Source organism: Rosa chinensis, chromosome 1 (genome assembly GCF_002994745.2).
Source record: "Rosa chinensis cultivar Old Blush chromosome 1, RchiOBHm-V2, whole genome shotgun sequence".
NCBI classification, from domain to species: domain Eukaryota; kingdom Viridiplantae; phylum Streptophyta; class Magnoliopsida; order Rosales; family Rosaceae; genus Rosa; species Rosa chinensis.
In genome coordinates this window covers 66864926-66974351 of record NC_037088.1, presented here as the reverse complement: position 1 = coordinate 66974351, position 109426 = coordinate 66864926, and the positions used below count along the sequence as shown (strand labels likewise).

General features: G+C 38.7%; 16 protein-coding genes, 1 long non-coding RNA gene and 1 other non-coding gene across 23 annotated transcripts in view; 11 read left to right on the top strand and 7 right to left on the bottom strand.

Annotated features, from left to right (window-relative positions):
• The first annotated feature begins 7258 nt into the window (after nt 1–7258).
• Nucleotides 7259–10166, top strand: LOC112182755 (histone-lysine N-methyltransferase ATXR6). The gene is made up of 6 exons (XM_024321294.2): nt 7259–7578; nt 7778–7858; nt 8026–8255; nt 9079–9179; nt 9266–9478; nt 9912–10166. The coding sequence occupies exons 1-6, from the start codon at nt 7329–7331 to the stop codon at nt 10069–10071; spliced, it is 1035 nt and encodes a 344-aa protein (XP_024177062.1). The 5' UTR covers nt 7259–7328; the 3' UTR covers nt 10072–10166.
• Nucleotides 10167–10648: 482 nt separating this feature from the next.
• On the top strand, nt 10649–10720 carry TRNAW-CCA. Its single transcript has one exon. It is a non-coding gene; the product is annotated as a tRNA-Trp (tRNA).
• Nucleotides 10721–19203: 8483 nt separating this feature from the next.
• On the top strand, nt 19204–23780 carry LOC112183946 (WD repeat-containing protein 44). Its single transcript, XM_024322269.2, has 8 exons — nt 19204–19360; nt 19797–21044; nt 21147–21237; nt 21391–21548; nt 21642–21693; nt 21801–21880; nt 22002–22095; nt 22249–23780. Exons 2-8 carry the CDS (start codon nt 19932–19934, stop codon nt 22785–22787), a joined length of 2127 nt encoding a protein of 708 aa, XP_024178037.1. The 5' UTR covers nt 19204–19360; nt 19797–19931; the 3' UTR covers nt 22788–23780.
• A 3740-nt stretch (nt 23781–27520) lies between these two features.
• On the top strand, nt 27521–29308 carry LOC112183938 (thylakoid lumenal 17.4 kDa protein, chloroplastic). Its single transcript, XM_024322259.2, has 4 exons — nt 27521–27659; nt 27834–27958; nt 28523–28769; nt 28879–29308. Exons 1-4 carry the CDS (start codon nt 27554–27556, stop codon nt 29100–29102), a joined length of 702 nt encoding a protein of 233 aa, XP_024178027.1. The 5' UTR covers nt 27521–27553; the 3' UTR covers nt 29103–29308.
• A 2934-nt stretch (nt 29309–32242) lies between these two features.
• LOC112183908 (glucan endo-1,3-beta-glucosidase) lies at nt 32243–34559 on the top strand. Its single transcript, XM_040512528.1, has 5 exons — nt 32243–32540; nt 32632–32732; nt 32874–33850; nt 33947–34259; nt 34342–34559. The coding sequence occupies exons 2-5, from the start codon at nt 32648–32650 to the stop codon at nt 34362–34364; spliced, it is 1398 nt and encodes a 465-aa protein (XP_040368462.1). The 5' UTR covers nt 32243–32540; nt 32632–32647; the 3' UTR covers nt 34365–34559.
• Nucleotides 34560–36061: 1502 nt separating this feature from the next.
• LOC112183916 (acyl-CoA-binding domain-containing protein 1) lies at nt 36062–39411 on the top strand. 2 transcript variants are annotated; one of them, XM_024322239.2, is made up of 6 exons: nt 36062–36736; nt 36900–37005; nt 37119–37219; nt 37765–37856; nt 38611–38708; nt 38831–39411. In XM_024322239.2, the coding sequence occupies exons 1-6, from the start codon at nt 36261–36263 to the stop codon at nt 38999–39001; spliced, it is 1044 nt and encodes a 347-aa protein (XP_024178007.1). In that variant the 5' UTR covers nt 36062–36260; the 3' UTR covers nt 39002–39411. The 2 variants fall into 2 exon arrangements, with proteins under 2 accessions (XP_024178007.1, XP_024178001.1); XM_024322233.2 differs by having other exon boundaries at nt 36063–36736; nt 37116–37219; nt 38831–39409.
• A 521-nt stretch (nt 39412–39932) lies between these two features.
• On the top strand, nt 39933–42027 carry LOC112183932 (calumenin). The gene is made up of 6 exons (XM_024322247.2): nt 39933–40539; nt 40830–40932; nt 41019–41084; nt 41194–41343; nt 41434–41530; nt 41638–42027. Exons 1-6 carry the CDS (start codon nt 40041–40043, stop codon nt 41758–41760), a joined length of 1038 nt encoding a protein of 345 aa, XP_024178015.1. The 5' UTR covers nt 39933–40040; the 3' UTR covers nt 41761–42027.
• A 1027-nt stretch (nt 42028–43054) lies between these two features.
• On the top strand, nt 43055–47715 carry LOC112183895 (importin subunit beta-1). Of its 2 annotated transcripts, none has more exons than XM_024322219.2 (3): nt 43055–43201; nt 44011–46434; nt 46531–47715. In XM_024322219.2, the coding sequence occupies exons 2-3, from the start codon at nt 44018–44020 to the stop codon at nt 46727–46729; spliced, it is 2616 nt and encodes an 871-aa protein (XP_024177987.1). In that variant the 5' UTR covers nt 43055–43201; nt 44011–44017; the 3' UTR covers nt 46730–47715. The 2 variants fall into 2 exon arrangements, with proteins under 2 accessions (XP_024177987.1, XP_024177983.1); XM_024322215.2 differs by having other exon boundaries at nt 43056–43201; nt 43990–46434.
• Nucleotides 47716–49309: 1594 nt separating this feature from the next.
• On the top strand, nt 49310–50380 carry LOC112183887. The gene is made up of 3 exons (XM_024322206.2): nt 49310–49634; nt 49721–49785; nt 49876–50380. Exons 1-3 carry the CDS (start codon nt 49559–49561, stop codon nt 49999–50001), a joined length of 267 nt encoding a protein of 88 aa, XP_024177974.1. The 5' UTR covers nt 49310–49558; the 3' UTR covers nt 50002–50380.
• Nucleotides 50381–50921: 541 nt separating this feature from the next.
• LOC112183873 (protein phosphatase 2C 57) lies at nt 50922–54098 on the bottom strand. 4 transcript variants are annotated; one of them, XM_024322191.2, is made up of 11 exons: nt 53627–54098; nt 53139–53267; nt 52888–52990; nt 52673–52783; nt 52388–52467; nt 52199–52252; nt 51851–51967; nt 51669–51723; nt 51547–51579; nt 51398–51444; nt 50922–51281 (listed from the first exon to the last, which is right to left on the bottom strand). In XM_024322191.2, exons 1-11 carry the CDS (start codon nt 53968–53970, stop codon nt 51155–51157), a joined length of 1200 nt encoding a protein of 399 aa, XP_024177959.1. In that variant the 5' UTR covers nt 53971–54098; the 3' UTR covers nt 50922–51154. The 4 variants fall into 4 exon arrangements, 3 of the variants coding, with proteins under 3 accessions (XP_024177959.1, XP_040368881.1, XP_040368882.1); XM_040512947.1 differs by having other exon boundaries at nt 51137–51281; nt 51398–51461; XR_005805000.1 differs by having other exon boundaries at nt 51213–51281; nt 51669–51718.
• A 3856-nt stretch (nt 54099–57954) lies between these two features.
• LOC112198133 (protein PLASTID TRANSCRIPTIONALLY ACTIVE 7) lies at nt 57955–59818 on the bottom strand. Its single transcript, XM_024339199.2, has 4 exons — nt 59724–59818; nt 59575–59637; nt 59408–59467; nt 57955–58441 (listed from the first exon to the last, which is right to left on the bottom strand). The coding sequence occupies exons 1-4, from the start codon at nt 59757–59759 to the stop codon at nt 58106–58108; spliced, it is 495 nt and encodes a 164-aa protein (XP_024194967.1). The 5' UTR covers nt 59760–59818; the 3' UTR covers nt 57955–58105.
• Nucleotides 59819–61967: 2149 nt separating this feature from the next.
• LOC112183820 (RNA-binding KH domain-containing protein RCF3) lies at nt 61968–66427 on the top strand. Its single transcript, XM_024322154.2, has 8 exons — nt 61968–63021; nt 63571–64050; nt 64274–64522; nt 65049–65273; nt 65448–65527; nt 65663–65771; nt 65869–65995; nt 66111–66427. Exons 1-8 carry the CDS (start codon nt 62314–62316, stop codon nt 66128–66130), a joined length of 1998 nt encoding a protein of 665 aa, XP_024177922.1. The 5' UTR covers nt 61968–62313; the 3' UTR covers nt 66131–66427.
• A 1554-nt stretch (nt 66428–67981) lies between these two features.
• LOC121049970 lies at nt 67982–69226 on the bottom strand. The gene is made up of 2 exons (XM_040508472.1): nt 68979–69226; nt 67982–68247 (listed from the first exon to the last, which is right to left on the bottom strand). The coding sequence occupies exons 1-2, from the start codon at nt 69175–69177 to the stop codon at nt 67982–67984; spliced, it is 465 nt and encodes a 154-aa protein (XP_040364406.1). The 5' UTR covers nt 69178–69226.
• A 15057-nt stretch (nt 69227–84283) lies between these two features.
• Nucleotides 84284–85456, bottom strand: LOC112175111. Its single transcript, XM_024312779.2, has 2 exons — nt 85262–85456; nt 84284–84810 (listed from the first exon to the last, which is right to left on the bottom strand). The coding sequence occupies exons 1-2, from the start codon at nt 85419–85421 to the stop codon at nt 84515–84517; spliced, it is 456 nt and encodes a 151-aa protein (XP_024168547.1). The 5' UTR covers nt 85422–85456; the 3' UTR covers nt 84284–84514.
• A 2039-nt stretch (nt 85457–87495) lies between these two features.
• Nucleotides 87496–89006, bottom strand: LOC112182061. Its single transcript, XM_024320492.2, has 2 exons — nt 88577–89006; nt 87496–88002 (listed from the first exon to the last, which is right to left on the bottom strand). Exons 1-2 carry the CDS (start codon nt 88902–88904, stop codon nt 87731–87733), a joined length of 600 nt encoding a protein of 199 aa, XP_024176260.1. The 5' UTR covers nt 88905–89006; the 3' UTR covers nt 87496–87730.
• Nucleotides 89007–98358: 9352 nt separating this feature from the next.
• Nucleotides 98359–101793, bottom strand: LOC121049966. The gene is made up of 4 exons (XM_040508468.1): nt 101768–101793; nt 99725–100033; nt 99398–99632; nt 98359–98548 (listed from the first exon to the last, which is right to left on the bottom strand). The coding sequence occupies exons 1-4, from the start codon at nt 101791–101793 to the stop codon at nt 98426–98428; spliced, it is 693 nt and encodes a 230-aa protein (XP_040364402.1). The 3' UTR covers nt 98359–98425.
• A 2150-nt stretch (nt 101794–103943) lies between these two features.
• LOC112172663 (structural maintenance of chromosomes flexible hinge domain-containing protein GMI1-like) overlaps nt 103944–109426 on the top strand; it is a 10329-nt gene continuing 4846 nt past the window's right edge. Inside the window, exons 1-14 of the mRNA XM_040513270.1 lie at nt 103944–104275; nt 104567–104599; nt 104749–104835; nt 104969–105024; nt 105617–105700; nt 106226–106298; nt 106449–106504; nt 106594–106687; nt 106815–106883; nt 107032–107115; nt 107791–107841; nt 108183–108321; nt 108476–108537; nt 108903–109031. Of these exons, the coding sequence (XP_040369204.1) occupies nt 103994–104275; nt 104567–104599; nt 104749–104835; nt 104969–105024; nt 105617–105700; nt 106226–106298; nt 106449–106504; nt 106594–106687; nt 106815–106883; nt 107032–107115; nt 107791–107841; nt 108183–108321; nt 108476–108537; nt 108903–109031 (1299 nt within the window). The 5' untranslated portion in view covers nt 103944–103993. The remainder of the gene's footprint in view (nt 104276–104566; nt 104600–104748; nt 104836–104968; nt 105025–105616; nt 105701–106225; nt 106299–106448; nt 106505–106593; nt 106688–106814; nt 106884–107031; nt 107116–107790; nt 107842–108182; nt 108322–108475; nt 108538–108902; nt 109032–109426) is intronic.
• The window catches only part of LOC112182381, an 11196-nt gene continuing 8977 nt past the window's right edge, over nt 107208–109426 (bottom strand). The window contains exons 4-5 of the long non-coding RNA XR_005805328.1: nt 108115–108283; nt 107208–107333 (exon numbers count right to left, since the gene is read on the bottom strand). This is a non-coding gene — a long non-coding RNA (uncharacterized LOC112182381). The remainder of the gene's footprint in view (nt 107334–108114; nt 108284–109426) is intronic.

The window sequence follows — 109426 nt, the reverse complement described above, 5'->3', positions numbered from 1 at the left end:
CTATAAAGGTTTGAGTTCATTAATTGTTCACTTGTTATGAAAATATTGATTCATGACCAGCTGCCTACATGGGAGAGGTACTAATCCTAATGCTCTCTTAACAATGTTGGCTTAGATGCTTAACCATAGCCAAAGCTGTTTTGCAGGTTTTAGCATTGCAGACCTAAAATTGCAGAAGCAATAAGGAAAAGGATGCTCAATTGGCTCAAGTTTGTGCTCACTGCTGGTGAAAAGAAATTTATGATGCAATTTGTAATGGAATAGATAATGATATATATCGAGCTTGCTCTTTGTGACTCAATTTATGGTTGATTGCCTAAAAAGCTAAAATATACAGAAGCTTAGGGATTGATCAATTTGTTCTATTCACGTATTTTGCTTGTATTGAGCAAGACTACCACATATTTTGTAGTGTACTGTGTACATATTTGTAATGTTTTTTTCTTTTCTCAAGGTAATTAATGGAACACATTAGCAATAAACAAATCATCAAAGACAGAGACACTTATCTAAAAAAAAAAAAGAAGGGGATCATGGATCGGACGTGAATCAAAAGGATAGAAATAGGATTCTACTTAGCATAACTAAACTCATTTCAACTAAGCATTATACTTTAATAAAACAAATACCATAATCTCAAACAAACACACTTTATACTCTTCATTGGTATAACATAACAATCCAAATTCTTATCATTATTGAAAAGCATATTTAGCAAGATCTAAGCCAATCTCCAAACTACTATTATTGGTTGTTTTTTCTCCACCGGTAGCATATCAAAAGTCTTCTCCCCTAAAGTATGATAGCATACCCATATCACCAAATTCGTAGTACAGCTGCAAAAATTTCATATTTGAAACGAGTTAAAATTACTGCACTCTATATACACTAAAAAGTAAAAAAAAAATGTTTTACTCTTGTATGCATTACCTGACAATGATATATATTATTAGACTTCTTTTCCTCTATCAGACTGTTGCTCGTAACTATTTGAATAAGAATCCTACAATAGAAACAATTTATTATTAACAAAAATAAAAACAGTTTGTTCATACTTAAAAGTTAAAAATATATTATTCAAACCTGGCTCGATCGAGGAATTTGATTAGTTAGATTGTTTGCAGCAATCCTTGTAGATAAATTTTGTAATTAAAAAAAAATGAAGTGGATAATATTGATTATGAGTAATACTTTGACAATGAAGGTATGAACTATACCTGATTCAACTGTGTGATATAGTTACCCCTTGATGCATATTTGCATATGTTAAATTGAGTTGAGAAAATGGTAACATGGAAGTAGGATTCTATATATAGATACAACATGTTTAAAGTTAGATTATAATAGAAATAAAATAGAATAAAACACGAAACATTAATTATGAACTTAACTAAAATTGAACTTACCTTATTATATAGACCGTAATGAGCATAAACATTAGTTGTTGGCAAGCTCATAGTTGGAAATTGCTGCATATTGACCATAACTTAATTAAGGATCTTAAGTCCTTAAAAATAATAATATTTCAAAAATCTTTGAAATTGTACCTTGTGAATGGTATTTGTGTCATTCGATGCAACAAATGGGTGAGGCAAGCTTGAATTATGGACTACATGAAGTGATGTATGTGAAGGCCCTTCACTGATCGGTGGCTTTACTTTTCCTACATAGGTAAATAATAAAAACAATAAATAAAAACGCATTGATCATACTATAACTGATAAGCATTTCATAAAATGCTTAGAGTGTTAAATTACTTACTAGAACCTTGGCCCTTCGGTGTTTTTTTATTTTGTTTCTTCTCCATTTCATCTTTTCTTCTTTTATTACTCATGCCTTTTGGCCACACACCTGCTGGATTGAGTACTCATGTTTCCTCAAATAAAGTATCATTTTTGTTAGCACCACTAGCAGAAGTATTAACACCAGTAACCTCAAGAACTCCCGCAACAGATAACTTCTTCATATTCTTTTTAATTAATTCTTCGGCTTCTATTAGTTTCTGCATCGCAATGTCACTGCCACTAGTTGTCTCTGCTCCCTTACTGATTATATCATAAGCCTTTCGCATTAAAGAATTCCTGCGCAATGTCACTATTGTTTTCTCCTTGACCTCTACCGGTACACTATTGGCCTCAACTCCTTTCTTTGCATCCTTCGTCCATCTCTTTAGTATATATAATGTCGGTATTTGAGTAATATTTTTCACATTCAAAACCCTCAAAGCATGACGGCATAACCAGCCCATAGATTTGTACATCTGACAACTACAGGAGATGGTCAGATTCGAAGAATTGAATCGGACAATGTACACTCTTTTATGGCCCTCCTCATTAAGCTCAAATGTCTGCAATGACTCATCACTTCCAAGTTCCAACTTCCTCCATCTTCATTGCCAAGCTAGCGATAAACTTAAACTCAAATAAATTATAAATTTTTCGAGTGTAGACCATACCAGCTTGCTTCTTAATTCCACTACTTTTTGCAAGCCTAGTAGGTATTCCGTTATTGCATCGAAAGCCTCTTCCAATTCACTTGAACGCATTTGTTCTACCTGTTTATCATAATGATGCACAAATTCAGTGAGACTCAATGTTTTAGTAGACATGAGGGTAAACACATTGTTTGTGCTCTCACTTCTTTGTGTAGATAATATTCCGGCAGAAAATGTATCCTTGCTAAATAATGCACACTATTTTTCACGAAGATCATAGAGTGTCTGGAGCCATGTGTTCCCTGCAAGGTCAAACTTCTGTATTATTTCATCCCAAGTAGACTCAAATTCATCTTCTGTCACAAGTCCAAAAAGAAACTTCTTGAAGAGCTCACCAAAATCAGAGTTTCTATACAACCAATTCAAGTTTTGTATGCATTCTTTGATATGTGCCACAAACATAACCGATGGCGTGTCTCAGGAAAGACCTTCTCAATGACATTTGCCATTGCCTGACATCGATCAGTAAAGATAGTCTTGGGTTTCTTACCCTCCGTCGCTTCTAAGAATGTCTCAAATGACCAAATAAATGAAGCAGTCGTCTCGTCTAGCAAAAATGCACAACCAAACAACACATTTTTCCAATAGTGGTTAACCCTAACGAAAGGAGCACAAATCAAGTTATACTTATTGGTATGGTAAGTAATATCAAATACTACTACATCTCCAAAGCATTCAAAGCTGGTTTTTGACTTCCCATCTCTCCAAAAAAAGTTTGTCATTCGATTTTCTTGATCCACTTGCACGGTGTAGAAAAACATAGGATCTTCAATTTGCTTTCTCTTGAATAAATTGATCAAGCTTTGAGCATCCCCTGCTTCAAGCATAATCATTCTCTCTCTGCTTACAAATTTGTAGCAGTCAGTCTTTGTAAATCCAACATTTTGAGATCCCCCAACTTCTTCTGCTAAATATGAATATGTATTTATGGTACTCATACCTGCGGTTTTCATTGATTTAATCACCCCCTGATGAGCATTTGAAACTTTTCGATTGGAGCGCAAAAATTGTCTTTCTTCTGGCTCTTCAAGCTTATGGTTGTGTTTAGGGACAAAGAGAGTCGCTTTCCATAAATTGTTATCTTGCAATCCAAATCGAATTTTTGCTGTGCAACCAGTTCTAGTGTCCAGCCTATTTGCCTTTTTCACTTCCGAATGATCACTATCTAGTTTAAAACCTTATTTTGAACAACAAGAATTAACTTGCTTCACAATATTGTTGGTTTTCCTCCTCTGCATTATCGGAACACTAAACCCCATTCTAGCACCATACTCACAGTAGAGGTTAAATGCCTCTTCCTCACTATTCACAATCACTCCATACAAATCATCATCATTACTAACTTGACGATTCACAAACATTGAATCTTTTCCCAAAGCAGTTCCTATGCTATGTTCTCCATCGTCTTCTATGTCAATTACAGTAGGCATGTCAATTAATAAATTGGTATATATATATTGTGTAATATGTAGCTATAGTAAAAGAACAAAGAAATTGCAAAGAAAAAATTACATAGAAGCACGAATCAAGATGAGTAACATAACATGCCAATAAATATATGGACTCCACCATCATATTAAAGAATAGTATTTCAAACTTGTGGTGCAGACAATGTGAAAGTAGTTCATAATAATCGGAGCAAAAACATTGAAGCAAGTATGTAAACAGGGACTAATAAATTATTTGGTAATTTACTCCAATCAATCATCTATATTATAGAGGGGTGTCAATTTACTCTAGAGCACAACTCCTAAAAGAAACCAAGAAAACAATAGGAAGAAAAACGCACCAAACTAATAGATTGAAGAGCCTAAGCGAAGTAGCTAGGGAAGAGGGGGGGGGGGGGGTGAACAAAGCAAGAAACTATGTAGCTTGGGGGAAAAGAGAAGAAAAAGAAAAAGGAAAAAAAAAAACTAGCAAAGCAAGAAGCTATGTAGCTTGGGGGAAAAGAGAAGAAAAAGAAAAAGGAAAAAAAAAAACTAGCAAAGCAAGAAGCTATGGCAGCAACTTGCAACAACATAAGCAAAAAATTAAACCCAATTCGGGAAAAGAAGAAGAAGAAGAAGAAGAGCAGAGCAAGAGGCTATGGCAGCAACTTGCAACAACAGAAGCAACAAACTAAACCCAATTCGGGAAAAAAAAAATGAGCAAAGCAAGAAGCTATGGCAACAACAGAAGCAACAAATTAAACCCAATTTGGGAAGAAAAAAAAAACAGAAGCCAGTATAACGTGGAAGAGAAAACGGAAGCAAGTAGTTTGAATTACTAAATTACATGAACTTTTACTATAAAAGCAGCAAACTTTGACTTACGGCTTTGGGTCCAATTCGAAAAACACATAAGCAAGTTCATAAACTTGTACCAAATACATACATATCAGACTCAAAATAACATGATTGAACAGCTTTGTTTACCTTGATTATGATCATGGTCTGCATCTCTACTCATTGTTGGAAAGAGGAAGTTCAATCTTTATAGAAAGATAACAAGATTGTATCAGCAAATTCTTTGGTTGATGAGATAAACAAAATTCTCTAGGGTTCCTTTGAGACTGTTTGTATAGTTAACGATAGCTGCTAACGGAAGGTTTAGGAGTTTTTTTTTTTTTTTTTCACGTTTGTCTAGTTTACTGCAGTAGATTGTAAGGTAAAGTTATCACAATATGAGGTGTCAAAAAAATCCACGTGGCGTTATTCTATTAGAGCGGCAGATCATGTGTCAGTCTGACATAGTTTTACCGGAGGACAGAAAAATTTCTCAGAATATATATACATTAGGGAATGGAGCGTTCCGGTCAAATCGGACCAAATCGGTTTGTTCATTTAGATGAATTCGAGTTATGAACCAAAGTTAATTATCGGTTTAGTTCGATTTAGTTATCGGTTTCAATTTTTTTGACGTCGAATCCTCTTATTTGAATATCCTTTATAGAATCTCTCTCTAAATTTGCTACATGGTTGCTAGTTTGCATCTTACTTGTATAATGTGTTAGAGATTGTATGATTGTATCTTATAAAAATGAATAAAGAATGCGAACAATAGTAAACGCAAATATCTTTGAAAAGTTGCTCTGAATGGATCATTTTTGGTCCAATTTGGTATGGAGGGTGTATAAAGACTAAATGCAATTTTGTCGGTGTTTTGGTTTCAGACTACCATGTTCCAATAGAATCACGACATAATATGCATAGCACATTATGACATGGACCAATTAATTAGATATTATCTCGATGGAACCAATAAATAACAAGTAATCTTAACATTTACCCAAATCACCACGGGTATAATTATCCTAGACCATACAATCAGTGTTCAGGTTCGGTTTAGTATCAAGGGAGAGGATCCTCTCCTAAGCTAGTTACTGAGCTGAGCTACCTAAGCTTTGAAAGAGATGGTGACATGTGGCTCATATTGCATCCAATGGTGAAAATCTTCTTTGGTTCCTAATTTTACAATGATACCCTTTTCAGATTTTTGTCGTACCCTCTCTTCTATATTCTTTCCTTCTTCCTCCCTCTTCCTGTCAGCTCGCAATCTCCTCTTCTTTATACATATATACATGGCTTCACAAAAAAATCAAAACTTAACATATCAAAGTTCCATTTTTTCTGAAATCGAAAGATAACCAAAATGTGCTACAATCCATCCTAAAATACCGAAACTCTAATAGAAGCTCAGCTGCCAAACAATGTGATTTAATCCAATTATATCAAACGGAGATGGAAACTGAACTAGGTATCAAGTTAGAGAAAAATTCAAACCAAATGAGCAGAGCAAAGGGTTTAATTACAAGGAACGGTGAGGTAATTAGGTTGCTGCATAAAGGCAAAACAGGCGGCTCCGATTGCCGGAAGGGGGCCAAGATTTTGAAATAAAATCAAAATGTTCTGGTATGCAATGTACTGTGCTTTTGTATTTCTCTCTTTCTGAACTCAATTCAAAATGTTCACAAGCTAACACAACATATCAAACAGAGACTCACCCTCCCATTGCCAGATCAAACCAAAACCTAGATAACTCTATGACTCTATCGACCAACATCAGTTCGAAACTTCGAATTTTCTTCTGATCCAACCCGAGTCAAGTCATACTATATCTTTGCAATTCGATTAAAAACATATCAAATTTCTTCTATGAGATTTTGGGTTGTGAGAATGAAGAATGAGAGGAAAAAAATGAGAGAGAGAGAGAGAGAGAGAGAGAGAGAGAGAGAGAGAGAGAGAGAGAGAGAGAGAGAGAGAGAGAGAGAGAGAGAGAGAGAGAGAGAGAGAGAGGATGGGGATTGGTGGTGATGATGATGTGAAATTAAACCGGTGATTTGTTTGAGAATAACATAGGGGAGTGAGAGAGAGAGAGTCCCGGAAGGAAAAGAACAAAAAAGAGAAAGTAACAAAATAGAAAAAAATAAACCAAGTTTTGTTGTAGACCATTGGATTTCAATAACACCACGTGTCACTATCTAATCAAAAACTTAGGTAGGTTAGGCAATTTTATTACTTAGGAGAGGATCAAAGAGGGTAATTTTCCTGAAAGATTTGACCAAACCGGGCCATTCGGGTTGATCCCCCTTCTTTCGGCCCAGCCCTACATAACCATCCTCGACATTTACTTTTATGTTGGGCCAAGCACTTGACTTTTGGATCATACCCGACCCGACCCAATCCATGAATCAAACAGTGGCGCCAAACAACCGAAAAAAACACCATCACTTCCCGCCAGATGGCGCTAAAATTCATTTCCCGCGAACCCTAATTAGCGCGCGAAAGCCACTCATTGGTTAAATACCACCCCGACCCAAAATCAGAGACCCAGAGACAAAAATCACAGAGCCAAAATGGTGGCCCTGAGAAAGAGAACCCGAGCCCTAAAGCCCCAAATGGAAATCGACAACGGCGGATCGGAATCCGAAAACGACGGCGGCGTTTGCTGCGAGGAATGTGTGTCCGGCCACTCGCCGGCGGAGCTTCTTCTCTGCGACGGCTGCGATAAAGGGTACCACCTGTTTTGCCTCAGACCCATCTTGGTTAATGTGCCCAAAGGCTCTTGGTTCGGGCCCTGTTGCTCCAAACAGAAGAAACCCAAGTGTGAGTTCATCGATTTGGCTTTGTTTTGTTGGTTCAGATTCGGATTTCGTTTCGATAAAAAAAATTTCGAGTTTTTGTTGTGTAATTAAGTGGGTTTTTTTTTTTAATTTTAATTTTAATTTTTTATGGTTTTGTTGTTTTTGGGTGTATATTGGAAAACCCAATTTTGATTGAAACACTGCTTCTTTTGGTATTACAGCTTTCCCTCTCATCCAGACCAAAATCGTTGACTTCTTTCGGATTCAGAGAAACGCGGAAGTATCGGAGAAGATGAACCCAGGTAAAACCCCGATAAGAAATTGAGTTAGAGGGTATAAATTCCATTTCAAATTTGGGTGTATGTGAAAATGTTTGTTTTTATTTTATTTATTTTTATTTAAATTTTTTTTTATGTATCATGTATGTTTGGTGGGAGTAAATACTAATGGGACAGTATTTTGTTTGTAGATAATCGAAGGAGGCGAAAGAGAGCGAGTGGTTTGGTGATGTCGAAGAAGAGAAGGAGAATGTTACCTTTTAGTCCTAGTGAAGATCCTGCTGTGAGATTGAAGCAAATGGCGTCCCTCGCAACAGCTTTGACGGCCACGGGAACTGAGTTTAGTAATAAGCTTAGTTATAGGCCTGGGATGGCGCCGAGGGAGGCCAACTGTCCAGATTATGAACATGGAGGCATGCAGGTAAATAATAGTCACTTTTCAAACTCAGATGACAATTGTTTGGTAACTAGAATGGTTCAGTTTGTATATTGGTGTCTAATGGTTCATGGATTGTTTTGTTATAGACTGTAAATGTCTCTGTTTAACTGTGTTACAGAGTAGTCAATACTTGTCTATTTATGTGGATAGTGCCTCAGTCATGTTTATAAGCGAATCCAAATTCCGAGCTATAGTGAAGAGTATTATGGCTAGAACAATGTGTTTGGTTCTGTACGTAAACTTTCAAGTTTACATGCATCATAGACTTGGTTAACCATTGCATTTTTATGGGATGCATATAAAGTATGAATATATTGTAAGGTAATTCTCACTTGTTAAAGGTACTCTATTGATTTCAAGCAAAAGCAAAAGAACCAATTACTGTGTCTTTAATCTGTATTAACAAGAAGTTTAGGGTGGAAAATTGGAGCTTCTAGTTGGTTAGCTGTATTGACACAATGAAAAAGAAACTGCATTTAGACAACTTGATTGAATGTAGTGTCATTTAGTGAAACAACTGCCCATATGGAGACTTGCATGTTGCATGGTAATGAGTAACCAATGGGAAAACTCTTTTTATAGCTTTAAAGATGCCACTTTTATAAAAAGAAATTTGAGCCAAAAGAAAAGGACAGAATTCTCTTATGAGGCCAGGAAGAGAGATCAATATTTTGCTGCAATGTGCTGAATTTAAAATTCGTTGTGGTGCATATATGCATAGTAGTTCATGCCTGTGATGCATTGCAAGTTTCTCATACTTGAATATAGTGATGTTTATTGACCTAACTGATTTCATGTGTTTCAGGTTTTGTCAAAAGAAGATTTTGAGACTTTAACTTTGTGCAAAAGCATGATGGAAAGAGGAGAATGTCCGCCCCTCATGGTTGTTTTTGATCCTCAGGAGGGGTGAGTATCAGGACAACAGATATAGTCGCTCATGAAAGCTGATGTAATTGGACTCCTAATTTATTGTTATTTCTTAATTTCAATAGGTTCACAGTTGAGGCTGATAAGCTTATAAAGGATTGGACAATAATCACAGAATACACTGGAGATGTTGATTACTTGAAGAACCGTGAAAATGATGATGGGGATAGCATTATGACATTACTTTCAGCTGCTGATCCTTCAAAAAGCCTTGTCATTTGTCCTGACAAGTATGGCAATATTGCCCGCTACATCAATGGCATCAACAATCACACACCGTAAGTTCATCCTCCTTTCTAAATTTTGTTTCATGCCTTGATTTGTTTCCCTTATTCCCATTATATGAAAGCCCTGCAAGTCATATCCAATTGAAATTTGTAAATTGGATAGCTGCATTGTCGTCTATATGCATGACTCTGGAAGGAATAACATACCTTATCCCTTTGATCCTTTCTGTGTGATAAGTCAAAAAGAAACATTACATATCTTAAAAGCCAATATGGCCCTCATAAATTGAACTTTGAATACATTCACCACTTGCTAGTGCCTAATTTTCTGACATGGTGACTGATGTTTATAAGTCAATCACATCCTACATAATGTATTAAGCTTCGATAAGGTGTAGAATATCTTTAGGTATTGAATGTTGTCCATCAGACATGATGTCTGCTGCGGTGCCAATATAATAAAAGTTGCTGTAATTTTGTTCAGGGAAGGGAGAAAGAAGCAGAACCTAAAATGTGTAAGATTTGATGTCAACGGCGAGTCTCGGGTATTACTGATTGCCAACAGGGACATACCAAAGGGAGAGAGATTGTATTATGATTACAATGCATATGAGAATGAATATCCTACTGAGCACTTTGTGTAGCCTTCTTTCTTTGTCTCACTGATTTCCCACAGTAAATTAAATGAAGCAAATATCACGAGTCATGATTTCTTTTCTTAGACCACAATTCTTTCGTTCATTCACATTCAATCTCAAATAAATGCAACCACATTGGTTCTTTTGTGTATCGGAACAAGTTATCTGCTAGTCATGCCTTCGTAAAGGATCAACTGGCTGAAGCTCTGGATTTACTTCAAGAAGAGGACTGCTCTGGAGTTAATATTTTATCACACCATAGTAAATGAATGTGTTTTATCAGCTTATGCTTCTAAAATCCAGAATTTTTGGACCCAATTTTGATGACAAGCTATTTTTATTTCTTCTGATCTGAGCTAAGCAAAACATATAGTTTCAGAAATCATCTTTGGGCTTTATCATAATGGTAAGTTGAAGAGGGAATAAGTGAATAGGTTTTCTCAAGCCTATAGCGGTTCTAAATTGGGCTCGGTTCGTGTAAGCCTAGAACCTAAGTCATCAAAATCCAATGAGCCCACTAATGAACAGAGTGATATGATATCTCATGATTACATATGTGAACCGTACCCTGACAACTAATAATGGATCTGTGGCGCAATGGTAGCGCGTCTGACTCCAGATCAGAAGGTTGCGTGTTCGATTCACGTCAGGTTCATTTTTTTTTATATCTTTTTACCCTTTTTTTTATCTTTTTCCCCTTCTTTTTTTTTGAAATGCTGTGGACTCTTTTACCCTTTTGCATTTCTTAACAACAACAGTCTATTAATTTGGACAAGACCTCAAACTTGCATATACACAACTAACACAAGGCAAGTTAAGGTGGTTGGTTGGGAGTGATGGAGAAACTCATGGGCAGCAGCAGAAGTACTATCAAAATAGTGATATACTAAGTGGTGCAACATCACAGCAGCAGAACTGTCAGTGATCCACAGCAAAGCGCAGAGCTAGCACACTTTTCCTTACCTACTTAATTATAACTCTTCATCGAGTCGAGGACCACCTCATAATGCGCACATATATCTTTCTTCACAAACAAACAGCACTCTAGGGTTCTTATATACTAGACTGGTCCAGAAAAACTCAGGCGCTAATTAAGCTGCTGTGTAGTACTTAACAACCATGTAACCCTAGCTGGCAAAAGCATTCAAATTCGAGTAGTTGCAAGAGAGCCCAACAGAGAAAGGAGACGGAGAAAGTGGGCGCGCGCTAGCTGCCATCAGATCTAGATCAGATGAGATGCATCCCCACACTTTTGTGGTCACGTAGTCTTATTCACTCAGCTTTATAATCTTTGTGTGCTGCAGATCGATTAGGGTTTATATTATATGCAGTTGTAAACGGTAAATATATATTTATAGCACCATATTTGTGGTCCTTTTATTCACTCAGCTTTGTAATCTTGTGTGCTGCCGATCGATTAGGGTTTGATATATGCGGTTGTAATCTGTAAATATAGATTTATAGCCCCAAATCTGTGGTCCTTTTATCAGATATGTAAGCATGAACTGAACTTTAATTGTCCTTATTGGATTCGGGGTTTAGGAGATCCAGCCAAACATCTGCTATCAGGGATTTTTCATCAGAACACTAGGTACTTCGATCCTGGTAAAAAAAAAATGTTCTGCACATATATGCAGATCAAGATTTGATAACGGTTACATAATTGGATTAAGGACGTCTAGCAATTTACACACACATAATGTGTTTACAAGAGCACTAAAATTGACATTTCTTTTTATGAAAGGTGTTTAATTAGGGAAATTTTACAATATGTTAACATATGACATACATACGATTACAACTTTTAGGACTCAATTACTCAAACGAGAACCAACTACAATTACTACTTTTACGACTTAATTACTCAAATGTGAACATACTTTACTCTAATGTAGACCTTATTTACCTTAATGAAGACTTTTTTTTAATAATTTATTGGGGCCGTGACCACTTGCCCAATTTTAACCTAAAAATTGTCAACTTGCTCCACTAAGAGTTTTTTGACCCCATTTACCCAATCTAACTTCTACTGACATAATTACCCTCATTTTAATCTCTCTCTCTCTCCCCCCTCACCGATTTCTCTCTCTCTCTCTCCCCCTTCCCCCCCAGCCGGACGGCCAGATGCCGAGCCATGACGCCTTCAGCACCATCTTCTCCCAGATCGGTGCCGGCAAGCATGTCCCAAGCGTAATCTTCGCCGACCTCGAGCCCATCGTCCCAGTCGCTGCTGCTCGTGCTGGAAGCTCCCGGAGGCACTGGTCCGGATGTGGGAATTCGGGTCAGATAGGAACGTCGGCGTCCACCCCCGACTTGTAAGAATTCTTCCTCACCTCGGTTCTTGTGCTCGGCCTCAGAGACATTGCACCTCTCTTTGCATATCCCAGGCGCTGTAGGTCCTCGTTCTTCTGGGCCGAGCGACGGTGTTGCTGGTGTCGCCGGAGGAGTGACATGGATTACTCCGGTTGCTGCGTTTTTTTTTTTTTAAGTATTGTTGTTCAGTTCTTTTTTTGGCAAGGAATAGCATTTTTTTTTTTAATGTCTATTGGAATGGAGGCCAATGATCTACTATATGTTCAACAATGTAAGTAATCTGACATTGCAATGTAACTGTGGGGTTTGTTTGATGGTCTACTGGGGGGCAGTAGACACATTATTGGCCCCCAGTAGACTTTGATACGAGGGACAGGGATCACTATAGTGTGGGGTTTTGATAAGTTACATGTTGTTTTATGTGTATTAAAGTCAAATTATCTGTGAATCCTACAAAAAGGTGCATTCTTTGTGGTCTATTGGGAGGCAGTAGAGACATTGGACTTTGTATTGGGGGGCAATAATATGATTATTGGGAGCCAATAATATGATTATAAATTGATCAATTGTGCCTGTAGTGTATTCATTTTGGTTTTGGGAGTTCATACAATTCACTGGACGGCAATAATATGATTTTTGGGAGGCAATAATATGATTATTGGGGGGCAATAATATGATTACTGGGGGGCAATAATATGATTACTGGATATTATTAGGGACCGGTAGCGGATTCAGGTCACCGGTCGCCGGATTCAGGTCAACGGTCACCGGTCGCCGGCGCCCTGCCACTGGTCACCGGAGGCCGGCAAGGTGGATGACTTCTCCCTCTAAGTGAAAAGGAAGGAGAGGGCAAAAAAGTCTAAAAAAAAAAAAAGAATTAATTGGGTAAAGGGGAAATAATCCCTTAGAGTGTTTTGGGTAAATGGGGTTAAAAAACAGTTGGTGGAGCAAGTGGGCAATTTTTAGCCTAAAATCGGATAAATGATCATTTCTTAACTCTAACGAGGACCTTATTTACCTTAATGAGGACTTTTTTCAAGTTACCACAAGAGTCATCAAAGTGGTAAATATTACATATATGAAAAATGTTAACGTACCATAACTTTACCCGTTAGATTACTTTTTTAGAATTATTCCGGCAACAATTAATCAACCATATCAAAAATTGTGTGATCATTAATCAATACTTGTTATATAGAACTAAATAATGATTATGTACATCTCGATCATTCGAAGAGTCTAGAGTCCCAAGAACAAAATCATTTGTACTCTAATTATTCTTTCGAGAGTCATCCAAGCAAATTAATATCTTAGACAATTTAATCAAAATTCGTTGAGTACTAATACCAGTGGCATTAACCTTTTTTTTATTTTTTTTTGTCAAAACTCAAAACAGTTTCAAATAATCGATTCAATAGATTTCTCAATATCTTAAGTACAAGTTTTGGACCACCGACATGTGTGACTTGTCCAAATATGAATCTGTGCCTTTTCTTCTTCTAGGGCTGAATAAACAAAATGTGGGAGTAATATATCGGGGACCAAATTGAAATTTGAAAAGTGTTTGTAATTGAAGCCATATATATAAGAAAAGAAAAGAGTTTGGTAGTAGATCCCCATCATCCTAAATTGACATATTTTTTCATGGAAATGGAACCAATCATAGACCCTACACCAGCCTGTTTGGTGGAGAACTGTCTCTACACAAACACTAATCTCTATCTATATATCTATCTACAACATGTATCACAATTCACAACCGTTTATATTACACATACATAACACTCAGTTTTCTTATAGAGAAGATTTACAGGTCGATATCCAAAGCCGTGGTACGTTGTATGATCATAATATTGGTGAGGACCATATCACCACCACATACGTACACATATCAATATCAATATAACGATGATGATAATCCCACTTGGTCTTGTAGTTTTCAGTTTGTTGCTTTTCATTTCTTGAAAGCTAGCTAGGGATGAGCCTCCCATATCGAAAGGTTTGGTTCGTGCACCCTTTAATTGGCCCTCATCGAAAGGCTTACTTGTCTCGAAATAGATTTTGGTGTAGATTTGATCATGCATTACATGTCTTTTTTTTTAAAGTCAACTCTGATTGATCGACTGGATATTGGAGCTAGGCCAACATTTCGTCATCAAGTATGTATATATTCCATTCATGCATCTACCTGGCTAGTGCATGTGCAGATATATATGATCGATATCTAATAACAGACCAATGTACATATATAGTTCTCCATGATACAAACTATGTAATCATGAATTAAAGAATGATTGGCTGTGCACAACTTGGGAAAAATGCTTAACCTGCACTAATATGATATGATTTCGTGTTACGGTATGATGTTTCCACTAATCATCAGTAAGCTAACATATACATAATTGATGGAAATTACACATTCATAGTTCAATTAACGGATCCGTTCGTTTTTTTTATTTTAAATAGATCAAGTTAAGCTATATAATTATCGTGTTGAGAAATCAAAATCTATATGTGAGAATACATGTGTTTTCACTACCATTTCCTCTGTCGATATAATCATCAAAGATAGAATGAATAACAGTCAATTACTTGAACTCAATTCTATTCGTCAATATAAATACTACATTATCAAGTTAATACCAACAAAATATTTATACCTTTTTTAATCTATGTCGGCTGTCAAGTGTCAACCATGGAGTAATATGAGGCACCATAGACACGTGCCTAACAAGAATGCCCTTTTCTTTATTAAACATGTATGTACACACACGAACCCAGATATAGATCGACAGCTACTTGTAATTTTAAGTGTGATCCATGCATGAGCACAATGCTCGTCTCAAATTAGCTATTAAAAACTAAAATCATAGACCAATGCCAATTTTTATAACATATAACAGTATGGGTCAACCATTTAGATAAGTGAATTACAAATTACAAGAAGAAACCACCGTACTAATACCAATACCATGGACTCTTACGAGAAATATAAGAGGCAAGAATCTTGGGTGGTGCTCTTGGGATCTTCCTCGATCCAGAAAACTGAGCATATTGTTGCTTCAGCTACAAGGCATACCCAATGAAGCAATATATACTTATATATACCTATTCAAAGTAATATATTGTTCCTTTGGATTCGCAATTTCTACATACATAGAACTATAAACTCACCGATCCATGCATACATATATAATTGGGAGGCCAACAACTTTTACAGTTTCAATTATACACTCATTATTGGGGAGCAGTACTAAGTACTATAGTTGGATAACCAATAAACCCTAGCTAGCTAATTTTTGTTGTTGTGTTTATTTGTTGGTACACCAACTTCATTATGTGCATGCCATGTGGCACGTAGGTTTTGTTTCTGACTTTGCCCCCATGTGAAGGACAGCTCGAACACTGTCAAATCGGTATTCCTTAACTTGAAGTCTTGAACCACAAATTTCCTCTAAGCATATATGCAGGGAATGTTTTGATCGATATATATATATATATATATATATAGGTCTAAATTAACACTTTTTTTGAAAATTATTCAATGTAACGACGGTGTAAATTACCCAACACTTATAAGATGATCTTAATTCTTGATATTTATAATTAATATTTTTATTAATAACCTAAGAGTGTATTTAATATAATCTAATCATTCATTTATATTGGTGCAAGTGCACGCCGATGCACTGAATCATCCTCCACTTCCTTTTATGAATATAAATATGCTAGCCGGTATATATACTCAATTATGGATATTGATTATATATTTATGGCGTCAAGTAGAGGCAAGCAACTCCTTTAAGAAAAATCCTTTAGTAGTTTGCATCATGCTTGATATAAGCATATAAGCATATCCTTGTTACTTGCTTTCATCTTTATAGAAAAGTATATTCTTTACATCTTGGGATTTGCTTCATGAAAGATTAGGCTAATTAACAAATTAAACTTAATTAATTAATTGTTCATCAATTTCAAGAAAAATTAATAACAATTATATTATCCCCGGTTGGCAAATGAAGAATCGTGGTGATGGTCTTATGGAGTTTTGCAAGCGAGAAGACACCATTTAATTCACATAATATAATGTATTCAAATCCGGATATGACTTATTTTCTTATTTTCATGTGTATTTCTTTTTCTTTTTTCTTCTTCATATAATGAGTTTCATTTTCATAAGCTTCTACTTACCGATGACGGAAGGAAACTGGACACGAATCATTGAAACCGAGTACTATTGCAGGCAAAGACGAAATTAATCTGGCCGATGTAGTTGAAAAATTGGCCACCAATCGATTAAAGTCGGGGAAACTCTTATAAAACTCTTATAAAGATTCATGTACATGTAGCATGTCTCTCTTTATTATGCAGAAAAAGCAAAGAGTGTCTTTCTGGTGTACGTTTTGGGTGTCAAGCTTTAGCATGACTTGTATTAATCATCGTCGCAGTAAAAGAGGGTGGCCGGCATTACACACAGAGACCTACCCAACTAGCTATAATCAACTCATTCTAAAGTAACAAGCACTTAATCACTTTGATTAGTTAAATATAAATTCCCTTTCACTTTCTTTTTGTCCTTTGCTTGTTTTCTTTTGTAAATCTCAGAGCTAGTTAGCTAGGGTTTCTGAATTCTCGTAATAATACATGCATGAATGGTGTTAAAAGTTTCAACTATAAACAAAGCAAATTTAAAACTAATGCCGACCTATAGAGAAAGAGATTCAAAACACCGATATGTATTTTTATTAAGAAAAATCAATGACCAGTATGTGTATATATATACGCACGTGAGTGTATTCTTTTAATTGTTAAAAAATATGTTGATTACAAATATCAAGAGTAAGATTACTTATTTTCAAAAATAATAATAATAATAAATAAGATAAGTAGTGAGTCACTTACACTGTCAACGTCAATGTAAAGGAGAATTGTCGGCCACAGAATCATTAAAAATTGAATTAATAAAGGTTAAGCACTAAGCTAGGTGGTGTTACTGTTACGTAGGTGCTGACTATTGCTTCTGCCATTGGAGGAATTGAACAATATTAAAGAGAGATTAAAAGTAAACTGCCCGGTTTAACGGAAGCATGCTGACTTTTACTTTGGGACTTTTTAGGGTTCGTGTATGCCTCTAATGGTGACAAACATAAACCTAATGACAAAACTCACCAAAACCTAATGACAAAACCCACCTAATTTAGTACTAATTACTGTGTCCATTTCTATATCGATCATTGTGTTTCGCCTTTTGACTTCTAGGGTTTGTTTTGTATGGCTAGTTCGGTTAACACAGACATTCTCCATCGCATCACATATAGTAGTTACTACTGTGTGTTCAATTTTACTTGTTCCTATAAGCTAATTCAATTGCGATTTAAGTTGTTTGATCTTGTTGAATATTGAACATGAAGTTTATTGATTATGATCGATAATCATTTTATCAAATCTCTCGCATTGATTATTACTAATTAAGAATTGTTTTCTCTATTTAAATTCAAAGCGTGCATATATATTAATAACTCGAATTAACTATGATGGGGATTTTCATCAATAATTAGGTAACACCACTTGTTTAAGCATTGGTGCTCGATCAGTTCAAGATTCCTAAATTAATTACAGTAATTAACATCCTAATCGCATGAAATCCTCTTTAGTAAAAGTGAAAACCCTTGAATGGAAAACCCATGCAGAACCCATGCCCTATAATACTATCCATAAAAATCCAGATTTGACCTGTCAGTCTCTTTCAAGTCTTATTGGGCATATAGCTGGAAGCATCACAACCCAAGCCCATCCCCTGCTGTAGATACTCATAATAGCAACTATATTAATATTAATATTATTGGTAATTTTGGATGATGCAAAATGGCAAATACGTAACACTAATATATGTCACTGAATTATATATAGGGCACTAAAATTAATATATCAACAACATAAGGGTCATAATGCCAAAAAAAAAAAAAAAAAAAATAACAACATAAGGGTCATGTGTCTCTGACCATTGACCACTATTAGAGCATTACTAATCGGACGGTCATAAATTTAATCAATTTTTGATTCCATGGTTTTGATTCTTCAATTAAACTTCTCTGGTCAACAAAATTGGAATGGACCATTTTGAAAGTGGAAAGTGACCAACTTTACACTCATTCTTTTTCCTTTCGGTCAATAATGTAATCTTATTCTCTCATAGTTATTTAAGGAATAAAATATTTGGTAAAATGATGCCAAAATTAAAAGACATGGTTTAAAAGACAGAAACCTTTTCATCTTCCATTTTGGTAAAATGGCAATATATCTGAATCCGTGGAAAGGCAGTCCAAATAAATCAGTAATTAAAGTTTTTGGCTAATATTAATAATAGAATCAAACTAATGTACAACCCAATATTGCCATTGAGATATATTTTAAAGCCAGTAAACTTACAAATAATAAATTTTTCTAAACTGTAGCCTCGACATAAAACGACTGGATCGAAAAAAAGTCATCCAACAGAACCGTTTTCGAGCAATCATACTCCACAATGAAGAGAAGAGAACTACTCTAATTAGGTTTAACACCAAAAATGAAGAACTCAAAACCAAAAATTTCTACAAAATGTGGGAAATTACATTGTAGAAAGAGAAACAAACAAATATAGAGAGACAGAGAGAGAACAGAAGAACACATCCTAGTCTCGAAATCTCGTTTCTCGGGCCATCGATTCGCGAATATCAAGGCACTATTGATATTTCCTGTTCTACCCCTGGCCAAATTGTCTTTTAAAAAAAAAAATTTAAATTAAAAATTTTCTGAAATAAATACTACTAATTTTCTCAGATTATTTAATTATTCCGCATATATTTCTGCCTACTGCTTCTCTTTGCTTCGTCGAGAGAGCCAGCGAAAGCTCCCAAATTTGGCCATGGCTGCTTCTGCTTCGATCTATGCCCTCCTCTTCACTCCCAAACAAATCTCCTAGACCCTCTTCCTCACCCATGTAATCAAATTCTCTATAACCCTTTTTCATATTTGCATTCTTACAATTCCAGTTTTTATTTTATTTTATTGGTGTGTGGTTCATCTTTTTGTTTTTGAAATGGGAATTGTGTGAGAACCCAATTTGGGTATTTGAATTGGTTCATGTGCTGAGGAGAGTTGGGAAAATTTTGGGTTCATGGTTTTTACATGTGGTGCCTCTGTTTCTTTTAACATGTTTAAATTTTACATATTTAAATTGGTGATTATTAGTTTTGTATTGTGGTGGAAGAAAGGAGAGGCCAGGTTCAATGGGTGTGGATTGGGATCCATGTTGGATCTCTTGGGTTATGTTTTATTGTTATTATTATTGTTGTCATCCTTGTTTAGTGGTTTTGTTTCTGTTAAACTGATATTGGGTTGTGTGTTTTTTTATTGTGTTTATTTTGATTTTGTAGTTACCGTTACTCAATTGGGGTTGCTTGTCTGGAGGTGGATATAGATTTTTTTTGGGGAGGCCGTCTTGGGGGTTTATAATGTTGCTGTGTTGATGTGGAGTTTAATGGGTTGAGGAGCTACTACTCAAAAGGGTAATGGGGAGCTTTAGCGAAGAGGAATTCGCTTTTTTTGATGCCCGTGAGGATATTGCATCAGTGTCTGATGCAAGTCGTGAGAGCATTGAGGTGTTGGAAGCGAGTTCTTCTTCCATGAGTTGGGTTCCGGATAGTTTTCCCTATGATGTGTGGGTTAGAAGCCCGGGGAGTGTGAAGGAGCGTCGGGTTAAGTTTCTGGATTGGATGGAAGTTAGTGCAGAGGAGATTGTGGGAGAGAATATGGTGGAAGTGTCTAGTGATGTGGTGGGGGAAATAGGTAGAGTTAGAGAGAGTAGTGGGGCTGTGTTGAGATCCTTATCTTTTGAAGGGGAGTTTTCTTCAAGTCGGTCTTCAATGTCGTTCTGGGCTAATGAATTTAGAGATGGGAATTTGAGTGGGAGAATGGAGTGTAATGGAGATGAAGTAGGGCCGGTTGGGAAGGTCAGTGAAGGTCGAGAAGTTATTGAAGAGTCTGAGCGCACTTTGTTCTCAGTATCTTCATTATCTCGTCAATTGAGTGAAGTCAAAGCTGAAGAGATTAGCAGTAAGGGGGCCTTACTGAAGAGAGTTAAGAAGAAGTGGTTGCATAGATTTCGGTCCATGACATGCCTTGATGATAGGCAAGGGATTGCTGACAGGTCGGCAGAGAATGATAATGATAGAATTATGGGAATAAGGTCTTATAGAGTGAAGGTTCGTCATTCCGGGAAGCGGTTGAAGGAACTCTCAGCTCTTTATATGGGACAGGATATCCAGGCCCATGAGGGTTCAATTTTGGCCATGAAATTTAGTCCTGATGGACAGTACCTAGCAAGTGCTGGTGAAGATAGGATTGTGCGAGTCTGGCAAGTGGTGGAGAATCAGAGGTGTAATGAACTTGACATTCCAGAGATAGATCCATCCTGCATATACTTCACCGTGAATCATCTCTCTGAACTAAATCCACTATTTGCGGATAAAGAGAAAGTGAGTAAAGCACGTAGCATGACGAAAACATCAGATTCAGCATGTGTTATTTTTCCCCCAAAAGTCTTTCGGATTGTGGACAAACCATTGCATGAGTTTCATGGGCATGGTGGTGAGATTTTGGATCTCTCCTGGTCAAGGAACAATGTAAGTGATTATTTCAATTGCAATTAACATTTCATGAGTCTAATACAGTAAAACATGACAGACTCTGAATTCAGTTTTCCATTGATTCTTTTTGTAATGCAGTATCTACTGTCGTCTTCTGTTGACAAAACTGTTCGTCTATGGCAAGTGGGATGCACTGATTGCCTCAAAGTATTTGCACATAGTAATTATGGTGCGCTTCTAGCTAATTTACCTGCGTTTAAAATATCTTTATTAGTTGGCAGTAGCCAAGGATGATTATACAACCGCGAGATCCTAATCCTGTGTGTTATATGTAATTGAATTAAGCTCATAATTCTTTTCTTTATGTTGTGGTCTCTTGCAGTGACCTGTGTTCAATTCAATCCTATGGATGATAACTACTTTATCAGTGGTTCAATAGATGGCAAAGTTCGCATTTGGGGAATTCCTTGCTGTCAAGTTGTTGATTATAGCGATGTACGAGATATAGTTTCTGCGGTGTGCTATCGCCCTGATGGGCAGGTTTGGTGATTTTCTTGCCCTCTCATCATGTAGAAATATGATGTATGCTCATTATTTATTAATATTAATCAGTGCTATTGATTTCTTGTTCAGGGAGCTATTGTAGGCTCGATGACAGGCATATGCCGCTTTTATAATACATCAGGTATACTGTGATATTTAGGATTCCCCCCTGCTGGAAATGGATGGCACTTTAATCATGTTGGAAAATATATTCATAATGATGAATTGGTTATGTTTTTCTTGGAACAGATAATCATTTGCAAATGGACGCTGAAATCTGTTTGTACAGTAAAAAGAAGGCTCCCTGCAAAAAGATAACAGGCTTCGAGGTAGTTATTACTTCCTGACTGCCATGTATTCTGCTTTTGGTTTCTTGTGAATATCAATTTACCTCTTCATTTGGCATTCAATTTTTTTTTCTTCCTTTTCTAAAGTATGTTATATATGCAGTTTTTCCCACAAGATCCTAGCAAAGTAATGGTCACTTGCGCCGATTCGCAAGTCAGAATTCTTCATGGTCTGAATGTGGTTGGAAAATACAAGGGTATGCGCATTTTGTTCGCTCTTTTGATGGAGTCCTTAGTCTGCAAACAAATTTTACACTGCTGTGGAATAATTTTATGCCATGTGTTTGTGCATTTTGGATGTGATAGATACATTTCCGTTTACAAAACCTCATCTCTCGTCTCTTTTGTAGGATTACGGAATGCAGCAAACCTGAGATCTGCGACTTTTACTTCAGATGGGAAACATATAATATCAGCAAGTGAGGATTCTAATGTATACATATGGAACTGCAGTGATCAGGAGAAAAACTTTTTCTCACAAGTAAAAAAAACTAAATCATGTGAGCGGTTCACCACTGATGCTTCCGTAGCAATACCATGGTCTGGTTTGAAATGTGAGGCCCTAGAAAATGCTAGGAACGTTGGTGTCGTGGAAAATAATCTACCTGAAACTATACCTTTTTCTTCACCCGCATGCTTTTCTCTGAGCCAAGAATCTCTCCTTCAGTCTATTCCGAAAGGATCTGCGACTTGGCCCGAGGAGAAGCTTCCAACATCAAGTGCCTTGACAAAGTCATCTACTATGCACAGATCCGAGTACAAGTTTTTTAAAACTTCATGCCAGAGCACATCGAGTTCCCATGCATGGGGTCTGGTTATTGTGACCGCAGGTTGGGATGGAAGGATCAAATCATTCCACAATTATGGGTTACCAGTACCTGTTCGATAGTAAAGTGGCTTTGGCATGGTTTCAAAGAATTGTTTGCTATCCCATAAGCAGGACGCTCAACCTGTAGTGCACTCTTCAGCTGATTACAAGCTACAAATCTAATGGATTGACGAGTGACTACATTATCTTTGGCAGCATCAATTGCTACAGCAGGTCCAGGTTGACTATTCTAGCAGGCATGTGCACGATAGTTGGACTTGAGTATTTGCTTCTCCAATGGGTCCCTTCTCGGATTTCAGAGGTGATTGCGATTCGATGGCTGCAACATGACCCATTTTGGAATTAGCAAGTGGCTGAATTGAGGCTTCGTGGGGTGTTTTTGGTTTGCCGGTTTTCTGAATTAGATGTGGAAGCCATTTGCTAGGCAGCTAGGAGAGGCCAAATTGAGATATCATCCCTGTATAATGCAGGTGCTCTGTGGGCCTTGTAGAACTGCTTTTGTTCTCTGAGATGGGATAGGGGAATCCGGAGCTGGTGGCTGAAAATTGTTTCTGAAAAAATGGTGGGGAACTTCACAATACTATCATGCTGGCCGGACAGAATTATTGATATGTTTGTCTGCCATTTTTGGTACGGTCTCATGGTGGGGTCCGTGACCTTTGGCTCGCTGTGTGATTGTAATTGTATAGGGCGTCAATTTCCTCTGAAGTGGCTGGCTTGTTATCTCAGTAGCCAGGGGATGTGTAATTAGCCCAACCAAGCACGCTGCGTTTTCTGGCTGGAACGGTTGCTTGCTAGAATCCATGTTGGATGAGCATTGTGAAAGTCGTTTTCTTCAGCGGAGCCCCTTTTTGGCTAACACATTTTTGTATATTTATACTCTTAGTTTAGTCCTACTAACACTTCCTCAGATTAGACTCAAGTAGTTAGGGGTTTTGTTAACTTGGCAGGAATTTACTTTGAGATTTTGATAATGTATCTACCATTTTCTTCTAGATTATGTAAATGATATATTCAAGTAGTTTACTACATTTACATAGCTTGGAACAACAATGGAAATTGGATATTACCGCAAAAGTACCAGATTTAGATTTGCCCATGAAGCGTTATACAACTATTCCAGAAAAGAACATTTGCCCGTGGTTTTTTATCAAACAGGGCTTGTCATTAGTCATCTATGCATACCTCGAAGAAAAGAATCTAAACAAACAGTTGAGATGTGACTTTGATGGAAAGATAATTGAAAGCATCAAGAGGCAGGACATGTGAATCAAAGCGATGGAACACATTACAGGTAAGGATACCACTATTAGGAGACAATGGGAACAAACTAATGGGCAATTATGAGGGAGATGACCATAAAGAGGTGATTTAGGATCAATTATTATTGGACATTCAGATTCTTTTTTTCTCATGATTAATTTCATATCAATCATAATTGGACATGATATTTTTCTTTTACCTAATTGCTGACTATAAGAAAACAAAAGGCACAAGATTATAAGCCATTTTCAAGTTCCAAACTACACTCGGTCCAAATCCAAATCTCAAGTCTAACTCAAGAGTTGATAGATGTTGGATTTGGACCCCGAGTTTTCAGATTTGGGTTCCAAAATCTTGCGGCTGGTGTCAAGACACGGACCTTTGCCTTGCACAAAGTCACTTGGCCCGCTCATAGAAAGGAAAAACCAAGTTTGGGATTCTATTCCTTGCGGCTTAAGGATCAAGTTTAAACCCTAATGCTAGTGGGCTATAGCCCAATGCTAAGTATAGAAGTGAAAGTGACAAACCCCTACAGCAATTTAGCCCACCGCCAAGTAACCTGTCCCAATTTAGCCCAATGAGCTTTCCACCTGTGGAGTGTGGAGGCTGCTCCTCCATTTCCACGCTCAGTTACCATATCTATTCCAAGACAAGCTTCATCGCTTGATACCTTATGTCCTTATCCTTACTTCCGAATCTAAACCGAAGACGATGAAATGCAATCTACCATATGTAGCAGAGCAGTGAGAGAGAACTGCATTTGGTTTATCTTGCATTGTCTTGCAAGAGTCAACATAAAAAGAAACGCATACTTGTCCTTCACGTACATCAGATCACGTTGGAACCAGTCACATAAGACGGAGAGGACAACGTGATACAGACTCAGTCCTCCATTCCAATTTGATCCTAACTTGAATTCTAACCCTTTTCTCCATTCGTTGCAATCATCGAAATAACAATGAAATGAATCTAATATCCCATATACCATTGCGCGAATAAATCATACAAAACCAAACTATACAGAAACAGAAAAAAAAAGAGATCAATATTGAGCTTGAAAAAAATCGAACCCTCTTGGTCCACACATTGTGATAGAACGTACATTTAAGCATTCAAATCCAACCCCATTTTATTTACATCAACACCTTCATGCGTTGCAACCTCAACAAATACACACAAATCGAATCCGGTTGGAATCCAAAACCCAAAAAAAAAAAAACCGAAACCAAAAAAAAATAACGGAAATAAACCTAGAGCTTCCAACAAAAACAAACCCGCCAGCTTCACCATCGATCACATCGTCGTCAGACTGGGAGCTTGGCGACGTCGTTTAGGTTAGGATGGCCGGGCGTCGTCGACGTGGAGGGGAACGGCTGGGGGCGGTGATCGCTGAGATTGACGGAGCGAGAGAAGAGCATGAGAGGTCGGTCGTGTGCCTCCTCGGGGTTGGTGGTGAAGTCGTTGTCGTCGTGAGTAGATAGGTTGATGCACGAGCAACGTTCCAGAGAAGCGAAGAAGGCCGAGGCCACGTGCATCCCCAGCCAGCTCAGGCAAGAGCTCTGCTGGCTCTCCATGGGCGGCGATCGGAGGGGGAAGATGGGATCGGCGAAGTTGTCAAATTTGTGATCTAAGTTTTAATGCAGCGAGTTGCCGAGAAAGGAAACTCACGCCAAAACGAGAAGGTGAATTATACGAAATAAAGGCCGTCCGTTAGTTATTCCTTGGAATTAGGAGAACGACTTTTCTAATTTTCTATTTTTGCCGGCCGTTTAATTTAGGCCTTAGTTTTGGGGCCATGTGTCTACATGTGCGTTGACGTTTGCGATTTCAAGAGAACTATAGGGCCACAAGTCGGCCCGAGGACGAATGCCGGCGATTCTTGCCAACTATTGGGTGTAGCAGTAGTGTGGGCTTCGAAATTATAGTAATTATTCGATAGTCCTTATTATTATGTGACTTTATCATGCGGTGATTTGCGAAAATTCTTCTACACACCTAGGTGGGTGGTCACCCACTATGTTGTCAACAGATGTTGCTTCCTTAGGCGACTAAGTGATCTGAGCCATTCGATCAGTCCGTCAGCATTGTTAACAGCGTTTGAAAAAAAAAAATGAAGTAAAAAAGACGCAGAGTCCTGTAGTCTCCTATTTTTAAACTTCATCGTCTTATTCTCAAAAATCTTCATTGTCTTTCCATCTTCTCCGCCAGCATGGTGAATTTTTTGAAGCCAAATAAGGCCGTGACCCTCTTCTAGGGTCTCTTCGCCGGCCTCAAAGGCATCATTGTGAAGGCCATCGACGAAGGCATGCGCGACAATTAATGCCTCGTCGCCGAAATCAAGAAGTACCTGAGCAAGTACTCGACGGTGAAGCCAGATCATGTTTGATTTAGAGTATGTGGGTTAAGGAATCAAATGTTCGATAGAATTTTATGGGTGAACAAATGGATAATTGTAGTAGATGGGCAATTGAATTAAGAATTTGAAATCCCCAGGTGAGGAGGTTGAAGAAGAACCAGCAAAAATTCTTAGACGAAACGCGTTTATTAAGCTGAATTTTCAAAAAACTGATTAACTGAAGACAATAATTACAATTCTATTCCTTCTTTCAATTTCAAATCAGTTTCAGTTTTTCCATCTTTTTTCTGCACATAGAAACTCATAATCCAATCCAGATCTAATGGAATCTCATTATATTTAAGCAATCAATCCAAAGGAAAACTCCACTGCTGACATGGATAATTACATATATATATTGATTGGATATGGATGGTGGAGAGTTGTTGCAGATCTTATGTTCCAATGTACTTCGATGAAATTTTGGATGAAGCTTTAGATCCGATATCTTGCTCTGGATTGCAGATTCGACAGAGGTGCGAGATAATTTTAGTTAGGACTCGTCTGCTCTGGTTTGCAAGCGGCGATGGAAATAAGAGAACAATAAAGGTCGACTTCCCGATTATAATCGCACATGAATATCATATATTTTTTTTTTTTGTTTTTTTTTTGTTTCAGACTGTCTGTTAACGCGTGCAGAGTGCATGCTTTGTTAACAGAGCCTAGGTGACCACCCACTTGGGTGGGCTGAAGAGTCTCCGGGTGATTTGAGCTAACATTATCACTTGAAACATGCATGGTGTGAACTTAAAAAAAAAAATTAAATCAAGAGATCAATAAAAAATAAGTACAGAGCTAATAACATTAATTCGGATACCCATATACATCATAGTACGAGTTATAGTTTTCCTCGGAATTCTACGGAGTCTTTCCACTCCCACATTCCCGCACACCCGTCAATCTCCTCATTGGAAGTTTGGTTAATCACTCGGAGCCTCTATGAGGTGTCAACACAGTCGGAACTTTCTATTTCCAAAAAAAAAAAAAAATTATAATAATAAAAAAATAAAATAAAATAATACATTTATCTACGACATGTCGCACTTTATAATATCGCGCTTGACAATATGATTGGCCATACGGAATCCCACGTGGCATGCCACGTAGCCTTGATCTTCCAACAGCTATAACGGATAAGAAGTGAAGATTGAAAGAGGAGGAAGCAAAAATGGCTGCTTCTCTTTCAATTCCATTGTCGACCCGGTTCTCTCCAGCGAAACGTCATCGTTTTAATGCCTTAGAGTTCCGTTCACCTCTGCGTGTTAGTTGCTCTGGTACCTAGTTCTTCTCATTCTCTGACATCCATTTAAATTTGGGAGCTTTTGTGTTTAGAACTTACGGTTTTTGCTAAGCTCTGAGAACTTATATTGGTTTTTGAGTTAAAAGACTGTTGCTTTGATTTTGGTTCTCTGCAAATAAATGGTAATGAACTTTGTTGGTTGTTGCAGCTTCTAGGGATGGTCCTGAATTGGAGGGAAAGTTACCTCAGTTGAAGCAGCTAAAGAATGTAGCTTGTGGCATTCTTGCTGTTTGGGCAGTAACTACTGCCTCACCAGTAATTGCTGCTAATCAGGTTTGGAACACAGCATCATTCTGAATTTACTGACTGACTTGCCCCATTTTTTTATTTACTGATGAAGGAACCTTAGTTTACCAATTGGCAATTACTAATGACTTTATGTATCTTTTTTCCATTGCATTATGTGCGCGCTTTTTATTGTTGTTCAGATGCTATATCAATGGAGTACTACTATATGTGAGATATAACATATTGAAATTTACTGATAACATCAGAGAATGAAATAACTAAGCAAGCAAATACAACCATCTAAACAGGAACAAGGTGATCCTTAAGTTCCGTGTGTTACGAGCTGATAGAAGAGTTGGACTTGGAAATACACTTTTATATGTCCAAATACTTCGCAACACATTTCACTACCCTGCTGGTTTTAGTATTCTAGTTTCCTGATTCCTCTAGCTCTCAGAATGTGTTTGTTAAATTAATTGAAGCTGAAATTTCACAATCCAAAGTAGTTATACATGATAATGACAACAGTGAACAGAAGCCTACTAGTTGCTACATTGACCATTGATCATGAAAAGTTACTAAATAGATTTATGTGTCTGCATCAATCAGAGGCTGCCTCCACTGTCAACTGACCCAAAAAGATGTGAGCTTGCATTTGTTGGTAACACGATAGGTCAAGCAAATGGAGTTTATGACAAGGCAATTGATCTCCGCTTCTGTGATTTTACAAATGAAAAGGCCAACCTGAAGGGGAAGAGTCTTGCAGCAGCACTCATGTCTGAGGCAAAGTTTGATGGTGCAGACATGACAGAAGTTGTAATGTCAAAGGCTTATGCCGCAGGAGCTAGCTTCAAGGGTAAGATTGTGTAACATCAATCATTAATATCAAATGTACAAGATCAAAATATGGTTAATTTGAAGAAGAGCAATGGTGAATCCAAACGTTTTTTCTCTGTTCTTTGCAGGTACAAACTTCTCGAATGCAGTTCTAGACAGGGTTAACTTTGAGAAAGCTAATCTACAAGGAGCTTTATTTATAAACACTGTATTATCAGGCTCCACTTTCAATGATGCACAACTTGATGGTGCAGTGTTTGAGGACACCATTATAGGATACATTGATCTTCAGAAACTTTGTAGAAATACAAGTATCAACGAAGAAGGAAGAGATGTTCTGGGGTGCCGATAACAATTTTCTCACTACCGTTTGTTGAGTTTCTTTGTTTCCTGATACTATGAGATCCATCTGTTGAAGAAGAAGAAGAAGCAACCTCTGGTGCTTCATGAATTTCAAGTTTAAATTGAGTATATATCCATATAGAAAGCCTGCATCTGTGTATGATATGTTTTTGCATATATAGTGGAAACGGAAGGCTTTTCTTCTTTGTTATGACTTATGATTGTGTTTTTCATTCTGAATAATACAAAACAAGAGAATTTATATTCAGAACCATACTTCAAATTATTAGAAAAAGAAAAAGGTAGTTGGATCAGAATGCACATCACCAACCAACTTTAAAGTACAGTAAAATTGAACCTCTGGAAGTAGCTAAACCTGTAATTACATAGTTAATTTGTATATATAATTCTCAAATATATGTTTGATTATGTACCTTTCTTGAGAATGGGAAGTATCCAATGCTCCCTCCAGTATCGATCGAACGTGTGTTCTCCACTCCCCAATCCTTGATTACCCGCACTGCTATTTCAAAAGTAGATAAACTCATCATTAAGGGACTAAACTACTTTATTTACCAACTAAACAAGTTTCTAGCTAGTTCTTGAAAGACTGAAAGTGACCCTCCATTCTTCAGGTACAGGTCAAGTTAGCTGAGGCCTGAGGGCAACACGTTCGTTTAACATATACTCGTTTGATGTCTCGCATCGAAAGTATTCCTAGGGATTCATCATGACTTATTCCTGCAAACTCGCAAGGAACAAAACTATGAAAGTGACTAGACATGCCTAAGTAGTAGATCGATGTACCTTGTGTTCTTAGAAATGTTCTCTCCCTTTCATCGTTTCTTCTTAGAAAAGATGACCCTATTTCACTCTCACACTAAAAGCAGAAATCAATGTTAAATTTTAAGTTTTTAACGCGTTTACAGCAAAATTTTGATATTTTTACTGCAAAACTAGAAGATTATTAGAATAATGAAACGTATTAGTATTTTTGAGCCGTGTATAGTTATGTGTGTACTACTTTTGAAAATGATTGTTCCCTGGTTGGTGTAATTTTAATGATTAGTTTACTTTGGAAATTAGCTACCATTGCATATTTATTTTTTCATGACCAAAAACATCTGAGTATTAGTATTATTTTTTCATGTCAATAAAACTTTATAAAATACAACCACTGCGACAAAGTTTCATACAAAACTTGAAGAATTGTAGGAAAGAAAAGCAAATCCTAATACTCCAAACATACCAACCATTCCGGATCAACACCTAAACTTCTCCGGTGATACCCATATATCCATGTCCTTCTGAACGGACTGTCAAAAATGAACCGACAAATCACACTCTCCATTCCACCGCCTTTCCTCATTTGAATCCTAACACCCAGCAATCTTCCCTTTCACCTCATCATCTATACCTAGCTAGCTAGTTAATATAGACAAAATCAAACTCGACGACTCAGAATTAGAGGTAGCTCTCATTTACTGTGCTTTCGCACTAGCTGCTCGACCTACTCACCCGACTTACCAAAGCCAGTGGCTTAGCTAAGCTTAGTTTTGAGTGGCCATGAGCAGCCCTGTATCTGTTTTAACTTTTAAGACACCTGCAAAACAGCTGTATATATATATGGTACTAGGACTCTTATGGCTTCCTATTCAGATCGAGGGAGAGAGAAGCTTCGGAGTATATATGAAATCCTCTTTGTAATATTTCTTGCTCAAATGAGTATTCCAGCCGCGACAGTTGCGTAACTGGCCGGCCGGCCGGTGCATGCTAGCTGCTTCTGCTGATCAATCTGAGATACTCATTTGAGCAAGCAACGTTAAAAGCAGAGGAAATTTTGATAGATTAGAGCATCAGCATATATCAGCGACGATCAGATAGGCTTTCTCTGCTGGCTGCACTAATTAAGATCTGTAGAAGATGAATTATATGATGAACAGATAAGTGAATAGCCTTACATTTTCTCTTGCTACGGCTAATGCATATTAGAATATGTACAGTAATATTTATATTTTCTATTTGACTCACCTTGATGGTCAAAAGATAATATCTAGTTGGCTATCTCGCCCACCTTGATGTTCATATTGTTCATAGCTTAATTTTGATCATCATGAGTTCATGAAAATTATCTTTCTCATTCATATGCTTAATACATATTTTTGTAGCTAAAGGTTTCCCCTATCTAGAGATGATAAAAATATGTATCGGATATTCGACCGTAACAGTGATAAATTCAGATAAATTGGATAACGAGGATGCGTATCCCTAATATTTTATTTCTGAAATTGGGGATGGTATTGCAATCTCCATTCGATCTCATCCCCACTCAATAGTAATTTTAATTTTTAAATAAATAATACATATTATGTTTATTAATATTTCTTAATATTTATATAAATATATTTCAAATTCAAACTCTTTAATATCTTATATAATTTGAAATTTTGAATTGTAATTTCGTTTCTAAAGTCCAATTATTATATATTAATTAATTCATTTAATTTTTGTTTAAATGAATTAGCAAGACATTTAATAGGCATTCGGGTCACGTATGAAGAAATGGGAATTGGTCCCCAATGGGTGAATGGGGATGGGGACAGGAAATTCTCAATGTATTATAACGAGAATGAGGCGGGGATAAGAATAGGGAATGACTTCGGGATAGGGGTGATATTTTACTCCCTAGCCCCTTCCTGATCCACTGCCAACCTTACAGCTGTATATTGGAGTAGCTAGGAGAAATTAAGATCAGTACGTGCTAATAGAGTAATAGATGTTTGTCATATTTAAAAAATAAAAAATATAGATATAATTATGTAACTAGCTTCTACATATATTAGTTAGGTTCATACCAGGGTGAACCTGCTCGTTCACTAATTTTCGAGGTTCATTCTAGATGAATGAGATATTTTACTTTGTGTTTGGGAAAATTCTACAAGAAAATTAACCTCTGAATTAGCCCCAGAAATAGATGTTAATTAAGCTAGCTGAACTGGATTCTGGTTTTCAGCCTCGGTCTAGTATTGTTACAGTGTGTTGTTCTTTGTCCCATATATTGAGATCATTAGATGTACGTTGGATCTAATAATTGATGCCAGAGGTTCTATATATCTGGGATGAAAAAGTCGTTGGGTTTGCTTTAAATTTTGCAATTCCTTCTCCTTCATGGCAAGTAAAGACAATTCCCTCCCTGCTTTCCAATCAAGGTACCCAAACTAATTAATTGGCTAGCTTTACCAACAACTAGTAAAACCAAGCTGAATTTTTTTGTCACTTTGTTTGGTAGACACACAACATATTAAGGAGCATATAAATTAAAGAACTGAAGTTGATAAGAACTGTGATGGAACAGATTCAAAAGTAGAGTTATCTGAGACATGCACAGTTCTACTTAACCCTCGGCAACAAGCTAGCTAAGATTATATCATACTCGCCCGATTCCAAAGTAAAGCATCTAGAGCTCAAATACTTCTACTTCACCAATGGTACTCCCATGTCATATTCACCATTTTTCATCTTCTTCACCTTCCCAACAGATCACTACTACTCATCATGGCAAATCCTCGGCCCGATTTCGCATTAACTGGAGGAACCACTATAGTGTTGCTGTTTCTTGCCTCAATCTTCAATGTTCAAGGTATGCTTCATAAACCTAACGATCTCCATCCTTCATGCTATAGATATGTTAGACATTCCAAACTAGTAGGAGTGATGATTTATTCGTGAATTAATGACTAACTAAACAACATTTGTATTCTCTTGTCTCACTGGTTGCTAGGAGTCCAAGGATCTATAGGAGTGAACTATGGCACAATGGCGAACGACCTCCCTCCACCGTCCCAAGTTGCACACTTCCTTCTACAATCCACCATCATCAACCGTGTTAGGCTCTTTGACACCAACCCTCAAATGCTCCAAGCCTTTGCTCATTCCGGCATTCCACTAACAATCACTATCCCCAATGACCAAATCCCCCACTTCACCAAACTAAGGTTTGCCCAAAATTGGCTCAAAACCAATGTCATACCTTACACCCCGGCCACCAACATAGTCCGCATCTTAATAGGAAATGAAGTACTCTCAACCGCCAACAAGTTGTTCATTGGGAACCTAGTCCCTGCTATGCTAACCCTTCACATGGCACTTGTAGATGCCTCTTTGGACCGCCAAATCAAAGTCTCTACTCCACACTCTCTAGGCATTCTCTCAAGCTCAAGCCCACCATCCACAGGTAAGTTTAGGCAAGGCTATGACACCCATGTCCTTAAACCACTACTCACTTTCTTGAGAATCACCAAGTCCCCTTTCATGGTAAACCCCTATCCATATTTCGGATACTCGGCGGACACGCTCAACTACGCACTTTTCCGACCAAATTCCGGGGTGGTTGATCCCAATACTAAACTCCTATACACCAACATGTTGGATGCACAATTAGATGCTATATATTCAGCTTTAAAGATTGTGGGCTTTTCAGACCTCGAAATTGTTATAGCTGAAACGGGCTGGCCTTCTAAGGGTGATGCAGGCCAAGTTGGTGTTGACCCAGACAGTGCGGCGGACTACAACCAAAATCTCATTCGTCATGTGACATCCGGTAATGGCACCCCATTGATGCCAAAGCGGACTTTTGAGACTTACATCTTTGCCCTGTTCAATGAAAATCTCAAGCCCGGCCCAACATGCGAGAGATATTTTGGGCTTTTCCGACCCGACATGACGCCGGCCTACAATGTCGGAATCCTACGGCACACGGTAGCTGCCGCAACCGATAACCAAACTAAAAATGTTCCCTTTTTCATGTCATCATTTTGTATCTGCTTGATTGGTTTGTGGACTTGGATCTGACAGGCTAGTTCGTCCATACCCGGGAACGGGAGCTCAAGCCCACCGAAACACCCAAATCCGTTGCCGCCACAAGGAGGGAAGCAATATTGTTTGCCCAAAACTGGGGCTGACACAGAGGCCTTACAGAAGAATATTGATTATGTTTGTGGTCTGGGATTTGATTGTGACCCGATTAAACAAGGTGGGCCGTGCTTTATGCCCAACACGGTTAGAGCCCATGCAGCTTATGCCATGAACAAATACTATCAAGCAACAGGAAGGAACGGCTATGATTGCAATTTTGAGCAAACAGGAGCCACCACTACCGTCGATCCAAGTAATGTTCTTGTTCTTTCCTCTCTTTTTAAGGAGATCATTTCTCTTCATTGTTGTTGTAACTGGAATTTTTTCAATGCCAGGCTATGGAAAATGCAAGTATTGATGATGGAGAGGATTGCCATGCAGAAGATACCCCATCAGCCCATCTTTGTAGCTCTTTTCTCTTTTTGCTTTTTGCTATATGAATACATTATAGTGCGGGATTGTAATAGTTAGACATAAAAATTTTAATTTAGAATGTTAATGCTTAAAGAAAGGTTTGTTTACTATAATTATTCGTATGTGAGTATCATTTTTGTTGTTTTCGGATAAATTTAAACTCGAATTTTCATCATATATAACGATAACACATGCAAGTAACCAATTTTTTTTTTCTTTTGCCAATTTAAAAGTGACCATTGTTAAGTTAGAAAGAAATCACTAGATATCAACACAACCATAGAGATCATTTGTAACATTTGTCCTATATTGAAGAAATTTGAGCTCTTCCAAACTTTGTGTTATACAAGACTACAAGAGTAACAAGCCTCGATCACGGTCAGATTTTTCTACAAACTTGTCTTTTATACATTGCATTATGCAAATATTTGAGATCTTAGAGAATTCTTTTTCTCATCAAAATTGGAGTTCTTCCAAACTCTGTGCGCAATGCAAATATTTGAGTGTAATTTTTGAGATCTTAGAAAATTCATTTTATTTTATTTTATAGTTTTTTCAATGAGAAAAAGAATTCGCTAAGATCTACAAAATTCAACTCAAACAATTGTTCTACAAATCTAATTCAAAAAATAAAATCAAAACTACAGTCAATTATGGGTCACCTTTTTTATTTTTAAATTTTTCATTAAAGAAATATAAATTTTAAAATGGATTGCTGCTCCCTTCATTTCCATTAACATGTTTTTCCAAGAAAAAAAAAATCATTGAAGAAGAAAAAAGTAAATAAAGAATAAAGAAAGACAAAATGTTGCATGTCTATTGAAGATTTGACCGCGGAACACATGATCCTTTTCTCCTAGTAATGACCACCAACACGCACCCTCAAACTTACAGAATAAGGCAGAAAGCAGACACGTGGCAGACCATGGTGTTAGTTAACTTCCGTACTAAAAGTTAAGATCGTCCAAATTGCCATTTTTTGTCCTTTCAGATTGGACCAACCCTTCGGGATTACAATCGTAATTTGTTCCAAGTTAACACATTTCGGAAAAAAAATCCCCGGTATGGGTCAAGAATCGTAAATTCCTCTTCCAACCGTGAGGTGATTATATTATTCACAAACACTACACGCGTAGAAATCTTGTGTCAATACCGCACATCTCATGTTAAATATGTCAATAAGCATTGTTTATGTTTATATTAGGAATGTGGGAGATATAAAAAGCACGTGTGAGTCGATGAACTGATATGATGGGTTTCTTATCTAAAAGAAATACACGGGACGTCGGGAGAAAACCGAGCGTGTCGGTATAAGTCATTCTGATACCAAAATATAATTTGACAGAGTAACAATATTAAAAGATACTTGAATATCATTAATGAAAATAGTTAGCCTCAAAATAAGTATAAATTATAGTGAACATTTTTCACATTCGATATGGGAGAGACATCTCTCCTGACCGGTAGTGTATCTAGAATGAGGTGCTTGATGTCAGCTCATGTGCCAAGTTCACCTTGATAAGCCGCTGATATATGACCACTTCACCCTCCGTCCCTCGTGTCCACGTGCATGGGCAGAACAGTCATTCACACAATCTAGTAATAATCTCCGCCACGCCATAAATAAATTTCAAAAAAAAAAAAAAAAAAAAACAGAATCTCTATACGGTGCTCTCTCTGTTCCCACCGGCGCAAACCCACTTCCATCTCTCTGTGAATTCCTCACAATTCTAGGGTTTTGGAAATTTGAACTCTCTCTCTCCCTTCGTTTCAATCTCCTCCGATTGTCCTAGGGTTAGGTTTAGGGTTTTGAAAAACAAAAAAAAAAAATTACAGAGAAATGGGGGGCGACTGGCAGCAGCTGCTCCAATCGGTCGTCCTCGGCCTCATTTTCTCCTACCTACTCGCCAAGCTCATCGCCATAGTCGTCTCCTTCAAGGACGACAACCTCATCATCACACGCGCCAGCACCGCCGCCGCCCCGGCCGAGCCCAAACCCGACGACCCGGCCCGCTCCGCCGAATCGGGCGCCTTGGTCCACGAGGCCGATTCGGTGGTGGCGGAGCACGGGAGTGTCAGGAACGACAGCGCCGGCAGCGAGGCCGGGAGCGACGATGACTGGGAAGGCGTGGAGAGTACGGAACTGGACGAGATTTTCAGCGCCGCTACGGCGTTTGTGGCGGCGGCCGCGGCGGACCGGACGAAGGTGTCGACGGAGGCGCAGTTGCAGCTCTATGGGCTCTACAAGATCGCCACTGAGGGCCCCTGTAGCGTGCCCCAGCCTTCCGCGCTGAAAATGACGGCTCGCGCCAAGTGGTGAGCGGCTACTGTTACATTGATGTTGATGTTGATTTAGTAATGTGTTTAGGATTTAGGGTTTAGAATTACGCGAACTTATTTAGTGAATTGAAATTTTCGATGGGGTGATTTGGAATTAGGGATTGTTAAACTGTGGATTTTTGTTGTTTATGTGTGCTAGGCAAGCATGGCAGAAATTGGGTGCAATGCCTCCTGAGGATGCGATGGAGAAGTACATTGATATTGTTAGTGAGCTGTATCCTACTTGGACTGATGGTTTGATTGTGGTGAGTAGTCTCGCTTGTCCTTGTTGATTTCGATGTTTCTCTGTATTAGTACAGCGGTGTAGTTACTTATTCTGTTTAGTTTTCTTGCCGGCTTGTTTCTGTATTGCTAGAAGAGCAAAGGTGGAGATGGTAGCTCGGTTGGTAATGATTCGAAAGGACCGATGGGACCGGTTTTCAGCACTTTTGTTTATGAGGAGGGATCTGGAAATGATTTGTAAGCTTCTCACTACTGCTAACTGTGGGATGTTTGATATATATGAATTGCACGTTAGGAGTTGGTTTGTCATATCTACTTTTTTCCTGCTTTAAGTTTTGCTGAAACTGTCAGTCAGGTTCAGCATTTTTCTTATGCTTGAGTTGGCCTTCTCCTTGTTTAATTTATCAGTTCTGTTTGCAAACTAGAAGTGGAGATTACTTGTATCTTGGAATAGTAATTGTGGTGAGCTTGTGTATTGTCTGTCAAAACTTTAAGTTGCACAATTGGAAGGCTGATCGAGTACCTGGTACTAACTATGTGAAAGTTTTTATACATGACCTGATGTGCTCTTTGTGTACGATGTGATGTAGGAATGTATTAAACGATATCTTGTAGAACTAAGAGTTCTAGTTATATGGTGTCTAAGTGTTTAGTTATATAAATTGTGTTTTTCACAGTGCTTCAAAACTGAATCTGAAGTCAATGGGGTAATACTGTTTTATCGAAAGAAAAAAATAAAATAAAAATAAATTCATGCTAAGGTGAAGTTGTTTACTTCGCAGCAAGATGGATGCTATACATGCCTTTGCCAGAGAAGGAGAAGTGGATAATTTGCTTAAATGCATTGATAGTGGTGTTTCAGTTGATGCAAAGGGTTTGTTTCTTCCTATCCATCTTGTTTTTAGCTTCATTCAAATTCTTCTCAACACTATCATCCTTCCTGATTCCATGAATATTGCTATACTACAAACTCATATGTACTCTGTTTCTGGGTTGTGATCAGAGTAAGGCAGCTTATGAACAAGGAGCTTGTTTCCTTGTTAAGTCAGAAATGAAGCTTAACGTCCATGTTTAGTTGCCTAAAACATAGCTTTGAGTAGCACTAGATAGGGTACTGTTGAATTCTGAGCACTAGAGGTCATTGTTAAATTGCCAGCACACTTAATTGATTTTGGAAAAGAAACCTAGATTAAGGTTGAGAATAAAACCACTGCGGTTGCAAAAATAATGAAACCTTTAGGTATAGTATGGCTCAGTGGTCAATTTTCTTACTTCTTGTTGAGCTGGCTGCAGCACTTTTGATAACTCAACCTGGCTTTTGTTACTTCTTACTTGTGTAGGCAGTAAGGTAAAGCTCATGTTTTGGTAATTCATAAAATGTACACAGTACATGTCTTAGTATTTTCTTTTATTTTCTGTCATTTCTTTCCTTCACCACTATTCATATCTTTTATTCTTTTCATTGTAACTGTTTAAAAAAATCTCGCCAAAGTCATAGAGACTCGATTTTTTTGGTATTTCTCCACCATTGCAAGCTTTGTATGCACCATTGCTATGTGTTGTTGCTAAACTTTGTTTGCACCCTGTGCTGCTGATAACACCATCTTACTTGCATGAAATGATTGCAGATAGTGAGGGAAGGACCCCATTGCATTGGGCTGTTGATCGTGGCCACCTAAACATGGCCGAGATGCTTGTCAGCAGGAATGCTGATGTTAATGCAAAGGTAGATTAAACTTATAAGCATTATGTCCCAATTTTGCATAAATTTTTTTTTTCCAATTCCATCCAGCAGATATTATTTCATCTTATATTAGCTTAAAGTTTTGTGTTGTTGGGTCTTGGAAGGACAATGAGGGCCAAACCGCATTGCATTATGCTGCTGTGTGTGAGAGAGAAGGCATCGCTGAATATCTGGTGAAGAAAAACGCAGACACAAACGTGAAAGACAATGATGGCAACTCTCCGTCTGATCTTTGCGAGTCAAAATGGCCTTGGCTGCAGCATGCAAAGGAGTAGAGGTACCGAGGGTGTACGTTTGTTCCTGCTGAAGTGATTTTTCAAATAGTCCTTGTGGATGGCTGTATATGGTGATGTATAACCCTTCCACTAAATTTAGTCTCTGGAAAAATGTTGAAGTAGAGCAGTATGTGTATGTAGTTTTCCACATTGTCCTTGTGTAGCCTTTTTTTTTTTTTGTTTCCCTTTTCCCCTATTGTGGAGATGACAAGAAAGGTTCAAATTACTGGGCTAACTGTTACATGCTTACAACATATGCATAGCAATGCCCGTGCTTCTTTGCTAAGTATGCCAAATTGCTTTTGCCTCTACTTTTTTGGCCATCGCATTGGCAACTTCTAATTTTCTTTTCGTATGTCAAAGAATTATTTTCAAGGATTTCGAATCAGAAGAGATGTTTTTTTATTAGATTTTAAGAAATGGCAGAGCCTAATGTGTTACTTTTTGTTCCGCTGTCTCTTTTAATTTGATATGATGAAAAATAAAAGCTTGCAACTAAAGAAATCACTTTAAATTGTATATGATATCTCTTGCCATCTGTCTTTCCTCACTCTTCGCTTTCACAGGGCTTCTTTTTAGATTAGATCAAATAGTTACCAGAAAGGTAAAGGAACAAGAATTTCCAACTGTCGTTCAACCATTCTCTCAAAAAAAAAAAAAAAAAAAAAAAAAAAAACCCAAAAGAACTTTCCAAATTTTAACAAATATTTTGAAATTTAGTTATACTTTTTTCTTTTTCTTAACTTATTCACCGACTTTTCTATAAGAAAAATGAAAAAAAATTACATGTCACTTCTCACTTCTCACCGGCTACTTGAACATGTGCAAGTTAATTTGGTACACAAGCATAGAATCGTCCCTTCTCTAACCAAAGGCAGATCCTATATTGTTATGTGCCTCCCACTTCTAACCGTCATTAACTGTTTTCACCACTGTTGGGAAACATGAGTTGGTTGACGGAGTTACTCACCACCATGTCCCAAATTTCCCTCGCCTCTCTCCTTTTTTATGCCTCCCCCTTCTTTCTTAATGCCTAGCAATGGCGAAGGCGGTGGTCTATCTTCTATTCGCCACCACCCTTATTGCTCTTATAGTCCTCTCTCCCTTCAAGCCACGGTGCCACAACGTCCATGGCCTGCACCGCCGCCTTGGCTTCACCGGCCACGTCCCCATTTTCGATCCTCTTGTTTCTAAGATGGAATGGTACGTGGAGGAAAAGGGATTAGGCGACCAAAACATTACTCTAGATACGGAACACGACTTGGTTATTGCCAATGATGTTGAGGAAGCACAGGAATATTTGAGCGAGGCGGGAACGTTGAATATAACCATGAGGCTGGTGAGTATCTTCCCTTTGTTGGATGTGGCACCCGAAGATGGATTCGTTAGCTACAATGAGCTGAAGCATTGGATTGTGGCACAAGCCGTGGAAAGAATGATTCATAGGACACAGAATGAAATGGCATCCCATGATAGAGATGGAGATCGAGCCATTTCTTTCAGGGAGTACCTGCCACAATTTTCCATCGAGGATATTGGTACATATGTTTAACTGTTCCATATTTTACGTGTTTCACTTTTCTTTCGTTCTCTGTTTGATAACCTCAAGCTTTGTTTGGTTCGTGGAATGGAAATATTTCAAAACTCAAGAGGGCCGCAGGGTTTCATTTTCGTCCATTTCAGAAATTTTTTTTCATTTAAAAGCTTCTAATTCGCTAACCAGACTCAAGTTCTTGTATTGTTATTGGGGACCAAATGAAGCAGAATATGTATGCACATATGTTCCATTTTTTGACAGCCATTGATGATGTTAATGATAATGAAACAGATAGAAATGATATGGAGCATGGACAAGCTGGATGGTGGAAGCAGCAATTTGATAACGCAGATGCTGATAGGAATGGTTTACTTACCTTCAATGAACTTAAAGAGTAAATTCTCTAATTTATTGCCATATTAGTACTACATGTCCTAGTTTTTACTTTGAAGATTTCGGCTAATTTACCTTCCCTTGCAGTTTTTTGCACCCAGAAGACAGTTCAAATGACAGAATTCATAAATGGCTCTTGACAGAAAAAATGAAGTACATTCTCACATCTTTGCTCTTATTGATTACCACATTAATTCTCTTCTATGAATAGTTTGTTGGATCCCTAGTTTGTTACAGATTAGTAACAATTTAAAATGTACAGAAGGATGGACCATGATAATGATGGCAAGCTGAACTTCCAGGAGTTTTCGGACAATGCTTATGATATCTTCAAGAATTATGTTGAATTTGAGACAGGCGGAGTACCCACAGCAGAAGATAAATTTGCAGAGCTTGATGTGAACAAAAACAAGTACTATACATGCATCAAACTAGCTTGATCTTTGTTTGCTTCCTATACTACATGTATAGCTAATTTCAGAATTGGGAAATGTTTGAACAGATTCATAGAAGCTGAAGAATTGAAACCCATACTGCATTATCTTTACCCAGGAGAACTAACCTATGCTACCTATTTCACAAGTTTTCTAATTCATGAGGTCAGTTTGAGTGCAGTACACACTGTAGTATGAATGTGAAAGCACTGGTTTGTTAGGTGCATTTGAGCATTTACTGAAAAGTGTAACGGTGGTATTGTTCATTTCAGGCTGATGATAACAAAGATGAAAAATTAACGTTGCAAGAGATGCTGCATCACGAAGATATTTTCTACAACACAGTCTATGAGAGCAGCAATGACGATAACCATGATGATCACGACGAATTCTAAACTACTTAGATCCCATGAGAAATTCAATGTTTCAATCTATTTTGCTGGGAGATTGTCCCATGCATCACTACATTTGAAAGTTGCTAACGAGACTCCTAAGTTTAGGAGGCAATGCACCAAAAGTAAACATACTCAAATTACATTACACATGGACATAGAAAAATCCAATCGGATGATTGATTAGGGAGTAGCATTTCGATTTGTACAAAGTGTTTTTATTCCGTAGCAATTTTGTTAGAAGCAAGTAAAAAAATTTCTTTAACAAAATCCAAGTGCTCTCCTATATATACAGGTTTATGTAGTGTTTCCTACAAAATCACTTGCTAAGAAAAGAACAATTCCAACTCCAAACACATCCGAACAAAGAATAATTGCTTCTTTGGCTGTTTCCTGAGGAATTTATAAAAAATAAAAATAAAAAATGAAGGAAATGGTGCTTTCAGTGACAGCAGCATAGTCCCAACCCATGGATTCTTCCTATCTGTCCATAAATTTTATATGTCTTTACTTCTTTTTCATGAGAAAATAATAATTGTGTGGCATTGTCATCATCATAGAATCCAGGTAATATGCTTTGTCTTTCCACCAGTGACCCTAGTTGGAGCCAGAAAGGGCAGGCAATGCTACTCTGCATAACTGCAACATCTTAAGCCATTTGCAATCTCAACCGTTTGATCACTCTAATTTGTACTTTCTTTCTTACATTGAACGTTAAGTATATAACATAAGAAAGAAATATGCACTCGAATCACAATTAGTTCGTAGAAAATAATAGTGTACGAATTTGAAGAAAATCTTCACTAAAACGGTCATATCACGTAGTGTCATTTCACCAATCACACTTTCAACAATTCAATAATTATATAACCTAAACACTGCTTACTTTGAGTTTGTACCTGCGATAATAGGATGGTGGCAAACATTCGGACAATATCTTATGATCCGACCAATCCACTAAAGAGTTCCTCACGAACTTGAGAATAGTTCGCCTATTGAAAAATTACAATTTAGAACGGAATAAAAGCTAAACATTATTACCGTCGGGAGGTTAATTGATAAAAGTAAATTAGTGTGCAGATTATTTATCCGGCCCAGTCAAGAAAAACAAAACATGGTTAAATAGTCCAGGAGTCTCTTCTTCATCCTTAAAAAAAGAATAGACCCATCAATAACGATGGATCAGAACGAAAACCATCTATTTCCGCCAACGCGTACTATAACATTGGACCCCACAAATTATTGTAACCAATTTTATTTTATTTTTTTCAAAAACTAAAAGAAAAAAAGAAATTAATTATTATTATAGCTTTCTGCAAAATCCAAGTCCAGCTGTGCATCTCTGTCTCTCACTTTTTCTCTCTGAAGAAGAAGAAGAAGAAGAAGAAGAAGCCTTTCTGCTCCGATCCGTAACCGTACGATTTTCCAAGCTCTTCGTTTCCAGGTAATAATTCTATCACTCTGCTCTAATTCAAATCCCTAATTTTCGTTTTCAGTGGTGAAACTAGGGTTTTTTTGGCATATTGTGCGTCTGATATTGAATTTCAACCGGTTCGATTTGCTTAATTACTGTTCGATTCCGCTTTGAGTGCTTGAATTTCGATACTAGTTATAAAATTTGATTTTTTTTTTTGGTTGTGATTTTTGTTTGTTTAATGTGATGAGGATTTGGTGAAATCGTATGCGTGATTGTGTTTGATTTCATTTGATCTGTGAATTTGTTATGCATTTAATTGTTAGTTTGGATTCTGGTGTGGAATTTGTGTTAGTTGTGTTGTGGATTGTTTTAGTGAGAGTGAGGGTTTTTGATTCTGTGAGTGTAGCAGGGTTTTGGTGGCTGGAATCCTTGTTCTTCAAATTTGATCTGTATTAATGATGACTGATAGTATTATAGTCTTATGGAAACGACCGTAATCGGCTTTAATTGGTATATGTTATGGTTACTGTAATGATAGTGTTCTCACACTCACTGATTTCAATTGTTAAAGTATCTGTTTCGTTGGCAGACTTTGGATTTTCCAGGCAAATTCACTAATTCAGGGGGTTTGCAGTTTTATGTTTATGTCCGGCGTGTATTTTTCCTTGGTTACCTGATGTTAAGACGTTCTGAATCTATGGTTCTGCAAAATTCTGGATTTGACAAACTTTCTTTTGTAGAGGTCTTGGTTCTGGTTGAGACGTTATGATCTAATTGTCACCTGTTCCCTTGATATGATCTAATTTTTCAAACAGGTATTGTTTTTGTACTTTCAGATACGGTATGGCGCTGGAAGTTACCCAGGTGCTTCTGAATGCTCAGGCAATAGAGGGAACTGTGCGTAAGCAGGCTGAAGAAAGTTTGAAACAGTTTCAGGAGCAAGATCTTCCTTTGTTTTTGTTATCTCTTTCCAGAGAGCTAGCAAATGAAGAGAAACCTGTTGAGAGCCGAAAATTAGCTGGTCTGATACTTAAGAATGCTTTGGATGCTAAAGAACAACATAGGAAGTCTGATCTTGTTCAGAGATGGCTAGCACTAGATCCTTCTGCGAAAACCCAGATTAAGATGTGCTTGTTACAGACCCTCTCTTCCCTTGTAGCAGATGCTCGTTCAACTACGTCACAAGTCATTGCAAAAGTTGCTGGCATTGAGTTGCCTCAGAAACAGTGGCCAGAACTGATTGGATCACTATTGTCAAATATTCACCAGTTACCACCTCATGTAAAGCAAGCCACTTTAGAGACTCTTGGGTACTTGTGTGAGGAAGTCTCTCCTGAAGTTGTGGATCAAGATCACGTAAATAAAATACTGACGGCTGTAGTTCAGGGTATGAACGCATCCGAAGGGAGCAATGAGGTCCGGCTTGCTGCCACTCAAGCACTATACAATGCTTTGGGTTTTGCTCAAGCCAACTTTAGCAATGATATGGAGCGTGATTATATTATGAGAGTAGTCTGTGAGGCAACTCTGTCTCCGGAATTGAAGATACGACTGGCTGCTTTCGAGTGTTTGGTCGCAATTTCATCAACTTACTACGATAAATTAGCTCCTTACATTCAGGACATCTTTAACATCACAGCAAAAGCAGTTAGGGAAGACCAGGAACCAGTTGCTCTTCAAGCCATTGAATTCTGGAGTTCAGTTTGTGATGAGGAGATAGATATAATGGAAGATTATGGGGGTGATTTTACTGGGGACTCTGATATTCCTTGCTTTTACTTTATCAAGCAGGCACTCCCTGCCCTTGTCCCTATGCTTTTGGAGACACTTCTTAAGCAGGAAGAGGATCAGGATCAGGATGAAGGAGCTTGGAATATTGCTATGGCTGGGGGAACATGCCTTTGTCTTGTTGCTAGGACAGTGGGCGATGATATTGTTCCACTCGTTATGCCATTTATTGAAGAAAACATTACAAAACCAGAGTGGAGGCAAAGGGAAGCAGCGACTTATGCTTTTGGTTCCATCTTGGAGGGTCCATCGGCAGACAAGTTGACACCTATTGTTAATGTTGCTTTGACGTTCATGCTCAGTGCTTTAACAAAGGACCCAAACAACCAAGTGAAGGACACTACTGCTTGGACCTTGGGAAGGATTTTTGAATTCCTTCATGGTTCAACTGTGGATGCACCGATTATTACCCCAGCAAACTGCCAACAGACCATCACAGTTCTTCTTCAAAGCATGAAGGATGTGCCAAATGTTGCTGAGAAGGCCTGCGGTGCTCTCTATTTTCTTGCCCAGGGTTATGAGGATGTGGGATCATCATCTCCCCTGGCTCCTTTTTTCCAGGAAATTGTTCAGTCTCTAATCACTGTTACTCACAGAGAAGATGCTGGGGAATCACGATTGAGGACTGCTGCATATGAAGCATTGAATGAAGTAGTTAGATGTTCGACTGAAGAAACTGCCTCCATGGTATTGCAACTTGTACCTGTTATAATGATTGAACTGCACAAGACTCTTGAGATACAGGGACTAGCATCTGATGAGAGAGAGAGGCAGAGTGAATTACAGGGACTTCTCTGTGGGTGCTTACAAGTCATTATTCAGAAGCTAGGTTCGTCAGAGTCAACTAAATATGTTTTTCTGCAGTATGCAGATCAGATAATGGGACTTTTCTTGAGAGTATTTGCTTGTAGAAGTGCTACTGTCCATGAGGAAGCCATGCTTGCCATTGGAGCCCTTGCATACGCAACTGGCCCTGAATTTGCAAAATACATGCCAGAGTTTTACAAGTATCTGGAAATGGGTCTTCAAAATTTTGAGGAGTACCAAATCTGTGCTGTCACGGTTGGTGTGGTAGGGGATATTTCTAGGGCATTGGAAGATAAGATTCTGCCTTATTGTGATGGAATAATGACCCAACTGCTCAGGGATTTATCGAGCAACCAGTTGCACCGCTCCGTAAAGCCTCCTATATTCTCCTGTTTTGGTGATATAGCTCTGGCGATAGGAGAGAACTTTGAGAAGTACTTGATATATGCCATGCCAATGCTTCAGAGTGCTGCTGAGATGTCTGCCCGCACAGCAGGTGCTGATGATGAACTGACAGAGTATACCAATTCTCTAAGAAATGGAATCTTGGAGGCATATTCTGGGATTTTTCAAGGTTTCAAGAACTCACCAAAAACACAGCTCTTGATAGCTTATGCTCCTCATATCCTGCAGTTCTTGGATAGCATATACATGGGGAAAGACATGTGAGTCCATCTGGTGTTTAGTACTTTATAGTTTATATATGTGTATATATACAATTATTGTTTTTTCCTAATATTAGGAACTCCACTTGTTTGTAGGGATGATGTGGTGATGAAAACAGCCATTGGAGTTCTGGGAGATCTAGCAGATACACTGGGAAGTCATGCAGGGTCTTTGATACAGCAATCTATGTCAAGCAGAGAGTTTTTGAATGAATGCTTGTCTTCAGAAGATCTTCTGATAAAAGAATCTGCAGAATGGGCCAAGTTGGCAATTAGTCGTGCCATTTCTGTCTGAGGCGGCCACCTATTTGTTTTGAAGTCCCTGCATGCATTTGGGTGTGTTGAGTTGGGTCATAGGATTGCATGAGTCAAGTATTGCCATTTTCAGTCAGACAATGGAAGCTGTGTCAGTCTTCAAGTTGTCACTAACTTGCATCATCTCCAAAAGTTGTGACTAACAATTGCATCAGCACCAAGGGCTTGGGTCCTGGTACTTTCATGGAGGAAGAGTGGGCAGTGAGTGTCACTGAAGGGGTTTAAGGCATGCAATAATTAACAAGGTTCCTTCGGTCACATAGGATTGTGGCACCAGAGTGGAAGGTCAGTGACATTCATGAGCGCAACTTTTATCAGTCACTCGGGTCGTTTGGTCTTTGAACGCTAAAGGTCTTACTAATATGTGCATCTCATGTTGTGATCTACTCCAAAGACATTTGGGTCAGAATGCATAAATTCCCTAATGTTTGCTCGGGTGCTGACACCTTATCACCACCCGTTGAACGCCATGTCCCTCACATCCTCCAAACCAGGACTTGATTCCTGAATCTAGCCTGCATCTATTCATATCTTCATTTGTCATAGTTAGTGTGTATTCCAGAATATCTCGTCAGCAGATCTGACTGCTTTTTCTTATGGGTTGAGGGTCGAGACGTACTATTGGAAAACGCAGATCCTGCATTGCATTATTCATTTTTCATTTTTCATATTCATTTTAGTTGTAAGTCAGTTTCATATGTCCAATATACCATGCATTTCATGAAATCATTGTAATGCCGCTTTTTGAAAAACAGGTTTACTTCTTTTGCTTGGGAACGTGTAATGACTTTTTGGTTTTTGTTATCTCCACCTTTTGGAATTTGGTATCGTTCAACATCACAAATTGTGATTGCACCGAATGGAGCTTGATGGGGAGAGGCATTGTATTTGTTGAATTGCCTCATTTGTTATCTTTCAAGACATATTATAAAATTAAAGTTTATGTGAATTTTGTGATTTTATTTTTTCTTTTTATACTCTTTTCATTACCTAGTAACAATTCTGTTGTTGGTATTCATTGTATGGCCTGCTGCCAAATAAAAGCAATATGTAAACCTAGCAAACTACATGTTAGGAAGCTAGATCGACTTGAATGTTGTATCATGTTCTTGCAAATCTTTGATTTGCGTTGAGAGCTCCTTTGATAAGATTAATGGCTCCGTAGTAATCTCAATATGCAGTTTTCTGGAAGAAGTTGATCGACTTTAGGGTTTTGGATCCCTGAATTACATGGAAGCTTTTCAACTAAACGTGTTAAGTTCTGAAGAGGAAGATAATGGTAAATTTTCGAACTTTGAAGTTTGAAGGCAGTTCAGAGATGGTGCTGTCAGCTGTGAGGTAATGTGATACGACTTCCACTAGCTCAATATTGTGCGAGTGAGTGGGATATTGAGCTCTGCTTTTTCATGTTGTACGTCTCGTTTCTCTGGCAAATCCCCCGCCACACAAGTGACGTGAGCTTCTTTCTTGGACTCGTCATTAACCTTGTGAAAACAAAAGCTCAGGACATTGGATATAGCTATTAAATTTCGGTAAGCATCCAAAATGAATAGGCAGTTCCACTTTGAGAAACTGAGAAAGCCCATTATAGTGACACTGCATAACGCTGTGGACAGCACTTGCTTCTCTCATCCATGGCGTACATGCCAAAAACCATAGGCCAATGTTCCAAAAATGGACTAGCCCTAGCCTCCCACCATCACCAAAAATTACCAAGTCCTAAACTAGGGTTTAGGGGAAGGATTAGTGGAAACATGTTTTGTCTTAATCGAATTAGTATAAGATAGTAGTGTACTTCTAAATGTTGACTTGTCCCCCTTATTGTGAATACTATGATAGTGCTCCCTCCCAACTAGTAGTGGGTCGCCAAAATTTTCAATTCAACCCTTGTAAATCATCATAGCTTTCATGCATCTAATGTCTGATTTCTCTGTAGCCCACTTTCTGTATGTGTTTGTTTTCATCCATTGACTCATTAGAAAGCGATGAAAGCCGAAATAAAAGGACCTAAAGCAGAATTAGGTCGTCAATGGTGTTTGGTACTACGGAAAGTTGAAACGAAATCTTTACGAACTTGAGGAAGGTGTTACGAACTTGCGTTCCGAGTGTAACATGGTCAAAAGTCTATTGAGAATCACAATAAGTTTTGTTGCGCAAAAACCTTAGGATTATAAATCTATGCATGTGAACAATTACTTTAGCAAATCAAAGGACTACGGTACTTGTAATTGAGTAGTATCTTTGTACCGACACGAGTGTTAGATCTACAGTACACGCTAGGTCATTATTGTGTTGACAACTCAATACACAATTTAAAAACAATGGCATTGAAAGAATGGGCACTTGAGAGGTCACTATTGAAAACAATGGGAGCATACAATAGCCATGAGGGGGTGTGATGCGTCCATGTCGACACATGATGTATATTGTTGAAGATGGGATAAAAGCAGATGAACTTAATAAAAGGAAATGGCTAAGAATTCAAGCCATGCAAGGAATTGTTGCAGCAGTTGACTTGTGTTGTGGTCTTTAGGGTAGTAGGGTAAAGCTAGCATTCATCATCATCATCATGTTTCTGTTGCTATTGGGTAAGATGAGTGCACACAATGAATGACTATAAAAACTTCTCTTCTCTGCTCTCTCTAGCTCATTATAAGTCATAGCGCATATGCTTTGCAATTGCTTGCTTCCTACCACCAAGTACTTTTCAGCAACCATAAAAGGCCACCTTCTCTTCCCCTACCTCCTCCTCTACAGCCGAAGACCTTAACTATTAGTATTTGATAGGAGATCACGAAGAAAATAAGCTATGGCTCAGCTTAGAATCACCTTCTTCATTCTTCGAGTACTTCTCCTCTCAGTCCTTCTCATTTCCTTATCTTCAGGTAATTAAGCTAAACTCTCACTTCTATTGGCATATATATGTTTTAACTTTTAGCCTGATAAGTACTACTGCATGTAACTCTTGTAGGTAACAACATTGTTGAAGGCTTCAAGGATGGCAATGATCACCACATTGATCATTTACTTCACAAGGTATATAGCACTAGTTCTAAGAAGCTTTTATCAGAAGCTTGATTATGCTCATGGGATTAACTAAATAGTTAAAATGGTCTGTGTTTGAAGGGCATCAAAGTGAATTCAAGGAAGCTGGTTATGATGCTAGATGCAACAATGCATGACTATGATGATGCAGGAGCGAACCCCAAACACGATCCTCGAAGGAAACCAGGCAATGGGAGAAACCCATGATTGATTATCAACTGCTATACTACTATTACTACTACTACTACTACGTACTACTTAAGCCACTTATAGTATTGATACTTTGATCATGTACTAAGGACTGAAGGAGACGATTTACGTCATCTGATATATAGAGCTAGCAATCCAGATGAGAGTTTCTTCAATAATGTTGATATGATATGCTGGTGTATTAGTCTAGCGAGTTGTCTCTGTGTGGCCATTGACCATAGGAATACAAATAGCTCATATCATATGCAATTCCTTTGGCTAATGTTTCTCTGTCATATATATATATATATATATATATATATGTATCAAGTATGAAATAAGCTTTCTGCCATTCCTTGGCGCTGAATGAATAATAAAGATGGTATATAGTTGGAAATTTATTTGTGCCGAATATCTTCTTTTGCGACGAGTCATTTGCAGGTGTAACTTGTCGCAAAAAGTATTCCTTTTAAAGCTTTTACCAGCACCTTTTACTAGCAAAAAGACTTCTTACTTCATCATCTGGCCTTTTATGTGGAGATTAAGAGCTGATGTATGTGCTTGCTGCTGAGTCAGGTTTCAGACATTGAGAGGGTAACCTACCTTTTCCTCATCTGTTCAAAGCAGAAAAGCCATAACTTCATTGTTAATTTCAGCTCGACTATTTTTTGTGTGTTTCTCTAATTATCCTACTTTTGAAATTTCTCTGTTTGAGAATTGGAATTCGGTCATCTCAAAAAGTCATTTATGTGATCTTATGCATGCACCTTTAGACTTTGCTGTAGCCTGTGAATGCATGAGCACTTCGGCTTGAAACTTGTGATTTCAGAACCTGAAAAGTCATTTTCACATGTAGTTCTGGCCCCTGTAGGAAAAGCACTCGCTACGACAGGTGGTGTGTGTGAGAGTGAGAGAATCCTTAACATGAGCACACATGATAGTTCAATAGTTCAAACCCCTCTGGTTGATTGATGTATTTCTCCAATCACAAACTATCACTGATCATGTAAATCTTCTTTACTATTACACTTGCAAGATTATTCTAATTCACCTAAATAAAAGTATATCAAGGCGTGAGGCATGTACAATTATGATTATACAAATGAAAATGTGAAAACCTATGTTGATTTCCAGTATATACATCATCCTCAGGAGTCGGGATGCCTCAGATTCATGAAGAAAGCAAAGATGTTGACATCCAAATTCCAAGCGAAACGAGCCCAATAGTAGCGAAAGCTTGCCCAAATTCATATACAACATTTTGTTGTTGGAATGGCAAACGTTGCCAGTCTGTTCTCCTGTGGATGATTCAAAACCAGGGTTAAGAGAAAAAAAAAAAAAAAAAAAAGGCAAAAAAGGTGGTGAACAAACCATGCATGCATCATGCATGTAAGATGTAGAACCAGAGACATACCCTAAATCCGCAATTACGATGCTGATATTATCTTGTGACTTTCTATCCTGTAAAATGTGTAAATCTTAGGTTATAAGAGAACTACCCAAGTAAAGAATCGAACTGCTATGGTCAGAGTAAAACACATTGTCCATTTAATTAGTTGTTACCAGAGCAGCTTCAGCAAGCGCGTCACAAGCTAGCTGAAATCAGAAACAGAAAGTATATGTAGTTAAGCACTGTTCTAGAATCAATGTACTTTTCCAAATACAGATGTGCAGGCCATATATACCTGGACATCTCCATGTTGTCGAAGCTGATTCCTTACAAAAGAAACTGCATCTGAACTGAAATTGACAGCAAAAAGTCAAAAATTTAAAGGTGATCGACTAGTCTTCTTGTGAATGAATTGAAGAGCTAATATGACAATTGTCTGAAAGTTTTACTAAGCAATCAATAAGAGTGTCACGATACCTGTTTATGTAATCCCATAAGCCATCAGATGCTAGCACTAGAAATTCTGAGTCTGCCCCAAGACTTGCTTGATAAACGTCTGGAGATGCAGTAACAAGGTCTCCACTGAATTGCACACTGGCACAACATAAAAGGGGCAGTTTTATAATTGAGATTTTACAATATAATAAAGTACAGTCTTCTTTGCGCTACTTGCTCCGTGACTAGAGTACACTGAGTTTAAACCATGTGTTCATGATATGCTTAGTAGTGAGGAACTGACCAAAAAATCCTGAATCACAAGAGAAGAAGGCCAGGAAGAGAAAAATTGACGCAGGTAGTAGTCATAAGATATACAAGATTACCTACCGAGAAACAAATTTCTCCGTCCATCTTCCTTCTTCAACTCCTTTCTTCAGCATCCTTTCCATTTATCAAAATTCAACAACCCTCAGTATTGTGCATAACTTGATTATCCATATATCAAATCTTACATGAAAAACTAATAAATTCATCCCTCAGTTTTAGAATTATGATCTGAAAGTTAAAAGACTGAACTCGTTTTTCTTTGTCTTGAACCGCATGTCACCAAAAGCACGAGATACAGCAATGTCTCCACAAATTCTTCCATTGACGATCTATAGACACCACATGTAAATTATCAACCAATGAAGATAAGACCAAAATAAAATGAGATGACACATTGGAACAAGGAAAAATGCATATGCAACGTTAACTGTTGTTTGCAAGGTTAAAACCTTACAGGCTTACAATGTCTTTCAAGCAGTTACTAGCTCAGAAAAGGTAAAAACTAAGAAATAAACAGAGAACAGAAAAACACACCCATCCACCTGCTTCTCTGATTCTTTTAATTTCTTGAAGACAGACCTTGTTGCTTCCATATGGTCGATGAGGACTGGTCAACACCTCTGCTTTTCCAGAACAAGATTGAACCTGCATCAGCCAGTCAGCTGATAAATGCAGCAAACTATATACAATCCTTTCTATAAAAGGAGCCTATACATACACCAGGAGAGCACTAAAATAAAAGCACATACCACAGATGAATCGCCAACATGTGAAATGAACAGCATATCGTTCCCAACGAACATAACAGTAGCTGTTGAACCAGACCCATCTTCCTCCCCATTCCTTTCAAGCCTTTACAAAATGAAACACCATCTAAACCTTCCATGGAATAATATCGAATACACAATCATATTTGCGACTATATACTATACAAATTCATGCAAATGCCAAAATGATTTCTTTTTGTTCTCTTCTCTAAACCATGTATATATTTGCTTACCAATCCAGCAATTTTGCATCAACTTTTTCAAAAGCCTCCTTTAATGCCTCTCTAATGGCTTTGATATCTTTCCCACTCAATAGCAAACCACCTTGTAAAGCCGCACAACACTCTTTGTAGAGTTCATCTCTGTTATCAAACATTAAAATTATTCAAAACGTTAAATTCAGCACTCAGTAAACTGTATGATGCTAATATACAACATTACACTGCCCAAATAGTAATAAACTAACCAACCAACTTACTATCTAACAAACCCATAAACTGAGCTTATCCAAAACCGTGGAGCACATGCTTTTTTGGCAAAAATCACACCTTCTTATTTTTTCACCAAAATCTTCCCACCTCCAAATCATAATTTTTAAGCAATTCTCAAACTCACATGACTCAAAAATCTCGAACCAATTATTTTTTACGATCTTCTAAAGTCAGAAAACGAAACAATAAACTCATTAAACGAAAAAGTTGCAACTAGTAATGCCCAAAACCTGAGGAACTTGACTGAGGAGAAGCCAGCATGTCCATCAAAAACCGCCGCGAATGAATAAGCATCAAGGCCATCGGACCGGACAACAACGCCGTCTTCCATCTCTTCCCGCGCTCCCTGCAAGCTCGTAGATCCCCACCGAACTCCGGTGACATCGGCAGAGGACGATCCCGGCGCGTCTATAGCAATCGCTGAACAGAGTGGGGCAGTTGAATTGTTACAAAAGCCACTGTTTTTGTTGGTGTTCGTTGTGGTTGTGGTCTTGAATGCGCCACCTCCACCTCCACCGCTGCAGTTGTACTTGGTTAAGAGGAACCTCTGCAGTTGTGGACTTAACAGAGCCATGCAACCCTACTAGCTAGAGCTACTGTTGCTACTGAGTTGAACCGGTGAGTTTGGGACGAGTTGTGAGTTGAGAAGGAAACTAATGGAGGATGTTTTGGTCTGGTACGTGAAGGATAAGAGAGACCAAGGAGAGTGAAGCTGGGCCTTTAACTGATTTAACGGATTGGGTAGGAAAGTGGGACCCTTTGGTGCATTATAATTGGACCAGGTTTGCCACGTCAGATGTGACTATTGGTTTGACTTTCAACGGTTTTTTGTTCACTTTGAAATTTCGGATCGATCCCGAAAAGGATGAGCAATCTTCAAGATGAGTGTAATCTGGAAACAACAATTGCTGCCTAGAAATGGCGCCGCCCTTCAAGAAACTACTATTACCGTGTGCTACTCTTCAGTAAGTTACTCTTATTGGAGAGAAAAAAAAAACAATTATTGTAGAGTTGAGTATTGAAGATTTTGAAAATCAAGGAACTATATCACGTTTATCTTATATATATCTTAAATGTATGATATTGAAGAGAAAAAAACAATTATTGGAGAGTTAAATACGTGATAATTATTATACCTTATATCTTATTTATATGATAGTATCTTAATATCTTAAATTACCAAAATAAAAGATCGAGAAGATTAACATATATCACCCACAATTAGGATTCGGATTGTAATGAGGAGTAAATTTTGTTTTTTTCCTATTGCGTACAAATTATAGATACATCAGACTATCAGAGAAAGAAGAGAAAAAGCATTCAAACTGTTTGAACTTGTATCTTTCGAGAGTATTGCAAATTCGAAAGTCATGTTTGGCACTTTGGCATATGGAAGAAGAAGAAGAAGAAGGAGAATGAGATATCAGTATTAGAGAGTGCAAACGTTGACAAGATATTTCGACGTTCAAATCAGCCGCGCACTGTGAGATTCACGATTAAACTGATGAGCGCGCCGACGATATTTTTCATTTCCAAACTTTCACAGTTGGGTGAGAAAGATTAGCTAGGACTAGTTTGAAATCTTATTGTTCTATAAATCGATGTCTCCTAACCTTTTGCTTGATTTATTTCTTAGAAAGACATGTTTGGCAAATGGAAGAAGACGAAGAAGCTGGCCAAGATGCGAGTAGTAATGCCGCTTGGTGACCAGTTGCCACCTCCACAAAACAGCGACGGCTATGAAATAATCCAGCTTGAAGTCCGACGATATGTTCCAATTTCAGACATTGACACGGTGCGAGATAAGGAGTAGTTTGAAATCTAATTGTTGTATATATAAATCAATGTCTCCCTAACCTCTTTGTTGTTGTTTTATTTATTATATATGTTTCTCCAATTGTAGTATATACCACCTAACCTCTTCTTTCTTTCTTTTTTCTCCTTAGTCTTGCCCTACAAGAATTTGAAGATAGAAGGACCAAGAACGGGCACGGTGGCACGAGCCAGGAAGGTTAGGAAGACCATTCGCAGGCTGCTGGATTAATTACCTAATGGCACCTCCTCCTTGTGTTCGTCAGACGAAGATGCATGGTGACAGATCAATAGGAAGACTAGTAGCCTTTAAGTGATTATGTTATTATTTGATACAAGTTTCAGACATATATGGATATATTTTTTTTGGCCAACTTACTGGTTCCGATCGAATAAGTTTTAATGCTTTGAAAGATACCTTGACTCATATACTAGCTAATTTTACTATACTTCTCTACAGTTCAGCTACAATTATATTTGTAGGTTGTTGATTTATTAGAGAGCTATTTTTGTTGTTGTTTTTGGTTGTGGTTGTGGTTGTGGTCTTGAATTAATGATGCCCAATTCCAATTGTATCCGCGTACGAAGAAACTCTACAAGACTGTGGGCTTAACAAAAGCCATTAGCCACCACTAGTGCTACAGGAACTGAGTTGAACCGGTGAAATACAACATGAACAAAATAAATTGTACATCTAATCAAGTTAATCACAGGGCTTATGGTGTATGGAGTGCCTAATGTGAAGGCTGACAAAGTTGAAATTGTTCAACGGCGAGTTAACCTTATGGCCGGGGAAGGTGTCAACATTGTGGTCAGTGCTAATGCTGGAAATGATCCTTCCTACTCGTTTGATCACCTTCGGGAGGAGAACAATGAGATTGGAACAACTGACGCTAGGGTTTTTCGGTGGTGCTGGACTATCTGACCCAAGACTAGCTTATGATGCATCCTGAGTTTGTGAAGTAGAACACTAGAACCTAAACAGGGAGCTAGAGAAGTCATGATACACATTGTTGACTATGTAGAACAAACATAGAAAAGACCACTACATTCAACTATAAATATATCTTCATTGTATCAAACAATGCCATGATAACTTTGCTAACTTTAGTATTTCGAAACGAAAAACATACACCCTATCTCAATTCAAGCTCTAAGATGTCGAAAGGGTTGCAAATTTCTTCATCACTCACTTTCATTTTCAACCTTTGTTTTAAAGATGAGGGCAAACGGATAACATTCTTGAACCATTGCTATATGTTTCTTGCATATTAAACTTCCCATCACACAATGTCATACAAAGAGTTTGAAGTTCACAGTTTCAGCTGGGCTCTGGCTTTGCCACAATACTGATTAGATGAATAGGAATGAACTTAGAGCTGATTGATGGTGTATTTGAAGAATGATGAGGTAATCCAAGATCAACACCGAACAACTTATTACCATCGAAGGTGCTAACCTTATCATTACAGCCATCTGATATGCCCATCATCTTGCTTTCATGTTCATCTTTTTTTTAAAAAAAATTTTATTTCGTGAAGAACTGTATTCACCATTACTTTATTATTCTTTTATTATTATTATTATTATTATTATTATTATTTTATAAGAATAAAAGATTAGGCGATACTAGCTCCTCGGAGGCAGACGATGTAAGGAACTTATCCCACCCTCAAACCCGAAGGCAAAGAGTCTGCCCCACTCTGGGAACCCACCACCCGTCCCTCTATTCAATTTATTAATAATAAAGAGAAAAAATACAAAGTCCAAATAAAGAATACAAAAGTCAATGAAAGAGGAGAGAAGGGGAACTTCCCCCTCATGTACAATTCTAAAAGAAAGAAACCATGAAATTATAATTTCCAACCTAAAATATGCCAAATTTTCCCTTGCAGCTTCATGCAGTTGACCATGTAGCTAACCTTGCGCACAACTTCCTAGAAATATAAGCCTCTGACAAGGCGTGAGCAATAATAACAAACCAACAGGATCATCTCGGCAACCATAATAACTTCCTTCATCATGCCACTTGCAGTCATTAAATAAGCAACCATTTATCAAAATGAAAAACGATAATTTGGGAGTCCCAAAAAATCAGCTTGCAAGTACCTGTGAAGCTCAGCAGGAGGGCTAGCATTTGCTTTCATGTTCATCAAACATACAATAAAGGTTCAAATCAAAATTGCAGTCTTGCCCGACCTTTGCTTCAGCATTCATGACAAAAGTTCCATTGTCATTATGACCATCGTGGGATCCGACTGAACTACTGCAGAAGAAAGATGACTAGATGAACCGTAACATGCATTTATGTTCACCTATCTTCTGAAACCGGGGCAACAAGGAGAAGTACCCCTTGGATCACATGACTTTATTTTGTACATGCCACTTTCTTGATCCAGCTTAGGCTATTCTAGTGGAAGGTATAATAGAATGAAAAAAACTCATCAAGACAATACTATGGCATGTGTATTTGTTAGTAATGCTCGATTTGTCTTCTCAAAGAAGAGCTTCCCCTCCCCTCCCCTCCCCTCCCCTCTCTCCCACCCCCGATATAAGATCTCCTTTTCTGCGTGGTGGCACGAGCCAAGAAGGTTAGGAAAACCATTCGCCGGCTGCTGGATTACCTAATGGCGCCTACTCCTTGTGTTCGACGTCAGAAGAAGATGGTGACAGATCATTAGGTAGACTAGTTACCTATCAGTTATTATATATGTTATGATTGGTACACCAAAGCAAAGAAATCACATGAAGAATTGTGACCTTATAGAAATTTAATGAACAATCTCATTTATGTAGTGTAACGGGTGAAGCAAAATTATTGCAGAGATAGATTTGAAACAAAAAGTATTACAAAAGAATACCATCTAGATTAACATTACAACTTGAAAAACACAAAATCAAGTATAAAATTCTTTCAACCACGACGGCCCTGGTTTGAAGGGGTCAGATTCTTCATATGCCTCAGGTCTATAAAACCCAGCATCATTCACACGGTTACTTAGCACCTGAAGGATGGCTTTCTTCTTACCGCCATACTCATCTCGGTTGTTCTCAACATACTCATTGGCCTCGGCCGCAATTTCATTCACAAAATCAAACCGGTTGTCCTCTGAGAGTAGTAGTCTCTCGATGTCCATTCCCATGAGCTGTCCTCCATCCTTTACCTTCCGAACCTGTTCCTCCAGGAAAGGCACTCTCTCCATTTTGTATCGCAACATGTCATCCTTCTTTGTCTAAAGCATGGAAAATGTGCACATGTTCAGTCAATGCTCAATAACACAGTATGAGAAGGTTCTGACTTGCAGGGTTACAACACAGTAATGATCACTCAAGCAAGTTTCCTTTCCAGATCTCAACCTAAATTTTCTTTTCAAATTGGTAACAATATGATATTAGACTGCGTAGCTAGTAGCTGAAATTTATCACTAGTCACAGAATTTCTGGGAAAAAGGGAAATTTGCATATAAAATACTCTCCAGTTCTACACACTACGATCCATACGAAAGAAACCCAAACTTTTATTATTAGAAATCATGTTTTGCCACTAGAAACCAACCAAACAATAGAATCATCGACTTAACTTACAATACTTGACTCTCAAATATTCTCACCTCCAATCCAACCCCTTACTGTAACAGACTAAGAGCCTACTTATGCTCAAGCACCATCAACCAAATCTATACTGTAATTTAAATTGCTCAAAGCTTGTGTTCTAAACCCCATCCTTTAATTCTTAAAAGTCAAAAGTTATGTACTTCCAAATTTATTATGTTTCTCTTACACTAGACACTCAACCAAGTTCACCTTCCCACATTTCAATCCAAATCCTCTTTTTGGATCGAAATCAACATGAAAAGTCCAGACTGTATAAGACTACATGCCTGGTAGCAGCCACTGAACTTGTCACGAGTCAAAGAATCCCATCTCAAGATGTCACCACATCCAGTTACACACAGCTCAACTCAATATGAGAAAAACCTCACTTCTTCATGTCTTGCCATTAAAAACAAACCAAAACAATACAGACATTGATTCATGACCCTAATGACACCACCCTATCTATCTCTTAAACTCTTAAGCACCACAAACAATTCCACTACATTTTTTTTTTTCAAACCCCATTATTACTTCCCAGAATTCACTTCCATCATAACATAAGCATCAGATAGATCAATCAATTACGGTTTTTCAAACAGTACCAGTTTCCTTCGACGCCAGACACTCCGACCTTTCCCTTTCCTTTGCTCCCCTGAAATCACCTGTTTCGAACCAAACACCAAAACAAAATCAAATGCCTTGACGAACAAAACATATACTCAAGTAAAAAGAAAACAACCCAGAAAAAGAATGCGAACATATATCTCACCTGCGTTCTGAAACAGCAGTTGGAAGAAGCCACTGTGTTTTCCACTCTCAGTTGCACCCCCCTCTGAAACAATGAAATGAAACAAGTTTAGAATCGAAATTTCACTTGGGTTTGAATTACAGAGCGAGAGAGAGAGAGAGAGAGATTACAAGGGAAGAAGATGAGAGAGAGAAGGAGGAAGCCATGGCTGACCAGCTGGTCTGTGTTATCTCCAGAGTTGATGTTAATTTTAGTTTCTTACAAGCTGTTGGGTAAATGTCCGAAAAAGAAAATTTATTTACAGGAATGCCATCGGGTTCGGTGAAGGATCCGAACTGGAGTAATTGGGACGGTGTTACGGGGCGAGTTGGGCGGGTTGTGAGGTGAAAACGGAGCTTAAGGAGATAAATAGATTTCCGTGGTTGAGGAATGTGTTCGATTTTTGTCCAATATGACATGTTTGGTCAGTTTGATGCTATGAAAGTTATTACTCGAAAAGGAATGATGGAGAATCGAGTAATTACTCTTCTCAATCTATTTAATTATTGAGAACGTATGAGTTAGTCAATCTAAATACTTGTTTCCTGCATCAACTAAATATTTTCTTAATTTTTTTGTCATCGTTCTATTTGTATTTTTCCTCGTGTAGCAATTTTCTTTAAGTAATGGGTATGCGTCTACATCTACCGCTACCTAATTATCATCAAACCTCATAAACTGAAATTATGTCACTTTTATCATATTTATTCTAAATAAGTAAATATATCATAAATAAGTAAACATATCGTTAATCTAACAATGCTAGCCATTTTTGAGTTAAACTTTTGTCAAAATAGTTAAAATGTCATTTGGGCTAGCCACGTTATAGATCAATGCTCTCTATTTTAACTAATTTTAAGTTTATATTATTTTTCAAATGAAGATTAAATAGTTTAAATGTATTTATAAATTACATAAAATAACCCAAAAAGAATGTTTTAAATTATAGAGAGCTTCATCTCGCTCTCTATATTTATGAGTGAGATAGTTAAAAGTTATAATGGAGAGTCACTTAATAGTCTGGTGCAATTACTAAAATATATAAAAAGCTAAACATGCTCTTCAAAATAGCTAAGAAGCCAAAATAGAGAGTCTGCTAAACATGCTCTACATCTCTATTGATCAAAAGGAGTCAAGTAGAAAAATTCAAGTTAGAGGTCACATACAACATTTGTATTATTTTATTATTAAGATATATCTAAGAGCTTAATTTCTAATGGTGAAAAATATATATGCTACATACATATATTTCAACTTGTAGTTCAAATCTCTCATCTAACTGCATAATTTTGTATAATACAAAATTTTATAAGGGAGACTTTTAGAATTATAGTAAACGCAATGGATGGTTTCAGATGATTTATGTTATCACTTGTGCAAGTATGGTTATATGGATCTAAAGGCGTTGAATGCCACAAAGAGTATCAATAGGGACTATCTTATTCTGCAAATATGATTTTGTTATTAACCTGAAATAGTTATTAATTAATTATTTGAAATCGGTGAGTTAACCAATAAACCAAAATATCATTTATTAAGAAAGTTTCATGTAATTAGTACACATCAAGTATATTACACTCACTAATGATGTGATGATCATTTCTGTTATGGTATGGTTGGATGGAATTCAAATATGGGTACAAATTAGACGCGCGTGACTTGATTCGAGCTTAGTTTGCCGTTAAATGTCTTAAATACACATTTAAACAACTTAATTAGATTGTCTAAATACTTATGGTTTGTTCTACATTAGATTTTCAATTTAACTTTTTGTAGGTTATGTTATGCTCATGTGGCTGTTCATAATGTCCCTATTAACTGTTGTAATCATTGTCCATGAATTCAATATAGGTCATATTTTTACTCAAAAAAGAAGAAGAAAGGTTGTCAAAACCAAATGCAAAAGTTACAAGTAAGGTTTTTGGAATCTCTAGCAAAAAGCAAAAACAAAAATATATTTCAAAAGTCTGTTTGTTTTTCTTTTATTTTTTCAATACAAAAGTTGCGAGTTAGGTTTTCAAAATAAAAAAAAAAAAAAAAAATTCAAAAGTCATTTCACTGACCACTTTTATCACGAGAAAAGAGTCTTTTAATTTTAATCCCGAAAGCTCTAGAAACGTGTTCGATACGACTTCACTAAAGGAAACAAATCAAAACCACTCCACCGCAGCACCCCAAGCCACACTCACACGTCGATCACTTTGGTCAAAATTCTTACACAATGGAAGTAATGAAATTTCCTTTACCTCACAACTTTTCCACTACATCATCCCAATTTCCCAACAGGTTAACCCCAATCCGACGTCGTTTGGCCCCCATTTTCTTCAGAAAAAAAAAAAACTATAATATTTACCTCACAGACACCACAGTGTTGGAGAAAGTAAACTAAATAGAACCAGAGAGACTGTTAAATCTGGCAAGAGCAAGCTCACACCTCACACTCTTCTGCTGAAAACCTCCTCCCTCATCTTCATCAATTTCTAGGGTTTCAATTTTTTTTTGAGAAATAAATTGATTTTTTTTCCCCTGCACGATTCCCGAGAACTGTGAAAACCTAGAACAAGAAGAAGAATAAGAAGAAGAAGAGGACTGAGAGGACTTTATAGTGAGACTTAGACCCGTTCCCTTTTTCACTTCAAATTTGAACAATCGGAACCGGAACTTGTATTGGAACACCGGCAATGGTTGAGATTGGACAGTGTTGAAAACCCTAGAGAGACTATGGAGAGGTCTAGATCGAAGAGATCGTACTACTATGAACAGCAGCAACACCAGGACTATGATACGGAGACCGTCGGCCGGACGAGGCCGAGGTACAACCACCACTACGCCAACTGCAACAACAGCCACCGCCACCGCGGAAGCGGCGGCGGAGGAGGTAGGGCGGCGAAGGCGCAGCAGCAGCAGCAGCAGGAGACGGCGTCGGTGACGGTGACGACGACGTATCGGATACTGTGCCACGATATGAAGGCCGGAGGGGTGATTGGGAAGTCCGGCAGCATTATCAAGTCGATCCGGCAGCACACCGGCGCGTGGATCAACGTGCACGAGCTGGTTCCCGGAGACGAGGAGCGGATTATCGAGATTTCGGACACGCGGCGGCGGGACCCGGAGGGAAGGATCCCGGCGTTCTCTCCGGCGCAGGAGGCTCTGTTTCTGATCCACGAGCGGATTCTGGAGAGTGAGGTCGGCGGCGCCGATGAGGAGGATGAGTACGGCGGCGGCGGCGGTGGAGGTGGTAGAGGAGGTGGTGGTGGGACACGTGTCGCGACGAGGCTTGTGGTGTCGAGAATGCATGTGGGGAGTTTGCTGGGGAAAGGAGGGAAGATAATAGAGCAAATGAGGATGGAGACAAAGACCCAGATTAGGGTTTTGCCAAGGGATCATAATCTGCCTCGCTGTGTTTCAATGTCTGAGGAGATTGTTCAGGTTTTCGGAACTTTCAGCTTTAACCTGAATCTGTGATTATTACATTGGCATTGAGCTTTCTCAGTTGCAGTTGCATTGATTTAGTTACTGGTTTGCTTTGGACTAATGAACTGCTAAATATAGACTGAACTGGACTTAACCCTCATTCTGATACTTAATAAACCGAAAATAAGGACAATGATCAGCGGCTTAATGGTGATGAACTGGTTATATGATAGCGTATGACTAATTTTGATGTTCATGTAGTTTGTTTAGGGGTTACGGACGTATATATTGGTAGTGCTTTTGGCCATTTTGCAGCGTTTAGTTGCATCATCTCGGGTACCTTGATCTTGGTTGTATTGAATGTTTGTAGTCACTGCATTATTGGATAGACACCAAGTGTGCAGGGGTATAATGCAATGACTGGTTTATGCTATTCTTTAACTTAGTGTACTGGGAGGATGTGTCGATACATTGGCTAGTGGTTTCTATGAAGTTTTTATTTTCGCATTTAACAAAATGATTTGAAGATACCATCAGTCATATGATATTGGATTTCTGCTGCAGGTAGTAGGCGATCCGAATAATGTAAAGTCTGCTGTGGAAATTATTTCATCTCGCTTGAGGGAGAGTCAGCACCGTGACCGCAATAATTTCCATGGACGAGCACATTCACCAGAACGGTTCTTTCCTCCTGATGATGATTATATTCCTCATATGAACAATGCAGGACGTAAGTCATCCATGGATGGGGCTGGTTTTGGATCAAGATTATCTGGCCCCAATACGAGGAACAACAACTATGGCTCCCGTTCATCTGGTTATATGATGGAACCAGGGTCTGCTCCAATGGATGATAATGTACAGCCCTTTTACGGAGAAGACCTTGTGTTTCGAATGCTTTGCCCAATTGATAAAGTTGATCTTGTAGTTGGAGAGTCTGATGGAATTATAGAATTGCTTCAAAATGAAATTGGTGTGGATGTCAGGGCTACTGACCGTGTGGCCGGAGCAGATGAACAGATAATCATCATTTCTTCTGAGGAGGTACTTCACAATTTTCTGTTGTTAACTGAATACGTATAATATTCAAATCAAGATGCATTTTCTTCTGGCTGTTGTTTAAGTATGAAGTGGCAATACTGCCTCATTGCTTATGGCTCTTATATATGGTCTGGAAATGTATCCGATTAATTGTAATGATCTGCATTTTTTTTATCTTTTTTCCTGGTAACACTTGACCAACTTTTGTTTTCTTGTCTGTTAATAGGGTCCTGATGATGAGCTGTTTCCAGCTCAGGAAGCTTTGCTGCACATCCAAACTCGCATTGTCGATCTTATACCAGACAGAGACAACATTATAACTACTAGGTTGCTTGTTTCGTCAAGTGATATTGGATGCTTAGAGGGAAGAGATGGGTCTTTATCAGACATGAGGCGACTTACTGGCGCAAATATACAAATTCTGCCCAGAGAAGAACTTCCTCTTTGTGTATCAGGGAATGATATGCTTTTACAGGTCTGTCATTCAGCCTGCTAATTTCGTTAAAATCCCTGGTTTGTTAATCACATGTCGTTTCCTTTATCTGGGAGACTTGCTTTGTGGACTTTTTCATTGGCTGAATAAGTTCAAAATGGACTTTAAAAGAAAAGCTGAACTTTTAATTTTTGAATTGTCATGCAATATAATGGCACTTATGTTAGTTATAAAGTGAAGATTGGAATTTATTAATGAAGTGGAGCTTGTATCTCATTTATGGATGATTCTGGACTGTTCAAAATGAACAACATGCTGGAAGAGATAAAATGTCACTCATCCAATTACTATTGTTTAATTAGAATATCTTGTGAATGCTTCTTTTCCCTGTATCTGTGTGTGAATATGGCATCTATATTTTACTGTTTTTTATCAGATGAGTTGTTTCTATAAAAGATAAGGGGTCCAATAACCTAAAAGCCAAGGTTAATACAGGCTTGAGCTTCTTGGTAACAGGATCAGTCAAACTTAAAGGCGATTCTTAGTTTTTCCTTCATGTCATTTACAGATAGTAGGGGAAATAAAAGCAGCTCGAGATGCTCTAGTTGAGGTGACATCAAGACTAAGGAGTCACTTATACAGGGAGTTGTTTCAAAAGGATACCATGCCACTTTCTGCGCCTGGCCCTGCAAGCAGTGCTCTAGATTACATAAATCCTGTTCGTGAAGCTCGTACCGGAAATGGTCCTTCTATAGTTACCTATCAGAATGTGCAAACTGCACAGCCATCAAAGGTTTGCTTTTATATCTTGGCATGCTTTTATATTCATGGTTCTGTCAACTTTTCAGTTTTCTTCTCTCTCCTTAGAGTTTAGCTGATTTTATGAGGGCGTCAGAAGTTATGGTTTTTAAGTGTTCCGTACTGTCTCCATTTTTTGTGTTTTAAGATTTTAGAACTCATGTGGTAGGACTCTGGAGTGGTTGTTAGTGAAGCAGTAAAGCAGAATGAAAGTGAACGACGTGAAGATGTTCCGACTGGGATGAATAGGTATCACATTTGTCTTGAGTTCACTTTATTTGTGATCTGTAGATCAAAGTATCTACATATTGTCCCTCTTTTCTCTTTGGTTTTGCTGTCTATGAATATCTACCTTATTGATGCTTTCTGTACTTCTTCCAATAGAATACCTGTGACACTTGTCACTCGGAGTATACTTGAAGTTGTCATACCCGAGAAGGCTGTTTCAAAGCTCATAACAAAATCGAAAAACATGCTTGCTCAAATTAGCGAGGTCAGCCTAATGAACTCTTTATTCTGAAGGTTGCTTTTATTAAATTTCAATTTTAGCTCTGCTAATTGTCTTTTGAATTGTCTCTTGAGTGGAACAGTTATCAGGAGCCAGGGTAACCCTGGTAGATGAGAGTCCAGAGGTAACCCAAAAGATCATTCAAATTTCAGGTACTCCAGAGCAGACTGAGAGGGCTCAGAGCTTGCTCCAGGGTTTTATTTTAAGCAGTAAGTCTGTCTCTCTCTGTCTCTTAAGTGCTTGTTGTATGCACCTATTGGTATAGTGTTGTACTTCACTGGTTCCCTACAATTCAATTCTTAAGCTTCCTTTGTCATTCATCAGCACAAGAAGACGACCCTTGAACGCACGGGAGCAACATGGTTACCAAATTTTGAGCTCTGCCTACTGCGGTATTGCTGCTGTCAAGACCGTTTCAAGACGTTTATACTGCAAGGCAGGGAGTTTTTTGCTCCAGTTTAGGCACATATAGGCTTCTGTATTACTGTACCTCTGTAAATGTGATATCTGAACGCGTTTTAGCTTTAGTCCCCTGCCATGTTTCAGTTTTCCTGTATGAACCCAGTAACAGTTGTGTATCACATTTTGTATCGACAACCGATGATTGCTATTCTGTTTGTTCCACAAGATGATGCTATTGATGTGCAAGCGTCTACAAGGGCTCCACTTTATGTATGTTGCTGCTGGAACTAGTGAAGAAAAAGCTACAGTGCCTACGTACAGTCCCATCACAATAATAGCGGTGTAATTGGAGCTTTACCTTATATGTGACAACCAATTCAGGAAAGTGCCTTCTACCAATCTTGCTGAAAATTGGTCCATTCTACAAGGTCAATTTCAATGGACCATTGTATAAGAGCATCTCCCATGGGAGGCTAAAAACCTATTTATGGCCTTCACCCCCCTCCCACCTTAGGCTATATCCCAAATGCCAAGAAAAAAATTTGGCCTTCTCAAATATGCTAGGCCAAATTTGGGCTGAGAATTGGTAAGCCAAATGTGGGACCCGCTGCCTTTTTTTTTTTTTTTCATTAATAACATGAATTTTACATTTAAGAAAATTCATTTTTCCTATATACATGGGTTATTTATAATGTTACTAAATATTAAAATTACATCATTGTAAATATCTTGTTGAGATCTTCAATATGAGCCCAATATTTGATATGTTTAGAATTTTAAAATAAATGTGTAACCATTAATTTTTATGATATACTTATTTTCATTTAACTAAATCGACTAGTTTTATTGATAGGCTCGTCAAAACCATACTCGGAAATATATTCTAAGCCGTTAGATGTAATGATATTTGATTTTGGCCTACAGAATTTGGCCTACGGTGGCAGCACTGTTTTTTGTTGGTAGGCTAAAAAAGCATATTAAAGGGAATATTATGTTTTTGGTAGGCTAAAACCATTTAGCCAAATCATGGGAGATGCTCTAAGGGCAAACCAACAAGTTCAAGTACAAATTGCTATCAGTGTCAATGAAGAACGAAGTGACAGGTGATTACGTTTTGAGATTTTGCATATGAGTGCACAAGTAACTTAAATTGCTGAACTTTGAATTTCTTCAACTTTGAAATCTCATTTCCGTTAAAAGCCTATAGCATATCCAATTTTAGAAGTATGCTAGACTACTTTAAACTCATAGGGAGTCACCTAGGAAGATACTGATCGACCGAGTAACCAAAAGGATCGGCCGCTAGAAAAACCGAATCCACGGCGAGTCTCGGTGTATTTTTGCCTTTGCCAATCACTCAGCTCTCAAGGATCAGTTAACAATTTCGCAGTGACCGGAGTTTATATGGCTTTGGCTTTGATTGTCTATCTTTTCCTCAAACGTGACTATATACAGGTTCTAGTCTTGGTATGTGTATAGTGTAACATTGTGTCTAAATGGTTTGCCGTTTGAGAGGCTACAGAAAAGATGGCAATTTCAAACATAGTCCACCTAAAGTCGATCAGAAAGATAGATCATTAAACAAGATAATACATTGGCACAACACATATTACATTAGATGGTGCCAGAAGACTCTCACAAGTTAAATAACCATATGTTTTTAGCCTAGTTCACAAACACAAGACTGTAACAAAGTTCCTAACATCCAGAGGACTTGGGTAGATCATAAGATAATTAACATGATGGAGGGATAAGTAGAGTAGGCTGTTAAAATACGACTCATCCACAGAACATTACTTGGTCTCGGTCTCATCACGATAATTCTCGAGAATACGGGTAAAATTCCTCTCGAACTCTTCGGTACCCTTTTTTGGGCAGTCATCAGCCCAGTGATCTCCACGCACGCCACAGCCAATGCAATGCATCCTAACAGGAAAAGATTTAATTCCACTCCTAGGGATGTAAGAACCCCATGCATATCCCTTTGGTAAAGGTTGTGAAGGATCGAATTTTGGTCCATTGTATAAGACATCCCTTGGACGAGGATTTTTCTTCGACTCTTTGCACCCAGAAAAAAAAAGTAGAAGAAGAAGGTCAAAACAGAACCCCGTGGTATTGAATGATAACCAAAGAAAGAAATACAGAAGTCATAATAATGAAATGTTGTTTTATGAGAGACGATAATGACTCAATGAGGAGCAAATCAAATCAAATGAATTCAATCAGAAACACAGGCACCATTATTTTCCCTCATCAGAGTTAAACCTATAAGAAAAAAGATATATAGATATATCAGCGGCCTCCTAAGCAAACTAGTGGTGTTGGGGATCAATGAAGTCACAAACTTAATGGTATAGAGGACATAATTCCTAACTCCGAATAATCATACACCAAAATGAGCAAACTTGATGCTATTTTCTTTACTTTTCTATTCTTCAATTCATTAATTCAAATGAAATGCTGCAAACAAATAAATCACTATAACCACTGCAAGTGGCCTAGTGGTTCTTGCCTGGTTGGGTGTGCTCTCCAACCTAGGTTCGAACCCCGAAACTGTCAAAGTGGCCAGACACGATGCTGCAATACACAGTTAGAGCATTTTACATGCGCCGAAGGGGTTTATCTTGGGCCTAGAAAACTTTTAGTTTCCCTTGACAAAGTAAAAAAAAAAACAAATAAAGCACTATTGTGTTGTATTGTATGTATTCCTCATAGAAAACACAAAACAAAAGCCTAACTTTTACCAACCTGACAAGAAATTTCAAAAACAATATAAAATCAAGAGAATACCTTCGCCAAAGGCCAACCAACTCCTTCGCATCCTTTCTTCTGGCGAGAGTTTTAGAACATCGGCATCTATCTGGCACTCGGGAAGTTCATATTCTGGTAGCTCGGGGCTGTTCGGCTTCGACTTCTTGGCTGGGTTCAGGTCCGTTGGTGAGGATGTGGGGTTCAGGCTCATGGCTGGGTTAGGGTTAGTGTTTGGCATCTCCTTCTATTTGGTTGTTACTGAGAGAGAATCGAAGGAGGACTCGCTTTTACATACAACAGGTTGTCACGTGTCATGATTTCCCTTTTGTTTGGTGTACCACAGGGTTTGTTGAAAATATGTTGCATGAGAGTTAAATGCTAATTATAGGTAGCGCATTCATGTTCATAAGAGCTTGCCGATGTTTGCTTCTCAAGTATTTTATAGCATTTTCCGTTTTCTCTATATTCATGAACGGACACTATTCTGGTTGCAGAGACTGATGCTGGTTTCAATCCATCATCATCCAAGGTACAAAATGCTATCAATTTGAGTGTTCTTGTGTGAAAATGCAATTTCGGGCTTGTATATATGTGCCTTTTGTTAAGTGAGCTGTAGCCCACTAACCTTTCCAGCCTCACATCAGCTGGATCACACATGTAGGTGTTAGGCTTTCCAGCTATGATGTTGATTTTATAATCTTATAGGAGCTCTATAAGAACATGATTGTAACTCAGTTGTAAGTGTGCTTGAATACAGAAATACATTATCAGTTTTAACATGGTATCAGAGCAGTTTTGCTCTTGAGACCGATACCCACCTCTAGAAATCTAGATTACCCATATACATTCCGCTGCCAGAAATATCAAGAGAAGAACCTTGTTTCTTCATCTTACCCATTACCCATAACCAAGCTTTTTGCTCAAAGATTGAGCAGAAGCTCATACCATAAAATACCAAGAACCAATTCTATTCTTCACTATATCCAGCACCACAAATTCTAAACCATACCTGCATCAGCTAACCACAGTACCTAGCCCAGCACTCGGGTCTCCAGCGCAGCCCTGCAAAGCCAACGCCCCCCGCGTCTGCTCAGCCCCCTGCATCACCAATCCAAGCCGCCGACCGATCCCAGCTCACCAGGCCGCGAGCTGCGCAACACAGTCCCATCATCTCGATCCGGCGGCCTTCCCACTCAACCCACACAGCCGGCCTCATCTTTCGTTAGCTCACCACCTGCAACCCAGAAAACCAGAAAAGAAGAACAGGCAGAGAAAGAAGAACAGAAGAAAGAAGAGAAAGGAGAGAGGAAAGAGGACGGTGGAGAATGGAGATGATCCAATACCACTAGGCTACAAAGAAGACAGCACGTGAAGGAAGAAAAAAAAAAAAAAAAAAAAAAAAAAAAAAAAAAAAAAACAGAAAAAGGGCCACTTGCAAGAGGCACGTGAAGGAAGAAAAAAAGGGGAAACTTTTGCCTCATTTCCCAATATTAAACTTTTCCCCACATTCCAAAAAAAAAAAAAAAAAAAAAAAAAAAAAAAAAAAAAAAAAAAAAAAAAAAAGGAGAATCTCGCAGAGGAGAATCCAGCGGAGGAGAATCTCGCAGAGGAGACTCCAGCAAAGGAGAATCCAAGAAGAAACCCACCTCTCTTGTCTTCCTCTTCGCCTTGAAAGAAAAAATAAAAGGTAAATTAGATTAGAAATTTTATCCTTGTAACGTCGAGCTTACTCGCTCAACCACATAGGTTCATCCAATTAATGTGGTGTCTAGGCTGATTGGATACGAGAAGTGCTAGCAAAGGGTCTCGTCCCCTGCTAAACAAGTGAGCTGAGCTCCGCCAAAATCGTTCCTCTACTACCTGGCCACATTAAAAGGAGTTACTGAAAGGTTGCGTGATAGGCAACACCCAAGGATCCGATTTCTCTTCTCTTTACTTAGTAAGGGTTTAACCATGGTTCTCGAGGAAGTATCTTCTGCTTCAACCCCCAAATCAGCAACTAACTCTTCTCAACATAAAGGGCGATCATCATCCAATGATCATGGTCCTATTGCTCCAGAAAAATTGGACAGCACCAATTTTATTTCCTGGTCTAAACATGCAAAGTTGAACATCACCGGCCGAGGTAAACTTGGCTACCTCACTGGCAAGAAGAAAGCACCATCTGAAGAAGATGAAGAGGGCTATGAAATTTGGGTCGAAGAAGACAGTCTTGTTCAAGCATGGCTCTTCAACTCCATGCACACGGATGTCAGAGGAAATTATGAAAGTTTGGAGACGGCTAAAGAAATTTGGGATGCTGTCAAAACTACTTTTCAGTAGCTCAGGATGATACAAGAAACTATGAGCTACAAATTGCTTCTGTTTCCACTAAACAGAATGGGGCTCCTCTTCATGACTATTACAGCAATATGAAGAAAATATGGCAGGAGCTTGACATATTGGACCCCCTCAAGCTTAAGGATGCAGACTCTATCACCTACATGGCTAATAGAGTCACTAAGCATCGTGTTTATTTCTTCTTAGCAGGGCTAGACCCTCACCTTGATGGAGTCCGGAGTCGAATCCTAAACAGCAAGCCACTGCCTTCCATAGAAGAGACTTATTCTCAAGTCAGTGCTGAGCATAATAGACTCAAAAAAATGATGTCTGATACAAAGTACGAAGGCTCTGCTATGGTTGCTCAATACCAACCACCGCATCTCCGTAGCTCCCAGCCACCTCCATCATCATCATCATCTTGGAAAGCATCCTCTCCAGGATCCATGAAATGCACTCATTGCAAATCAACCGGGCATCTGGTAGAGACTTGTTTCCACTTACATGGCTTCCCGGAATGGTGGGGGAGCACATTTCCAGAAAGGAAGCACAAGCAAAAGAAGTACAAGGGAAAGCAAGATCATTTAAGCCATCTAGCAACAACAACCCAAAGAGTTATCGATCCAAAGGCAAACCTCAAGTCTCCCTCCAAATTGCTTCCCCAGAACTGAGTTCGAGTACAACTTCTGATGAACCTCCTCACAGTGTTCACTCTGGTAACTCCACTTTTGCCTTCATGACAACTTCAGGTACACCTTGTTCTTTGCTATCGAGTAACTCTGCCTTTAATTGGAAGGATATGTGGATAATTGATTCAGGTGCAACGGACCATATGACTAATAACCCTAGCAATATTCACCATTTAACCCCAGTTCGCCGGTCTGGCGTAACTAATGCCAATGGCGATTCTTATCCCATTACTGGAGCTGGATCTGTTACTCTTACAAAATCCATTACCCTTGATACAGTGTTACTTGTTCCTTCCCTATCTCATAATCTCTTGTCTGTCAAACAGATAACGAAACAATTTTATTGTTGTGTAATTCTTTACCCGTGGTGTTGTATATTTCAGGACATCCTAACAGGGGAAATCATTGGGCGGGGTATTGAGAAGGGGGGGTTATACTACATGGAGATGACCACTGCTGGCAATCGTCGCATAAGTGAGGTGCATCATATTCAGAAAAAAACTTCCACCGATGAAGAACAGATCTGGTTATGGCATAAAAGATTGGGACATCCATCATTTGGGTATCTCCAAACTCTCTTCCCCTTACTGTTTCAGCATAATAGACCATCAGACTTTAAATGCAACACTTGCATTTTAGGCAAGAGTCATCGTGTAACCTTTCCGTTGAGCTCGAATAAAAGTATTTGCCCTTTTGATCTTGTTCACTCTGATGTCTGGGGACCTTGTCCGGCAACGCCCTCTGGAATGAAATGGTTTGTTTTATTTGTCGATGATTGCACCCGGATGAGTTGGATCTACTTGCTGCGAAATAAAAGTGATGTTTTCCCAGTTTTTCAAACTTTTCATGCCATGATCCAAACTCAATTCCAAACACCTATTAAAGTCCTTCGTTCCGATAATGGTGGAGAATATGTGAACCATCCCTTTCACCAGTATCTAGCTACCCATGGCATTATTCATCAGACCACATGTCCTCAAACTCCTCAACAAAATGGTGTGGCAGAAAGAAAGAACCGCCACATTCTAGAAGTTGCTCGCTCCATGTTAATCGGAGCTCATATGCCAGAATCTTTTTGGGGTGATGCCATCCTAACTACTGCTTACCTCATAAATAGACTCCCTACACAAGCCCTTCAGTCTACAGCTAAGGAAACCAGTCCACCACCACAAACACCAATTCAAGCTCTTGCCAGTCATTTACCTTTACCACCTACCCATGCCCTTGATCCAAAGATTTTTGGTTGTGTAGCTTATGTACATATCCATCGAAACCAAAGGACTAAATTGGATGCTTGTGCTGAAAAGTGTATCTTTATTGGCTATGCTTCCACTCAAAAGGGATATCGGTGCTATAGTCCGACCACTAAGCGTACCTATGTTTCCATGGATGTTACATTCCATGAACATGATCTACATTTTTCCCCGAAGCCTACTATTCAGGGGGAGAATGATATAGAGGAAGAGCAGTCTTCGGGGGATTGCTTGTGTCCACCCTTGGAACCCATGGACATCCAAGAGCATGGAAATACTGGAGAAATAAGAATTGAGCATGGAAATACTGAAAGGAGCAACCAGTTACCGACATCACAAATGGCAGCTGAACATGGAAATCAGCTACCAACTCCAGAATCAGCAGTGAGAGATATTTCTTCCCCTTCTACTACCCCATCAACACCAATGCTCCCTGAGGATGATCCAGAGGTAATTAATAACCCTGTGTTTGAATGCCATGATAATGTAAATTCTATGCCTAATACTGAAATAGAATCAAGTGACATCATAAGGGTTCATAAATTGCCATTTCGGAAAAATAGAGGTCAACCAAAGGTTCAATATGAACCAGATCCTAAAGCCAAGGCCAAATATCCCATAAGCAATTACATGTCATCCCATAGGTTATCCAAGTCATATGCGTCCTTTGTATTTCATTTATCTGCTATTATCATTCCAAATAAAGTGCAGGATGCTCTAGCAAATCCTAAGTGGACTAAAGCTATGGAAGATGAAATGGAAGCATTGCAAAAGAATCACACATGGGAACTAGTGCCAAAACCCGCAGGAAAGAGAGCTGTAGGATGCAGATGGATCTATACATTGAAGTACGCAGCTGATGGTACACTGGATAGATACAAAGCCAGGTTGGTTGCAAAAGGGTATACTCAGACATATGGTATTGACTATCAAGAAACTTTTGCACCAGTGGCCAAGATGAATACCGTTCGAGTACTACTGTCATTAGCAGCTAACCTAGACTGGCCTCTGAAGCAGTTTGATGTAAAGAATGCCTTCCTACATGGAGACTTGAAGGAAGAAGTCTACATGGATCTACCTCCTGGCTATTCTCTACCTTCACAAGCAGGAATGGTGTGCAAGTTGAAAAAATCCCTTTATGGACTAAAACAGTCCCCCAGAGCATGGTTTGGAAGATTCAGCCAATCTATGAAACAGTTTGGTTACAAACAAAGCAACTCTGACCATACACTGTTTCTGAAGCACAGAAAAGATAAACTTACTGCACTTATCATTTATGTTGATGATATGATTGTGACAGGTAATGACCCGGAAGAAGTCAAAAAACTAGAAGCACATCTATCATCTGTTTTTGAGATGAAAGATCTTGGAGGACTGAAATACTTCTTGGGAATTGAGGTGGCTAGATCAAAAGAAGGCATTGCCCTATCTCAAAGGAAGTATGTGGTTGACTTACTGATAGAGACCGGTTTACTAGCATGTAGACCAGCAGATACACCGATGGAGCAAAATCACAAATTAGCAGAATATCCAGACCAAGTGCCTACTAACAAAGAGAGATATCAAAGGTTAGTAGGCAAGCTCATTTATCTCTCACACACCCGACCTGATATTGCATATGCTGTAAGTGTTGTAAGCCAATTCATGCATGCACCAAGTGAAGATCACATGGAAGCAGTACATAGAATTCTGAGGTATTTGAAGACAAATCCCGGTAAAGGGATCATGTTTCCAAGAATAACCACACAGACATAGCTGGATACACAGATGCAGATTGGGCTGGTTCTATCACTGATAGAAGGTCTACTTCAGGTTACTTTACTTTTGTGGGAGGTAACTTGGTCACGTGGAGAAGCAAGAAGCAAAAAGTGGTTGCTAGATCCAGTGCAGAAGCTGAGTACAGAGGAATGGCTCATGGAGTATGCGAAATGCTATGGCTTCGTCATTTGATGAAAGACTTGGGATTCAAACCCAAGTATGCTATGAATTTGTATTGTGACAATAAAGCAGCCATTGATATAGCACACAATCCAGTTCAACATGATAGAACAAAACATGTTGAAGTGGATCGACATTTCATCAAGGAGAAGTTGGAGTCAGAAACCATTAACATGCCACATGTGCGTACTGAAGATCAACTTGCAGATATCCTGACCAAAGCTGTTTCTGGAAAAGTGTTCCACAGCTCACTAGACAAGTTGGGTATGCGAGACATCTATTCCCCAACTTGAGGGGGAGTGTTAAGTGAGCTGTAGCCCACTAACCTTTCCAGCCTCACATCAGCTGGATCACACATGTAGGTGTTAGGCTTTCCAGCTATGATGTTGATTTTATAATCTTATAGGAGCTCTATAAGAACATGATTGTAACTCAGTTGTAAGTGTGCTTGAATACAGAAATACATTATCAGTTTTAACACCTTTACCATAAAATGTTGTGAAAAATCCTTCTTTTCCAGGTTAGTTTCTTTCGAAGAATCGAAGTACTGCTGGTATTTTATGCATTCTCATTTCATCTTGTGGGTAATAATTAACAATTTCCATTTTATTTATGTTCATATATATAGTCCTAATTTATTTCTGATCACATAATCTGCCTATTTTACAAGAATGAGTCAGATTGTAAGAGTGCTGAGAGAAGAGTACGAATCAAGCCATCTTCCAAGGTTGGAAGCGATGATCAGCCTCCATTGTACAGGGTGAGGTTAAGGTGTTTTTTCCCCATGGTACGTACCTGGGTAGACATACAGATAAACGTATTGCAATAATATATTCTAGTTAGTATTTTATGTACTGACCTCTGAGCGATCATTAATATATTCTAGTAGTATGATATATATATATATATATATATATATATATATCCTCAATAGTTTGGCTTTTTTGTCTTTAACAGAGATTTTATTATACAAATTTTACGTGTGATTTGTTTCTCTCTTACAAGAAATATTCATCTATACTCATATCAATTATCTTGTCAAAAAAAGTTGGTTCAGTATTTCCACCCCTCTATATCATGTTACGATGTATATCACAATCAAATTCCATTTGAGAAATCCCACGAAGGGTGTGCTATACCATAGTGAGAGTTCTGCACAAGTTCTGAAATTGCACAAAGGATGGTTCCTCTTATCTTTTTGTTTAGACACAATTGGTGACTCCTATTGAGGCTTGAAGTATTGGTTTGGAGTAGTTACTGTATTGGAGTGCATAATTTCTTATCAGTATAACAGTATTGGTGTTCAAGTGATAGTTCTGCAACTGGTAGTTTTCTTTAATAGTTTTGCTGTACAAGTGACACTATTTCAGTGCCAAGACAACTTGAAATAATTGAAGGTTTTCTTGAAGTGGTGTTGGCATTTGTATATTTGCAATTTAAGTGCAGGAAGGTGCTTGCTATTGTTTGTTGGCAGAGTTGATTTCTTTGAGGTTAATCCCACAAAGGTTTGAGTGGATGGAATCACATTACTGGCGCTAGTCTGGGATAATAATCTTAGTGACTTTTGTGGCTTATCATTCTTATCCCACGAAGCTTAAATCCCACGAAGGGTAATTACCTACCATTTGGTTCTTAAAGATTCACAATCCCACAAAGGGTCACTCCTCTTCTGTTTCTTGGAGTCAAATGCCTTATGCTATCTTGTTGCTGAAGATATTATTGATACCGAATATTGACATTTATCTCATCCTTGAAGAGTCACTCCTATCTTGAGGAAATTTCATCTTAAACAGATACTGAAAACTGAAGTCTGTCCCCGCATTTTTCCATCTTGGTTCGTCGTGGTTTGCAGCTCATCCTCATTTTCATCATGAACAGAGATACACAATTGCCCATCATGTATCTTCTTTCCAGTATGCAGAATTTGATTACTTTGAGGCTTGATCACAATAATTACATTCTATGGTTCTTTCAAATGGAAAGTTTACTGCAAAGTCTTGATTTATAGGGATACATTGATGGTACATGTCCATCTTCGCCTCAGTTCTTGATTACTAATGATGGGATAACTGCTGAAGTTACTAGGGAATTTAAGGAATAGAACAAAAATGATAAGGCAGTGCTATTTTTTATCTCTGCCACTACATCTAGTGAAGCATTGTCTTCTATAGTTGGCAGTAGAAAAAGGGAGGCTTGGCTCAATTTGAGGAACAAATATTCTGCAGTTTCAAGATTTGATGTCATGCAACTCAAGACCAATCTATATGTAACACAGAAAAATGATGATTCTATAGACAAGTATCTTCGACGTGTCAAATATACTAGAGACGAGTTGGCTTTTGTAGGTGTGCACTTTGCTGATGAAGACATTATCATCTTAGTTCTCAATGGTTTGCCTCCCAAGTATAAAACATCAAAGCGGTTATTAAAGCCATGGACAGATTTATCTCTATGGAAGAGTTTTGATCTCAATTATTGGTTGTTAAGAGAGATTTCGAGAAAACAATGGTGCTTCAGACTCAAAATACCATGTCTGCTATGGTTGCTCATACTGAGTGGTCTGCTCGAAGATTGAATGAGAGCTCTTCCAATGCTGGCAATTATAGTAACAATTCCTCTCAAAGTGTGCAGTATGGAATGTCAAGTACTGGAATGCCATCTCATGCAATCTTGTCATCTCAGTAGACTAGTAATTGTTCTATGGCACCTGTTTTACACAATGCTGCATCAAATGCTGGTTTCTTGCCTAATGTTACCAATACTAGTGAGCTATCTGGTTTACCTGCTTATAATCATTTCACCATATCATCTTCTGGTTCCAATGTTCATCATTATTATGCACCATCACCTGTTTCCACTACACATTTTGGGATACCACAGAACAACATGATATCAAGTTCAGTTTTTAATTATTTGCCTACTGCTGCCCCAAACTGTCAAGAAATGGTTCCATTCACCCCAAATATTGGTAATATATCCACAGTTTGCTCCTAATTCTGGATATTTGTTGAGTGCCAATGTTGGAAATGGAAATTTCTTTTCGGCATCTGTTTCACCTTATGTTTATGCAACACATAATTATAATTCTATGATTCAAAATGGTGGTCCAATGGGTCAAAATGGTGGCTATGGTTCTGTTCCTCAGCACAATTGTTCTCAGCAGCAAGGATTCTCTAACAACAGTGACACATACAGTAATGCACCAAAGCGACAAGGTTCTTTCTCACAGGCACCAAACACTTCATTGTCTCAAGACAGCTAGAACATTCAAAATGAGAATTTGAGCGACAATGGGAATTACCGCAATGAGACTTTCAATGGTAAATTCACCTATAGGAACTTTAGTAACAAAGGCAACATGAGATTTGGTCATAACAAGAGGAGATATAATGGAGGAAGGAACTATAGCAACAATGTTTACAGTAGTGGAAACAATGTTATACCAGAGTGCTAGATTTGTCGCAAGAGAGGGCATACAGCAGTCATTGGCTACTGAAAGACTGAAAATAAAGCTTCATCCTCTATTGTTAATTGTCAAATTTGTGGGAAAAGAGGGCACATTGCTTCTGATTGTCATCAGAGACCCAAAAACCTATTTTCACCGTGCTGCTTCTCCACCTACATTCACTGTCATGAATGTTCAGGCAACTATTGAGCATTGCTGCAATCTCAGTGCGCTAACCCCCCACTGAGATTGACGGGAGGTGTTAACGAATATGTGAGTTAACAAACGATCAATGTTATACTGCTGATATAGCTTCCAGGTGTTCATGGTGATGTGGCAAGGTTGTTATAGTGACAGGCTGTAATAGTTTGTTGAGTTTATCTGTTAGTTTACTTGAGTCAAATAAGACGAGATATAGAGAATGAATTTTCTGATATATCATTACACCCATTCTGTGGTGTATATAAACAAATTACAATCGTACTACAATGTACTGCTACTATTGTGTACTACTGTACTACACAACATATACAAGGTAAGTAGTTACAACAATATATTCCCTTGTTAGTCTATTCCTAATAGGGAACTATGTCTCACACTAACACTCTCCCTCAAGTTGACGCATATACATCAACCATGCCCAACTTGCTAAGTGAGTCATAAAACGCCTTCCTGGAAACTCCTTTGGTAAGTACATCTGCAAGTTGCTCTTCAGTTGGAACAAAAGGAAAACTAATAATTTTGGCATCTAGCTTCTCCTTTATAAAGTGACGATCAACCTCCACATGCTTAGTACGATCATGCTGTACAGGATTTTGTGATATGTCAATGGCTGCCTTGTTGTCACAATACAACTGCATGGTACTCTGGAGTTTGAAACCCAAATCACGTAACAAATTTCTCAGCCACAACAATTCACACACTCTGTGAGCCATACCCCTATACTCAGCCTCAGCACTAGATCGTGCCACAACTTTCTGTTTCTTACTCTTCCATGTAACCAAATTACCTCCCACAAAGGTAAAGTAACCCGATGTTGACCTCCTGTCTGTGATGTTTCCAGCCCAATCTGCATCTGTGAAGCCACAAACCTCAAGAATGTTGCTGTGTTTAGAAAACAGTACTCCCCTTCCTGGAGCTGACTTTAAGTACTTCAAAATTCGCATAACAGCATCCATATGACTCTCACTCGGGTTATGCATGAACTGACTCACCACACTCACTGCATATGCAACATCTGGTCTAGTATGAGTCAAATAAATCAGGCGCCCAACCAACCTTTGATAGCGAGCTCGATCAGCAGGTATCTGATATGGATACTCAGCTAAATAATGGTTATGCTCAATAGGAGTATCAACAGGTCTGCAATCCAACAAACATGTCTCTGTCAGCAAGTCAAGAACGTACTTCCTCTGGCACAGATAGATTCCTTCTCTCCCCCTGGCTACCTCAATTCCTAAGAAGTACTTAAGTTCACCCAAGTCCTTCATCTCAAACTCAGAGGCTAACTGTCTCTGTAGTCTATCTATCTCAACAGTATCATTGCCAGTGATTACCATATCATCCACATAAATAATTAGAGCTGTTACCTTCCCTTGTTGATGCTTAAGGAACAAGGTATAGTCTGAGTTGCTCTGTCTGTAACCAACCTTCCGCATGAACTGTGAAAATCTTCCAAACCAAGCATGAGGTGACTGTTTAAGACCATACATAGATTTTCTCAATCTGCATACAAAATCACCAGGAGAAGCAACTACATACCCAGGTGGAAGGCTCATGTACACTTTCTCAGCTAACTCTCCATGAAGAAATGCATTCTTGACATCAAACTGTCGGAGTGGCCAGTTTAAACTAGCAGCGACTGAGAGCAGAACCCGAATAGTGTTCATCTTGGCAACAGGAGCAAACGTTTCATCGTAGTCAATACCATACGTCTGAGTAAACCCCTTTGGTACAAGGCGTGCTTTGTACCGATTCACTGATCCATTTGCATTATGCTTCACGGTAAACACCCAACGACAACCTACAGCCTTCTTGCCTTGTGGTGGAGGCACAAGTTGCCAAGTATTGCTCTTCTGCAACGCCTCCATCTCTTCCTCCACTTTGGATCTCCCAATGCATCCTGCACTTTGTTAGGTACTGATACAGCAGATATTTGATTCACAAAAGATTCATATGACTTAGACAACCTCCTAGTGGACATATAATTGGCTATTGGGTATTTTGATTTAGCAGTAAGGGTAGGTTCATATCTTTTGGCTGATTGACCCCGAGTGGTCCTATTTGGTAACACATATTGCCCAACATTAGACTCATTACTACTAGTAATAGTGGGTGGACATACCTCAAATGAGTGATCTTCAGTACCAGGAAGCTGTGGGTCAGGGGTAGAAGCAATGGTAAGAGGGACAGTTGTGTCTTCATCATCATTTTCGGCCATAGAGACTGGTGCTTGGATGTTTGGAGTTGTATCTGCAACATCATTTTCCGCCATAGAAATTGGTGCTTGGATGTTTGGAGCTTCTCCTTCTGGCGGCGAGCTAATGGTCTCAACTAGATCCATCAAAATACCACCTGCTTCTTCTCCTCCTTCTGATTCCTCCCCCTCTCCATGATACAGCTCTTCAAAAAATGAATTCTCCCCCTGAAGAGCTGTATCGGAAGAGGTAAAATAACTCATGTCCTCAAAGAAAGTGACATCCATAGTGACATAGTACTTCCTAGTAGGTGATTGAAAGCACTTGTACCGTTTCTGATACCCTCCGTAGCCAACAAACACACACTTACGTGCCTGGGCATCCAATTTAGACCTCTGGTTCTTAGGAACATGGACAAAAGCAACACAACCAAAGACACGATCTGGGAGATTATGAAATGAAGGTAAGGAGACATGAGATGCAAGAACCTCAAATGGAATTTTTCCCTGAATGACACTAGAGGGAAGACGATTGATAAGATGGGAGGAAGCATATACAGCATCGCCCCAAAGATACTTAGGCATGTGGGCACTAAAGAGAAGGGCACGAGCCATATCAAGTAAATGACGGTTTTTCCTTTCAGACACTCCATTTTGTTCAGGTGTTTGTGGACATGTGGTTTGGTGAACAATCCCATGGGTGTTAAAAAACTCTTGGAAAACATGATTAACATATTCCCCCCCCCCATTGTCAGAACGAAGGACTTTAATGGTGCTATGGTACTGTGTTTGAACAAGAGTACGGAAAGTTTGGAAATCTGGAAAGACTTCATCTTTGGTTTTAAGAAGGGCAACCCATGACAATCTCGTACAATCATCAATAAACAACACAAAATATCTCATACCTGATACAGTGGGCTCTCTAGAAGGTCCCCAAACATCAGAATGAATCAACTCAAAAGGAATAACACTTTTATTAGACACTCTAGGAGAATAAGTAGCACGATGACTCTTGGCCAAAACACATGTTTCACAACGTAAAGCAGACTCATTCACATCAAGAAACAGAGTAGGCATGGTTCTTTTCATAAGACTAAAAGAAGGATGCCCTAAACGATGATGCCACAACCAAATTTCACTTATCTTATCAGAATCCGAAGTCAAAGCGACTCGGGACTGTGCTCCTGGTTTCTCTCCTGTGTATGTCTGATCCAGATGGAACAACCTGCCCCTCAGATACCCCCGACCGACTATCTCCCTGGTGAGAAGATCCTGAAAAATCACATACATAGGATAAAAGGTTACGGAGCATTTAGACTCAGTATTCAACTGTGGAACAGATATCAAGTGATGAGACAAGTCAGGTACATATAACACATTATGAAGCTCTAAAGTGGGAGTAATACGCACTGACCCGGACCCTAACACAGGAAAAGCCTCACCATTGGCATTGGTGACATAGGACACTGATGGGGAAGACAAGTTAGTAAAATATGATTTATCATAAGTCATATGATCAGAGGCACCAGAATCAATAATCCATGTATCAGAACCAACAAAGTTAGAAACCTTTAAAGCCATACCAATCTTACCACAATCCCTAAAAGAACCTCCATCTGAACTTCGCACAGACACTTCAACCCTCTAGACCTCATTGGTCTTAGAACTCTGACTTTTACTGTCATCACCACCCATTGCAATAATACAATAGAAAATATATATAAATCCCAAAGTACGCAGCGGAATTAAGAAGAATAGAAGGCTCCAAAAATTAATAATAACCGATTTTTTTTTTTGAACCTGGTATAGTTGACTCGGAGATCTGGAGTTGACCGAGTTAACTCACTGACCGAGTTGACTCACTGACCGAGTTGACCAACTGAACAGATCGGAGATCGATCTCTGATGTAAGAGGCAGACGAAGGCGGCTGACAAGAGACGAGGCCGGTCTGGTCTAGGGAACTGACGGCGGAGCGAGGAGCGAGGATTGCCTGTCCTGGTGAGCGTCGATCTCTGGTTGTTGGGCGACGGAGCTGAACGAGCAAGGATCGCCGGTTCTGGGCGATCTGGAAATCGACAGCAATGGTTCTGAGCGATTTGAAGACCGACGGAGCTGGTGATGGAGGAGGGAGCGACCGGTCGAGATACGGCGATCTGGTCTGTGCCCACAACGGATTTGGGCAACGACGGGTCTGTGAGCGCGACTCTCTGGGTGACGCAGATGAAACCGACTGGAAACTGGGGGCTCGACGTGATCTGGTCTGATGTCGGATTATGTCTGATGTAGATGAAGGTGATCACGTCTGATGCGAACCCAATCTGAAGATGATGCCGTCGAAGTCAAAGAAGAAGAGGAAACTGATCTGGAGAAGACGAAGCCGACCTGGAAGTTGACCTAGCGCTAACTTTCTGGTGCTAGTACCTAAGCAAAACGTTGGGTCTGAACGAGGAAGATGAAGCCGACCTGGACAGGTGATGAAGGCGGCTGGTTTGCTGACGTCGAGGTCCAAGAAGAAGACGGTCGATCTAGTCCTTCTTGGACGGATGTCAACGCAAGAGGAATAACGACAGGAGAGTAACGCCGTGAAGGAAACAATAACCCTAACAATGGAGTTTTTAAATTAATTCCTCGAACTAGGAAAATCAAAAGTAGAAAATAAGAGACAAAGTCCTCTCGGATCTCTACTTTGATACCAAGTCAAATAAGACGAGATATAGAGAATGAATTTTTCGATATATCATTACACCCATTCTGTGGTGTATAAAAACAAATTACAATCGTACTACAATGTACTGCCACTATTGTGTACTACTGTACTACACAACATATACAAGGTAAGTAGTTACAACAATATATTCCCTTGTTAGTCTATTCCTAATAGGGAACTATGACTCACACTAACAGCTTGGTGATTAAAGACTGGTTTTTCTATAAATAGCATCAGGTTGTAATTCTCTAGGTTGGCTTGTAATAACACGTACAATAGCAAAACTCTGCTGAAGTTTCCTCTCCAATTCTCTGTTCTTATTCAACGAAGCCATAGCTACAGAGTCTCAATCATGGCTGCCATGTTATCAGTTTATGCATGTGAACAGAATTTATATGGCTTTGGCTTTCCCTTTGATTGTCTATCTTTTCCTTACGCACGACTACATACAACCATACAGGTTCTAGTCTTGGTATATGTATAGTGTAACATTGTGTGTAAAATCAGTCACATATGGTTCACTGAAAAGATGGCAATTTCAAACATACTCACCACCTAAAGTCAATCAGAAAGATATATCATTAAACAAGGTAATACATTGCCACAACGTATATTACATTAGACGGTGCCAGAATACTCTTACAAGTTATATAATAAATAAGCATAGGTTTTTAGACTAGTTCACAAACACAAGACTGCAACCAAGTTCCCAATATCCAGATGACTTGGGTAGATCATAAGATTATTAACATCATGGAGGGATAAGTAGTAGACAGTTAAAATAAGACTCATCCAGAGAACAGAACACTACACGGTCACAGTCTCGGTCTCGGTCTCATCATCATCAGAATCAGAATTAGGCTCAAGAAGTATGGCGAAATTCCTCTCGTACTCTTCAGTACCCTTTTCTGGGCAGTCATCAGGCCAGTGATCCAAACCCAGGCCGCAACCAATGCAATGCATCTTAACAGCAAAAGCTTTATGGTCACTCTTAGGGCGGTAAGAAGTCCATGCATATCCCTTTGGCAAAGGTTTTGAAGGATCAAATTTTGGCCCACTGTGTAAGACTTCCTTTGGATAAGAAGAAGCAATTTTCCCCATCCCTTCGCACCCAGAAAAAGAAATAAGAGGTTAAAACAGAACCCCGTGGTATTGAACGATTTAACCAAAGAAAGAAATACAAAAGTCATAATAATGAAATGTAAGTTTTATGAGAGACAATAATGACTTAATGAGGAGCAAATCAAATCAAATGAATTCAATCAGCAACACATGCAGACACCATTATTTTACCTAAGCAAACTAGTGGTGTTGCACAAGTACGGTTATAGAGGACATAGATCCTAATTACTCTGAAATCTGAATGATATGATATATTCATACACCAAAATGAGCAAACTTGAGTTACTTTTCTATTCTTCAATTGATTAATGGTGCAAACGAATGTATTGATTTGATCATAGAACACACAAGAACAGAAATCCTAACTTGCAGTTAATTCGAAAAGAAAAGAAATTAAAAAAAAAAAACAAACAAACAAAATCAAGAGCATACCTTCCAACCACCTGTTTTTGATCTCCTCTGCCCTTTTGCAATAGAGTCTTCGTTCATTGATATCTACATGGCGCATGATATCAATTGCATAATCTGGTAGCTCGGGGCTGTTTGGCCTCGACCTCTTGGCTGGGTTCAGGTCCGGTGGTGTGAGGTCCATGGCTTTGGTTTAGGGTTTGGCGTTTCCCTCCTTCAATTTGGTTGTTATATCGACTCGGAGAACGTAAATCGTATGTAAATCAGGTTGTCACGTGTCATGATTCTAATGGCCCTGAACTTTTTGGGCTTTTTTTTTTCTTTTTTTTTTCTCCTGTCGGTCAAGTGACACAATCTAAGAATCGAAAGATTCCATTTAGGATTAGGAATAGGCGTAATCGGACCGGCGTTTTACATATCTCTCGTTAGACAACTCGAAACGCACAGGGAGTGACAGCTAAGAAGATACTGACCGAGTAACCAAAAGGATCAGCTGCCAGAAACACCGAATCCACAGTGAGTCTCGGTGAATGTAAGCCGGCCTTTGCCAATCACTCAGCTCTCATGCAAGGTTCTAGTCTTGGCGTATGGTGTAACAGTGTGTGTTAAATCAGACATATATGGTTTGCCTTTTGAGAGGCTACAGAAAAGACGGCAACTTCAAACATATATTCTCCATCCAGAGTTGATCGGAAAGATAGATCATTCAACAAGGTACGTAATACATTGCCTCAACACATATTACGTACATTTAGATGGTGCCAGAGTACTCTCACAAGTTAAACAACCATAGTTCACAAACACAAGACTGTAACCCAATATCCAAAGGACTTGGGCAGATGTTTATCATGGAGGGATATAAGTAGAGTAGACAGTTAAAATACGACTCATCCACAGAACACTAAATGGTCTTGGTCTCGGTCTCATCATCATGATATGAGTACTCTTCCTTTTTTGGGCAGTCATCAGGTCAGTGATCGCTGATCAGAATCAATATAAGACTCAACAAGTTTGGTGAAATTCCTCTCGTACTCTTCCTTTTTTGGGCAGTCATCAGGCCAGTGATCTCCACCCAGGCCACAGCCAATGCAATGCATCTTAACAGCAAAATCTTTATGTCCACTCCCAGGGCAGTAAGAACCCCATGCATATCCCTTTGGTAAAGGTTACCAAATTTTGTATAAAGATTTTGTAAATTAATATCATGGTTACCAAGCAACATAAAACAACAACGGGAGCAACATGGTTACCAAATTTTGAGCTCTGCCTACTGTGGTATTGCTGCTGTCAAGACCGTTTCAAGACGTTTATACTGCAAGGCAGGGAGTTTTTTGCTCCAGTTTAGGCACATATAGGCTTCTGTATTACTGTACTTCTGTAAATGTAATATCTAAACGCGTTTTAGCTTTAGTCCTCTGCCATGTTTCAGTTTTCCTGTATGAACCCAGTAACAGTTGTGTATCACATTTTGTATCGACAACCGATGATTGCTATTCTGTTTGTTCCACAAGATGATGCTATTGATGCGCAAGCGTCTACAAGAGCTCCACTTAATGTGTTACTGCTGGAACTAGTGCAGAAAAAGCTACAGTGCCTACATACAGTCCCATCACAATAATAGCGGAGTGAAATTGGAGCTTTACCTTCTATGTGACAACCAATTCAGGAAAGTGCCTTCTACCAATCTTGCTGAAAATTGGGCCATTCTACAAGGTCAGTTTCAATGGACCATTGTATAAGGGCAAACCAACAAGTTCAAGAACAAATCGCTATCAGTGTCAATGAAGAACGAAGTGACATAGGTGACTACTTTTTGAGATTTTGCATATGAGTGCACAAGTAACTTGAATTGCTGAACTTTGAATTTCTTCGACTTTGAAATCTCATTTCCGTTCAAAGCCTATAGCATATCCAATTTTAGAAGTAAGCCAGACTACTTTAAACTCAATAGAGTCACCTAGGAAGATACTGATCGACCGAGTAACCAAAAGGATCGGCTGCTAGAAAAAACTGAATCCACGGCGAGTCTCGGTGTATTTATGCCTTTGCCAATCACTCAGCTCTCAAGGATCAGTTAACAATTTCGCAGTGACCACAGTTTATATGGCTTTGGCTTTGATTGTCTATCTTTTCCTCAAACATGACTATAAACAGGTTCTAGTCTTGGTATGTGTATAGTGTAACATTGTGTCTAAATGGTTTGCCGTTTGAGAGGCTACAGAAAAGACGGCAATTTCAAACACAGTCCACCTAAAGTCGATCAGAAAGATAGATCATTAAACAAGATAATACATTGGCACAACAAATATTACATTAGATGGTGCCAGAATACTCTCACAAGTTAAATAACAATATGTTTTTAGCCTAGTTCACAAACACAAGACTGTAACAAAAGTTCCTAACATCCAGAGGACTTGGGTAGATCATAAGATAATTAACATGATGGAGGGATAAGTAGTGTAGCCTGTTAAAATACGACTCATCCACAGAACATTACTTGGTCTTTTTCCCGGTCTCATCAAGATAATTCTCGACAATACTAGTTAAATTCCTCTTGAACTCTTCAGTACCCTTTTTTGGGCAGTCATCAGTCCAGTGATCTCCAGCCAGGCCACAGCCAATGCAATGCATCCTAATAGGAAAAGATTTAATTCCACTCCCAGGGATGTAAGAACTCCATGCATATCCCTTTGGTAAAGGTTGTGAAGGATCGAATTTTGGTCCATCGGGTAAGACACCCTTTGGAGGAGGATTTTTCTTCAATTCTTTGCACCCAGAAAAAAAAAAAAAAAGTAGAAGAAGAAGGTTAAGACAGAACCCGGTGGTATTGAATGATAACCAAAGGAAGAAATACAGAAGTCATAATAATGAAACGTATGTTTTATGAGAGACGATAATGACTCAATGAGGAGCAAATCAAATCAAATGAATTCAATCAGAAACACAGGCCCCATTATTTTCCCTCATCAGAGTTAAACCTATAAGAAAAAAGATATATAGATATATCAGCGGCCTCCTAAGCAAACTAGCGGGTGTTGGGGATCAATGAAGTCACAAACTTAATACACAGGTATGGTAGAGGACATAATTCCTAACTCCGAATAATCATACACCAAAATGAGCAAACTTGATGCTATTTTCTTTTTACTTTTCTATTCTTCAATTCATTAATTCAAATGAAATGCTGCAAATAAATAAAGCACTATTGTATTTGTATTGATTCCTCATAGAAAACACAAAAACAAGACCCTGACTTGCAGCTAATTCGATGATACATGGTCAAATAAAATAACCAAAATGAAAAGAAATTTCAAAAACAAAATAAAATCAAGAGCGTACCTTCGTTAAAGGCCAACCAGCTCCTTCGCATCCTTTCTTCTGGCGAGAGTTTTAGAACATCGGCATCCATCTCGCACTCGGGAAGTTCATATTCTCGTAGCTCGGGGATGTTCGGCTTCGATTTCTTGGCTGGGTTCAGGTCCGTTGGTAAGGATGTGGCGTTCAGGTCCGGTGGCGAGGATGTGGGGTCCGGCCTCTTGAGTGGGTTAATGATCGGTGCGGATGTGGCTGGGTTCAGGTCCGGTGGTGAGGATGTGGGGATCAGGTCCGTTGGTGAGGATGCGGCTGGGTTCAGGTCCGGTGGTGAGGATGTGGGGATCAGGCTCATGGCTGGCTTTGTTTAGGGTTTGGCGTCTCCTTCAATTTGGTTGTTATTTCGATTGAGAGAGAATCGAAGGAGGAAGTATATCAAGTTGTCGCGTGTCATGATTCTAAATTTCTAATGGCCCTGAACTTCTATGCCAGTCTTCCTTTTTTCTATGGGTCGGTCTGAAATCAAAATTTGGGCTTTGGGCCGATTTCTTTCTTTTACTTCCATTTTTCCTTCTATCTTTCTTAATAGAGTCCGGATCAAGGGACACATTCTTTGACACATTTTTTTTTCACTACATCCAATGGTTCTTATAGCTTCAACAAATGATGTGGCAATAATGTAAAAATATAAATATATAATCTTCCCTAAATTACAAAAATCAAGAATTATAAAAATAAATAAACATAAAGCCACACAACCCTGATACGTACCAGCTCATCCTAAATTATAGAACAAGTGGGTAATTACTGGTAGCTTTGTTCTTCTTATCAACCATGGAAATACCAACAAGAAGAGAGAATTGCAGTTGTAATTAAGCTCAAGATTAGATTGGTGTTACTGAAAAAAGGAGAAAAAATAATAGAGCTGAAGAGGTGAATAAATATGACCATGGCATGGAGACGAATAGATGACCACCCTTTTTTCCTAGAATATAAGTCTTGCATATTGAAGAGAAACAATAGGCTTCTTCATCATCATCTTATACTTCCTTTCTCTTTTTCTTCCGCTCCCATAATAACCAGATTGCTTCTCATGTTTAAAACCAATGCTCAATATCTGAGCTAAAGAGGTTGACTCCTCCATCTGTATCATCAATCAATGATTCTTCTTAACATTCCTCCCTGCTTCCTCCTAACTTGATCTCATATATAGGGATGACAATGGGGAGGGTAGATTAAGGGGATTAAATTACCATCCCCATACCCGATAAATTACCATCCCCATACCCGACTTCATTCCCCATCCTCTTACCCGCCCAATCCCTGTAATAAGAAACTGAGGATTCCCCGTCCCCGTCCCCGTCCCCATTGGGGATTAGGTCCCCGTACCCGCCCCAATCCCCGTTAACAATAGTACTAATTTACTATATAAAAATTCATACAAATAATAATTTTTTTTTTGAGGGGAATGGAAGACTGATCTATTGATATTAAAATCATACGACCTCACTCGGTCAGGCTTGAGAGGTCCAAAGATCACCTCATATTACAAATCAATGCTCGAATAAAACGACTAAAATCCAAAATGAACCTCCAAAAAAACTAAAATCCTGAAGGAACTGCAAAAATAAAATGCAGAAATTAAAAACTCCCTATCCCTACACTGCCCTACAATGGAACCACTGGATTAAACATCTTGACGCCTAAGACCTTCATGGTGTACGTCGCAACACTCAACACAGCCACAGCAACATTCAAGGAAACAGTACAGGGTAAAGAGCAGGATCGGCCAACTTCCAAAAATCCCAAAACCCAGCCCAACCCAAGTGTAGGAGGAGAGGGGAACTGAACCAACTAGGCCTAGTTCACCAGCCTGCATTGGAGCCCAGATCGGTAGAGGCCCAAAAGCCCACTACCCAAACCCTTTGCCTCCCACCCCCAGATCGACCGGTTCTGACCTTTTAGAAAAGGCGGCCTCCGCCCATCACCCTTCTGGCGGCCTTCCACGGCCTTCCCCCATCAAGAGAGCTGGAAGGAAAGCTGCTTTAACTCTAGCTTGGAGGCACCTGCAAACGAAGGAAAAGGATATCTCAATCCGAAGCCTGTTTCGCCTCTGGCAAAGCACTGACCAGCGCTTCACCGCTCCACCAACCCAAGTCGACGCCTCTTCACGTCAGCTATACACCGTATGCTAATGATCAAACAAAACCGCCTCAGATGCGGCTGAAATCCCAAAGCTCGATAGCGCCAATCTCAAGTCGAAACTGATCCACCACCAGACTGCATCGCCTCCGCCGCGAAAGAGCGATGCCTGCGACGGCAGAGTCACCCAAAGCAAACGGAGATCAGGAGATCGCCGCCGCCCTGCTACCGAAGCCTCTAGGGTTTGGTATGCTCAGCTCCGAGATCTCCGGAGCGACTTTTTCAATTTTGGGTCAAGATTGATTTTCATACAAATAATTATTGATTGTAAAGTATGAAGTTAAAATCAAACATCAAAATAAAATAAATTCTTTATTTCAATCAAACAAAAACAAATACAAGTCTCGCTTAGAAAGGACAATAAAAGTCTGCATTCGACAATCAACTGCTTAGTGTAACCTAACAACTTGCTCATTCACTCCAACAAGGTGAATTGAATAATATCAAAAATATATTGACAAAATTTAAATATTGACAAAAAGATGAAGTTTACATAAATATTTATTCATAAATAATATAAAAAATATATATAATAAATATATATATATGTTAGATAATTCTTATTGGGTGGGTATGGGGATGGTGATCAAAATATCATCCCCGCCCCGTACCCGATTTCAGAATTCAAATACTGGGGATCCTCATCCCGTTACCCAATTTCCCTCAAATTTCTCCCCGTTAGGGTCGAATACCTAATGAGTACCCTACCTGATGGGGATTAACCAAAAATTTTGCAAATATAGATCTGGGGGTGGTAGAGAGAGTTATTTTATCTTTTAGTCTTGTAATTTTAATAAAAAGAATTTATTTATATTTCAATTATCCCATCATTAATGGAGCTATGAGAACCATTTGATGTTATTAAATGTAAAAGCTAATTAAAGATGTAACAAATTGCGTCAAAAAACATGTCCCTTGATCCTGACCCTTCTCAATAATATGAAATTATGAATGGCATTAGGTTCTGAAGGAAATATAATTAAGCATTTTGTGAGGTGGGATGACAATAGAGCTGCTTACAGCTTAACAAAAGCAGTAAAGAAGCTTTAAAAGTTAGCCAATTTTTTATTTACTTAGAATTATGCCTCCTTGACTTCATCAGCATGTCAATGTGCTCAATTCTCTAGCACAAATCAAAAGAAAAATTACCATACCCATAGACAAATTTCCACACCCACAACATAGGAAAAATATAGAAATAATAATTGAAAGCCATAAACCTTCATTGTTGTCACAGTATTCTTTGAAGGGTCAAGAAATCTGGATTTCAAATGGGTGCATAGTGGTTTGGTAGAGGGTTCGATAGAACGAGCCCAAAATAGGTTGACCAAGGCCAATGCGGTGGCCGTTGTAAAGGGCAGTGGCCAAAGCGGTCCAAGTGCCGTTGGGTTTGCCTGCAAAAGCACAAAAAATGAACTTACAGATCGAGCCAGTATTCAAGGAAGGCAATTCCTCTGGTCTCATCGCGCAGTTCGTGATAATGAGTTCACCAGCCTGGATAAGATCTGCTGTGTTAAGCGCAATTTGCCTGACTCATCTGCAGCGGAAATTCGACACTGTCGAATTGGCCTTGTACGTAGGGTTCCGCGTCGATGGGCAGTCCCGTGATAGCGAAAATATCCAATAAAGAAATGTTCATCTGCCCGAAGTGAAAATCGAAGGTGTTGCTGGCGATGTTCTAGAAACAAAAAGCCGCGACAAGAAAAGCGTGATTGACTCTGCTAGGAAGATGGAAACACAACTCTATGGCTTCTGTGATGCCTACTGCTTCCCAATGAGCCAAATCCCTTCCGCGAACCTCGTGATGCCAACTTACTTCTGGGCTAGTGATAGACGGCCAGTAACCCATCTTGACCTTGAGATGCTTCTGCCCCCAATTGCCAAGGTCAGCAGGGGCCCGACGGATTGGAAGGCCAGAACTGCATTTGAAAAGGGGGCCTGAGGAGTGGGTCCCAAACCGGCCTGTTAATCCATGAGGCTAGAGAGAAGGGGTTGTTCCACGAAATTGCCAGACAAATAGACATTACTCATCTCTAAACCCCATGTAAGTGCAGCCTCCTCACTGATGTCTTCTTCTTGATCAATGATGAGTTTCTTAGAGGAAGTCATTTCTGGGTTTTCTGGGAAGAAGGATAAGGTTGGAAAGGAAGGACCTTTTGGTTTTGTTTTGAGGGCAGAGGGTTAAACAGAGGTGTCTCGGTTTTAGAGGGAAGGGGAGACTGACAAAATTTTGGTGATTTAATGGTTGCGGAGGCGTCGAGATTTAAATAAGAGATTTTGTGAGGGAAACGATGCGACCAAAAGGCGTTTCGCAGCCTACAGGGTCGCCACTCTTCATTAATGAACTACTCTCTTCATTAATGGCATCATTTCTGACGAACGTATGTGTCGCTTCAAGCCCCGTTCGATCAGCTACATTTCTCACGGGCCTGATCTCGAGGCCTGGGGGGCAATGTTTGAGCCCAAAAGAATTTTTGGGTTGTGTCCCAGGAAGTATAAGCACCACGGGCTGATACAACGGCCCAAACTGAGAGAGCTTGGCAAACCTGCGAGAGCCCAAGCGGAACCCCCGTGAGGACCCAGATGAAGCCCATATTCTAGAGGGCCACCCCAAGTAATCACTAAGATTCCTTGCCCACCTGGGGCTCAGAGAAGACAACGAAGGTTTCCTGCGTGAAAAAGGAGGAGATACGATCACCTTGTGGAGAAACGGGGTGTAACGCTCCAAACTGCACCTCACCAGCTTAAGCTCTTTATAGTGCTGCGAGTCTCTAAAACATAAACCGAACGCTCGATTTACATCCTAGAAAGCCACTAGGCATTTTTTTTAATAAATTTTTTGTAAACACAAAGCAGAGCTTATAGGAAATTTTGAGGTGAAATCTTCGAACCACCAAATCAATTTGTTCGTCCAAAACTTGATATGAATAATCACTCAAAGAAATGATAAACTTTAAGAAATAAGGTTTAGCAAAGTTTGACACAATACTCACCTCCAATAAGTTTCGGAAAGCAAAGTTCGAGAAATATAATTTAGAATAAAGTCCAAACGATGATTTACCGAACTTGTTCCGCACACCCAGCTCCGTCCGCTATTGTCCCATCACCAGTGCACAGTACTTGTATCCACACTGTTGTAAGGGTGAGCTTTGGTCCTTGCTGCTCTACAGGAACTCTACCACGACTAGGTTTGAAGCCAGTAAATATATATTTGGGATCCCAGTATGAAAACATGCTTAAACCAAAGACTCCAAGGAGCGACAAACTTTATAAGATTTTATATGTCACGCCCCGAATTTTGAATAATAAATTCAAATCCGAAACATGAATACGACTAAAACAAATAACGTCCTGAAATTTTTTCATAAACCAACATCACACAAACCTCGTAGCAACTATCTCTCGAGTCAATTATTACAATACTGACTTAAATAAAATGTTAAGCTCAAAAGAGTCTACAAAACACACCAAAATAGACTAAGTGCTGAACTCAACACTGCTGCCCTATGCAGCTCGATCACCTCCCTGATTCTCCTGACTTGTAGGATTATCCGCTACATCGTTTGAATAGTGTACCGGGATTGCAACAACACAAAACCCGGTAAGCTTTTTGAAAGCTCGTATGAGTAAACAAGAAATGAACGGTTGATTTATTAAATCACAAATCTTTTAACTCAAGTAAACAATCAACAATCTCACACAACCACAAAGAAAACGTCAAACCAACTCATGGAAAAACAACAATGAATACATTCCCACAATCTCCTAACCACAAATATCACCACTTTGGTCCCATCTCACAACACATTAGAGCTCTAACTATGTTGTACCTGTCACCTTGGCCTAGGTTCAAGTAACAACATATTCCCAAGTTAACTTAATAACCCTCGAACTTTGGACCTCCTTGTCCTTAGAACAATATACCTCGGTTAATATTAAACCGTCGAACTTTAGACCTTTCCCCTGTCCTCAGAACACATACACTCCGGTTATCATTAAACCGAAGAACCTTAGACCATTTGGTCCTCGGAACCCTACATTCTATACTTTCTATTCAACTCACAAGGTCAACATGATTATCACAAACATTCCTCAATCATCATTATCTCAATTAGACATGGCAATTGCACAAACAATATCATATCATAACAAGTTATCTCAATTCCATACACACCTCGATGTCACACCATTCCATATATAATCACGTAAATATATATATATACATAATCATCAACTCAGGAATGACCACTAATACCAACTATAGTTCACACGGAGTAAAAACCAAGAAATTCATTTTTTATATACTTTAAAACTCAATCCTTAAAACCATTTTTCACGCATACCAATTAATTGTGCAATAAGGAAATTCGGTTCGTAAATGAACCATGTGAGATTTACTCACCTCTAATCCCGATGCGTCTTCTCAACAGCTTAAAATACGGTTCACAATCGTCCGCCAACTCAAACTGTCAATTACCTAACCAAATACGATAATTAACTTAGCGTATAATTCAAAACGCACTTATATAAAGATCCAACGGTCGGATCTTCACCCATGACTACACAAAGTCATCGGGACAGTCCTATGATCATCATATCAAACTACAAGTCTAACGGACGGTCCGATCTTCACAGATCACAAATCGAACGATCGAAATCGATCGAAATTGTAAAAATCATAACTTAATCATACGATCTCCAAAATTCACATGCTATATATCGAAATGATCGTATAAACATGTAGAACATAAAAATGGGCAGAAACTGCCCTTGGGATTCCCGGAGGTGACCGGAAAAGGCCGCCGGAGTTAGGGACAGATCCGCCGCCAACCACCTCCAATGGTGTCGGCGCCGGGCTTTTCCTCTTCGTTTAATCATTTTGAGCAACTTTCATAACTATCACGAAGTCAGATAACGAGTGGAAGTGGTCGGAAATTACCAAAACAGTCCGGTTTGGCCGGAAAATCTGCAGAAAACGACAAGGCCTCCGACGAGCGTGAAATCGATCACTTTAGGTGCTGTACTTCTTGGTGCTTGTCTAGCAACTCAAGGTGAGTTCAACAAGCCAAGAACCTCAAGTTTTGGTGGCCGGTAACTCGAGATATTCACTTCGCACTCAAAATGGCCGGAAATGGAAACAAGCTTTCTGCCGCAGCTACAAGCCGTGCCACGGCGCAAGGCTGCCACTGGAAGCTGCGCAAGGTCGAGATGAAGCTGTGGGAGGTGGTTTGGTGGCCGGAGGAGGGAGAAACCGATCGCAGAAACTTTGCTCTGTTTTCGGATCGGGTGCGCGCGAGAGAGAAAGATGCACAGTACCAGCTGCTCAAAATGGAAACCCTAACTATTTTTGAAAATTTCCAAAGATAGTTAGGTATATATACCCAAAATGGAAACTTTTCCAAATGTGATAACTTCATTATACGAACTTCAATTCTTGAGTTCCGCATATGGACGAACTCGTATCGATGAGCCTTACAACTTTCGTGAAGGAAGTTTTCTTAATTTTCGTACGTACAAAAAGTCGATTCTCACGACCCCCTAAATAACGTTCGTTTTGAAAATAAAATCATTCGAAACCAAATTCCTCACACAACGTCATACGACTCAAGCCCACAATTCATAATTCATATAATTAAACAAACATTGAATTACAAAATATTTAACTGAAAATTTCGGGTCTTCACATTATAACTTATAAACCAATGCATGATGCTTTAATAAATACGGCGCCAAATCCAAGTATTACCTGATGGCCGGTCTCATAGACCCACTACACAACCTTACCTCAAATTAATTTATCACCAGGTAAGTGTAGTGAGAGCGTCCACTACCTAGCTACACACACGTACTGAGTCCGTGATTGCGAATACTTGGACGACCGACATAGCTAACCCTCCGGAGGTTTAGGGAATCGAACCCAAGGAAGTCAATGCCCCTTTCGCTCTCAAGCCATCACATTTCTCACGATTTGGTTAGTATGTATTGCATTTTGATATAACTAAATGATGTAGGACGAGATTTTAGCCAATTTCAACAAAGAATCCCGAAAAGAAAGAAGCGTCTTCACATTAAGAAGAATAATTTGAATATTGGAAATTGGTATTCAAATAGGCTTCTTAATGATGGAATTAATCATAAATTACTATTTTAGATATATCGGAATTCTCGAACAAAATCTTGGTTGAGATTCCAATTATATATTTGCGTAATATTCTTTAGTATCTAAGATTTTATTTCTGATTTTTATTTAATGAGGTTTTCTAGTTTTAGTCTATAATAAATTATTATTTTTATTTTCTAGTTGTATTAGGTTTATGCTATGTGCCCTATATATAAGGCACCTCTTAGATTGTAATTTCGATTCAAGTTATCAATAAAAAAACCAAATCGTAGAGAAGTTTCTCTATTTTTCTTACGGTTGTGCCCGTAATTGCTAGTGGATTCTAGCTCATCTCATATGGCTTTCGACGCTTGACGGGGCTTCTTGCTATCGTGTTCACGCTTCCCGCATCATTTGGTATCAGAGCGGGTATCGCCCGCTCCTTAGCAGACGACGGTCCAAGGGAGAAGTTCACTACCGCCAACCTCAACGACGCTGGTCGTAGAGTATCTATCAAAGAAAGTTTTGTTGAAAAGGAACATGCCAAGGGATTCGCCCTAGGACAACCTCATCAATCCAAAAAAAAAGAAAAAGAAGAAGAAACATGAAACGTTGGATATTCACAACGCCGGATTACGACGACTTTCGAACTACATGTATCATCAACGACAAGGTATGCTCTGTAATAATTGACAGTGGTCTACGAGAGAACTTTGTAGCAAACAAAGTTGTGGATTATTTTGAATTACCAACAGTGAAGCTGAGTGATCCATACTGGATTCCATTTGGAGAGGATGAATATGCACAAGTAATAGAGGTTTGTAAAGTTCCTGTCTCTATGGGAAAATTTTATAAAGAAGAGATTACTTGTCATGTGATTGACATGGATGACACTAATGTGCTTTTTGGAAGACCATGGCATGAAAACGTCAAAGGTAGTTATTGCAAAGACAACACATATTTATTTAGGTGGGAGTCGCACAAAATTAAAATCAAGCCTAGAAGGAAGAACATCAAGAATGACCATCCTGAGGTGTGTGAAAAGGAACATGAAGAAGCAACTTTGAAGATTGAAGAGAAACTCATTAAGGATAAGAAAGCTGATTCATTCATCACATCGATATCCATGTCATGCATGCCTAATTGTGTTCAAGATCAACCCAAGGAGAAGTCATTGCCCATTCCTTTTCAAGTGGAGGAGTTCAAGTTTCAAGATGCTTATTCTAAACTTGTCTACGGTATTGGATTCATGGTGATTCCTTTTAATTTCGAGAATATTGAAGTTGATGGCTTATCATGTTTTATTCCTACTAATGATCGAGCTGCATACAAGAGGAACTCGAGGTCGAGTTCTTTTCAAGTGGAGGAGACTGATGTAGGACGAGTAACCCGAAAAGTCCAAAACCAAATCTTCTTGAATATTCCAGCGGCTAGTAACCTGATTACGCGTGAGTTACCTATTTTCCAATCATTCTTCTTGATTCTACACCGCTTCTTTACTTTTATGGTTTTTCGGCTAAACTGGTCACATTCTCGTCCTACATCACTAAACCACACCACTAACATGCATCACTTTAACAATAATATATAAGAAAACCACTAACCGAGTAGAGTCCTGAATCCCTACCTGGATTCCAATGCTTTCTCTTATGTACTCTGAGAGTCGCGAACCTTCTGTTCCTCGGGTAACTGGAGTCCTGAGTTCTGACATTTTAGCCGTTAATATCTTTGAACAAATATACGAAATCTCGACGATTAATAAATTGTCCAAACCAACTTTTCCTAGTTTGACCAGGAGTTGACCAATGTTGACAAGGTTGACCAACCTTTCCTAGTTTTACCAATATTGACCCATTTGACCACGTTTGACCAATCGCGACAAGTTCGATAATTAATTTAAATTATCGAACATTCACTTGAAATTTATGATAACTACAAAATTATATTGAGCGCACCCGATTCACTAAGGCCACCCAATATAATAATAATAATAATAATAATAATAATAATAATAATAATAGTAATAATAATTTCTTTTCTCTACTTATCATCACTTCATGTGGTACTCAAGCAACGAAAGCTATGTTCAATTCTCAATTTCGCCAACGAATAAGTTCACTTTACTTAATGATTGTGTTGCATAGTAATTCGACGGAATTGCTAAGGACACCCAATATTTTTCCAACATAATTTCGACTCAATATGGGTGTACTTAATTTACTTTGGACACCCATAATTAAAACTTTGATCTTTTCCAAACTTTTCACAAACATCTAAATTCTCATCTACACAACCTTTTCAAATAACCTGCCTTAGCAACCAACGAGACATTGACTTGCAAAACCAGAACAATCTCAATTCGCCAAACCATACAACTTCATCAACAATATTCAAACTCCAAACGAGACAACACAATGGGATTCTCACCAATAACTTATCCATCACCAACAATCAATTTCATTCAATATCCCATTCAACACTACTCAAACAATTTCTCAAGCCAGACACAAAACAAGAAACAATTCCTTCTAGAACTTTGAATTTACCTTCAACAAGTCTGATTTGCAGTATGGGTTTGAACTCCCTCGCAGCAGTTTTCTGGAAACTAGAGGGAGTACTCGGTGATGAACTGGTATCCTAGTCTTACTGTGCACAACCCAAAAATCTTCAAAGTTTAACTCCCATTCAAGGTCAAGCCTCATCCAGGGAAGCAATCGAACCAGAAACCAAGCCCAGACGCGTCGGAGAAGTCGCCGGCGTAGCAATAGCGTCGAACCCGAGCTAACCCAGAAACCAAGTCGACAAAACTCCATCAATTTTGAAAACCAATTTTCCCAACATGTAGAGAATGGCATGGAGATGAGTTTCCATACCAGATATAAGCCAATCGGTGGCCGGAGTCACCGAAAATTGCAGAAGTTACCGGAAAGAGCTCGGGCTTCTTGTCGTCGATTCTCCTTCCCAGCTCAGTGCATGGATAATCCGAGGCTACTGGGATGTAGACGACGCAGAGACGAAGGAGATAGAGCCTGTGCACCGTCGTGGGGTGGCCGGACTGTGGCGCGACGGCCGGGTTTCCTTCTCGGGTCGGTGGCGTCCGGGTCGGAGCTCCCAGCGCTCTCTCTCTCTCTCTCTCTCTCTCTCTCTCTCTCGTGTTTTCTGATTCAATCTCTGTCCTTGATCTGATCAAGGGCTTTATATACCTCAACCTAAATTGTAATCTAGGGTCAGGATGAAGCGGTGGATAGATCAACGGCCAGGATTGCACCGCAGATCATCCTATTTCTTTAATTTATTTTCTAAAATTCCACAACTTCGGAAAATGGCTATAAATAGCTCGGGTATCCGGAAAATTCCCCAACAATTTTCACGAACTCGTCGTGACGTGTACTTTATTATCCAACTCCTAAATTGAGGATTTCACTTTATGAAAATTTATAAAAATTTCGTCGAGCATCTTGACATTTATCGAGATCGTTGAATAATTTCGCGTACGATCTCCATTAAGCTCAATACATTTTTCCGAGGCTTACACGGAGATATAACATCATGACTATATTAGTGCGCTATCATTGTGGGGCGCTCGCGAGGGGTAGACCTATCCAATAACTAGCATCCAATATCTAAGGTAATGCTTTTACAGGTCAGATACTTATGGTCCAGAATAGAATATTCGAAAACTTTCCTGAAGATGGAGAATTCATAGAGTAGTCTATATCCGAGGCTAGAACAAGAAAAGAAGAGGGTCAATCAATCAACTAATCTTTACGATTATCCAAGTCTCTCCGGAGCAACCTATCTTTTATCGGCGACCACACTCCAGTCCTAGTCTCCCAAACCAAACCGGCGACCGTACTCCAGTCCTAGTCTCCCCAGGAGCTGACTGTTGGTGCCACTACCATCGACACCATCTCAACCAGAGAAGCAAGGGTAATGCCCTCGCGAACCAGCGAAGCTAAAGTCACGCTTTAGCAAAACCCCTACTTCTCCTCGACTTCCCAGTGATTTGCTCTGCTCAATCTACAACATTGAGCATCGACTGTGTGATAAGAAGAAACGACGCAAAAGTCCTCGCTCACGAGGCATAGAAAAGAGTCCCGTGACGAGGTTGGTGCTCTCCTCGTCCATAAGAGCTTGAAAAGAAGTCAGGTCAAGGGACACCCCCGACGACCGCACCCTACGGTGCAGGCACACCCGCTCAATCACGTCACCATTCCACAGAAAAGAGACTGTTGACCAGCCCAGCGAAATTGGAGCCGAACATCTGTAATCGTTCACATAGAAAGCTAAACAACTTTTAGATGTTTACCTGAGAATGAGGCTTTGAGTTATCAGCTTGTAATTATGTTTGAATAATTTCAAAATGCTCATCTACTTCGTCAATATTTCAATGTTTTAGTTTTATGTCGTTGTTTTATATATGTGATTAGCGGATTAGCCTTAGTCCTGTACTGCCATTAAGTTTAGATTTTCTGTTTCTTAGAAAAACTTTCCTCTGCTGAAGATAGAAACATACAATAGTAATTCAGCCTGTTAAAGTAACCATTAGGCAGGGAGCCGTTAGATGAAAACTTGGGCATGTTGAAGGCTAGTTTTGTTTTTATCAGAAGTTTGAATAGATTTTTCCAAGAAAATAAGAATTTTAAACCCAAAAGTCAGTATAGAACACAATAGACGCTACCCTAAAAATGACTACCCTTATGAGTCTTTTCCCCTAAGATTTGTGTAAGTAGGCACGATACAAATTTGTAGGTGCAAGTGGGCAAAATACTGAGTGTTTTTGGGCATACAGGAAAATTCCTTTTTAAAATCATACGTATTGTTTGAGCCCAAAAGTATCTTTAGGCTGTGTTCTAGAAAAGACAAGCACCACGAGCTGATACCAACGGTCCAAACTGACAGCCCTTGGCAAATACCGGGTGAAGACCCAGACAAAGCCCATGTGCCAGAGGACCACTCTGAGTAATCATTAAGATTTTGTGCCCTCGTGGTTTTTGAGAACACAGCGAAGGTTTGTCTCGGGTGGAAAGGAAATGCTAGGCTTGTTGTGCGATGTGGTCACCTTTGCAGAGAAACAGGAATAGAGCATCCTGACTATATTAGTGTGCCACTATTGCAGAATGCTCACAGGGATATCCCAATGGCTCGCATCCAATGAGGAGTCAACTTTACTCTTATTCTAATCATTTCCAGATTAACAGGTAATTAACAATTACCTCCGGTATCTGCCAAGATTTCCATGTTAATACTTTTGCAGGTCCAATACCTTTGGTTTAGAATAGAATATTCTTCACCATTGTCGGATTGAGAATTCACAGAATAGCTTATACCCGAGGCTAGAACGAGAAAACAAGGACGACCAATCAATCAACTAATCTCTACAGATTATCAAAGTCTCTCTGAAGCAATCTATCTCTTTTACCGGTGACTACACTCCAGTCTCAGTCTCCTCAGGAGCCGACAGTCAGTGCCACCAAACTGTTAACGTACTCAAGTTTCAGTGTCCCTAGGAGCCGACTGTTAGTACCGCAACACCAATATCAGCAGAACCAGCGAAGCAAGGGTAACGCCTTTACAAATCAGTGAAGCTAAAGTCACGGTTTAGCAAAACCTCTTCTCTTCTCCGACTTCCTAGTGATTGCTCTGCTCAGCCTATAACGTTGAGTATTGATTCGACGTCGCGAAGAGAAGAAGCAAAAGTCCTCGCTCACAAGGCAAAGAGAAGAGCCCGGTGACGAAGTTGGTGTTCTCCTTGTTCTCAGTCACTCAATTAGAAGTCAGGTCAAGGAACACCCCTGACGACCACACCCCATGGTGTTGGCACGCCGCGCAATCACATTCCACCATAAAAGAGACTGTTGACCAGCCCAACAAAACCAGAGCCAAACACGTATATAATTGTATATAAGTATAAAAATGTGGGGGTTTGGATCCCGTTTGGCAGAATGACAGTTCCGCCACTGCCCCTCACTTGTCAATATTTTCTAGAGCAAGAGTTGATCATCGGAAATGTTAAAGTAATTAATCCTCTCACTAGTGGTGTACCTTAATGATAAAAATAATATAAAAAAAATGTGTGCGTTCCCATTGACCCAAATTATGGGTGCCACCTGTCTGACCCATAATTTTCATGAAAACTCATCGGACTCCTTTGTGTATCCGGATATTACAGGGGAATATCTTGTCAAACAAATATAAAACCAAAAAAAAAAGAAGCAAATATTTCAAAAAAAAAAAAAAGAACCAAATTCAAAATTAGCGCCTCTGTCAGGAGACTCAGGACGATGCTTGCTATCTTGCGCACCATCAACCCAAATATATTGTCTAAAACACGGCTCATTTTAGCGGCCTTTGGAGACTAGACTAGAGAGAGCTCTCTCTCTCTCGCTCTGGCTTTGTCTCTATATATGTGTGTGTCTCTCTCTCTCTCAGAGTATCTTTTCAAAACCTTCATTTTCCTCTCTGAAAACCCTAAAGTTCAAAACTTTGTTGGCTGCGGGCTGCGGCAGAGGCTAACATTCTCTCTTCTAAGGCAAGAAAGATTCAACCTTTATGAGGTTTATTCAATGTTTATTGGTCACATTTGCTTCAGCACACACACTGAAATAGTGTAGGGGTTTTGTTCATTAGGCCTGGAAATGTATGAAAGATGTGATTTTTATGCTGTGGGTTTGGTGTCCATGCTTTGCTATTGAAGAAAAGGAGAAGCTATGGAGGGCTCATGTCCTTTTTTTTGTTTTGGAAAAAAAAAAAAGTTAGAAATTTTGAGACTTTATTGGCTCTATTGAACGGACTTTGAAATTGTTCTTTGAATGTCGGTTTTGTTACTTGTGCTTGTTCTGTATCTTTGCGTTTTTGCTTGGATGAACCAGTAAGGGGTCACCAAGGGCTTGATTCTGACTTCGATAAAGCATCACATACGATGAATTATCTTAGCTTTGAAGTAAATTCAAGTCGATTACCTTCCATTTGGAATTTTCTGTCAAAACCTGCAACTTTCCCCTGTTTTTATTCCAATGTTACTTTAGCTCTTTTGCTTGCCCTTTGTAACACTTTTCACTTCAAATGCTACTGAAAATGGATGCAGCTACTCTGTACCAGGCTAAAAATAGGAGGGCAGACGTGTTTGAAGTTGTGGTAATATGGATAAGGAATATAATTTCCAGATCCTATTACCAAACGGCACAAGTGTCCGTTTGAAACTGCGGATTCCTGAGGTCAAAATGCCATTGCGAGATTTCATTAAAAGGGTGGAAGAGGAATACATCCACACTCTGAAACAATCAGGCTCACTGGAGCGGAAACATGAGATTAACTGGAAAGGTGGTGGCTTTCTTCTTGTAGATGCTGATGATATGGAGATACAGAATGTAGTGAATTTCATGAACTTCAACCCACAAGAGTGTCACATTCTAAGGCTTCAAGTAAGCTGACATGGAAGATTTCAAGCTATGTTATAGATTCTCTCTCTCTTTTTTTTTGATGGAAAATTTGGAGAATGAAAGCATTGGTTTCTTTGGAGACATGTGAAACTTGAAATCTATAATAAAGTGATCCAAAATTGTTGTTTTTGTTACTCAGAGGTGGTCTTGTTATCTAATCTGTGGTAACTAGTGAAGTGTAACTGTTGTGGTTGAAATCATTTGATGTGTTTGCTTATGGCTGTATACAAAAAGAACATATGGTGATATTTTCTTGTTTTGTTTGTGATTTAGGATGGTCTGCGGGAGAGCGCTACTACTTTTGAGGTTAGTTACATCTTTTACACCTTTGTTTCAATATCTACATAAACAAAACATCAGAATTTGAGATGTTTTTGTACCCATCCAAAAGTCTTTTGTTTGAAACTTTGAAGTAAGGATGCCACTAAGTCACCGTGAATGTGGCTAATTTTCAGAACATGTGGGATCTGACACCTGATACTGATATACTAAAGGAACTACCGCATGAGTATACATTTTTAACTGCTCTGGCAGATATGATTGTAAGTTTTTTGACACATATATATGAGGAAATGGATCTTGTTATTCACTTGTGTATTTCTTTATTTGATTACAATTTGTGTGTCTAGTTTCATTTTGATTAAATTGGCTCATTCTCTGCACATTTATTATCAGGATAATTCTCTGCAAGCCATATGCTCAAATGAAAGGAGAGATATTAAATATATAAGGTAAGGAAATTGTAGATTATACAGTTAAAGAGGTTGTTTTTGTTGTGGTTGTTTTTTTCCCCTCCTTTTCTTTCCATCAGTATATTTAAATCAGTATCTCATCCATTGCTTCCTTTTAACAACCTGGAAGTCCACCGTACATGTCATCTGATCCTTTTGATTCTTGCTTCTCGAGGACAGTTATTAGGTCATAGCTGAGAGGTTAATGTATCATTCTTTCCTCTGTGCCACGGTTGATTTCTTTTTGTATTCTGGTCTGTAATGTCAATGTAGCATTCTGCAGATTGTTTGCTGGCTCTGATACTTCATTAGTCTAGGACCAGCACTCAGTCCTTGTTGAGCCACATATGTCACTGATAGTCTGAAATTACTAAGCTAAAGTGGTCTAGTCTTGCAACATAATATGTAGCTGAGTACTTACTTTCTAGTTTAGTATCAGAAGATATATGTTCATCTTTCAAGTTGATGGATACTTTGTTTGAATGTTATATGCTCATTGTGTTTAGTTCCATTCTCTGACTCCATAAAATAATTTGTTATACTTCTACGATTCTTAGTGTTTTTTTTTCACCATCCACCCCATTATTTGCAGTGTGGATGTTGACGAGGATATGATCTCAATTTTTGACACTGGTCCAGGGATGGATGGAAGTGATGAAAACTCTATAGTGAAGTGGTATACTATCATCCTTTTCTTAATGGGAAAAAAAGAAAAAAAACAGTTTCTGCCTTTTCTTCTTAATTCATATTTCGTGAGGTTCTTTGATTACATTTAATTTTTACCATTGTTGTTTTACAATATTGGAAGACAAAAGTTTGTGTAGAATGGTGAAAAATATTTTGCTAGAAATCTCTTGGTAAATTTCCATCTGACAATAAAATTCCAAAGGAAAGAAAGTCAAGAAAAATGAGCTAAAAGGATAGATATCTTCTTGCAAAAATGAGCTAAAAGGATAGATATCTTCTTGCTGTCGGAACTCACTCCCACTTGAAGTTTCCTTTATATACTGTATGGGTTATCAGACTGGCTATGTAGTGTCTTGTGTTTTCTACATCAGATAGATACTCTTACATGAATCACCTGAGAATTTAGCCTAGATGTTTATGAATATAATTTCCACATACTAATTGGTAGTAAATGTGAGGTTTGGGATTCATTTCTATGATACTCTTACATGAATAAGGTTTGTGTTCTATTTAGGGGAAAGGTGGGTGCTTCACTTCACAGATTTAATAAGGAACAGGCAATAGGGGGTAAACCTCCATACTTAAAGGTAATTACTACTGATATATGATGATCATGAAATCTTGATGTGTGTGTTTGCATTAAGGTTTTATTAAATCTTATGTAGAAGCTGCATCATTACCCCCTATTTATCAGTACTATTTTAGTTTGAGAAGTATTGTTTTTTGTGTATATGCAGCCATTTTTTGGATTGTTTGGATATGGTGGACCTATAGCCTCCATGAAGTTGGGAAGGTAGGACTTCTCTGAAACTTCTTCTTAATGTAAGTTTCTTTTGCAGTGTTTTGATTTAAACCCTTGAGAATTTCTCAATCATGTTACAGGCGTGCGTTAGTTTCTTCTAAGACAAAGGATTCAAATAAAGTTTATACCTTGAATCTTGATAGAGATGCTTTACTCAGTGGGTCTAATTGGAAGGTAAAAAGCTGCTCCGTCATGTATTCTCCTTTCAGAAACACTTGGGACATTTCTCTCTTTTGTGATAGAATTCACTGGTGTATCTGTTAATTACTGAATCTAACAGTATCTGTACCTTTTATTTTAGACTGGTGGTAACATGAGGGATCCTGAAGAAGATGAGATAAGCAGGACACCGCACGGAAGCTTTACTAAGGTTGCATGCATCATCTTGTTGTCCATTTGAATTATGCTAATAAGTGTTTTCCTACTCTGTGAAATTGGCCACTACATTTTTCTGTTACCTTTTTAAGGAGTTTATGCATCCATCGTTAGTTGTAGCTTATAATAATTTATTTTGACAGGTTGAAATCTCTGAACCTAAATTAAAACTGGACACATCTCAACTCCAGTGCAAGCTGAAGGATATATATTTCCCATATATTCAGGTTTGATTTTTCTGTATAGCCTATCTTAATATTTTTTATCTAGAGATTTGAAACTAGACAAGCTGGTGCCAACACTTTAGGTAATTGCATAGAGCACACTGCACATCTAAAACAGCCAGACACCACCAGGCCACAAAGTATGCAAGAGGCTATGCACATGCTCGCTTAATTGGATGCACAAAAAAAAAAAAGATGAATTCTTTGAACTCCGAACAATTCTGCAAAAAGCAACAAAAAAGGCATGATTAAGGCACAGAACAAGCAACAGGAAGCATAAATGCAATGATTAGCTATTACTTTTTGTGATGTTAGATTTCTTGAAATTCTTTCTGGAAATCATGTAAAGACTGTTTATTTTATTTTTTTGTATGAGGTCATATTATTGCGTTATGTTCATTTCAGTCCCTTTAATATGATAATGGATCGTATGGATATGGTGGCCTTTCTCCCCCTGATCCTTTTCATATATTCTTTTTTGTTCAATCCTTTTATTTTAGTATGCAGTAGTGGCTTTGATATTGTTCACCAATGAATCAAAAACCTATGGGTTTCAATATAGTCATAGAGCTTAATGATCAAATGCTTATGAATTCTACTGGAGATCTTTTCTTGGTTTTCTTGTTCATTCATTATTATTCCATGCTAATAATCATGCATTACTTGATTTATCTGCAGTATGATGAAGATATAAAATCAGGGAAGACCATAATGCCAGTCAAGTTTGAGGTATATCTACACACACACACACACACACATTTTTTCAATTTATGCATACTGCTGCAAGTAATTTTTATTTGTTTTTATGCTTCAAGTACTCCAACAGCCATCGGTTCAAAATTTAAATGGAGATTTTCTGCAAAGGATTACATCTTCTTTCACATTCTCATGTCTTCATAAGTCAATGATTCAAGTATGATCATAAATATCTAACAACAGTATTCTCTTTGCGGTCATTCTTATATCCATCTGTTGTTGCATATATGGTTTTTATGATTGTACCTGAATGTATAAGTTAATTGCAGTATTACGTCTTTATATTGAAGGAAGCTTTCCTTTTTATCTCTCAGGTCAATGGTGTTGATTTGGCTGAGATTCAGGGTGGCGAGATTGCAATTACCAACTTGCATTCCTGCAATGGTCCTGATTTTGTTTTTCAGCTTCAGTTCTCCTGTAAGCAAGATAATATGAGTAAATGTAAATCATTTGGTAAGTGACCAACTTTCTTCATTAATAATTTATACATCTGTATGATGAAAATTCATGCAATTATGTAGATCTTGTACTTTGTTTTTATTATTTATTTATACATTGTGTTTTTACCTCAGAACTGTTAATAAAATGTCGTTCTAAATGAATGTAGATTTAAAGACATATGCCAAAGCTAATGCTCGCCTGAAGTGCGTTTATTTCCCTATTGTCAAGGTATGGAGATGGTATCTATTTATGTTGCAAAAGATGGTTTCTGTTGTATTGAACTAAAAGCTCTCTATCTGCTGGATGTGTGTGTGTGTGTGACTCTGTTCCACACCTGATCTATTCTTAAGCCACTTTGGTAATAGATTAAAAAACTGTTAATGGTATAATCTGAATTAGCCACTCAGTTCAACATCAATTCTATTTCCTACTCGATACATTTTCTCTTTGAACTGACACAGTCCTCTATATCTTCATCCATTGGTTCTCATACTAAACACCAACCAAATTGCATATGCCTCTTCTGTGCTAACCCTTCTAGTAGAAAACCAGTTTTCCACTGCTGTGAAAATTTATGAACATGTTTGTCACAGGGAAAAGAGAACATTGACAGAATTTTGGAGGGGTTAGAGTCTGAGAAATGCGGGACCAGTGAAAATTTTGAGACCTTTAGTCGTGTGTCTATTCGGAGGCTTGGCCGCCTGCTTCCTGATGCTCGATGGGTAAGTAATCAGATTTTCTCGAGTTATATTGTTATTGATTACTCTCTAGATATACATTAGAATTGGGTAGTTTAATAATCAGAAAGAGATGATAACTTTCAGTGTGAGCTGAAGTATTATATGTTTTCATCATCTTTGTTACACGTGCATGCTGCCAATGGTGTCTTCTGGATTCTCACTTTGAAGGGATTCCTTGTACTTAAATTGCAAATTAAGTCAGTGTTGTATTCATGTACTATTTTTTTTGATAGATATAGTAACTCTAAAGGATTTAGATGGGAAATGTTGACAAGATTCACATCCACAGCAGACTGCTCTTCAAACTGTTTAATCTTTTTCAACACATACTTTGTAGGAATGGTCCATGATTCAGGGACTGCAATTTGTTATAATGA

What these genes read in the sequence shown, in the direction of transcription:
- LOC112182755 (XM_024321294.2), top strand. Translation starts at nt 7,329, where the DNA reads ATGGTGGCCCTGAGAAAGAGAACCCGAGCCCTAAAGCCCCAAATGGAA. An exon ending in ATGAACATGGAGGCATGCAG is followed by an intron (nt 8,256 to 9,078) that starts GTAAATAATAGT and finishes CATGTGTTTCAG; the next exon opens with GTTTTGTCAAAAGAAGATTT. An exon ending in GTTTTTGATCCTCAGGAGGG is followed by an intron (nt 9,180 to 9,265) that starts GTGAGTATCAGG and finishes TAATTTCAATAG; the next exon opens with GTTCACAGTTGAGGCTGATA.
- LOC112183946 (XM_024322269.2), top strand. Translation starts at nt 19,932, where the DNA reads ATGGGGAGCTTTAGCGAAGAGGAATTCGCTTTTTTTGATGCCCGTGAG. An exon ending in GCTATCGCCCTGATGGGCAG is followed by an intron (nt 21,549 to 21,641) that starts GTTTGGTGATTT and finishes TTTCTTGTTCAG; the next exon opens with GGAGCTATTGTAGGCTCGAT. An exon ending in TGTGGTTGGAAAATACAAGG is followed by an intron (nt 22,096 to 22,248) that starts GTATGCGCATTT and finishes TCTCTTTTGTAG; the next exon opens with GATTACGGAATGCAGCAAAC.
- LOC112183938 (XM_024322259.2), top strand. Translation starts at nt 27,554, where the DNA reads ATGGCTGCTTCTCTTTCAATTCCATTGTCGACCCGGTTCTCTCCAGCG. An exon ending in TCTGCGTGTTAGTTGCTCTG is followed by an intron (nt 27,660 to 27,833) that starts GTACCTAGTTCT and finishes TGGTTGTTGCAG; the next exon opens with CTTCTAGGGATGGTCCTGAA. An exon ending in CAGTAATTGCTGCTAATCAG is followed by an intron (nt 27,959 to 28,522) that starts GTTTGGAACACA and finishes TGCATCAATCAG; the next exon opens with AGGCTGCCTCCACTGTCAAC.
- LOC112183908 (XM_040512528.1), top strand. Translation starts at nt 32,648, where the DNA reads ATGGCAAATCCTCGGCCCGATTTCGCATTAACTGGAGGAACCACTATA. An exon ending in CTCAATCTTCAATGTTCAAG is followed by an intron (nt 32,733 to 32,873) that starts GTATGCTTCATA and finishes ACTGGTTGCTAG; the next exon opens with GAGTCCAAGGATCTATAGGA. An exon ending in CACCACTACCGTCGATCCAA is followed by an intron (nt 34,260 to 34,341) that starts GTAATGTTCTTG and finishes TTTCAATGCCAG; the next exon opens with GCTATGGAAAATGCAAGTAT.
- LOC112183916 (XM_024322233.2), top strand. Translation starts at nt 36,261, where the DNA reads ATGGGGGGCGACTGGCAGCAGCTGCTCCAATCGGTCGTCCTCGGCCTC. An exon ending in ATGACGGCTCGCGCCAAGTG is followed by an intron (nt 36,737 to 36,899) that starts GTGAGCGGCTAC and finishes TATGTGTGCTAG; the next exon opens with GCAAGCATGGCAGAAATTGG. An exon ending in GGACTGATGGTTTGATTGTG is followed by an intron (nt 37,006 to 37,115) that starts GTGAGTAGTCTC and finishes CTGTATTGCTAG; the next exon opens with AAGAGCAAAGGTGGAGATGG.
- LOC112183932 (XM_024322247.2), top strand. Translation starts at nt 40,041, where the DNA reads ATGGCGAAGGCGGTGGTCTATCTTCTATTCGCCACCACCCTTATTGCT. An exon ending in ATTTTCCATCGAGGATATTG is followed by an intron (nt 40,540 to 40,829) that starts GTACATATGTTT and finishes ATAATGAAACAG; the next exon opens with ATAGAAATGATATGGAGCAT. An exon ending in ACCTTCAATGAACTTAAAGA is followed by an intron (nt 40,933 to 41,018) that starts GTAAATTCTCTA and finishes CTTCCCTTGCAG; the next exon opens with TTTTTTGCACCCAGAAGACA.
- LOC112183895 (XM_024322219.2), top strand. Translation starts at nt 44,018, where the DNA reads ATGGCGCTGGAAGTTACCCAGGTGCTTCTGAATGCTCAGGCAATAGAG. An exon ending in ATATACATGGGGAAAGACAT is followed by an intron (nt 46,435 to 46,530) that starts GTGAGTCCATCT and finishes ACTTGTTTGTAG; the next exon opens with GGATGATGTGGTGATGAAAA.
- LOC112183887 (XM_024322206.2), top strand. Translation starts at nt 49,559, where the DNA reads ATGGCTCAGCTTAGAATCACCTTCTTCATTCTTCGAGTACTTCTCCTC. An exon ending in TCTCATTTCCTTATCTTCAG is followed by an intron (nt 49,635 to 49,720) that starts GTAATTAAGCTA and finishes TAACTCTTGTAG; the next exon opens with GTAACAACATTGTTGAAGGC. An exon ending in TTGATCATTTACTTCACAAG is followed by an intron (nt 49,786 to 49,875) that starts GTATATAGCACT and finishes CTGTGTTTGAAG; the next exon opens with GGCATCAAAGTGAATTCAAG.
- LOC112183873 (XM_024322191.2), bottom strand. Translation starts at nt 53,970, where the DNA reads ATGGCTCTGTTAAGTCCACAACTGCAGAGGTTCCTCTTAACCAAGTAC. An exon ending in TCAGAGAAGCAGGTGGATGG is followed by an intron (nt 52,468 to 52,672) that starts GTGTGTTTTTCT and finishes TGGTGTCTATAG; the next exon opens with ATCGTCAATGGAAGAATTTG. An exon ending in TTATGGGATTACATAAACAG is followed by an intron (nt 51,724 to 51,850) that starts GTATCGTGACAC and finishes TGTCAATTTCAG; the next exon opens with TTCAGATGCAGTTTCTTTTG.
- LOC112198133 (XM_024339199.2), bottom strand. Translation starts at nt 59,759, where the DNA reads ATGGCTTCCTCCTTCTCTCTCTCATCTTCTTCCCTT. An exon ending in CTCTCTCATCTTCTTCCCTT is followed by an intron (nt 59,638 to 59,723) that starts GTAATCTCTCTC and finishes TCATTGTTTCAG; the next exon opens with AGGGGGGTGCAACTGAGAGT. An exon ending in ACTGCTGTTTCAGAACGCAG is followed by an intron (nt 59,468 to 59,574) that starts GTGAGATATATG and finishes GGTTCGAAACAG; the next exon opens with GTGATTTCAGGGGAGCAAAG.
- LOC112183820 (XM_024322154.2), top strand. Translation starts at nt 62,314, where the DNA reads ATGGAGAGGTCTAGATCGAAGAGATCGTACTACTATGAACAGCAGCAA. An exon ending in TCATCATTTCTTCTGAGGAG is followed by an intron (nt 64,051 to 64,273) that starts GTACTTCACAAT and finishes GTCTGTTAATAG; the next exon opens with GGTCCTGATGATGAGCTGTT. An exon ending in GTTCCGACTGGGATGAATAG is followed by an intron (nt 65,528 to 65,662) that starts GTATCACATTTG and finishes TTCTTCCAATAG; the next exon opens with AATACCTGTGACACTTGTCA.
- LOC121049970 (XM_040508472.1), bottom strand. Translation starts at nt 69,177, where the DNA reads ATGCCAAACACTAACCCTAACCCAGCCATGAGCCTGAACCCCACATCC. An exon ending in TTGGTTGGCCTTTGGCGAAG is followed by an intron (nt 68,248 to 68,978) that starts GTATTCTCTTGA and finishes CTGGGTGCAAAG; the next exon opens with AGTCGAAGAAAAATCCTCGT.
- LOC112175111 (XM_024312779.2), bottom strand. Translation starts at nt 85,421, where the DNA reads ATGGACCTCACACCACCGGACCTGAACCCAGCCAAGAGGTCGAGGCCA. An exon ending in CAAAAACAGGTGGTTGGAAG is followed by an intron (nt 84,811 to 85,261) that starts GTATGCTCTTGA and finishes CTGGGTGCGAAG; the next exon opens with GGATGGGGAAAATTGCTTCT.
- LOC112182061 (XM_024320492.2), bottom strand. Translation starts at nt 88,904, where the DNA reads ATGAGCCTGATCCCCACATCCTCACCACCGGACCTGAACCCAGCCGCA. An exon ending in CTGGTTGGCCTTTAACGAAG is followed by an intron (nt 88,003 to 88,576) that starts GTACGCTCTTGA and finishes CTGGGTGCAAAG; the next exon opens with AATTGAAGAAAAATCCTCCT.
- LOC121049966 (XM_040508468.1), bottom strand. Translation starts at nt 101,793, where the DNA reads ATGGGCTTTGTCTGGGTCTTCACCCG. An exon ending in TTTGTCTGGGTCTTCACCCG is followed by an intron (nt 100,034 to 101,767) that starts GTATTTGCCAAG and finishes GCCCTTGATCAG; the next exon opens with ATCAAGGACAGAGATTGAAT. An exon ending in GCAAATCAGACTTGTTGAAG is followed by an intron (nt 98,549 to 99,397) that starts GTAAATTCAAAG and finishes GTCAGAACTCAG; the next exon opens with GACTCCAGTTACCCGAGGAA.